This window comes from Schistocerca americana, chromosome 2, assembly GCF_021461395.2.
Source record: "Schistocerca americana isolate TAMUIC-IGC-003095 chromosome 2, iqSchAmer2.1, whole genome shotgun sequence".
In the NCBI taxonomy this organism is placed as follows: domain Eukaryota; kingdom Metazoa; phylum Arthropoda; class Insecta; order Orthoptera; family Acrididae; genus Schistocerca; species Schistocerca americana.
The window spans coordinates 148,628,246-148,772,424 of NC_060120.1; positions in this window are offsets into that span (position 1 = coordinate 148,628,246).

Here is a 144,179-nt window from a genome sequence, read left to right on the forward strand (position 1 = left end):
TGATATTTATGCTCACATTGCCTTTTAACATGGGGATCCAGTTAATCAACTGAAGTTCCTTTTGTGATAAAAAATAAAAACACCTACAGCCGTCCTTATGATTTTATTTTATTTTCCCGCTACCAGTTTCGGCACTTCATTGCGTCATCTTCAGGCTGTTTTGATGCGGTACAGGTTGATTCGATCCCCATGCATAAGCCATCAGTTGCCAGCATTACTGGATTCGCAGATAATGTGTCAGCACTCCAACCATCAACCTGTAGCGCATCAAAACAGCCTGAAGATGACGCAATGAAGCGTCGAAACTGGTAGCGACAAAATAAAATAAAATCATAAGGACGGCTGAAGGTGTTATTATTTTTTATCATGATAGTAAACGGGCGTCGTCCCAGAGACGTCCTGCTAGAAGGCTGGACATAAAAAAGAAGTTCCTTTTAGATTAACTTACATATTAAGTCGTGTTTACGTTTAGGATAAACAGTACTGAAATTAGCAAAACGGGATTAACTTGTCGTAGAATAGCATCCGGTTATTTGGATCATCAGAGAATGTCCCTTTATGCATCAGGAAATCATCCTCTGTTCGCTGTCTAACCACTGCCTAACCATAATGTAGGTATTTGGTGTAAAATTTTCGGGTCCTTTTTATTTTGGCCATTTTGTTATCCTTCTGACTACGAATGACTTTCATATCACAAAAATATCGACATCTCCTGAAACTAAACGTATCTTACGGGACGTTTTTAAACAGAGAGAGAGAGAGAGAGAGAGAGAGAGGGAGAGAGAGAGAAGGGGGCGGCCAAATTATACTGTGTCTATAATGTGCAGTGTAAGGACCATATATAGATGTAAAGGTGTGTTAAAAATGCTTACACACGCAAGTCCACGGAGAGGCTTGTCGAGAAGCGCCGCATAACCCGAAGACAAATTTTTCTACTGCAGCCAGTACAACATAAGAAATTATATAGCTCACACGATAGCACAATAGAAGAAAGTTTAAATTTTTGCTATAAACTGCTGATACAAAATAAAAGATTTAGTAGAGGGCGACGGAGACACGACGTTGGTACAAGCGTTCCTGACAAGACTCAGAAAAATCGTTTGTGACTCCTTCAAACGCTTTGGGGAAACTTGTGATGATATGAAAGCTACATTTTTCTTCTTTGGCTGTAGTATTTATTAATACCTCTTCTTGTCAATTATATGTAGTGAAGTACTACCCGTAAAAAGCATTAGAAAATTCACTCAAATCTTCTTAAGGTTTCAGAGTGGTACGAAGATTGGCTATCCGATTTAAGTGTACAGAAATGTGCAGTTACGCACTTCAGAAAACAAAAAATGGTAATATCGTATGACTAAAATATCAATGGTTTACAGTCAGAGTCAGTCAAGTCACACAAATACATGGGTGTAACAATTTGTAGATACATTAAATGGAAGATCACTTAGGTAACGAGCCGGCCGGTGTGGCCGTGCGGTTCTAGGCGCTTCAGTCTGCAACCGCGTGACCGCTACGTTCGCAGGTTCGAATCCTGCCTCGGGCTTGGATGTGTGTGATGTCCTTAGGTTAGTTAGGTTTAAGTAGTTCTAAGTTCTAGGGGACTGATGACCACAGATGTTAAGTCCCATAGTGCTCAGAGCCATTTGAACCATTTTTGAACTTAGGTAACGTCGTAGATAAGGCAGGTGATACATTTCGTTTCATTGGCAGGATGCAGGTAAAATGCAACCCATCTACAAAGGAGATTCCTTACAAAACATTTGTGCGTCCCGACTTCGAATATTCTTGAGACGTGAGGGACCCATACCATACAGAACTAACATGAGATACTGAAAGTAGAGAAATTAGGGCGACACGAATGGCCAAAGGCTGTTCTACTCACGGCAGAGCGTCTCGACAATGTTGAAAAAAATGAATTGACAGGCACTAGAAGATGCAAATTACCGCTCGAGAACCTGCTCACAAAGTTTCGAGATACAGTATTAAATGAAAAAACCCCAGATTTTTTTACTTTCGACGCATTACTCCCGCAGGTATCGCGAAGACAAAATTAGACCAAGACAGCACAGGCAGAGGTATTTAAGCAGTTATTCTTCCCGTGCTCCAGGTGCTGTTGGAACGGGTATGAACCCTAACATTTGATGCCGCGCTAAGTTCTGCCACGCAATGGTTTGCAGCGTATGTATGTATCTGTAAATGTAGTTTACAGTGGGTTAAGCATTTTCGGTTGTTTACCCAGAACAAGATGCCACAGTCATGAAACTGGCACCGAATGCAAACAGTGCTTTACCTACCGTGGTGGTTTACGAACTACAGCATTAATGCATTTCGCTGCCATATTCATGTCAGAGGCACGTTTCTGTGGATAAACACTCGGAAATTACTTCTCAAGCCAAACTACACTGGTGTGCAAAACTTAAGACAGAAAATAACTGCCGGCCGCGGTGGTCTAGTGGTTCTAGGCGCGCAGTCCGGAACCGCGGGACTGCTACGGTCGCAGGTTCGAATCCTGCCTCGGGCATGGATGTGTGTGATGTCCTTAGGTTAGTTAGGTTTAATTAGTTCTAAGTTCTAGGCGACTGATGACCTCAGCAGTTAAGTCGCATAGTGCTCAGAGCCATTTGAACCATTTTAGAAAATAACTTTCGCATGATCCTTCACTGCCAAGAAACATAGTTCGATGAAACTTGGAGCATACATAGAAAGAACTGCTACAGTACGAGTATAGAACAGAAAGCAGCTGAAAAAAATACACAATGAGACGAAGACAAACTAAACTTTCATTCAAAGATAATAAGTACGAGGGTGGTTTCGGAACGGAATAGAAAAAAAGTACTTACATCACTGGAACTTTTTTTGTCAATGTAGTCTCTTTGTAGATTAATCCACTTGGTCCAACTATGTTCCAGTGCCTTGATCCCTTCTCGAAAATGAGTTTCCTCCATGCCTGAAAAATAGTTGTCAACTCCGGCTATCAATTCTTTGTTTGAAGTGAATCATTGTCCTTCAAGAAAAATTTTCAGTTTTGGGAGGAGATGGAAGTCTAAAGGAGACATATCAGATGAATAAGGCGGGTGTGGCAACAATTCATACCTTAGTTCGTGCCATGGCGACGGCACATATGTCCGGGCGCACGTCAAGAGTCGCTGCGCTCATCCTGCAGGTATTTTTTTTTCATTTCTAATTCTTGTTACTGTGGTGTCACCGCCAGACACCACACTTGCTAGGTGGTAGCTTTAAATCGGCCGCGGTCCATTAGTACATGTCGGACCCGCGTGTCGCCACTTTCAGTGATAGCAGACCGAGCGCCACCACACGGCAGGTCTAGAGAGACGTACTAGCACTCGCCCAGTTGTACGGACGACGTAGCTAGCGATGCACACTGACGAAGCCTCGCTCATTTGCAGAGCAGATAGTTAGAATAGCCTTCAGCTAAGTCAATGGCTACGACCTAGCAAGGCGCCATTAGCCTTACATAGCTTGTATCTAAAGAGTCTCACTTGTAACGACAAGAGCGATGTACCAAAAGGATGGATTAAAGTTAAGTATTCCAGAAGCTACGTACTTTTCTTTATAGCATTCATTACGTATCCTGTTGCAGACCCATCTCTAGCCTGCGTGAGTAACGCGTGCCTTTCGGCTTCCTCTCATTGTGTCTAGGCTGTCTTGTCTAGACACAACAGTTACAATATGATATATTCTTTCAGATGACATCTGGCAAGCGTGGACAGTTTCACAAACTTTCAATCGGCGAACATCCATGACTATTTTGTGTACTTTTGCAATGATTTCTGGAGTACTGTCACATCTTGGCCGACCACTGCGTGGATCATAATCTAAGCTTTCCTGACCAAATTTAAATTCATTCGTCCACTTGGCAACAGTTGAATATGAAGGAGCAGAGTCCCGCAGAGTATTCTGGAAATCGGCATGAATGTCCTTTGCTTTTATACCTTTCTTTACGAAGTACTTAATCATTGCAGGAATCTCAATTTTTTCCATCTTCGCAAATCACTACGCGGGAACAACAACAGAACCGCGTCACCGCCACAACTCTCTTCCAAGAGCACTGACGTGAAGAGAAGGCTTACGATAAAGTATGGCGACGCAACTTGATCGTCAAGTTCCGACGTACCACTCCCCTATCAGACCGCTATTTAAAACTTCTCGACAATTTTCTTCAGGATCGCAGACTATATGTTCGCATTGATGACAAGAATTCAACAACACGGCCTGTCCTTGAAGGACTTCCACAAGGATCGGTCATATCTCCACTACTGTTTAATTTATACATTAACGACCTCCCGACGTTGCCACATGTTACTGCCAGTTTCTATGTCGACGACACAGCGCTCCTGACTGCAGGCACCAGAATGGACCACCTCGTCACACGGATGCAGCGCCAACTAGATTTAGTGGACCACTGGACCCACAGGAACAAAATAACGGTCAATGCAGAGAAAACTAAAGTTATTGTCTTCACACGTCGGAGACCCATCGTCAATGAACTCCTACGGATATCAGACCAGCCACTCCCCTGGGCAACAACTGTAAAATACCTTGGAGTGCATCTGGACGCCAAACTGCTGTATAGTCATCACATTATGGAGAAGAAGACGTCTGGCCTCAAAATGCTGGGAGCTCTCCTCCCATTTCTGAAGAGCTCGTACCTCAGCCAACGCACGAAACTCGTACCACGCCACAGTCGAACCATCTATTTTGTATGGATCGACCTCTTGGGGTACTACGTGTGCCACTAACTACAGAAGTTACAGGTTGTACACAGCAGATGCCTACGATGGATCACTGGAGCCCAATGGTGGATCCGGAATCATGATATTCATCGAGCCTTAAGCGAATCTTACCTCTCAGACAAGGTCAAGGAGAAGGCACGAACCTTATTTCGGAAGTTGGACATGATACGTGACAGTACGCCACAACTCGCCACAGTAGGTACGGTAGAACCCTTACGCAACCACAAACATAAAGTACCGAAGGCGATAGTATTTGAGCCTCCGTAAATGATATCCCTACGTAATTCTCCATAATTTAAGGACATAAAGTCCTTTAGCACTTCTACACACATGTTTTCAAACACACACCAAAAGCAGCGAGTTAAAGGCCCCTTCTGTGTGCCCAAACTAAAGCTGAAAGAAGAATAAATAAATAAAGAGAAAATTTTTACCCTTTCCATTACCTACAGAAGTAAAAATCAACGAAGTTGTTCAGACTTCAGCACCACCACCACACACACAAAAAAAAAAAAACTGACGTGGCACGTGTTTACAGGCAACAGTCCAATGAATATCACGTGAACAACTCGTTGCGCGAGCGCTGACCTCTCGCGGTGATTCCGAGAACTTTTCAAACCACCCTGGTGTACTGAAGTCACCGCGATTCACGATGGCCCCTTGACATGACAAAAGGTAGGACGTGATTCTCGATACGCTGTGTAATTACGACAGACGGCAATGCATGCTTTGTAACGTGCTACCACTCTGACCAGATGGTGGTTAAGGAGCTCTTGTGATACAACGTTCCATTTCTCTACCCAAACATGCTAAGCGGGAAAGCGATGATCGATTGTAAGGCGCTGCAACAAAAACTGCCTGAACACGTAATGAACTCCGAAGTCAGCTGGATTCAAAGCCTGCACTTTCTGTGGATGGTAGAGTTGTTAGCTACATTTCCTGCTGTCAACTGCTGGAGAGTCGTTGGTGCGTGTGGACGTGCTGCGATACCTCCGCCACAGCGTCCCACACGTACTAGATGGGATTCAAGTTGGGGGAATGGGCACACTAGTCCATTTACCGAATATCCTCATCTTCTAAGAGTTCCAAACGCAGCACGTCCAAATGTCCCAACGACCATCCAGCATTTGTCATCCGCACTGGTGGAGGAATGGAACACCCTGCCATAAGGACTCCCTACAACCTGGTGATCAACATGAGAGTACATTGCAGAGCATATAACGCCGTCCGCGGTGATCATACACCCTATGACGAACCATGCCCCGTCATTTGCAATGCATAGGATACCATCACGAATCAGAGTGACTTCAAGTGAGATTCTTGTCTTTGAATAAAAGTGCTATTTTTGTTCGTCTCATTGGGTATTTCTTACCATCTGTATTAGATTGTAACAGTTTTTTCTATGTATGCCCAAGATCCTTCAAGCTTTGTTACATGGCAGTGACAGATCATACGAGAGCTACTTTCGTCCTTATATTTTGCACAATAGTAGATGTGTAACTAGGAACAGGTCTTAATAAATATTATAGCCTAAATTGACAAATGTTCATGCAATAAATTTATAGATTTGATGCCCACTATGAAGAAGTCTTTGATGATACGACGTGTTCTCGTCAACTGACAACAAGCACAGTTGACAATAATATCGCCCAAGTGCGACTGATACATACAAAATTGGCTAATACTCGGTATTTGCTTGAACAGTGTTAATACTGAGTCCCAAAAATATTGGTAAGAGGTAGAAAATTTCTCGATTCTTGCCGTACTGATTAACGGACAAGCTAAGATCGACACGAGAGCTGCGGATTTTATTGACAGTCTACCGAAGTTCACGTTCTCTGTAAAACCTCATCACGAGGGATGAGACCTATGAGTTTAATGCTGAGCGGGACAGTTAGCCATCACATCTGACTGGATAAAATTTCGATGACATCCCATCAGTGTTTCAAAAGATGTAAATTAAATCTTAGTTGGAAGTTTTCATATCCTTTGGAAGTGTTGCAAAGAGTACTTTGCTGACCATTAAATATGAAAAGCCTAGAAACTCAGCAAATGAAATTTTAGCTATCGTGCGAATATAATACAATAGGAAACATATCTCTAAACTTGTCAGTGATTTGGAGGGTACACAGGACGCGAAATTTATTCCACATCTACATCCACACCTACATCTACATGGATACTCTGCAAATCACATTTAAGTGCCTGCCAGAATGTTCATCGAACCACTTTCACAGTTCTCAAATGGCTCTGAGCACTATGGGACTTAACAGCTGTGGTCATCAGGCCCCTAGAACTTAGAACTACTTAAACCTAACTAACCTAAGGACATCACACACATCCATGCCCGAGGCAGGATTCGAACCTGCGACCGTAGCAGTCGCGCGGGTCCGGACTGCGCGCCTAGAACCACGAGACCACCGCGGCCGGCTCACAGTTCTCTATTATTCCAATCTCGTATAGCATGCGGAAAGAACGAACACCTATATCTTTCCGTACGAGGTCTGATTTCTCTTATTTTATCGCGGTGACCGTTTCTCCCTATGTAGACCGCCGTCATCAAAATATTTTCGCATTCGGAGGAGAAAATTGGTGATTGGGATTTCGTGAGAAGATGCCGTCGCAACGGAAAACGGCTTTGTTTTAATGATGTCCATCCCAAATCCTGTATCATTTCAGTGACACTCTCTCCCATATTTCGCGATAATACAAAACCTGCTGCCCTTCTTTGAACTTTTTCGATGTACTCCGTCAATCCTATCTGGTAAGGATTCCACACCGCGCAGCAGTATTCTAAAAGAGGACGGACAAGCGTAGTGTAGGCAATCTCCTTAGTAGGTCTGTTACAGTTTCTAAGTGTCCTGCCAATAAAACGCAGTCTTTGGTTAGCCTTTCCCACAACATTTTCTATGTGTTCCTTCCAATCTAAGTTGTTCGTAATTGTAATACTTAGGTATTTAGTTGAATTTACGGCTTTTAAATTACACTGATTTATGGTGTAACCGAAGTTTAATGAGTTCCTTTCAACACTCATGTGGATGACCTCACACTTTTCGTTATTTAGGGTCAACTGCCACTTTTCGCACCATTCAGATATTTTTTCTAAATCGTTTTGCAGTTTGTTTTGACCTTCTGATGACTTTATTGGTCGATAAACGACAGCGTCATCTGCAAACAACCGAAGACGGCTGCTCAGATTGTCTCCCAAATCGTTTATACAGATAAGGAACGGCAAAGGACCTATAACACTACCTTGGGGAACGCCAGAAATCACTTCTGTTTTACTCGATGACTTTCTGTCAATTACTGCGAACTATGACCCCTCTGACAGGAAATCACAAAGCCAGTCACATTAACAATGCTGCCATCTCTGGCAACAACAATCGCTCGAACCCAGCTGAGCGCTGACCAGAACTAAGCTTGGATAACAAATACATGGACGTCGTTCTGCTGTATGCTGCCTCGACCCTCCGTTCATCAATCGCAGCGTCTGACGATTGTTGGTAAGGCAGTCTCTCAGTAACCTCTGATCAGATTCTTTCAGTGAGTGAGATATCTGGGGAACTTACTGGGCGGAGCAATAGTCGAATACCCGGTGCGTTGAGGTTCATCAGCACAAAGTGAGCAACATGCAGTTTTGTGTTAGCTTGTTGAGAGATAACGTCACAGTGACCCCAAAGATATAGCATAAACACCAGCTGTGACAAGTCAGAACAAATCCCGTGCTGTCCAAACTGCCGGCTATATAGCTCAAAGATAAACGAGTTATGTACCCAATGGCACCCCATACCATCACGCCAAGTGCTGGGCCAATGTGACGATGATGTATGCGATCTGGCAACGTTCTTTCTGCTCGGATCCTAAATCATGGATACATCCCCTCTATACAGAACCAGGACTCGTCTGAGGTTCAAGGCAAGTGTCGTGGCTGCCGATACTCAATTGCCACGATCCTCATTTGCCGAGCAAACAATCTGTCTTTCCTCTCTGGCGCAAGATGTGTGGGGCCATAGGGATCCCTCATGACGTTTGTCTCGACAACCCATCGATTCCAAATTCGCCTGACAGACATGGTGCCCCTGTCAACGCGAGCACCAAGATCGTGGAACGATCCGCCTGCTGTCGAAACAGGCTCGTGCTGGTGGACGTTTGTCCTACTTATGCGATGTAGGTCATAACACGGTCATCTCACAACAAACACCATTCGTATACGATTTCTGAATGGAAAACCCACTGTGTAAGCGTTCGTTAAAAAGGGGTGATTCTACGATGACGTTACAAATTTTCAGGGGGAGAAGGGTAAATATGTCTACATGGACACTCTGCAAATCACACTTAAGTTCCTGGCAGAGGTGAGAGACGGTACTCGGGAAATGTGGCCTGGTGTTCTGACAGTATAACACATGTACCGGTACTATTGTTACTAAGATTGTAGGGTAGGCAGTCCCACCTAGCATTTACGTGTACAGGTTGGGATACTAACGCAACTAATCCAACGCAGATGCCGTTATACGTATTTCCATGAGCAATCCTGCGTTTACGGGTTCAAGTACTAGGTTGCAAGCGGTGACGATACTTGTAGACATGGTTTTTGTGTATGGGTAAGCAAATAGAAGAAGCACGAAAGCGGAAACGTTGTACAGGACCAAATATTCGTGTAAAATACATCCGGCTCACATCAAGTTTCCGAGATTGTACCTACGATTAAGTGACACAGGCAACTGGTACCACAGTACAACGACCGAGGAAGACGCTGAACTACACAGACTCCCGACTTAGAAGATGCAGTGCTTGCTCTGGTAGATGAGGACTATGTGACGAGTGTGGTGTCACCACCAGACACCACACTTGCTAGGTGCTAGCTTTTAAACCGGCCGCGGTCCATTAGTATAAGTCAGACCCGCGTGTCGCCACTATCAGTGATTGCAGACCGAGCGCAGTCAGACCCGCGTGTCGCCACTATCAGTGATTGCAGACCGAGCGCCGCCACACGGCAGGTCTAGTCTAGAGAGACTCCCTAGCACTCGCCCCAGTTGTACAGCCGACTTTGCTAGCGATGGTTCACTGTATACAGACGCTCTCATTTGCAGAGACGACAGTTTAGCATAGCCTTCAGCTACGTCATTTGCTACGACCTAGCAAGGCGCCATATTCAGTTACTATGTCTTCTGAACAGATAATATTGTGACTCATGTGCCGTCAAGAGCGACGTTCATCATTAATGGATTAAAGTTAAGCATCAAACTAATTACGTCCGCTTTCTGAATTCTAATTCCTTGCCATGTTCCAGACCTCACGTCAGTATAATTCTTCCCTCCTCACGCCAGACTGCGTGAGTTAAAACGAGTGCATTTCGGCCTCCATTCATAACACGGTGTTGGCTCTTCAGCCAACACAACAACGAGTATTACTTGAAATGTAGCTAACAAAACCTTCCATCCACAGAAAGCGCATGCTTTGACTCATGCTGACTTCGAAGCTCATGACGTGTTCAGGCAGTGGTTCTTGCAGCGCCTTACAGTCGATCCTCACTTTCCTGTTTATAGATTATCAGTCTATGTGTGGGCAGGCATAGTCAATGATTTACGCACTAGGTCTGTTTATCTCCCCCCTAAAATTCACCAGTGGGTACAGTTGTTTATTAGAGATATCGCACCCAGGTTCCTAGTACGGATCGTCAACGGATGTGGTTCCAACGCGATGGAGCCCCACCTCATTTTGGAGTGAGGGTTCGTGACACCTGGACCAGACATTCCCTGAAAAGTGGATAGGCAGGGGAGGTCCACTTTCGTGATCAGCGCGTTCACCTGACATCACCCCACTTGATTTCTTCTTGTGGGACCAGGTTACGAATCTTGTGTGAAACACGTTTCGAGACTGAAGACGATCTCCTGGTAAGAATTCTCGCTGCGCGCGACACTGTTCAAAGACACTTGGGTATTGTAACGAGCACGACAGAACGTTTTGTGACAATGCCATGTCTGCACTGACGCTAGGGAACGACATTTTGAACAACTGTCGTAAATGTAGCAGCTTGTGACACATGTGCAGGTAAATGGAATTCATTATTGCTGCACCATAGATGTAGGATTTTCTTTCTCTGACATCAACTTAGTTGCGCCTTAACTAGTTCATCAAGAGGGGCAATTATCTGCGGGTATTGGAGGGTATTCAGCGGGAAATTTGTACGTCATGGTCGGGGTTTCGAAGTTGGGGCCCGTTGTTTGAGCGCAGGGTGAGGCTATGAGCTAATTCGAGTTGATATTCTATTGTACCGGTCGTCTCCGGACTAGAGCCCCTAATTTCAAATTGGTACGTTTACTCTTTTGCATCATCCCTAAAAGTTTGTAACGTCATCACGGAATCAGTTTGTATCCGTAATGTAGATGGCGTTACTCCTACCTAATTTATGCGGTTGCCCTGAAACGTAATAATTTGCATATCCACGAAGGTGGTACAATTCATATCACATTTACTTTTGCTGTGTGCCTACTTCAGGGATTTGCGAAGATAATGGCCAGGAGCTCTCTTTGCGTTTCGAGCAGCGTCGCCGTGCTGTGTATTTCTCGAAGGCCTGCTCCAGTGTGGCCTCGCGAGTTACAAGAGCAGCACAGAGCCGGGGCAGGCCCCCTCGCAGTGAGTCAACATAGCGAGGGAGGCGGCCGTGAATCACAGCAATTTGTCGCTGTTGTTTGCCAGCAGCCGGGGCGCACAGTGATTGCCCCTGGGATGTAGGCCACTGGACAGACAATGTAGACTTGCGGCGAGGTGCAATCAGGAGACGACGAGCAGCTGAGATCTTGAGGAGGTGAGCCACGCATTTGAATCTCGAAGACCATTGTAAGAAATCTTCCACCTGGACGACTACAGTGACGGAAACGGTGTTCTTGAAGGAAGAAAGAACACTGTACTCTATCCTCGACTAAAACGAAGACACCATAATACGGAGCAGCGTATCTTCGCAAATATGTGATTGTTTCCATGAATATTTCACCACTAAAACCCACTACGTTATACACGACGACAGATGTTCTACAGAAGTAACAGTATGCTGAAGTTCTTTATATTCCATGTCTGTTATCCGTTGGAGTGTTCGGTATGGGGCTGCCATGTCAACTGCAGCTCACTTGGATAAGATTGCCTTTTGCTGCTGAAATTTTCACTAAGCTAAATTTGTCAGCTGAAGCACGTTCTGTGGTAAGGGGTGTTTTGGATTACGTGATGTGATTCAGGTGTTTAATCTTGGTGTCAGTTTAGCTAAAGTAGTTAGTACCAATTTACTACAGAAACATATTACTGTAAGGTCGAAATACAACCACTGTTGTTGAGGTGAGACACTTCGAGAGCTTATTAAATGACTTAAAATATCTTCGCGAAAATTGAGACGGCGTTCTCTCTGATCTAAAGTTGTTGCCATTGCAATTAATATCGATCCAGAAATTCCAGAGGTGCGAACTAAGAAGAGGAGATCATTTCATATTGAAGCCAGGAATGAAGTAGCTGATGTGAATTCAGAATATTTACTTAAGATTAGTGTCTAACTTGAAAACCTGATTAGAACCAGTGAAAATTTTAGATGAAACATTTGGGTTTTATGGAAATACTTAAAGATGACCACCGAGGCCCAGTGTGGGCAGTAACCATCGTATGGCAGCGAAACTTCGTAGATAAGTTAATGTGTTAATGAGATTCACTCTGTCATTTGACAAACTTTAACGTGGGTATGGCTATCGAGAAGAAAAAAAAACGTGCCTTCTTAGGGAAACTGTGAATGGCAGCAATTACAATGCTGCATAGAGAGAGTATCGTCGACTGAAAGACCAGAAGAGAGGCTGATGTCATTAAAGGGTTTAAAGAAGGTGATGACGAAATTCGAAAACACGGATGAGTTTGGTGTAGTAACTGGAAGAGGAAGGCGTCGTACTCCGGTAAAAGTTATTGGTGAAACTGCTTTTGCTGTAACTGACCTCGCAGTACCTGCCTCGGGTAGTGCTAGTGTTTGTGCAGTGTCCCAACAATTTTCCATCCTACGGTAAACAGTATAGAAAATTTTGCGGTCTAATTTGCACTGTTACCCGTATAAGATCCAGGTGGTGCAGCAATTGAAACCTCATGAATCTTAGCAACGTTCTGAATTTGCTCATCTGTTTCTGGCACGGGTCGAAGTTGATGACATGAAGCCAGGCAATATTCTATAGCGTGATAGGGCACATTTACACCACAGGTTGCAGTGAATATACAGAACTGCCGAGTTTGCGCTACTGTTAAACAGCATGTTGGGCACGAAGGGCCATGCACTCGCCATAAGTGACTGTGTGATGTGAATTCTCTAGCACCTTGATTTTCGATACCTTTTTCTTTGAAGAAACTACACCCAGAAGGCTTGTCAGGTGTACCAAGCCATCTACATGTTACCGAGCCTTTCTTGAACAGTTGCTTCTGAAGACCGCAACTGTTTGGAAATGGCTGTCTTCATGCAAAATGGGGTAACACCTCAAATCGCTCACCCAGTGATAGACCTGCTTAATGTGACCTTCCACAAACGTGTCGTCTCCAGAACACAGACACACAGACACACAGTCACACACACACACACACACACACACACACACACACAAACACAAACACACACACACATACATACACACACACACACACACACACACACACACACACACACACACATACATACACACACACACATCCACATGTGTGTGTTTATATCTGTATGTAAACTATTTGTGCACACACACGTATGTACGAGGTGCGACAATAAGGTAATGAGACTGAGGTGAAAAAAAATGTTGCTTACCGTTTCAGTCAAGTTTAGTGTTGTCTCCTTCAAAGTAGTTCCCTTCTGATTGCACACACATTTTGCAGCGCTTCTACCAATGATGGTAACATTTCTGGAACTCATCTTCTGTAATGCCCTCCCAGACCCTCGTCACAGCTTTTTGGGCATCTTGTGTTGTTTGAAAATGGCGTCCCTTGACTACCGTTTTGACTCTTAGAAATGGAAAACAGTCGCACAGAGCGATATCTGGTGAATAGGGTGGCTGTGGTAGTACTGAAATTTGTTTTGAGGTTAAAAATTGCTGTACTGACAGAGCAGTATGGGATGACGCATTATCATGATGCAGAATCCAATTATCAGCACGGACACAAAGAACCCTTTTACGAAGTCTTTCTAAAATTTCTTTGTAGTAATACTGGTTAACTGTCTGTCCAGGAGGCACCCACTCTTTATGAACAATACCCTTGGAATCAAAGAAGCACACAAGCATGCATTTCACTTTTGACTTTGACATGCGAGCTTTTTTTGGTCTGGGTGATCCCTTTGAGCATCATTCCGAACTTTGGCGTTTTGTCTCTGGATTGTACTGAAAAAACCAACTTTCATCACCAGTGATAACACGGTTCAACAATTCTGGATTGATTTCCGTTTACTCTAACAGATCGGCTGCCACATTTTTCCGTGTTTCTCGCTGTTGTGGTGTGAGATTTTTGAGGACCATTTTTGCACAAATCTTTCTCATACCAAGATCTTCAGTTATTATTAGACGAACCGTTTCTCGATTGATGTTCAGTTCTTCTGCAAATAATTTTCACAGACAATCTTCGATCAGATCATACGAGTTCACGCACCCTGGCCAAGTTGACATCCATCCGTGTGGTTGATGGTCGTCCACCGCGGTCTTCATCTTCAACATTCGTTCTGCCTTCACCAAACATTTTATGCCAACGAAAAACTTGAGCTCTTGACGTAACCTCCTCTCCAAAAGCCTTCTGAAGCTTACCGTAAGTTGTCATCGCGTTTTCACACAATTTAACACAAAAAGAAATGGCATACCGTTGCGCAATATTATGCAGTTCCATTTCCGTGATGAGAGACACAAACATGTGTTAACTTATTACAGCACAACTCACGACTGAGCAGTTGCATCGATGTGCCGCTTGGACTAGAAGCAGCTTAGAGATCAAGGTCAAAGATATTGTGCCTACGCAAGCATGCAGGGTTGCCATATCTTGCAAAGAAAATCAGTCTCATTACTTTGTTGTCGCATCTCGTACAATCCATTATTAAAGATTTAGTTTCGAAAAGCTCTAGAAAGAGAACCACTGCACAGAATGAAATTTTAGCAGCATATTAGTGATGCAGCGGAAAACGTCATAGAACAAAAACATATATTAACGAAGATTTGACCAATATATGGCGCTGTGAGCGTCAGAAAATGCACACCAAAAGACCTGCAGTACATGGCTGTTCCTCAGTTTGCATCCGAGACACCCAACATCACTGTCTCGATAAACGATCGCGAGCTGCTCATGAAGCTCATTTACAAGAATGGTGGCTGTGCGCCAGTAGCCCTGCAGAAGTTCCACACACTCAAGTGTATGAAAAAAATGGTCCGATCTCTGGTGAGAGTCTGGAGAAAATTATTACAGAATTCTAGAAACCAGGTTCTTTTGAAGTGCAGTGTGACAGAGGAAGAAAAGTAGTTGATACAGCGTCTGTGGAGGACGTGGCCACAGCATTGCAGGAGGAACAGGCAGTGGTGTACCAATATACAGTTCACGGGGAACTGTCCGAGCGTTGGACAAAAAAATGGCTCTGAGCACTATGGGACTCAACTGCTGAGGTCATAAGTCCCCTAGAACTTAGAACTACTTAAACCTAACTAACCTAAGGACAACACACACATCCATGCCCGAGGCAGGATTCGAACCTGCGACCGTAGCGGTCGCGCGGTTCCAGACTGTAGCGCCAGAACCGCTCGGCCACCAGCGGCCGGCGAGCGTTGGACATGCCCGCGAGCATGATCCATAAAATCCTACGAAACATCCAGCACTGTTATCTATACAAAATTACCTGTGTTCAGGAGTTGCATTCTGCTGACCTGGCAGCAAGACAAACGTTCACTCAGGAACTTTTTGCTCTCTTGGAAGTGGGCAATGAATGGCCATGTAACGTTCTGTGGACAGACGACGCTCATTTCGGTCTACAAGAACATGTCAGTACACAGAATTGCGGAATAAGAGCAACAGGAAAACCCGAACGCATGTCAGCCGCTACCACTTCATTTTGCAAAGGTGACAGTGTAGTGAGGGTTGACAACATCGTTTTTCGTAATGCCAAGGGGAGATGAGTCCTGCGTGTCCTGTTACCTGGCCCATCACTAGTAAAAGCTATGAGAGTCTTCAACAGCTTGGATGTATGGGTATGGTCATTTTTATGCAATATGGCACTCCTCCGTACATTGCACAGCCAGTGAAGTGGCTGCTGCAGAGGTGTTTCGGAAATGACAAACTGCCTGTTGGCTTCTGTCTCGGATTCTTCGGCCGACGTTCATCGGATGATTCTATTGACGTTTCGTGAGCACGAGTGGCTGGCATTGTCAAAGCTTCACCCTCCATTGCTGGTAGTGAAGCGTTGACAATGCCAGCCACTCGTGCTCGCGAAACGTCAGTAGAATCATCCGATGAACGTCGGCCGAAGAAACCGAGACAGAAGCCAATAGGCAGTTTGCCAACAAGTGGCCACGAAAGCCTTAACAGTTTTGTATTTCAGAAGTACTAGACTTATGAGGCATCAGTTTCCTACAGTCTGGCCGTCCAGGTCACCTGATCTCAATCCGTTTTACTTCTGGCTGTGGGCTTATCTGAAAGATACTTTGTTCAGTACTCTAAATACGAACGTAGCTTCATTGGAAGCACGCACTGCGCAACAGATTGTGAACGTGACTCCCAGACACACTCCGATCTGTTGCGGAACATGCTGTTGCTCGATTTCAACTTCTGGCGGAAAACGGTGGACAGCATACTGAACATGGCTTCCGCCAGTCTCACAAAAGTTAGAAACCGATGTCATTTTGCCTTTTTATGCGGATTTTGGCCTTAGGACAATCAAAAACCTATGTCATTTTGCTTTTTATGCGGATCTTGTCCTCAAGACAATGAAAAGCCGATTTTTTCCATTCGATGTGGTACGATCTTGGGATTATCTAACTAACAATTCCACAACTGTTGACTCCCGCCATTAGTATGATATTTTTAGCCGACATCACATACGTTAAGACGTTTACAGCACCATCTATTGGTAAAATGGCTCTGAGCACTATGGGACTTAACATCTGAGGTCATCAGTCCCCTAGAACTTAGAACTACTTAAACCTAACTAACCTAAGGACATCACACACATCCATGCCCGAAGCAGGATTCGAACCTGCGACCGTAGCAGTCGCGCGGTTCCGGTCTGAAGCGCCTATAACCGCTCGGCCACCGCGGCAGGCATCTTTTGGGCCGGCCGGAGTGGCCAAGCGGTTAAAGGCGCTACAGTCTGGAACCGCACGACCGCTCCGGTCGCAGGTTCGAATCCTGCCTCGGGCATGGATGTGTGTGATGTCCTTAGGTTAGTTAGGTTTAAGTAGTTCTAAGTTCTAGGGGACTTATGACCACAGCAGTTGAGTCCCATAGTGCTCAGAGCCATTTGAGCATCTTTTGGTAAAATTTTCGTTAAATCTTTTTTGTACCATGACGTTTTCCCCTGCGTCAATGATACAACTTTAACTATCGGCACCATACACACACACACACACACACACACACACACACACACACGACAGTAAAATTCGCGAGATAGTTCTAAACGATAAGATAGTGACGGTAAGTTGTTCAGTCATTACTATAACACAAGTAACACGATGCCCAGACACTATTGATTAACACAAAAGAATCGGAGACTTCACTTTTGGAACGATTTTCTTGATTCCTGACATTATGCTCCCATTTAATTTCCCACTGTGCTATTAACTCCACTTAACGTCACAAACTAAGAGGTATTTCACTTACATGGGTAGGCTTGAGGCAATATTTTTCTTAAGTTACATACGGCAGTCAAGAAGCATCAAACTATGACTGCTATCATCGGCTTTATTTTCACAGCATATGATTTCAATTAATTTGAAGTGCACTTCAGATGGCCTGATGTTCCTTACGAGTATTACTGCTGACTGACAAACTTTTACATTTCTCACTGAAAGTGAAATGTACTGTATGTAAATCTCTTTATTGCTTGATGGAATTTGGACAAGAGTTCGTATGAGGAGGTGCGACACCGATCCCACAGCACGAACTATTACGGTGATGACCTCCGTTTCCGCTGATCACATAAGACTGTTTACATGCAGTACGCTCTGATTAATGTTCTTCAGTTTATCCTGACGTCCTTTACCGTTGATGTTATCATCATATGGGACTGATCATCGTTATTCATTACCTTTTTTCGTTGTTACACATCTGTATATAAATCACTAGCGCATTTGTTTTTCGTCATGAGGTTTTGACGTTCTTCATTTGCGTCTTACTTGACGGAAAATACAGGGCTATTACAAATGATGGAAGCGATTTCATAAATTCACTGTAGCTCCATTCATTGACATATGGTCACGACACACTACAGATACGTAGAAAAACACATAAAGTTTTGTTCGGCTGAAGCCGCACATCAGGTTTCTGCCGCCAGAGCGCTCGAGAGCGCAGTGAGACAAAATGGCCACAGGAGCCGAGAAAGCGTATGTCGTGCTTGAAATGCACTCACATCAGTCAGTCATAACAGTGCAACGACAATTCAGGACGAAGTTCAACAAAGATCTGCCAATGCTAACTCCATTGGGCGATGGTATGCGCAGTTTAAAGCTTCTGGATGCCTCTGTAAGGGGAAATCAACGGGTCGGCCTGCAGTGAGCGAAGAAACGGTTGAACGCGTGCGGGCAAGTTTCACGCGTAGCCCGCGGAAATCGACGAATAAAGCAAGCAGGGAGCTAAACGTACCACAGCCGACGATTTGGAAAATCTTACGGAAAAGGCTAAAGCAGAAGCCTTACCGTTTACAATTGCTACAAGCCCTGACACCCGATAACAAAGTCAAACGCTTTGAATTTTCGGCGCGGTTGCAACAGCTCATGGAAGAGGATGCGTTCAGTGCGAAACTTGTTTTCAGTGATGGAGCAACATTTTTTCTTAATGGTGAAGTGAACAGACACAATGTGCGAATCTGGGCGGTAGAGAATCCTCACGCATTCGTGCAGCAAATTCGCAATTCACCAAAAGTTAACGTGTTTTGTGCCATCTCACGGTTTAAAGTTTACGGCCCCTTTTTCTTCTGCGAAAAAACGTTACAGGACACGTGTATCTTGACATGCTGGAAAATTGGCTCATGCCACAACTGGAGACCGACTGCGCCGACTTCATCTTTCAACAGGATGGTGCTCCACCGCACTTCCATCATGATGTTCGGCATTTCTTAAACAGGAGATTGGAAAACAGATGGATCGGTCGTGGTGGAGATCATGATCAGCAATTCATGTCATGGCCTCCACGCTCTCCCGACTTAACCCCATGCGATTTCTTTCTCTGGGGTTATGTGAAAGATTCAGTGTTTAAACCTCCTCTACCAAGGAACGTGCCAGAACTGCGAGCTCGCATCAACGATGCTTTCGAATTCATTGATGGGGCCATGCTGCGCCGAGTGTGGGAGGAACTTGATTATCGGCTTGATGTCTGCCGAATCACTAAAGGGGCACATATCGAATATTTGTGAATGCCTAAAAAAACTTTTTGAGTTTTTGTATGTGTGTGCAAAGCATTGTGAAAATATCTCAAATAATAAAGTTATTGTAGAGCTGTGAAATCGCTTCAATCATTTGTAATAACCCTGTGTTAGCATAAAACAATATAATACGAAATATAAGATTCATGGAACACAGCATATTTACGAAAATCAAGGGCTTATCTCATGCTGCATCGCTTCAGCAGGCAACAGTGCCTCGTGTTTCTTCACAATTTCCAGTCCGAATTGTCGTAAATTTGTTGTTAGTAGTGACTAAATGTGGGTATTACATTAAAGAGATGGTTCCAGGGCATGAAAGTTTATCCATCTACTATCGTCTAACAGGAGCCACTTCTTGTGAATCTGTTTGTGCACCCGCAGGATTAAACTGACTAAAACTAAAATCCTTCAGAACAAGCCACGAAGGCCCAACGGTACTGACCGGCCGCCGTGTCATCCTCAGCCCATAGGCGTCACTGGATGCAAATATGGAGGGGCATGTGGTCAGCACACCGCTCTCCTAGCCGTATGTCGGTTTCCGAGACCGTAGCCGCTACTTCTCAGTCAAGTAGCTCCTCAGTTTGCCTCACAAGGGCTGAGGGCACCCCGCTTGCCAACAACGCTCGGCAGACCGGATGGTCACCGATCCCAGTGCTAGCCCAGCCCGACAGCGCTTAACTTCTGTGATCTGATGGGAACCGGTGTTACGACTGCAGCAAGGCCGTTGGCGCAGGATTAAATTTCCACATATGAAAGGTCATATCTCCAGAACTATGAGTCGCACATTGATATAATTGTGCAGGTACATTCAGTGATATAAGTCGAGACTGTCGCAAAATGTGTTGCCAACAGGGTTAGAAGTCCAATAAAGAAGTAATAAATTAAAATGTCATACTTAATTCTCAAACTTCACAGTACGAATTTTTTGTGTGTTGGAGAGTGTGTCAGCGAGAAACAAGCTTCGAAAAGTTTTGAAATTATGAGTAAGGTTTGCTGGAAGTCTGGTAGTGCACTCATTCTCAAATACTGGATGGATATAGTCTGTGTAAGCTGCTCTCCATGATGTACACTGCCTCAAAAAATGAGCGCGTGTTTTAACTTTAGTACTTGAACTAAATTTTCTCGTTTTGAGAGAGCTGAAGTGCCACCTATTTAATCTTTAAAAACCATTGAACAGCCAAAAACAGCCAAAAGCGCATAAATACTTTTCTTTGTTTAAGACAACCGGTTTCAACACACTGTGTTGTCATGTTCAAGTCTTAAAATCTTTTTGTAGTAAAATATGTTCATTTTAATCTGACCATAGCTGGACATAACCGGTTGCACAAGGTACTTTACGTTTTTTTTTTAATATTTTGGCAGTGACAGACCTTTTTGATATGCTATTTTATCCACTTGATATCTTGTGCGTGAGATCACCGTAAAATGAGCATGTTTTACTACAAGAAGATTTTAAGACCTGAAGATGAGGGCGCAGTCTATTGAAAACGGTTGTCTTATATAAAAAAATTATGCGATCTTGCCAGTTGAATGGTTTCTAACAAATTGTGTTGAATTATTGTGTTATACCTTTAGCCTAAGATTGAGTCTCTCATTGACTAAAGTATGGCAGAATTTTAATTCTATAAATTCGCTAAATATTACATGAAATAACGAAAATCAAATTTTGATGGACCTGGAAGCCGTTTTAGATAGGCAGCCTGCAACTAGAACAGTGCACCGTTTTAGCCATGTAGTAATGTAAATCGCACCACCGTATCGCTCCCACATTGTTTCAGAATATCCACGTACTGAAGCGAGTACACCTTATAGATTATGATCACTCCAGTCAGTTGTTGCTATGGAACGTAAGTAGTCTACAAAGATGCGCCTCATACACATTGCTCATTCAAGACCATGCAACACTTGAAATATTCAAAATGGTTCAAATGGCTCTGAGCGCTATGAGACTTAACTGATGAGGTCATCAGTCCCCTAGAACTTAGAACTACTTAAACCTAACCAACCTAAGGACAACACACACATCCATGCCCGAGGCAGGATTCGAACCTGCGACCGTAGCGGTCACGCGGCTCCAGACTGTAGCGCCTAGCAACGCTTGGCCACTCCAGTCGGCTTGAAATATTCACTACGTATCTTTGTTCTTTAAAGAATATCTTTGTTCTTTAAAGAATATCTTTGTTTTTTAAAGAATCTCTGAATAGTGCACGAGTACCAACAATTCCTTGTTGGTCTACAAGCAAACAGTTCTATCTCTGAATGGTGGGCGACTACCAAAAACGCCACTGCAGTAGTCTAAGAGGCGCGAAAATATCACAGTGTTTACAAATCTGTGATACATTGTGTCTAGGGGAAGCTTTTTCCAAGAGCACTCTTGTGAGGTCTGCTGACTGTATCTAAAGTAAGGGTCACCGGACTTTTTGCCGTTGCGCGGAAATCCCAAGCTTCCCTGCGGAAAACAACTAAGAGGGAAGGCAGACGAGGTAGACAAGGGTAAAAAAAAATATATAAAGAAAAAAGGAAAGTGCTTGCTCGAGCGAGCTTCAGAGTCGAGAGGGCAGCAGCGGGTTTATGCGGGCCCGACTGCAAGCTTGCCAACTTTGAAATGGTAATCCGGCTCGGCGAGGCCTGCACGCCCGCGCGGGCGGGGTTAATTCTAGACAATGGCAGTTGATTACTGCTGTGAAGGGAATGAATTAGGGCCTTAATGCGGGGCGGCCCGGCCTCCCCGGAATAATGGAGGAGGCGAGAGGGCTGCGGGGTGCCTTGTAGGGCCCACACACGGCTCAGCTGTGGCAGCCCTGGCGGCACCTGCCCGGTACAGGCAGCCCCAGCACTCCATCAGAGTGCACCACTCCCGCCTTCTTCGTTGCACTGAATGAACTGCGTCTTCGTGGAGGAGTATTCATCTGTGCGTGCACTCTAAGGGAAAAAAAAGACATACCACGAAGGAATTATCCAACTGGTACGGATGTCGATAGATGTTGTTTACATTTACAGACAAAAAAATGATTACAATTTCAGAAAGACTGGATGATTTGTTCAAGAAAAAGAGCTTCATAAATTGGCTATTATGCAAGCAGTTATTCGGCTTGGCATTGATTGATAGAGTTGTTCCCCTGTGGTATTTCGTGCAAAATTCAGTCCAATTGTCTATAACACTGCCAGACTAAAAATCCCGACCTGATTGGAGTCCCCTGCCCACAATGATTCAAACTTTCTCAATTACGGACAGTTACGGCCACCTCGCTGGCCACAGCAGAATTTGGCAAGCACGAGAACAAGCATTAGAAATAACAGTAACAACACTCAAAACTCAATAACCGTTCGAATTATCATAAAAATTATAACAGTTAAAAAGGCAAGAATATTGAGATTTTTCCAAAAGCTGCATAGCTGTACGAAGGTACTTTATTCGCAGTAGCGGTTTCGCGTCAGTAAAGACGCATCTTTAGGTTTATAATTGTTATATTTCCATACTGTAGAGGGCAATTAGGAGTCGCAGCTTCCGGGAATTTATCCACGTTCGGAGTCAAACCATAATGGTGGATTGTCATGATAAAATTGAGTACACTCAGAAACTTCCCGAAAGCTGGGACTCTGTAATTGTCGATCTACAATATGGAAATATAACCATTATAAATCTGAAGATGGGTCTGAACTAATGTGAAACCGGTATTCAAGAATAAAGCACTTTCATACCCTTATGTGGCTTTTGGAAGTACCTCATCATTCTTGACTTTTCAATTGTTATAATTTTATGGTAATGTGAATGGTTGTTGAGTGTTGTTATTGTTATTTATAATGGGTCTGAGCTGTGGTTGTCCTCCACAGAAAGTTGTTTGAAGCAGTAGAAACTCTCGATGTGTGCTAGCTGGGATTATCTTGCTGAACCGTAAGCCCAGTATGGCTTGCCATGAAGGACAACAAAACAGGACGAAGAATATTACCGACGTAACGGTGTGCTGTAACGGTGCCGCGGATGACAACCAAAGGGGCCCTGCTGCTAGTAAAAAAAAAAAAAAAAAAAAAAAAAAAAAAAAAAAAAAAAAAAGTGGCCTCCTAGATAAATCGTCGCTGGTCATCGGGACTCCGTTAGAAACGGGACTCATCACTGAAGACAATTCGACTCCAGTCAATGAGATTCCAGACCGAAATTGTGTATGGAGAAGTCCGGGACAGCGGTGGGATACCAACCTGGCTGTAACCAACCATGTGGCGCCGAAACCTGGGGTGACACCCTTGCAGCACGGTGATTTGTCAACGATATTCTACGCCCCATTGCGTTACCCTTCATGGCAGGACATCCTGGGCTTACTTTTGAGCAAGATAATTCCCGACCGCACATGTCGAGAGATTTTACTGTTTGTATTCATACTTTTCAAACCCCACTTTGACCAGAAAGGGCGCCAGATGTCTCTCCAAGTGATAACGTTTGGAGCATTATGGATCGGGCTCTCCAACCAGATAAGGATCTTGACGATCTAGGCAGCAATTGGACAGAATTCGGCATGATTTCCATCAAGAGCGCCAAGCCTAATAACTGTTTGCGTAAGACCGAGAGATTGATCAACGCTTATTGACTTGCTCAATTTGTGAAGCTCTTTCTCTTGAATAAACCATCCAATTTTTCTGAAATTGTGATCATGTGTTTGTCTGTATAAGTATATCACATCTACCGATTGTCGTCCTATTCGGATAGTTCCTTCGTGGTGCATCCTTTTTTTGTCTTGTAATGTCCTTTCGTGAGCTCCCAGGTCCCTTTTCCTCAAAGGGCGGAAGGCAAGGACTTCCTACCAGTAGCGTTCCTTTTATTCCCCCCTACTCACCTTTGCGCTAAACCAATACTCTAATCAGCAGACTGGAGAAAAAATTAGTTATGCACAGGACAAAAGAGACTAATGCCGTGTAATAGCGCTCTAGCTTTGGTAATGGCCTCAGTTCGGTGAGGAAGAGGGTCCACTAGATTCTTTGCGTATGTTCCGTCTGAAACCACATTGGCGGTTAGACTCTGTAGATCTACCAAATTCAGCCGTGTTGACAGCTACGCTCCGTCTGCTCTTCCAAACAGTCCTAGACCTATCTGTGGGATCAAGGTCGGCTGATTTATCGTTTCAGTCGTGTTGCCATACGATGCTTGAGTAATCATCACATCGAGAATGTATGCGTGAAGTTGTGTGAACGTGGTTCTTGTCATCTTGGAAGATGAGAGTGACGGCAGCAATCACATCATGAAGATGTAGAAGAAAGATCAACATGTGGTCAACGAGAATGTTGAAATACATATTCTGGTTCATTTTGACGGTAAGCTGAATGAGTGGGCGAAAGATGACCCCAAAACACCACTGAACTACCTCCTGCTCCATCTACACGCTCCCTCAGTCATATTTATCTACTAGACGTCTTGCATCACTGAAGCCAAAACTGCGATTATTAGACAACACTATGCGCTTCCATTCAACTACTGGCACCGACGATCTCACTGTTTGGTCCCCTCCCCCAGTTCCAGTGACGTTCGTCCCACTAAAGACGTGCAGCTTGTAATGGAACGGTCACTGGCCGATTTTTGCTGCTTATTGAACTTTTCGATATACTGCAAAAAATGGATTACTAGATACATGGCCTTTCTTCAAATGTCTCGAAAAAATTTGTTTTCTTTGTTATAACTAAATAAACTGTAGACTATTATTATCTCAAAAATGAGATCGACAGGAAGTGCAAAACGGCTAAGCAGGCATGGCTAGAGGACAAATTTAAGGACAAATGCAGAGGCTTATCTTACTAGGGGTAAGAAAGATACTGTCTACTGGAAACGTACAGAGACCTTTGCAGAAAAGAGAACCACTTGTATGAATATCAAGAGCTCAGATGGAAACACAGTTCTAAGCAAAGAAGGGAAAACAGAAGGGTGGAAGGAGCATGTAGAGGGTCTATACAAGGGCGAGGTACTTGAGGACAATATTATAGAAATGGAAGAGGATGTAGATGAAGATGAAATGGGAGATACGATGCCGCGTGAGGAGTTTGACAGAGCACTGAAAGACCTGAGTCGAAACAAGGCCCCGGGAGAAGACAACATTCCATTAAAACTACTGACGGCTTTGGGAGAGCCAGTCCTGACAAAACTCTACCAGCTGGTGAGCAAGATGTATGAGACAGGCGAAATACCCTCAGACTTCAAGAAGAATATAATAATTCCAATCCCAAAGAAATCAGGTGTTGACAGACATGAAAATTACCGAACTATCAGTTTAATAAGTCACAGCTGCAAAATACTAACACGAATTCTTTACAGACGAATGGAAAAACTGGTAGAAGCCGACCTCGGGGAAGATCAGTTTGGATTCCGTAGAAATGTTGGAACACGTGAGGCAATACTGACCTTACGACTTATCTTAGAAGAAAGATTGAGGACAGGCAAACCTACGTTTCTAGCATTTGTAGACTTAGAGAAAGCTTTTGACAATGTTGATTGGAATACTCTCTTTCAAATTCTAAAGGTGGCAGGGGTAAAATACAGGGAGCGAAAGGCTATTTACAATTTGTACAGAAACCAGAAGGCAGTTATAAGAGTCGATGGACATGAAAGGGAAGCAGTGGTTGGGAAGGGAGTGAGACAGGGTTGTAGCCTCTCCCCGATGTTATTCAATCTGTATATTGAGCAAGCAGTAAAGGAAACAAAAGAAAAATTTGGTGTAGGTATTAAAATCCATGGAGAAGAAATAAAAACATTGAGGTTCGCCGATGACATTGTAATTCTGTCAGAGACAGCAAATCACTTGGAAGAGCAGTTGAACGGAATGGACAGTGTCTTGAAAGGAGGATATAAGATGAACATCAACAAAAGCAAAACGAGGATAATGGAATGTAGTCGAATTAAGTCGGGTGATGCTGAGGGAATTAGATTAGGAAATGAGACACTTAAAGTAGTAAAGGAGTTTTGCTATTTGGGGAGCAAAATAACTGATGATGGTCGAAGTAGGGAGGATTTTATATGTATATGTATTTACATGTATTTTATATGTAGACTGGCAATGGCATGGAAAGCGTTTCTGAAGAAGAGAAATTTGTTAACATCGAGTATAGATTTAAGTGTCAGGAAGTCGTTTCTGAAAGTATTTGTATGGAGTGTAGCCATGTATGGAAGTGAAACATGGACGATAACTAGTTTGGACAAGAAGAGAATAGAAGCTTTCGAAATGTGGTGCTACAGAAGAATGCTGAAGATTAGATGGGTAGATCACATAACTAATGAGGAGGTATTGAATAGAATTGGGGAGAAGAGGAGCTTGTGGCACAACTTGACAAGAAGAAGGGACCGGTTGGTAGGACATATTCTGAGGCATCAGGGGATCACAAATTTAGCATTGGAGGGCAGCGTTGAGGGTAAAAATCGTAGAGGGAGACCAAGAGATGAATACACTAAGCAGATTCAGAAGGATGTAGGTTGCAGTAAGTACTGGGAGATGAAGAAACTTGCACAGGATAGAGTAGCATGGAGAGCTGCATCAAACCAGTCTCAGGACTGAAGACCACAGCAACAACAACAACGGAAGTCAATACTGGGAGATCCTTCTTTTCATAGATTTAATTTTGTTATTCTCTCGTAAAACATTTAAGAGATATGTGAAATGGTTTTTGTTAACTAGAGTTCTACTAGCCAAAATATACAAATTTCTGCATTTGCATTATCGTGAATAAGACTTGTTCCCTCTATATTAATGACGCTTGGAACAAAAACTTCTTATGGCACTTAGAACCAGTCAGTTACCTGGTACAGCACTAGAACGTTCTTAATAAATTAATTTTTTTAATTCATCTCATTACCTGTTGCATGATGGGGTGGGCAGCATAATTCTGTTGGATCAGAATACCTTCTCATTTTTATACAAATAAGTTATGTACAAAAAGAGGTATTTTGTTTTTTATTCTCTTGATAAATGTGAAATTTGGCACTTAGAACGTTTTCCAGCTGCACTCCACACTTACTGGATGACCCGTTCCAGTACTATGGTCACCTTTAGAGCAATATAAAAAAATTACAATATGCAAGGTGTTTGAGATAAGGAGTTTTTCTCTGTAACTTACCAAATAATAAGTGAAAGGAATATTTATTTACACAGCAACAGATAAGAAACGACGTAAAATCGCTTGTGTCACGGATCAACAGGCTTCCTCGATCCTCTGTTTGAGGTCACCTCTGGTGTTAAATCGGGCGACCTTGTGGACCGTTCCTGAGGACCACGCCCTCTTAGCCAGCTTCCAGGAAATTTGTTGTCATTTCTTGCACAACATCACTCATAGAAACGTGTGGGTGACCACAATACTTCATCCACTTACGGCTTCTAATGTCTAGACTGACATTTTCAAGGAGTGACCACTGTGCAGCTTCCACATAAGTCTGATAATGTTTAGACTCACATTTTCAAGGAGATTACCTAAATTGTAGACGGCAAAAATTCGATGCTTTCATTTCCAATGATTTCATACCACACAGTGACAGACCAACGCCCTTGACGAACGACATTACCCGTCTAGAATTCTCTTTGTGGTCCAGTAACGCATGTTATGATCACTGCACTATAATTTGTGAACGTGGATTCATGGGATAACATTACAGCAAGGCGTCCATAGTGAAAGTATGCATGGCCCATTCACAGAAAGTAATTCTCCAATTTAAATCGTTCTGATTCAGCTACGGTGTCAATCACAGGTAGTAAGGATGAAATTTGTGACCGTGCGCTTGTGGACACACGGATGTAAGGTTACTGCAGCAACTTCTCGTAGTTTGAAATGAGGATCTTGGTGAGTTGCACCTAAAACAAATATTTTCATTTCCTCACTTTTGGCTCGTCTTCGTCTATTACTGCCACGATCCTCTGAAACTACTTGTTTCTCTAATGCGTTCTTCCACACATAATGGAGCTCTTCTACCAGCATATAACACGGCCTAAACCATGGCTGCTTCATTGACATTGTGTCAGCATTCGCCCACCATCATGTCAGTGTACTCGCTGCATGTGCATGCAATGATTGTTCCACGTCAATACCCGTGATAGGCGGTTCGTTTCCTTTTGTATTCCCATCAACCTTTTATGCAGTAGTGTAAGGATACATTTTACAATCCAGCCGAACATGAGTTCAAACAGCGCATCGAGGAAGCTTTTCACTCCATGACAACAGCAACTTTGCATCTCGTCCTCTGGTGGTATAGAAGGCGAATTCCGGTGTGCATTCAGAAAAACGTTCATTCGTATTAACAGCACACTTAAATGAACATTCTGCCAACACGATTTCTATTTGAGCACTGCCGATTATTTAAAGTAAATTGCATTCAACACTAAAACTTTGAATTTCTTTAGCTCCCTAAAAGACTGATAGGATTTTTATTTAAACTGATTTGTATGCACTCTTCGTTTAAATACATTAGCCTGGCAATATAAAAAATAATGTTCTACTTTTAAGGAAATATTTTTTGTTATAACTGTCGGGGAATTAACTAAATAGGTAATGTTGATAAATTCGCAGATAGAGCACATTCATTATGTTTATCTTTCTAAATAAACATTTCTTTCTCTTATTTTTTGTGATTTACATGCAAAAACACTTTACCTCCCGTATATCAGCGGACCGGCTGTCTTACGTAAAGCTAACTAACAACAGAAATTTTATCGTAGCTGCATATACAGGGTGTCCCAGCTATCTTGTCCACCCAAAATAACTCTGGAACAATAACAGCTATTGGAAAACGACTTTCACCGGTATCAATGTACGGCTAGGGCCCATGAATGTACATATTTGGAAACATTCTAAAACGAAAGCGTATGTGTTTTTTAACACAAACTTATGTTTTTTTAAATGGACCTCCTATATTTTTTCTTCAGCAATCCATAGCATGACAAAGCACATACACAATGGCGTCGATTGCATCGCAATATTCCCATTAAATCCCGAGATATTAAGACGCGAAGTTGACGCTTGAAACACCCGACATGCGCTGCTAGCGCACGTCCTGAGGCTCAGGCGGGACCCCATGCTGCCCGTAATCGCGATATGATTGACATGCGTAATCACACTTCCATACTTATCAAGAGGTCCGAAACGAATAATACGGTCTGCTGCCATCCTGCATTAACGTCGTACATTCCAGCAGGTATTTATCCCATAGGCTAGGGGTGATGCGGTTCTGTAACATATCTGTGTGTAACGCCGGAAATGCATATCCTCCTATTTCCATCTATTGTACTATAAATTTTTTCCTTATTTTGTTACCTGAATATATGACATTTCTGTGCCTTTATATATTGTAATTCTTTTACTATTTGTATATATATATTTATGCATTTATGTCGATGTATAATTGGTTTGTTTTGTAAATATTATTTGTATTTTTACGTTGGGTCTTGCCTAGAGAAAACTATGCTATCGAACCATTACATCGATAGGTCGTGTGGAGAACCAAAGTGTTTACGATCTTTGAGAGTGTTAACTCTGCCGCGCGGAGCGCGGGCAGAGCTGAGGGAGTCTGGCTAGAGGAGGGCAGTGGAGCAGGTGTGTTGTGTGACGCTCCCGCGAGTTGCCGCGCTTTCGGGGTTTGGCAGCATGTAATTGCGCTCGAATTGCTATGATAGTTTCTGACATGGTGTCGCGGACGGGAAGCGTTAGCTGGCACACATCAAGAGCCCGTTTTGCCCGGTGACCGTGTCTAGAAGAAGGCGCGCCAACATCCAGCTTCTGCAACAGCGACGGCCTACAATGAGTGACTGTCGTCACCTGCTCGACCGACGACTGCAAACCTTCAATCAACCAACAAGGAAGACTGGAAGTACGTAAAGTTTTAGAACTGTATGGCAGACCTCAGCTTTTCAAATTGTTGCATCACAAAATTACAGCAACTTAGCATGAACCTTTGTTGCTCATTGTCCCAATTGCATTACCAAGCAGGGTCCCTTCCTTTTCCGAAATGAATCCGAGCGTCGTTGATATTCAGACGCCAGTGTCGAAGTAATATCATTCCATTTCACTGCTTTAATTTCAAAGTTCAGTTAAGGTATTCATAGCTGGCTACAATATTTAGATTACACAAGCACAAATTAAGAGTGCGAGTTTTGTTACCGTATTTTAGCTTACCTGTGACTGCAGCTCAGCTTGGTACGTACTGAATTTTACTATTGTTAATTGTTCAGAGTCATTTAATTCAAGTTCAAAGTTAAATCTCTTATTTCTAAATTGCGTAGATTCAAGTAGCTTTCGAAAGAATTGTTGAGGTAGCCCAAGACTAACCGTATTTTACTGAATTTCGATGTGCTTCAGAAACAAAGCTCACTATTAATTTCAGTCACTAAATTAACTTTATTAATTCTTTTGCTAAATTAAGTCAGAGTGTAGCGAAATTTATTACTTCTGACAAACTTTCAGTTTTCACACTACACGTGTCAACCTTCAGTTGCCACGCTTCTAGTGCTAATTATATGTGTAATAACCTTTCTCTTTCAAAAAAATGGTTCATTTAGATGTAACCCTTTCCTCCCTCTTTACCGACAGATTAACTTCGGTGACGATTGCTTTTCCCAAATTTCCATTGGGTACACGCGGTTTAATTTTTCACTGTCATTAAGGTTACATGTGTACCGCAACGTTAGTCACAAAGTTAACTTCGCTTATCGTTAATCCGTTACTAAAAAGGTAATGCCGTTCAACGCTAAAACTTTACTTTACTGTAGATCTAGCGCAAGTGACAGTTAATCATTCACTCGTAATAGTAAAATTCATGTTGATGGTTTTAGTGAAAGGAGCAAGTGGACTAAAAGTTTTACCGTTGTTTAGGTAAAAATGTTTTGATTTGGGAAGTTCAGGTAGGACATAGAAGATGAATGTAAACATGTTTAACCAATTAGTTTTATTATCACATAATTATCAATGTTATGTTTGTCTAATGCGTTAAATGACAAATTATTGCAAAAAAATGTTTCTTAACATCACTGGATAAAATGGCCCTTTGTAGAAACTTCCACTGTGATACCAGCACTACATACTAAACATAGCGTTCACATCTCATACTCAAAGTGATGCCCATTGGCTTGCATACATAGGGTCACTCTGCGGATGAAGGATGCCCTACTTCGTGCTACTGTTTCCTCTTTGATGGCTGTACAAGCATCAATAATGCGTTGCTTCATGTCCTCTGGTGTTGTTGGTTCATGTTGGTAAACAGCATCCTTCACTGCTCCCCAAAGAAAATAATACAGTGGTGTAAGGTCCGGAGATCGGGCAGGCCACCTAACTGGCCCACCTCGTCCAATCCACCTACCAGGGAACTTACGGTTCAGAAGTCGTCGTGCTCGTAAGGCGTATGTGCAGGGCATCCGTCATGCTGATACCACATGACCATTTTCCGGTTCAGAGGTGCGGTGTCCAAGAGAACAAGAAGATTGTGTCGTATAAATCTGGAGTATTGTCTGCCATTTTGGATGCCATTTATAAAGAAAGGTCCGATAATGGTATCTCCAATAATCCCACACCAAACATTAACTTTCCACGGACGTTGATGCTCTACCTGACAGAGCCATTTTGGATTGTCTGCGGACCAATAATGCATATTCCTCCTTTGTTGGAGAATGATGCCTCGTCGGTAAAGAGAACATCTGCAAAAAAAAAATTGGATTAGTCATAAGTTTTTGCTTAGCCCACCGACAAAATGTTACCCTATTGCGGAAGTCATTTCCATGAAGATCCTGGTGTAAATGAACATGGTAAGGATGAAATTTATGACGTTTAAGAATACGCTGTGCACTTGATTTCGACACGCCAACTTCACGTTCAATTTGACGTTTGCTGATTTGAGGATTCACAGCTATGGTAGCGAGCACAGCAACTTCAGCACGTTCATCTGTGCGTGTTCTAGGACGATGTCGAGGTCTTGGATTTAAGCTTCCCGTTTCACGTAGACGAGATGTGAGACGACCAAACATCCGGCGCGAAGGCGATGGCTTGTCAGTCTTCTGTACAGTCGTTCTGCGTGAACAGCATTTCGTCCACCTACAACAGGGTACAGTACAGATATGTAGAGTAGGGTAGAAAACAGACATATTAACTTAATAATCATAATGTTCGCTAACAGTACTATCAACAAACAAGCAATCTCATAACGTATTTTCCGTCAACGTACATTCTCCATAGATAAGCAGCATTTCTACCATATCTTCATATGTGTACATTATACTGTACAGTAAAGTTCCACAACACAACGTTTATTCACAATGTGTACTACCTCCGTGCCGTCACTAGATTACTCTGATGCACGACTAAACTGGCAAGCGGTGTACTGCACGCCAAAGCAACAACAAATGGGATGCTCGGAGGGTGGTGGAGTACAGGAGTTTGCATGGGTCGCAAATCATAAACAAGGCGAAGTGGTAACTGTGGCAGCAGTGGGAACTGCATTGGACACTTGACTAGGTAGAGCCAGGCCCTGCGCGACAGGCACAATGGGTCATATAACGCATTAGATAAACCTTATTTTGGGTGTGCAGGATAAATAAGACAACCTGACGGGTGTACACCGATCGGTACTGGTTCATATTGTGCACGTAGATACGTCAAGCGTGCAAGAGGGAAACCATTATGTGCTTATGAGAGTTGATGGCAGCAGACCGTATTATTCGTTTCGGACCTCTTGATAAGTAAGCAGGTGTGATTACACATGTCAATCACATCGCGATTACGGGCGGCATGGGGTTCACGCCTGAGCCTCAGGACGTCATTTCGGGTGTTTCAAGCGTCAACTTCGCGTCTCAATATCTCGGGATGTAATGGAAATATTGCGATGCAATCAACGCCATTGTGTATGTGCTTTGTCATGCTATGGATTGCTGAAGAAAAAATATAGGAGGTCCATTTAAAAAAACATAAGTTTGTGTTAAAAAACACATATGCTTTCATTTTAGAATGTTTCCAAATATGTACATTCATGGGCCCCAGCCGTACATTGATACCGGTGAAAGTCGTTTTCCAATAGCTATTATTGTTCCAGAGATATTTTGGGTGGACAAGATAGCTGGGACACCCTGTATATATGCAGATATCCTCCTAAGTCCCTCGACCAACCAAATTTGGTGTATATACTACTCACTGTCTGGAAAGAAGTACTGGGGGCGTAAGTGCCTCTAGCTCCCATAGGTATAGATCTGAGATTGAAAGAGTGAAAGGGTAGGTAATGCCCGACATACAGGCTGCCATGCTTGACTGGTTTATTGTGTGGGTAGTATCAGAATGCATTCCAGTGGGTATATCTGCAGATGGGCATAGCTGTGCAGAGAGATGAAGGAAGTACGAGAAGGATAGGGAGAGGGAGAGGGCGAGATGGACAGAGAAAGGGGACAATGGTAAGATGGACAGATAGAGGTGGGAGTAGGAAACTGACGGAGAGAAATAGGGAGGCAGATATGGACAAAGAGGAAGCAGGAAGAGATGGTCAAAGAGAGGGAGGGAGCAGGAGATGGAGAGAGAGAGGTAGGGTAAAGGAGGAGATAAGGAAGAAGAAGAAGAAGAGATTCAGAGAGAGAGTGAGAGAGAGAGAGAGCTGGAGGAGATGGATAGAGAGAAGAAGAAGGAGGAGATGTGTACAATATATATGCCGATATGCCGTACATAACACCGGTGAGGCTGTGGGTAAAAGAAAGTATTTTTTTAATGTATGAATGTATATATGTATGTACGAGTATGTGCGTTCAACGTCTCCTCCCAAGCTACTGGATCGATTTCAACCAAACTAGGTACACACATCACTTGTTGTCTGGAAAGAAGCATTGTGGGATAAAGATCCCCTACCTCTCAGAGGGGTCGAGGTGGGGCTGAAAAAGAAGTGTAACGCAAATATGCAGAATATAGTCAACCATTATTTGAAAATTAGAGCACTTATGGACATGAAATAAAATTTTCACATAATTTCAAACCTTGACGAAACTACACTCCTGGAAATGGAAAAAAGAACACATTGACACCGGTGTGTCAGACCCTCCATACTTGCTCCGGACACTGCGAGAGGGCTGCACAAGCAATGATCACACGCACAGCACAGCGGACACACCAGGAACCGCGGTGTTGGCCGTCGAATGGCGCTAGCTGCGCAGCATTTGTGCACCGCCGCCGTCAGTGTCAGCCAGTTTGCCGTGGCATACGGAGCTCCATCGCAGTCTTTAACACTGGTAGCATGCCGCGACAGCGTGGACGTGAACCGTATGTGCAGTTGACGGACGTTGAGCGAGGGCGTATAGTGGGCATTCGGGAGGCCGGGTGGACGTACCGCCGAATTGCTCAACACGTGGGGCGTGAGGTCTCCACAGTACATCGATGTTGTCGCCAGTGGTCGGCGGAAGGTGCACGTGCCCGTTGACCTGGGACCGGACCGCAGCGACGCACGGATGCACGCCAAGACCGTAGGATCCTACGCAGTGCCGTAGGGGACCGCACCGCCACTTCCCAGCAAATTAGGGACACTGTTGCTCCTGGGGTATCGGCGAGGACCATTCGCAACCGTCTCCATGAAGCTGGGCTACGGTCCCGCACACCGTTAGGCCGTCTTCCGCTCACGCCCCAACATCGTGCAGCCCGCCTCCAGTGGTGTCGCGACAGGCGTGAATGGAGGGACGAATGGAGACATGTCGTCTTCAGTGATGAGAGTCGCTTCTGCCTTGGTGCCAATGATGGTCGTATGCGTGTTTGGCGCCGTGCAGGTGAGCGCCACAATCAGGACTGCATACGACCGAGGCACACAGGGCCAACACCCGGCATCATGGTGTGGGGAGCGATCTCCTACACTGGCCGTACACCACTGGTGATCGTCGAGGGGACACTGAATAGTGCACGGTACATCCAAACCGTCATCGAACCCATCGTTCTACCATTCCTAGACCGGCAAGGGAACTTGCTGTTCCAACAGGACAATGCACGTCCGCATGTATCCCGTGCCACCCAACGGCTCTAGAAGGTGTAAGTCAACTACCCTGGCCAGCAAGATCTCCGGATCTGTCCCCCATTGATCATGTTTGGGACTGGATGAAGCGTCGTCTCACGCAGTCTGCACGTCCAGCACGAACGCTGGTCCAACTGAGGCGCCAGGTGGAAATGGCATGGCAAGCCGTTCCACAGGACTACATCCAGCATCTCTACGATCGTCTCCATGGGAGAATAGCCGCCTGCATTGCTGCGAAAGGTGGATATACACTGTACTAGTGCCGACATTGTGCATGCTCTGTTGCCTGTGTCTATGTGCCTGTGGCTCTGTCAGTGTGATCATGTGATGTATCTGACCCCAGGAATGTGTCAATAAACTTTCCCCTTCCTGGGACAATGAATTCACGGTGTTCTTATTTCAATTTCCAGGAGTATATTTTCTCGTTGGCAACCCCATAAAATGATGAAAGGGAAAGAATTTATTGCTTACTACAGTTTCGCTGTTCATGCAATAAAGATGCCGCATCAGGAATGACCTTTTAATTTACTGCTTCTTTATTACAACTCTGTTAACAACACTTTTGTAGGCATCATCTACAATTTGCCTGCATAATTATATCGCTGTACGACACATAATTCAGGAGATACTGAGATACGTAAAAAGCTGGGTATCCTTAATACAGAGCGCAAATAACCAGACTATACTCATCCGTTGTTTGAAAATGAGAGCACCTAGCGACTTCCAGGAAATTTTAATAAACGTATGTTGCGATATGATTTTCAGAATGGAGTGAAATCGGGGGAAAAGTTCAATATGAATTGTACTTCCATGTCATGATGTAAGTGACTTCACCTGATAATGTAACTAACGTTACGAAACCGGTCGTGCTTTTTAAATGAAGTAACCGTAAACCTGCAGCGGTATTTTTTACTCAACTTCAAACACACTTAAAAACCTTTTTCTAACCTTTTGCTCGCTTAAATGCTTAATATCAAATATTTAACACATTAACTAATTAGTAAATGAATCGGGTGTGGTGTAAAAGTGTTCTAAAACGACATGTTGGTATTATTTCCTGTATTTAGTTGTAATACTTTAGAAGTATGTGGTGCAATTTTTCTCTTATTTGTGCTGTTCAATATGTGTTAACGAGGCCGTTAGAATGACCACTGCCGCAAGTCAATAATTTTGTCAGCGTGTTTCGAGACCTAACATCATGACACATGGCTGAATACCACAGCTAAATTTAAGATTGCCGTATGGTGTACAACATTTATTTTTTTTTCATTTAAACACTACAGAGTAGGCCACCACCAGGGTTACTAAGGAGGGCCGTGTGCTACTTAAAACAAGTAACAAGCCAGGCAGTGTTTGGTCTCTTAGCCGAAATGGCTGCTTGCAAGTTATGTCAGCTTGACAAGTCGCCATTCCGTTACCGTCCCTGCCACGTGGAGGCGGACCTTTTCTAAAGTTTCTGCCCTGGCTATTGCTCTGTGTGTTAGTACGCTAATTAATACAGTGAGTGACGTTTATCTGCAAACTAATTGATAAAAACTAATATAATTATTTAAATATAAAATGAAACATAAAAGATATAAAAAAGAAATATACACGAAAGAAAACAAAGAAAAAGAATTCTAAACTATAAGGTGTCTACAGAGAACCGAGTTCTCGCTGATGCAATTTTAGAGTACAATTTAAACATATGCCCAAAATTTGAAGTGGGCTAGATTTCTCTATGTAAGATTGTAAGTGATATTAGAATTTCACATGAAACATAGTAGCATAATGAATATTAAAATACCTTGCATAGACAATCTTAGATACAGGTAGTATTCAGTAGCTATGTATAAACATAATAGGATTCCTCAATTCAAAATTTAAAAAAAATTAAATTAAAGCATGAGATAACATACAAATCATCAATTTTTAAAAATAAGTGAATATCAAAGTTAACATAATTAATAAAAAGAATATGATTATACTTAGAGTAAAAGGAAGTAAGTGTCTGATTCTCTCACATGCAATTCCTGAATGTGGAGGCTATGTATGTGCCTGTAGACTGAACATAACTAGATTCCTCTATGTGACATTGAAAATGAGGTTTCAAATTACATGTGATTAATAAAACAATATGAATTTTAACATACAGCAATGCAATTTTATCTTGCAGACTGTTAATCATAAATGATACCAACATTATCCCCAACACAAATGAAATTACAGAAATATTCAGACAGCTGAAGATTATACATGATCTATTCCTTTATACAGGGTTTTATTTGGGGCAGTAGATTACAAAAACAGAAAAACAATATTAATATATCAACAGCAGAGAATCAGAAATTTGCGTGTGCATTTGCGACATTGCGACATATACTTAAAAAGTAGACAGATATGCTGGTAATTATAAAGATGGCCGCCCCACTTACGACTTGCACCAGGAAAGAACAGCGTTCCGTTATTCGGATTTTGAGTAGTGAATGTGTGAAACCTATTGAAATTCATCGACGAATGAAGGTTCAGTTCGGTGATGCACGTTTGTCACAGCGGCAAGTCTAGGAATGTAGTAGGAAGTTCGCAAATGATGTAACTTCAGTGGAAGATGCTCCTCGTCCAGGTCAGGCACAATGAGTTGCGACTCCACAGAACATTGCAGCAGTTGAAGCCATAGTGAAGGAAAACATCCGAGTGACACTGAATGACATTGCAGCATGTTTACAGATTAGTCATGGGTCAGCACACCACATTGTGCATGATATGCTCCAGTTTCACGAAGTGTCTGCATGATGGGTGCCACGGCAGCTGACTCCTGAAATGAGAGAACGACTTGTTGATGCTTATGAAGAACTTCTTCGGCACTTTGAACGAGAAGGTGATGGCTTCCTTGAAAAAATCGTTACTGGGGACGAAACCTGGGTTCACTTCCACCAACCGGAAACAAAGAGAGCGAGCAAGAAATGGCGCCATTCCTCATCACCAAAACCAAAGAAGTTTCGAACAGAACCATCAGCAAGGAAGGTTATGCTGGCTCTCTTTTAGGACGAAAAAGGCGTCATTACATGCCTAGAGGGACCACTGTCACTGCGGCCTGCAATCAAATCAAAGCGCCGTGGATTGCAGTCAGCAGGTGTCCTTTTGCAATATGACAATGCAAGGCCCCACTCTGCCCGTACAACAGTTGCAACAACCACAGACCTGCATTTTGAGTGTCTTCCTCATCCACCATACTCACCCGACCTTTCCCCAAGTGGTTTCCATATGTTTGGACCACTCAAAGACGCAATGGGAGGAAAGAAGTTCCAGTCTGATGAAGAGGTACGCCATGCAGTACATGAGTGGTTGCGCGGACTATCAAAAGAATTTTTTTCTAAAGGAATTTATGCACTTTGTAAGCGCTGGAGGACTTACATTGAGCGTGGGGGAGATTATGTTGAAAGGTAATACAGCTTTGTACCACTTCTGCACAATAAATAATATTTAAAAAAATATTTAAGGTTTTCATTTGACTCACCCTCATATATATATATATATATATATATATATATATATATATATATATATATATATATATATATTCCACATCTTCTCCCTCTCAACCACTGGATCAATTTCAACCAAACTTATACACAACTTATTTACTGTCTGGAAAGAAACACTGTGGGAGTAAGGATCACCTATTGGTGATTGGGGTGTAGGTGAAAACAAAATGACATAAATTATGAACCAAAAGAGAGGGGAGGAGGCGGTGGACAGAGAGACCAGAGAGGAGAAAATGGATTGAGGGAGGGGCAGGAGGATGTGGACAAGAGAGTGGAAGGAGGAAATGGCCAGAGAGAGGAAGAAGGGGGATATGGACAGAGAGAGAGGAGGAGAAGATGGACCGAGAGAGGGGAAGAGAAAATAAATAAAGAGAGGGAGAGGAGAAAGTGGACAGGGAGAGAGGGTACAACGAGAGAGAAGGAGGAAGGAGGAGATGAGCAGAGAATAGGGGTGAGGTAGTCTTTTAGCTTAAACAGTGTCCAGTGTCAGACTGATTCAATAGCGAAACTTGGTTTCAGATCACACAAAAACTGCCGTTACATTGACGAAAGAGAAAACTCTACCCAGTTTTACACAAAAACACTGCTATTCTTGAATATCCCTCTCCCTCTCGACATCATCAAAACATGCACATGAAATATTTATTTTAGATTTAACTGGCTTGGTTAAGAATTTTACGACCGTGAATTTTCAAAAGTACAAGCACGTTAATCTCGCTGATCGACAGGACTTCATTAACATGAAACAGGCAGGTTCTGTGTAATAAATGTAAATGATAATTGTCTCAATGATATGGCGACAATAGTGGCTGCGCAAATAATGACTAAGCCAGCTAATTTTTTTCACGAAACCTCACCGTCTGATCCACCAGATGAGTTACTTAAAAAACAATAAACAATCAACATTTACTTAGCATGTTATGGCACTGAAATAAAGATACAATATGTGTGGCTGTTAAACATTCTTCATTATTTAAGAACACTTAAGTAGACGCTTCGTCCCAAAATAACAAGCAAGAAGAGAGAAGTGAGGTAACAAAAATGAAAGAACTCATTTTTACTCATGGAAACGAAAAATAAATGTTATAAAGGGACTATATGAATACAAAGAGTGAACATTTTAAGCGACAAACTGCAGGAATGGATTCCTGACTGGAAATGAAGGAAAAAGGTCCTATTAACATGTGTCCGGAAATGCATCGATGCCAGGGTAAATGGCGCTGACGAATGGAAGTTCCTCTGAGTGTCGTGTGTTCCTTGTGTCGCTGGCTGTGTGAGTGAAGTAGCGTACTGTAAGCAGCAAAATGGTCCGGTATTCAAGTCGGGAACACGCTGAGATGGTGTTTGTGTACGGTCAAGCAGACGGAAATGGTCGGGAGGGAGAACCCGGTCTTCCAACTTTGGTCTACGCACAGACCGCCGCCTCTCTGCACGTTCGTCTGTCTGGAAAGTTTCATGACTGCATAAACGCCCAAAAAGGGCTCGAAGTGTTGTGGGATGTGGTTGGTGTCTCGAAGGATACTTGTTTTGGTTTATTGTCTCTGTCTGCTTGGCCGTACGTAAACACCATCTCGGCTTGTTCCCGACATGGATACGGGAACATTCTGCTGCTTACAATACGCTGCGTAAATCACACAGCCTGCAACACGCAACGAACACAGGGCACTCAGAAGTACTTTCATTCGTCAGCGCCACCTACCTCCTCCATTTGCAGACAGGAATCCGTCCCTGCACTTCGTCGGTTTTATTAATCTTCACTCTATGTGGGGTGTTCATAATTATTAAAATTCTAGTTTCAAAACGCTGTGGAAAGAGAACCACTGCTCAGGATATAAAATTTGAGAATTTCAGCAACATCTTACTGACCCAGGGGGAGATTTCATGAAAAAAAAACAGTAATAGATGGCATTCTTAACGTAAAGTGCGTCTTAATGCAGTAAATGTGGTCGGCTACAAATGACAAATTCCAAGATGCTACTCCAGGCGGGTGTAAAAATGAATGTGAGCAATGGAAAATAATGAACGCGAAAATCAAAATCTGGCCCTGTCTGACTAACCCCTGAAGCAGACCTTAGGATCTCTTAATTGTGGTATTATTTCCTCTTTCTTGCGCTTTAACATATAAATTACAACCTAAACATAAATGAATGATTAAGGGAACTAGTAACAACTAAATGATAAATGTTGTTTCTCCTTATACATTTATTGTAGATTAAAAAACCCTTTATATTACAAATGTTTATATTTCCTAACTAATATTACTGATCAAGTGCCAAAATCTGCCCCTTTTTATGGCTACGTGCTCTAATATAAATAACGCGAGATGACTGAAATCATCTACGTATCAAACACTAGAAGACACTACTTTCAAAGATGATCTACAGTGGTGTGCAACCTCAGTGGAAATAAAACTTACATGATCACAGATGTTTAGCTTCATAGCCCTAATAAACCGAAGCAATTAGCAATATCATCTTATGTACTGCGTCCAGTGCATCAAAGTGATGGTTCTCGTACACGTCTGCGACGATGGAAGAACTCCAGCCACAAAATAAACTCTTTCGAACGCTAGGACGGCTAAAGGCGGTCATCTGACTAGTATAATCTAATACTGTCTTCTTCTCTCTGTGTTCTACAGACAAGAAACGCGAACTCCCAGCCACAAGGACAGAATTCAGATAACGTCTCTACGTGAGTATAGACAGAAGAAGTGCTCTCAATCACTGAACGCTGCATATTCAACGACGACTCCCTACCTGGAGGCGAAGTCCAGAATCGTATAAGTTCGCAACAGTACAGTGCCTAACCATTCTAACTATAAAATCTCCTGCGAGCACAGACAGCAAGTCCGTCTGTAGCAACAAAGCTGATAATGAGCGACCGTCAGACATGGGCGCTCAAACCGGAAGACCTCTTTCTCTCCACTGCTGGTTTCCCAGCAGACCTTGGCTCCCCTCCCTCGTAACTGCAGAAGGTGAATCATATTCTCGAAACCATGAAATATTCTCCCTCTCTACAGATTCTTCCGAACGCCGACCAACCATATTTTAGTTTGTTGTCATCCAGCGCGGAAAGTTTGCGAGCAAACACCTATCCTCGTTAATTAGGAATAAATACAATGGTACACTTCTCAGAGTAAAAATCCTTGGAAATAACCCAGCCTCTGTGATTTCCGAGGCAACACTTCCTCGTTCCTCTCTGCTGCGTCCAAGATTTTCAGATTTTCCCAAGTATTATCAGGTTATCCTTGCGGCCCCACTACAGTACTAGCCAGCAGCAGCGGTATTGTGCTTCAGCGCTCAGGTGCCTCGACCGTCCGTCTTGGGATACTTCCTGTGTTACAGTAGACCAACACACCTCTGCAGGCTTTTCCACCCAGGGTCTGCGTTACGCCTCCCGTTTCATTTCCACTGGTGTTCCAACCTCTGCTAGCATAGGCAGTCATGCATTACGCCGTTTTGATAATAAAGACAATGCATCACCTTTCATGCAGTAAGCGTTAACAACTATCTACAAGGTGTACGTGATAATGTCAGTCTTCTTTAAGGGGAGCCGGAAAGATCCATCTCCTCCATGTTAATTTTAGCAAATAGAAGGAACATTTGATGTGACTTCTGAAATTTTCCCGGCGAATTTCTTCAGTAGTTGTGTACTCACCTGATGATGGCCGGACGTCTCTGGGCCGAAATATCGCGGCTGAATGTCGACAGGATCCGGCTGCATACCTGGAAATTATTAGAAGAAGAAACATATTTTTCTAAAACCATTGATCATATTGCTCTGAAATGTGGACTACATGTTCAGTGAATATTTCTCTACAAAGTTATAATACCATGTTAAGAAATATTTATTGGTTTTTGGTTTACAACTTTTTTAAACACATGCTTATTTTTTTCTCTAAAATTTTGCACTTTTTCTTCTATAGCTCTTGAATTATACAATATTTTTTTACAGTTTGTTATAAAAATGAAGGAAAAGAAGTAAACAATATTGTGTATAGATTTCATCGATATACTGTTGACAGTTTTTGGGAAAATGTTCCTCAAAGACGAAAATTTTAAAGTTGTAGGAAATGGCTTCCAAAGTTTTTTAATACATTCCTGCCCCATATGATGGATTATCAGCATCCTCTTCTTTTTCCAGTGTTAGTTTCCTTTTCTCTGGTCTTTTCTTCCCTTTTGCTGCAAGTTGTAGACGTTTGTCTCTTCTTTCTGCACGTCTTAGTCTTTCTTCATCAATTATTCGCATTGTGGAAATGGTGCTGTGTCCTGGTTGGAAACCTAAACTTTTCAGCACATCACATTTGATAAAGTTTCCTCCATTGTATGTTGCCACTGCATCATGCACTCCAAAATGCAATGTTTTTATCTGTACAAACGCTCTTTTGGGAATCCTAATCCAAATTAAATTATTTACACTTTCATTTGTATTTTGTGTTTTCCCATGTAAACACTTTTCCAATAAACTTGGCTGTGATAAATCTCTGAATATGGGCTAGATTACATCAATTACAGCATTTGGCAAACTGTTTTTATGGGCATATTCCTTTCCTGATTGGTACTTATACACCATGAGTCATCGCCTGTGGGGCACAGTGCATGTTGTGGGTGCTCATTTGTTGATGCAGTATGAAAAAATAATGCCCATACTGCTCTCCTCATATGCTCAATGCATCTTGTATTTTGCCTAATTGCACACCCATAATACCTCTGCAGTCTATCAATTGCTTCATCTGTCAATCTTCCTCTTCCTCTATACCACTCCTGTGATCTGGAAAAAATTGCTTTGACTCCCTCTACTTCCATCGCTCCACTCATGCCGTGAAAATTTGCTTCACAACTTTCACTATGTTCGTCCTTGGTATTGCCCTTACATCTACAATGTTGGGAGAATAGCAACATCAATTACTTTGCAACTGTCTCCACTGGTAGCTGTCACAACTCCATTTAGAGGTTTATGACCTCTACATTACCATGTTCCATCTAAAGCAACAGTTAAATCTCTACAATTCCCATTATCTGTCACAGCTTCTTCAACTGCTTTCTTCATTGTTGCTTGAGCAATATTTTCAGCAGAAGATCTCACTAATTCATTATAAAATCCAAACTTGGTTGGTGGTTTTGGCAAGTTCGTAATTCGACATAACATTGTCCCTGCAGCACTGCCCTTGCCAATGCAACACAAGCCATACACTAGCCTAACATTTATATCATACACCTTCTTTCCACTATTACCACTGCGAGGAATACTGTTAGAATTAGAAAACGAAACTTCTGCAGCACATTTGTTACACTTCAATAACATTTTACATGCCAAACCAGTGTATGAAGTTATTTTCAATTCCAGTCCTCTTTCTTTGCAAACTTGGCATAATACGTTATGTTTCAAAATATTAGAGAGCAAGGAAATGTTAATTATTTCCTTTACATCATTACTGTCACTTTCATAGCTTTCAAATTTTTCTTTGCTGTCACAAAGTTTCTTGCTGGAAGGAGTTCTACCACAAGCAGTCTGAGCAGCATCTCCCTTCGAAACAACAAAAGATTTCTTCTTCCACTCGTTGTGCCTTTTCTTAAACACTCGATTGCTGAAACGGGGCATATTGATATCCACAAACCAAATACGTAAAACAGGTACGAGCAAAATTCGTCAAATACGCAAAATTGAACAGCTAAACAACACAAAGCATACTCTACAAGTCAACACACACGGTATAGCGTTTATGTTTACCGATATGAACAGTCACTTGTCACAGAGATAAAGCCATACAACGTTGGAAAACAAAACACTGTCTAATTCCGCAAAGATACTCTGCTTGCAGCCAGCGAGCGGCGCCGTCAGAGCTGACACACCAAGTCGCTACAACCGTTTACGCGGTGCGTCAACTTTGCAGCGATAAAAAACGCACTTAGAATTTACTTCGAAGGGTGAAACTTGATTCGTTGTATTCAGAAAACTCCAAATAATTATATAATGAAAAAAAGTTAATTTTGTCATTTTCATCGTTCCGGCTTCCCTTAAATATTCATATATACGATGTACAGCCTATCAAATGATACCTAATTCCGGTCGTAAATCACGGCAAAGTATGTAGATGAGTGCTTATAAGGTGCGATATTGTAGCCACCTTAGAAGATGAATCGCAATACGACAGCTATGGGTTGAGTTGCACGTTACACCATTTGTACTGTTCAAAGTGCATGAATGCAGATGTTCGGCACTCTACAGCTGTGACACCATTAGTTGAGTACGCCCATCCACTATGACATGGTCGGACCACATCAGATGGGAAAACTTGATTTTCAGTTCTCCTGGGGACAAAAACTGTATAAAAAGGAAAATGACATGCGTTATTATTTGTCCTGGGGCTAAAAACCGCATAAAAAGCAAAATGACATAGCTTTTTAATTTCCCTGGGGTCAAAAACCGCACAAAAATCAAAATGACATCGCTTTCTAACTGTCGTGAGGCTGGCGAAAGCCACGTTGAATATGCTGTCCACCGTTTACTGCCACAAGTTGATATCGAGAAACAGCATGATCCACAACAGATCGAAGTGCCTCGCGGGTCTAGTTCAGAAAGCGTTGTGCAATGAGAAGCCTTCAGTTCAGCTACGTTCATAATTGGATCACTGAACACAACATCTTCCAGATAACCCCACAGCCAGAAGTAAAACGGATTAGGATCAGGTGGCCTGAAAGGCAAGGCTGTAGATCCATGAAAGACGATAATTCTCGTATTTCCGAAACGCCTCTGCAGCAGCCGCTTCACTGGCTGTGCACCGTGTGGAGGAACGCTGTCTTACCTAAAAATAATTCTGCGAACACGTCCGTGCTGTTGAAGCGTTGGAATGACCTTGGTGCTCAAAAGACTCTCGCAGCGTTCACCAGTGGCGGTGCGGGTAACAGGATTCATCTTCTCGAAGAAATACCGCCCAAGGTAAACGGTGCCGTCAATCTGCACCTTTGCAAAATGAAGTGGTACTGTTTCATGTGAGTATGTTGCCCATACTCTGCAGTTTTCCGTATTGACATGTCCTTGGAGATGAAATGGGTTTTGTCTCTCCACAGAATGTTCCATGGCCACTCATTGTTCATTTCTATGCGAGCAAGAAATTCCTGAGCGAAAGCTTGTGTTGCTGGCAGGTCAGCAGTAAGCAACTCCTGAACATTAGTGATTTTTTGCAATGCAGGATGTTTTGCAGGAGTTTATGCGTCGAGCACCGTGCTCGCATGCGTGTCCAATGTTTGGGCATTTGCACATGCACTGCACATTTGCACACCACCACTCGATCCCTTCTGCAGTGCTGTGGCACATTTTCGTCAGACATCAGGTCAACTGCTTTCCTCCCTCAACTACGTTGCATTTGAAAGAACCTGTCTTTTCGAATTTTGTAAGCTTTTTCTCCAGACCTTGAGCAGACAGCAGACCAACGCTTTTTTTCATACCGTTGAGTGTCCAGAACTTCTTCAGGGCTACTGGAGCACAGTCTCTGTTCTTGTAAAGGAGCTTTACCAGCAGCATGCGATTCTTCATGGAGACAGCCATGTCGGGCGTCTAAGACGCGAAGTAAAGCGTTTTGAAACTGGAACTTTCATTATGTATGACCTGCCAGGGTAGCCGAAAGCGCTAATGCGCTGCTTTCTGGAATCGGGAAGGCGCGCCGGCCCCGGATCGAATCCGCCCGTCGGATTAGCGACGAGGGTTGGTAAGCCAGCCAGCCTGGATGTGGTTTTTAGGTGGTTTTCCACATACTGCTAGGTGAATCCAGGGCTTGACCCCACGATCCATCTCAGTTACACTATTCACAGACATTTGAAAACGTTTGCACTATTTCATGACTTATACTAGATGCAGACAGCTGGGATTCATTACTTACAGGGTGGCGGCTGAAGGGCCGATCCCACGTTAGAGCGGGACAAAGGCCCCGATAAAGAGAGAAAAGAATCATTATATTTATGTATATTTAACCACTATTCCCTGTTTGTCCAAATATCACTAGTCACCCAAGATGAATTACACAGCTCGAGACTGAAAGAAATCATAGTGTTGTTTCACTATCCCCTTGATTGAGGCACAGGAATGTTTACATTACAGTACTGAAATCAACCACAACGCGAATCATCGAATGTTGGTCTCTCATTCATTATGAATGTTTAGTGGGATTTGTTTTTTATATCTACCAGATTTTCACACATGAAGGTCTGTATTAATACGATATACTCATGGGCTCAATTGATAATATGATATACTCACGGTCTCTACTGATTTTCGTCCCCCCCTCCCCCATTCAGCGGGAAAACCCCGATAGCAAAAACTGAGGCGTCGATATGTAGCAGGATTTTAGAACATATATTGTGTTCGAACATTATGAATTACCTCGAAGAAAACCGTCTATTGACACACAGTCAACATGGGTTTAGAAAACATCGTTCCTGTGAAACACAAGTAGCTCTTTATTGACATGAAGTGATGAGTGCTATTGACAAGGGATTTCAGATAGATTCCGTATTTCTGGATTTCCGGAAGGCTTTTGACACTGTACCACACAAGCGGCTCGTATTGAAATTGCGTGCTTATGTGACTAGATTTGTGATTTCCTGTCAGACAGAAAGAAAAAAGTTCAAATGAGTGTGAAATCTTATGGGACTTAACTGCTAAGGTCATCAGTCCCTAAGCTTACACACTACTTAACCTAAATTATCCTAAGGACAAACACACATACCCACGCCCGAGGGAGGACTCGAACCTCCGCCGGGACCAGCCGCCCAGTCCATGACTGCAGCACCTGAGACCGCTCGGCTAATCCAGCGCGGCGCTGTCAGAAAGGTCACAGTTCGTAATAATTGACGGAAAGTCATCGAGTAAAACAGAAGTAATTTCTGGCGTTCCCCAAGGTAGTGTTATAGGCCCTTTGCTGTTCCTTATCTATATCAACGATTTGGGAGACAATCTGAGCAGTCATCTTCGGTTGTTTGCAGATGACGCTGTCGTTTATCGACTAATAAAGTCATCAGAAGATCAAAACAAACTGCAAAACGATTTTAAAAAAATATCTGAATGGCGCGAAAAGTGGCAGTTGACCCTGAATAACGAGAAGTGTGAGGTCATCCACATGAGTGCTAAGAGGAACTCGTTAAACTTCGGTTACACGATAAATCAGTCTAATTTAAAAGCCGTAAATACCTAGGTATTACAATTACGAACAACTTAAATTGGAAGGAACACATAGAAAATGTTGTAGGGAAGGCTAACCAAAGACTGCGTTTTATTGGCAGGACACTTACAAAATGTAACAGACCTACTAAGGAGATAGCATACACTACGCTTGTCCGTCCTCTTTTAGAATACTGCTGCGCGGTGTGGTATCCTTACCAGATAGGACTGACGGAGTACATCGAAAAAATTCAAAGAAAGGCAGCACGTTTTGTATTACGGCGAAATATGGGCGAGAGTGTCACAGAAATGATACAGGATTTGGGCTGGAAATCGTTAAAAGAAAGGTATTTTTCGTTGCGACGGAATCTTCTCACAAAATTCCAATCACCAACTTTCTCGTCCGAATGCGAAAATATTTTGTTGACACAGACTTACATAGGGAGGAACGATCACCAGATAAAATAAGGGAAATCAGAGCTCGTACGGAAAGATATAGGTGTTTATTCTTTCCGCGCGCTATACGAGATTGGATTAATAGAGAATTGTGAAGGTGGTTCGATGAACCCTCTGCCAGGCACTTAAATGTGATTTGCAGAGTATCCATGTAGATGTAGATGTAGATTCCCAGACCTTATGTTTTATAGCGGTCATTGATTAGCTGTGACTTGAGAATAAGTTGTTTCTTCATATTCCCTGTTAAATATCTGGGGACATACAATGAAACAATACCTTTGACCGGGGACCAAAGAACGAGCAGTGTGATATCTGTGGACTTCAGAAGTGCTTAGACATCGCTGCCATTCGGATGTCTCTGGTATTGTGAGCTAGTAATAAAGTATCGTTACACCGAAAGATTCTCATACATAATTGTGAGAGCAGTTCCTACCGTACCGTAGGCCACTCTCCCTAGAAACACAAACTCATGTTCTGAAAAAACACAGCACCTCGAACGACTGGGTATATGACGTTCGTATTCATAGCACATGTACATTAGTATGTTTTGCAGAAATGATTAGCTTATGAACCATGTCAGCCCTCGGGTTCAAGGTTAACACCGATATCGCCGTGCAACACCACCTACCAGTAAAATGTGCCTGCGACTGTCGTTGTCGCTATAAACCGAGGGTAACTGATCAGTGTGACTTGAGCTGTCGTGCAGGATGCCTCGCAGACGTATGCGCGAGCCGTACCGTCAGATCAGTGAGTTTGAAAGAGGGCGCATTATTGTCATGAGAGAATGTGATGCATCCAACCGCGAAATTGTGGCTCGTGTGGGACGAAGTGTTTCGGCAGTGCAACGGGAGTGTGGAGAGTGGTTCACGGAAGGCCGTATTAACACGACGGGACTGGTCAAGTCGCACCACCCAGACCAACCCCTGAGAAGATCGACATCTCATCCGAATGGCATTGCAGGACAGGTCTGCGCCCTCCTTGGCTCTAGCGCAACAGTGGAACAGTGCGACACGTCTTATACAGGGTGTCCGAAAAGTCTTTCCCTGATTACATAAACTGATAACTCAGGCTAGAAGTATGATACAAATATGAAACTTGTGTCGAATTGTTTGCAACTATCAAAGTTTTTTTCTGTTTTAGGTACGCAGTACGTAAGAAGTGGATGAGGTGCAGTGCCCAAGAAGTCATGTTAACCAATCACGAGAAGGCACAGTGTGTCCTGTGGTACCATTAGACACGATCACCAATCACAGTGCAGAGACACTTCCAGACAACATGTGGAAGGAATATACCTGATGTTAAGAGCATTAAAGCCTGGTATGAACACAGGATCGGTTGCTGACCTTCCGAGGTCTAGTCGACCCAGAACCTCAGCAGACAGGGTGGAAGCTGTAAGGTAGTATTTTCTGCGAAGTCCGAAGAAATCGGTGCGCAGGGCCTCGCGTGAATTACAGATGCCAAAAAGCTCTCTCCATGAAATTTTACACAAATCTTTATTGTTTCGTGCATACAAAGTGCAAGTCGTTCAGGTCTTGTTACCCAATGACAGTACACGTCGATATGACTTTGCAGTCGAAATGCTATCACGTATTGAGGACGATGATGGTTATCTCAGACGTATTGCCTTTCCCGACGAAGCGACCTCTTTTGCCAGTGGAGTAGTGAATCGCCATAATGTGCACATTTAGGGTTCACAACCCCTGGCGAGGTCATGGAGTGCGCCAGAGGCAGTCCAAAGGTGAATGTTTGGTGCGCGCTATTGCACGATCGAATTATCGGGCCATTATTCTTCGCTGAGGCTACCATCACATCTGCAGTTTATCTGGACATGTTGCAACTGTATGCTGTTCCTCAGCTGCTTCAGTATCACCCCCAATGTCTTGTTTCAGCAAGACGGTGCACCGCCTCATTGGGGTTTGGACGTCCGTGCCTATTTCGATATGACCTTTCCTGGGCGATGGATTGGTCGTGATGGGCCAACGGTTTGGCCTCCACGCTCTCCTGACATAACCCCTTTAGACTTCTTTTTATGGGGTTATGTCAAGAACGAGGTCTACCGAACACGTGTACCAGATCTTGAAAACCTGCGGCAACGGATAACCACAGTCGTTGAATCGATCCCTCCAGTGATGTTGGCTAATGTGTATACGAAATTGAATATAGCCCAGATGTGCTACGTGCTACCAAGGGTGCTCATGTGGAAGTTTACTGATGTGTGAAAAAAACTTCGATAGTTTGTAAACAATTAGACATCAGTTTCATATTTGTATCTTACTTCTAGCCTGAGTTATCAATTGATGCAATCAGGGAAAGACTTTGCGGACACCCTGTACTATGAGGGGTGACAGTCCGTCGCCGTTTATTAAGGCATGTGTTACGTACGCGACGTCCACTTCTCCACCTACCTTTGACGAAAGTGAAGAAACTTGTTAGGCGGCAATCGTGTAAGGAACGACGTCACTGTAGACAGGAATGGCATCAGATAGTGTTATCGGATTACTCTAGGTTCTGTTTGTTTGAAAATGATAACTGCATTTTGGATCGCCGCAGACAGGGGGGCGGCATCACAGTGACTGCATTTGCACGATACATACAGCGCCAAGCCAAGGCCTTATGGTGCAGGGTGCTGTTGTGTACAACAACAAATCACAGTTGGTGCCTGTCCAGCGCACTGTGACAGTGTGATCTACATGAATGACATCCTATGACCCACAACCAAGCCCTTTCTGCACAAAACCCCAAACGCCATTTTTCAGTAAGACAATGCCAGACCAGATGTTGCTGCACGAGCACATGCATTCTTGGTGTCACAAGATGTCAGCCTTTCGCCCTGGCCCACCAGATCAACAGACTTGTCGCAAATCGAAAATATGTGGGATATGGTGAAACTATGGATGCAATGCTGTGACCCAATGTCAACCACCACACCTGAACTTTGGAGCCAGATTACTATTATGGTAAGCATCAATTACAGTAATACACATCTAGCAAAACAAAGAAATATATATAAAAATGAACATGTGAAATTATATACAGTAGACAAGTTTTAAAACGGCTCAGACTACACTCGGATGTTGATGGACTCGATCCAGCGGAGTGCCTCGTACGATGCTTGATGGAGCTTCTCAATGCTACCAGGGAAGCGTCTGGTTGGACATTCATTCACAATGTGGCTCATTGTTTGGGTGTCACCACAGTCACACACACTGTCACCTGAAAAGCCCCACTTGTATATGTTGTATTTGCACCTACCCTCTTCAGTCCAATATCTGTTTAACTGCACCCACACCTCCCTTGGATGGTGGAAGCCTAGAACTGGAGCTGTTGGATTGTCTACAAGTTCGTGGTTTCGGGTTCTTGTAGCTTGCCACTCACGTTTCCACTCTGCATCCTGGTCGAATCCTGTGGATAGCATTTGGACTCCCAGTTCATATGCTGGTCTTCTAGATTTGAGGCGTTTCCTGGGCAGTGATAGCAAATCGTCATGAAGAGGGATCAAGTTGTTTTCAGTAACTTGCTGACAGACGTTGTAAAGAGTAGCCTTTCGACGGAGGTCTGGTGGACAGATGTTTGAAAGCACTAGTAGCCAGCAAGTAGGTGTAGACCGGACTGTACCACTAATTACTCTCACAACTAAGTTCAGTTGGACGTCTACTTTCACTACGTGGGCGCTTCTGAGCCAAATTGGCGCACAGTATTCTGCTGCAGAGTATACCAGTGCAAGGGATGCTCCCCGGAGGACTGATATCGTTGCTCCCTATGTACTGCCTGCCAGCTTTCTCACAAAGTTCACTCGTGTTTGTGTCTTCTTGGCCAAGTTGGAAAGGTGTTTTTTGTATGTTAAAGTTCTGTCCAGAGTGACTCCCAGGTATTTTGGGCTTTCGTTGTATCTGACTGTGCCAAGAGGGCCGAACTGTGGACTGATCTTTGCTGATGAAAGGCGATTAGAGAGGTAGAACAGGCTTACCTCGGTTTTAGAAACATTTGGTCTCAGTCGCCATGTCACCAGATCCAACCAGATGAATGCAGCATAGACAGCTATACCACAGGACGCCATTCGTGCCTTATAGTCGTTGATGCCATCACGAATGGAACAAGTTATCAGGGTCCTTGGCGGACCCTGTGCCTATTAGGCTACGGGTTACATGCTCAACCAGAATGAAGGAACTGCTAATCATTTCTGCAGTCCTGCGAATATGAACGTCATATCTACTGTCGTTGAAGATGTTAAGTTTTTTCCTGAACATAAGTGTACATATACACACACTAAGAGTTCCAAATTTTCTATGAGTTCTGTATAAACATTGTGAGTAAAAGTTTTGTTAGTTATTCAGTTTTTGGGCTCACTCAGTAGCTTAACAGAATGCATAAATTATTTGACTTCTATAGCACTCTTTTAAAAATGTTTTTAGATACCAAAAGAGTGAGTTCTTTCTTTTTTTCATTTGTAGTGCAAATTTGGTCTGGAATGGAATGCCGAGGGTGGCGTTACCGACCATGGACAGGTAGTGAAGAACTGCAGAAATTTTTGCGTGATAACAGAGGAACCATCATCTGAGTTCAGGGCCATCTAGGAAATGTTTTCGGAATCAGTGGACAGGATACCTCACAGGCCGCTCAGGACAGGATAATAGGAAGTTGTGAAGACGTACGCGTCTGGTGGTTTACATGAAAAGACAGTTACACACACAAAATATACGTGTGTGCTGGAAGCAAAGTTAATGTCAGTGCACGATCGATTCGTTTTTCTGACTGATGCAGTGTTATTTTATATTGAAATTCATTAGGAATTCTCGTGAGATTAACGTGAAGCCGTAATTTTATCCCACGATAGTGACAGTTTTAGTCTTAGCGTAAATTACTCATGGGAGACCCGTGGCTAGTTTTTAAATAATGATCAATCTAAAAGTAGTCAATCGCAAGCACAGTATACAGTGTCTGCCAAGTTCTGAACACCTATTACAGCTACAGTCGCACCAAAAAGTATTGGCACACGTGCGTATTTATCGTTGCTGGTTACAAACGCCGCACCTTCCGGTACACAGCACATGTGCGTGCTACCACACATACCAGACATTACAATTCTGCCCACAGTGCCTACCATTAACAAAGAAATACAGTGTTAAGGGCAAACATGTATCTCCTCTGCACACAAAAAGTATTGGCATAGAGCGTGGCTTCTCGGTATATTGCTGGGTTTTCAGATACCGAAACGCCATCTACTGGCGCAATAGACACTGCGTATTGTTGACGGCCCGGCCGCTAGCATGTTGCTGTATTGCGCGATAGTGGTCAGCTGGGGCCGAAGAAGAAGGAGAGAGAGTGGTATTGCTCCATTCACAAGGGAGAAGCTATCGACAAATCGGAGCAGAGGTGTCTGTTAGGTACACCACGGTACGAGCCATCATTCATAAATATAAAGAGACTGGAACAATAGTGAATAAGTGTCGTCCTGGACGTCCAAAAGTGCTTACAACCCGAGAGCGTCGCCGTATCATCGCACTTGCTCGGAAGGAACCTGCTACAAGTGCAGCAACTATTGCTGAGGTTGTTCAGACAACGTCCGACAAGACGGTTTGTGTTCAAACTATGCGAAATGTGTTGAATGTGGCTGACATCCATGGACGTTCTCCCAGGAAAAAGCTATACATATCAGAAATTTAACCGGCAGAAACGCCTGCAGTTTGCCAAGGACTACATCAGCAAGCTGATGGAGTTTTCGAAGACTGTGATATTTAGCAAAGAATCGAAGTTCAGTGTGTTCGGATTTGATACAAGAAAGAAAAATTGGCGCAAGCCGAATACGCATCTCGACATCAAACACATGCATCCCACAGTCAAACACGGTGGGGGCGGTATCATGGTCTGGGGCTGTATGGCGTTGGAAATCTAGCTATAATCCACGGTGCAATGGATCATATGAGACACATCGAAGTGTTACGAGGTAATTTACACGATAGTGCACAGACATTGGGCCTTAACGGGATGTTTCATTTCCAGCAAGACAACGACCCAAAACATACCGCCATGAAAACCCGGGAGTGGTTACTGTACAATGCCCCCAGAAGGGTTCTAACACCACCCCAGAGCCCTGATTTGAACCCCATTGAGAACCTGTGGGCTCATCTTGACACACAAATCAGAAAACTGCGTCCGTCCGGTTAAAACGACCTGGAGAAACTGCTCCTGGAGGAATAGTCGGAAATTACACCTGATATCATCCGGAATTTAATACAAAGCATTCCTAGGCGTTTACGTGCTGTTATAGATGCTAAAGGGATGCACACTAGCTATTATAAAGCGAACATCAATGAAGAAAACGAACACACTGTCCGATTCAAACGCGTGTGCCAGCACTTTTTTGGGTGCAAAAGAGTGATGTTTATTTTCCTAACACTTGGTTCAAATGGCTCTGAGCACTATGGGACTTAACATCTTAGGTCATCAGTCCCCTAGAACTTACAACTACTTAAACCTAACTAACCTAAGGACATCACACAACACCCAGCCATCACGAGGCAGAGAAAATCCCTGACCCCGCCGGGAATCGAACCCGGGAACCCGGGCGTGGGAAGCGAGAACGCTACCGCACGACCACGAGATGCGGGCTTCCTAACACTGTATGTTACTTTACGGACAGGTGATTTGGACATATTTGTAACCTCTGTAATGTAAGGTGGCACATGTATGGGGTCTGTTCTGATATATACACTACTGACCATTAAAATTGCTACACCAAGAAGAAATGCAGATGATAAACGGTTATTCATTGGACAAATATATTTGTTGTGTACATAGTTCCGCGTAGTCAGCGCGTACACAACTTTCCCAATAGAGCGCGCCCTTTTAAGCACAACAGCGCAGGTGCAGCGCTCGTCGGTCTCCGCACTACGAGATGGCGCTGTCTTAGAGACGAATCAAATTCTGCTTCCGCCGATCCGCGTATTAATATGTAACGCAGCCAATGAGATTGCTGCTAACGTAGGACCTTTTCTCCTTGCGGATCACACTCGCGCAGTGATACCTGAACGCTCGAGGTATTATAACGAGTGTACAGACTCCGATTAGTCAGTCTGCATGAGTCTGCATTAGTCTGTAGTCAAGTTTCAGTCTGCGCCTAATAAGATTATCATATTCCTGTACATAGCCATGAAGATAAATGAATAGACACTTTGTCAAGTATCAGAGAGATGTGAGAATAAGATTAAAGTACCAAGATCAAAGGAACTTCAGATTATCAATTGTAAATAGCATCCAGAATCATGTTGAGTAAGGTTTATGATTGTTATTATTTTAATAAATATGTGGGAAAATTAATCAAGTTCTGTTTAAAGTTCGTCACCATCAATCTGCTACTCTAAGCGTGCAAGTGGCATTTCTATCGTCTGATCCAACGGCAGAAGATAAACAAGCCACGATAAGACCACGAGACATATTGCTGACACTCGCCTGCTTCGTTAGAGCGACAAGTCAAATAATCTGATAGTGTGTGTACCGAAGGTCTTACAGTACGCACACCACAATATTATACTAGAACTGACATGTGATTACATTTTCACGCATTTTCAGTGCATTGATCCTGAGAAATCAGTACCCAGAACAACCACGTCTGGCCGTAATAACGGCCTTGATACGCCTAGGCAATGAGTCAAACAGAGCTTGGATGGCGTGTACAGGTATAGTCACCCATGCAGCTTCAACACGAAACCACAGTTCATCAAGCGTAGTGACTGGCGTATTGCGACTATCCAGTTGCTCGGCCACCATTGACCAGACGTTTTCAATTGGTGAGAGATCTGGAGAATGTGCTGGCCAGGGCAGCAGTCGAACATTTTCTGTGTCCAGAAGGGACCGTACAGGACCTGCAAGATTCGGTCGTGCATTAGCCTGCTGAAATGTAGGGTTTCGCAGGGATCGAATGAAGGGTAGAGCCACGGGTCGTAACACATCTGAAATGTAATGTCCACTGTTCAAAGTGCCGTCAGTCCGAACAAGAGGTAACCGAGACGTGTAACCAATGGTAACCCATACCATCACGCCGGGTGATACGCCAGTATGGCGGTGACAAATACACGCTTCCAACGTGCGTTCACCGCGATGTAGCCATACACGGATGCGACCATCATGATGCTGTAAACAGAACCTGGATTCATCCGAAAAAATGACGTTTTGCCATTCGTGCACCCAGGTTCGTCGTTGAGTACACCATCGCAGGCGCTCCTGTCTGTGATGTAGCGTCAAGGGTAACCGCAGCCATGGTCTCCAAGCTGATAGTCCATGCTGCTGCAAACGTCATCGAACTGTTCGTGCAGATGGTTGTTGTCTTGCAAACGTCCCCATCTGTTAACTCAGGGATCGAGACATCCGTTACAGCCATGCGGATAAGATGCCTGTCATCTCGACTGCTAGTGATAGGAGGCCGTTGGGATCCAGCACGGCGTTCCGTATTACCCTGCAGAACCCACAGATTCCATATCCTGCTAACAGTCATTGGATCTCGACGAACGCGAGCAGCAATGTCGCGATATGATAAACCGCAATCGCGATAGGCTACAATCCGACCTTTATCAAAGACGGAAACGTGATGGTACGCATTTCTCCTCCTTACATGAGGCATCACAACAACGTTTTCACCAGGCAACGCCGTTCAACTGCTGTTTGTGTATGAGAAATCGGTTGGAAACTTTCCTCGTGAGAGCACGTTGTAGGTGTCGCCACCTGAGCCAACCTTGTGCGAATGCCCTGAAAAGCTAAACATTTGCATATCACAGCATCTTCTTCTGTCGGTTAAATTTCGCGTCTGTAGCACGCCATCTTCTTGGTGTAGCAATTTTAATGGCCAGTAGTGTATGTTTCGTATAACCTACAACCACTAAAATGTAACTGTGCCAACACTTTCTGGTGCGAGTGTACTTTAAACTTGAAGAATGCAGACGTTTGCACCACGACGCCGACAACAATCGAATTTAAACCTCAACACTGCGCGGCTACAAGTCTTGGTTGCGTCACTCTGCCACGCCGGGTGCTACGCAGATAACAGGTGCTGATTTTCGTATCATCACCGGGAGTGTGTGTATGTGTGTGTGTCCGATGATGACACAACTTCAGTGCAATTAATAGGAAGAAGGGAAGATCTCCTATGGATTCTCTGTCTGTCTCCGTGGCATTCCGAATACTGGTAAATGGAATATATTTTTAGTGCCTTTTAGCTTTTTTAGTTGGCGACACGGTTTTCTCTGTCACACATCATATTCACCTTCACTAAGAGTCTTGAATGCGCACAACACAGTTAATTACGCCACTTGTAAGATCCCCACGAGGTGTCTGCGTTTAACTAGTCAGTCAGTGGAAAACGACGTAGGAGGCGTATAGTATGAGCGGCCGTGTTTTCCATCCGAGATTTACGGCGACTTAAGGCAACCAGTCCTTGTGTTATCTGAGTGAGCTGTCTCTTAGGATTTCTTCCAGTATGTCTTGCCACAACGTTCTTGTAATTGATGCCCCTCCCCCAAGAGTGTACTTTAAACGTGAAGAATGCTGACGTTTGCACCACGACACCGACAGCAATCGAATTTCAACCGCAACACTGCGCGGATACAAGTCTTGGTTGCGTCACTCTGTCACGCCGGGTGCTACGCAGATAACTGGTGCTGATTTTCATATCATCACCGGGAGTGTGTGTATGTGTGTGTGTGTCTGATGATGACACAACTTCAGTGCAATTAATAGGAAGAAGGGAAGATCTCCTATGGATTCTCTGTCTGTCTTCGTGGCATTCCGAATACTGGTAAATGGAATATATTTTTAGTGTCTTTTAGCTTTTTTAGTTGGCGACACGGTTTTCTCTGTCACACATTACATTCACTTTCACTAAGAGTCTTGAATGCAAACAACACAGTTAATTACGCCACTTGTAAGATCCCCACGAAGTGTCTCCGTTTAACTAGTGAGTCGGTGGAAAACGACGTAGGAGGCGTATAGTATGAGTGGCCGTGCTTATCCATCCGAGATTTACGGCGAATTAAGGCAACCAGTCCTTGTGTTCTCTCAGTGAGCTGCCTCTTAGGATTTCTTCCAGTATGTCTTGCCGCAAAGCTCTCGTAATTGATGCTCCCCCCGGCGAGTGTACATGAAGAATGCAGACGTTTGGACGCGACGCCGACAACAATCGAATTTCAACCGCAACACTGCGTGGCTACAAGTCTTGGTTGCGTCACTCTGTCACGCCGGGTGCTACGCAGATAACTGGTGCTGATTTTCGTATCATCACCGGGAGTGTGTGTATGTGTGTGTGTCCGATGATGACACAACTTTAGTGCAACTAATAGGAAGAAGGTAAGATCTCCTATGGATTCTCTGTCTGTCTTCGTGGAATTCCGAGTACTGGTAAATGGAATATATTTTTAGTGTCTTTTAGCTTTTTTAGTTGGCGACACGGTTTTCTCTGTCAGACATTATATTCACTTTCACTAAGAGCCTTGAATGCGCACAACACGGTTAAATACGCCACTTTTAAGATCCCAACCTGGTGTCTCCGTTTAACTAGTGAGTCAGTGGAAAACGACATAAGAGGCGTATAGTATGAGTGGCCGTGCTTTTCCATCCGAGGTTTACGGCGAAGTAAGGTAACCAGTCCTTGTGTTATCTGAGTGAGCTGTCTCTTGGTATTTCTTCCAGTATGTCTTGTCGCAAAGCTCTCGTAATTGATGCTCTCCCCCCCCCCCCCCCCGGCGAGTGTACCTTAAACGTGAATAATGCAGACGTTTGCACCACGACGCCGACAACAATCGAATTTAAACCGCAACACTGCGTGGCTACAAGTCTTGGTTGCGTCACCCTGCCACGCCGGGTGCTACGCAGATAACTGGTGCTGATTTTCATATCATCACTGGGAGTGTGTGTATGTGTGTGTGTCTGATGCTGACACAACTTCAGTGCAATTTATAGGAAGAAGGGAAGATCTCCTATGGATTCTCTGTCTGTCTCCATATCATTCCGAATACTGGTAAATGGAATATGTTTTTAGTGTCTTTTAGCTTTTTTAGTTGGCGACACCGTTTTCTCTGTCACACATTATATTCACTTTCACTAAGAGCCTTGAATGCGCACAACACGGTTAATTACGCCACTTTTAAGATCCCAACCTGGTGTCTCTGTTTAACTAGTGAGTCAGTGGAAAACGACATAAGAGGCATATAGTATGAGTGGCTGTGCTTTTCCATCCGAGATTTGCGGCGAATTAAGGTAACCAGTCCTTGTGTTATCTGAGTGAGCTGTCTCTTAGTATTTCTTCCAGTATGTCTTGCCGCAAAGCTCTCGTAATTGATGCTCTCCCCCGGCGAGTGTACCTTAAACGTGAAGAATGCAGACGTTTGCTGTGGTGTCACCGCCAGACACCACACTTGCTAGGTGGTAGATTAAATCGGCCGCGGACCATTTAGTACATGTCGGACCCGCGTGTCGCCACTGTGTGATCGCAGACCTAGCGCCACCACAAGGCAGGTCCCGTGATACGAACAAGCACTCGCCCCAGTTGTACGGACGACCTAGATAGCGACTAGATGTACGAAGCCTTTCTCTCTCATTAGCCGAGAGACAGAATAGCCTTCAGCTAAGTTAACGGCTACGCACTAGCAAGGCGCCATTAGCCTTACAGTGATTGTAATTAAAGTCTCCTGTGTATCGTCAAGAGCGATGTACCACAATGATTGATTAAAGATAAGTATTAATCCATCTACGTACTTTTCTTCATAGCATTAATTACATAGTCTGTTCCAGTACTTCACGCCCGTCTGCGTTAGTCTAGCGTGCATTTTCAGCCATCTCGATCTACAAGGCGTTGGCCCAGCTGCCGACACATCATTTGCACCACGACGCCGACAACAACACGTTAACCGCAACACTGCGTGGCTACAAGTCTTGGTTGCGTCACCCTGCCACGCTGGGTGCTACGCAGATAACTGGTGCTGCTTTTCGTATCATCACTGGGAGTTTGTGTATGTGTGTGTGTCTGATGATCACACAACTTCAGTGCAATTTATAGGAAGAAGGGAAGTTGTCCTATGGAATATATTTTTAGTGTCTTTTAGCTTTTTTAGTTGGCGACACGGTTTCCTCTGTCACACATTATATTCACTTTCACTGAGAGTCTTGAATGCGCACAACACAGTTAAGTACGCCACTTGTAAGATCCCCACGAGGTGTCTCCGTTTAACTAGTGAGTCAGTGGAAAACAACATATAAGGCGTATAGTATGAGTGGCCGTGCTTTTCCAACCGAGATTTATGGCGAATTAAGGCAACCAGTCCTTGTGTTACCTGAGTGAGCTGTCTCTTAGGATTTCTGCCAGTATGTCTTGCGCAAAGCTCTCGTAATTGATGCCCCCCCCCCCCCCCCCCCCCGCGAGTGTACTTTAAACGTGAAGAATGCAGACGTTTGCACCACGACGCCGACAACAATCGAATTTAAACCGCAACACTGCACGGCTACAAGTCTTGGTTGCGTCACTCTGCCACGCCGGGAGCTACGCAGATAACTGGTGCTGATTTTCGTATCATCACCGGGAGTGTGTGTATGTGTGTGTGTCCGATGATGACACAACTTTAGTGCAATATATAGGAAGAAGGTAAGCTCTGCTATGGATTCTGTCTGTCTCCGTGGCATTCCGAATACTGGTAAATGGAATATATTTTTAGTGTCTTTTACCTTTTTTAGTTGGCGACACGGTTTTCTCTGTCACACATTATATTCACTTTCACTATGTCTTGCCGCAAAGCTCTCGGAATTGATGCTCCCCCCAGCGAGTGTACCTTAAACGTGAAGAATGCAGACGTTTGCACCACGACGCCGACAACAATCGATTTTAAACCGCAACACTGCGCGGCTACAAGTCTTGGTTGCGTCACTCTGCCACGCCGGGTGCTACGCAGATAACTGGTGCTGATTTTCGAATCATCACTGGGAGTGTGTGTATGTGTGTGTGTCTGATGATGACACAACTTCAGTGCAATTAATAGGAAGAAGGGAAGATCTCCTATGGATTCTCTGTCTGTCTTCGTGGCATTCCAAATACTGGTAAATGGAATATATTTTTAGTGTCTTTTAGCTTTATTAGTTGGCGACACGGTTTTCTCTGTCACACATTATATTCACTTTCACTAAGAGTCTTGAATGCGCACAACACGGTTAATTACGCCTCTTGTAAGATCCCCACGAGGTGTCTCCGTTTAACTAGTGAGTCAGTGGAAAACGACATAAGAGGCATATAGTATGAGTGGCCTTGCTTTTCCATCCGAGATTTACAGCGAATTAAGGCAACCAGTCCTTGTGTTATCTGAGTGAGCTGTCTCTTAGGATTTCTTCCAGTATGTCTTGCCGCAAAGCTCTCGTAATTGATGCCCCTCTTCCCCCACTCGCGAGTGTACTTTAAACGTGAAGAATGCAGACGTTTGCACCACGACGCCCACAACAATCGAATTTAAACCGCAACACTGCACGGCTACAAGTCTTGGTTGTGTCACTCTGCCTCGCCGGGTGCTACGCAGATAACTGGTGCTGATTTTCGTATCATCACCGGGAGTGTGTGCATGTGTGTGTGTCCGATGATTACACAACTTCAGTGCAATTAATAGGAAGAAGGGAAGATCTCCTATGAATTCTCTGTCTGTCTTAGTGGCATTCCGAATACTGTTAAATGGAATATATATTTAGTGTCTTTTAGCTTTTTTAGTTGGCGACACGGTTTTCTCTGTCACACATTATATTCACTTTCACTAAGAGTCTTGAATGCGCACAACACAGTTAATTACGCCACTTGTAAGATCCCCACAAGGTGTCTCCGTTTAACTAGTGAGTTAGTGGAAAACGACGTAAGAGTCGTATAGTATGAGTGGCCTTGCTTTTCCATCCGAGATTTACTGCGAATTAAGGCAACCAGTCCTGGTGTTATCTGAGTGAGCTGTCTCTTAGGATTTCTTCCAGTATGTCTTGCCGCAAAGCTCCCGTAATTGATGCCTTCCCCTCCCCCCACCCCCCCTGCAGAAGCAGCATCAGCGCCATCGGATTCTCTGGGACGTACCGTACTTAGCTGTAAATTTTAACATCCACAAGAAAAGACTGTACTATAGCACCTCAGATGTAAGTATCGTAGTTGGTATAAATGATAACATCCACAAAGAAAGACTGAATTATAGCATCTTAGATGTAAGACAGAATGTCATTTAATCTATGTAAGCTGAGTAATGTTTATTTACGTTCATTTTACTTCACTGTGCTATCTTAAGATATTCGGTGGTACCCGGTTGAATAGATATTCATCAGAATATCACTTAAAGAATTACTGTTACTCATTTTTACGTCTTCCTTACACCCCCATTAATCGCTCATATACACTAGTGAAAATATTCTTTAAAACTCATATGACAATAAAATTCCTTGATTTGCTTACTTGATGGATAATCTTTTAACTTCCTTCGCAAGGAATTTGTAAGGGACCCGTGTACATTAACTGCTACTTCTTGCTTTTCTAACAGTAATGGTGGTTTACATTGACTTCTATGTAACAACGTTTCTTCACAGGAATAATTTTGTGCCCTTTCTAACCCTCTGTCACAGGATGCTTTTCTCAAATTTGCATTTTCTGTAATTTAGGTTAAGACTTGGACTTCAACGGCCCCCACCGCATTCCACAAACATCACTGAGGGCTTAATGAGGCCAAGTTTAGTTTGACGAACTCACGGTCAAAGGTCACGCCTCCTCTGAGACGCCAATAACATCACTGCCGGATTTTGATTTTTCCACTGCGGTGCAACGCTATGATTCAGCTCCGGTTGCTGGTAAGTGTTATTCACACTGAAGTGTTAACTTTTGGTGGAGATAATGTTTTGGCTTACCAGTGTATACTCAAGGAAAATATCAACTATCGTTATTTACACATTTTACATATTGCTCCTGCTTTTCTTTAATTAAATGCCCTTTATTTTCTTGCTGATTTTTCATTTTATTGAAAAGTTTATAGATAAATTTGTTGTTGGGAGGGATCCAACTTGAGCAAAAAAAACATTTTTTCTTTTCACCTATTATCCAGACGTGTTTCGCTGAAGTTTCAGCATCATCAGTGGGCTTTTCTTTTCTTTCTTGTTACCACATGCAGCTAGAAAGTCTAAATAGCAGTTTTTCACAGTGAAGATAATGGAAAAACCAGAAAAATGACGAATTATGAAGGGAAAACAGTTGTAATACAAAACACATAAAACCAGGAAAAACACAGCCTGTGGTAACAAGAACGAAAATAAATGAAGACTGACAATGCTGAAACTCAGCGAAACATGTCATGGCAATAGAAGAAAGGAAAAAATTGTGCTTAGCTCAAGGTGGACGCGTTCCAAATGCATATTTATTTGTAAGGAAGCACGGACAGAAGAGCTTCAACCTTGTTTATAATATTTACTTCCAAAAAATATCGACTTGTTTTCTAAGTTTGAAGTACACAGAGTAGGGCCGTAAGCACTCTGTCAATGAGGGACCGAAAGCGGGTCTTCTTGTACGGGTTATGGTGAGTCAAACTTCAATTTATAGTAAGACTCCTATAGCCTATATTGTAAACTTGTGTTTACTTTCGACCTTTTTGGCAAAGAGATGTAAAATGTTTGTGACGCCATTAATCTCGTATTCAGCCGTGAACTTTCTTTCTCGTCGCTTACTTAGTATTTAGCTTGTCAGATATTACGTTAAATTCATTGACATTTCTGTTCAATACCGTAATCACGTCTCTTTTTTGCCCTTCCACTGCCGCCTGCAGTTAGTCTTAAGTCAACTGAAGAACACTTCGTAAAATCGTAAAGAGACTCAGTAAGCTGTGCAACCATCCTGTTGTGCTTTTCGTAAATTTGCATAAGAACGACATAGCCTTCCACTTATCAGCATCATGTATTTCTCTTGTCTTACGCAGAGTTTTCACCACAGACAGTTTGTTTGAGAGAGTACCGACCCGAGAATATGGGTTACAGATGTAGGCCTACTTATCTACGGTAACCTACATAGTTAATGCAAGGTGCACAAACCTGGTTTGTGATCGTAATCATATAAATCCTTCACAGTTACAAAGGTTCCATTGTCTTACTTCGTGTTGATCATGACCATGTAAATGCATACGTTGTAGAGGTGAGATATTTCTTTAGTTTCCTTATTACAGATTTCCAGAAACCTCAGCTCCATTTGTTTCTTAAATAAAAGAAAAAATTAAAAGATGTCGATCAAATATTTTGTGACTCGATTTGGCTGAAAGTAAGAAATAAAATAGATCAAAGAAACATTCGGTGCACCTCATTTGCTGTACTATATGATTTCGAGCATCTTTCAAAGGTGCATCAAATATTTCTCCAAACAATTTTGTTTCTTACTTTTAGACAAATCATTTTGCAAAACATTTAACCGATTGTTTTTTCAATTACCTTTTTATTTTCAAATATTGCTCAGAAAGCATGATACAGAATTACTGACAATTCATTTGCGTTCCTAGCGTCATCTGTTCTCGAAATATCTTGAATTCAGTACTTTATTCGAAGGAAACCATTTCGACAGTTAAATATCAAGCCAATGTAAGTTTTTATGCGCAAAATAGCTAGGACTTGAAAAAATAAACTTTTTGACATCTTATTTGTCTTCTTAGTCTCTTCTGTTCTCGAATTTTTGTGAATTAAGTATCTGTTACATAATTCAAAGAAAGCCCTTTTAAAAACCAAATATCACAGCAAAACTATTTTCCACAAAATAGCGAGGCCCTGAAGAGATGAGCTTCTTCTTACGTCATTTATATAGTAAGAAGCCGTTCGTGAAATATTTCAGTTTTCCCTCAAATCACTAATTAAGCTTTCGTTAATTGCTCTGATTACCTTGAAGCAGTTATTTCGTTTTCTTTCAGACCTCCTCATGGTGGTCAATTTGATGTGGTATCCCATTGGTCCACATCGCGCTGTTTGGCTATCAAATTCGGACAAAAACCCATGTTAGTAATTAATAGGAAGTCTTGTTTTTGCTCTGCTCTGACATTTGACCAAGAAAATCACGAAATCTTCTGTAAGAAAGCTGCGTAACTGGTATCGCTTCACTATCTGGATATCGTTATATTTTTAAAGCACAAGTATCACGAAATTTTCAGGAAAGCCAAAGTGACAACTTTATTAAACTTTGTGTCCATAAAATTATTTCTCGCTAAGGACGGAAAAACGCCAGCTAGCACCACTGAAGAATGAAACTTACCCCAAAAAAAAAATCAAATGGTTCAAATGGCTCTGAGCACTATGGGACTCAACTTCTGAGGTAATCAGTCTCCTAGAACTTAGACCTACTTAAACCTAACTAACCTAAGGACATCACACACATCCATGCCCGAGGCAGGATTCGAACCTGCGACCGTAGCGGTCGCGCGGTTCCAGACAGAAGCGCTTAGAACCACTCGGCCACACTGGCCGGCTTACCCAAAAAGAAATTGAAAGTATTACTTTCTTTCACAGAATTTATTGTAATACATTCGATCAAGTTTAAAAGAAACACTTCGACTCTACTGCGTCCAGTTCAGAAACACCAGTAATGAATCCGAAAGCCCAAGAGAGATCGAATTACGTTCCATATGCATTTTTAGTGTTTCCAACACCGCTTTCGTTGCTTCGATTCAAGACTGCGTTTTCAGAGAGAGAGTTGATTTTAGGCAGCACAGAATTAAGACATGTGTGAATCAAGACATGTGAGTGAATATGTGTAATAAAAGGTGGGCTTCTTCGCTATGGGACTGAAATGTCATCTGATGAGCGTGCGAGTCAGACGTGAAGAATATCTTCGTGGTTGAATACTTTCGTTCACATGGAGTGTCGTCGTCGGATTCATTGAACCAATCCAGCATGCCGCCGGGAAACGCCTCCGATTTGTCTGTGTGTAACAACGGTTCAAACAGCAACTCATCAGGATACATTTGATAGTCGAAGAGCAGTTCTTTCCCGAATGGCTTCGCTTCGTCACTAGAGCACTCCTCTGTTCCATGCAAAAAAAAGTATCGTGCTGTAAGCGTCTCGTTATCATTTACCACAACACCAAGCAATGAATGCCGCCTAAGCACACAAGATCTCTTTATACATTAAACGTTATGGTGATCGTCACGGCAGCTTCACCAACAATAATAAGGAAAAACATACAATCGCTCCTGCAGCAACTACACTCATTATTGTTATCATCTGCTGGCCGAGGCAATGGGTTACGGCTTATACATGGATCCAACACAATGAAACGGTGCATGATTTAGCGCAGCATAGACCTACAAAAGGCCCTTTACAGCGTATTTCTCTGCTTTACATTGATTTCATACTTTTATTGAAAAAATATGTGCAAGGGGACTAGTCCGCTTATATTAGGATGCGGTCTAGTACATTATTGTTATCCAAGTCTGCGCCCTGGAGTAATAGTTAAGGATGATCGGGAAACTTTGCAAATAGCTTATCTCAATCATGTCATTTTGACATGTGAAAAGTGCAAGAAAAAGCAAAAACAACTTATACAATGAACTTGAGAAACAAGAAGTCGCATTCCCTACTTTGTTATCTGTTTTGTTACATGGAAACAATTACACCATTTACAAAATTTAAGCTTTCAGGTCAGTATTATTTTATAAATCCGTACGTATTATAAAAATAGATGTACGTACGCGTGTTTCTATATATGTATGCATGTTCCACATCTCTTCCTAAACCACTGAACCGATTTCAACCAAACTTGGTACACATATCACGTAGGCTTGTTATCCAAGTCTGCGTCCTGGAGTAATAGTTAAGGATGATCTGTATTGTCTTCAGAAAACTTTGCAAATAGCTGATCCCAATCACGTCATATTGACACGTCAAAAGTGCACAAAAAAGCAAAACCAACTTATACAATGAACTTGAGAAACAAGAAGTCGCATTCCCCACTTTGTTATCTGTTTTATTACATGGAAACAATTACACCATTTACAAAATTTAAGCTTTCAGGTCAGTATTATTTTATAAATCCGTACATATTATAAAAATAGATGTACGTATGCGTTTTTTTTATATATGTATGTATGTTCCACATCTCTTCCTAAACCACTGAAACCAAACTTGGTACACGTATCACATAGGCCTACTGTCTAGTGTCGTTGTTTGGGTAAGGGTATCAAAGAATATCAGAGGGTTTTAAAGGGGTGGCGGTGAAAAAGAAATGTAACCCACAACGCTCGAATACCCAGACTTGATTCATCCAGTATTTGAGAATGAGAGTGCTTAGTGACTTCCAACAAATTACTGGCAGGAGACATAGTGAAGCAATGGGTAAATTCAGAAGGTTTGAAGATATTATTTATGAAAGGGACCAGGAATGAAGCCGTAATTTGGCAAGTATACACGGAAATTCACAGGGAGGGGAATGAAGATGGTCATCTAAAGCTTGTTGTGGTTGGATCAACATTCGAAGGTGATGGTGTTTTATAAAAGATATCAAGGAGTACTTTTCCAAAGAAGGAATGTAGATCAGGAGGAATGGAAATTGTGTTTTCCAAACGAACATTTGTTGATTGACTTATTTCACGAGAGTTGTGGACATTATGGAGCCCGCAAATGTTTAGCGAAATTGCAGGAGACCATATGTATTGATATGTGAAGAGACTGATCAGTGCTCGTAAGCTGTATCAGAAGGTGAGACCAGGGATGGTTCCTATTCAAGATATTCATCAGAGAACCCGAGTGAACAACCCTAGGAAAATAATCATGGTGGATTTGTTCGATTCATTGCCAACATCGAGAACATGGTACATGTATATTTTTGTAGCAATGGATGGCCAGGCAGCACAAAGCCCCGCATAAAACCGGAGCTTTCAACAATTTCCAACGTCACCAGATTTATGGCGAGGGATTAGAATAGACTTTGGATTAAAGGATCTTCTCCTATTGAAAGTGAGCTCCATTTAACACTGCAATTCACAAGCGCTCAAGAGTTGATAGCTATCAAGAGTGATTAAAAAATTCTCCAAGCTCTTATCAAATAGGCGAACTACTTTTAGGGTCCCACCACACTAAATAAATTAAAGATTCTAACAAGGACACAAAACTGACTGATGTGGGCAATTATTAAACAACAAGAGAATAAAAGCACAGATGTGAATGAACGTGAACTTGCTGCAACAAACATTGTGTTGATTGCTTAGCCAAGTGTTTCTTGAAGAAAAATCAAAGAGGCTGTGGCCCACCATTAACAATCTGTTGAAGAACTGCTCCAACTCTGATGTTGTTATGTCTGTTGTAAGAGTCAATTGTGCACCTGTTTGTGGGTGTGCCAATGCAACAGTTTGAACGTGGCTGTTTATAGCACAGCGAAAAATTTCTGTCATTTCTGAGCTCCAAGGTAATTTCCTTTTCCCGTGTTTATCTTTCTCTTTTAAGACATTTTTAGCTGAATCTACAATTCAACTGCCTATGGGAGATGTCAACAGTATAAGCCGAGAATCCTGAGGAGTCATTGTAGTCATTATACGTTTCTGAGAGATGAAGTTCTTGTACCAGCAACGTATGTTCATTTGTTGGATTGATGCCAGTGGCGTTGAGAATAAGCCTGAAGAAGGTGACTTCCATCTGCTGGAGTTAATGAGCACTTCACCCTCCTAGAATACAGCTAGAACTTGTTGTAGCTCATCCATAGAATGTGAGAAAATGAGTCTGTCATTGAGATACATATAGCAGAAGGGGAAGTGGTATAGGAGACCATCAATGAATCGCTGCCAAATCTGCACCTGTAAGGCATAAACAGATTCTGAAACAGTCTGGACAGAGACACTGGGGAAGAGCTAGTGATGTCAAAAGTTGAGTCCAGTGAGTGTTTCTACCATGTCAGTAAGGAGGAAGGACCATGGACATCGGAGTGTGGGGCCGGCCGCGGTGGTCTAGCGGTTCTAGGCGCTCAGTCCGGAACCGCGCGACTGCTACGGTCGCAGGTCCGAATCCTGCCTCGGGCATGGATGTGTGTGATGTCCTTAGGTTAGTTAGGTTTAAGTAGTTCTAAGTTCTAGGGGACTGATGACCACAGATGTTAAGTCCCATAGTGCTCAGAGCCATTTGAACCAACCGGAGTGTGTCTGACAGGTGCACTGTGATTGCGACTGTGCCTTATACATTAATTTTGAAGTCATTGGCAGCCTGGAGCATGAGGCCGGCCATAGGCTTGAAAGTCAGAGCAGAGGAGTGTGAAACTAAACTAACATAAGAGCTTGTGCGACTAGTAGATACTAGTTAGATGCTTTGTCCAAGATGAAGAGATGTCCATAAGCAACAGCTGAGGGAATTGTGTGTGTGTGTGTGTGTGTGTGTGTGTGTATGAGGTATTCTGGTCGATTGGAGGTGTTTGATGAGGTGTTCCCGGCTGGAGCACCTATTGTGATCCACTTGTGGAGTTTGGGTATCTGCAATGGTCCCGACATACACATACAGCATCTCTGAATTGTGTATGGTAGCAGCAGCGAGCAGAACACGGAACTGATGCAGGTTGCGTAGCGCTGTTGTTGTGTGTAGCTTCGGGCTCACAGGCAATGAGGCGGGCTGTGGGTCTGCCATCACTTGTCTCTTTGTGTCTGGTCAGCTGTGTTCATGCAGTGTGAGGGCTGAGGTCTGCCACACATCTCACTGAGTCAAATCTTGGGATGCTGTTACTTTCGACTATGGCAAATGATGGTGAACATTCTGTCTGCCACAGCCAAGCTCTGTCCAGTCAGCTCTTCCTCATTCATGATCTTGGTGAGCTGTAGGTCTATCAGTAGCTTGACCAACCAAAGGGCCAACAATAAGGCATCTGATAAAAGAGCTGAATCAACTGAGGCATGGAGGTAGTACCAGAGTGTACTATCAATCTGTTTGATCTCATATATGACCTCTTGTAGTTGCAGTTCCAGCATGCGGGATTGTCTCTGTAACAGCAACACCTTGGCTGTCTTGTATCTATTTTCTGCCAGAGGCAACATGATGATATTATAAATTAGTTCCTAGTGGCCCCCCAGGTAGCTGACCAGATGCATATACTTTTACTGGTCACTGAAAATACTGATTGTCTGAATAATGTACTCAGTGATTATCAACCCCATGTTCAAATTCGTGATGTCGAAAAGTAGTAGCTTGAGCTCAGCACTTCCCAACCATGTCAGTTTACCAGTGAAATCTTAGGCAAGATGACTGGTGATTGGTCGTACATAATTTGTTGTTGCATGATAAATTGCAAACACTGAAATACATTGTGCAACATGGAAGATGTGAGTGACGAAAACTTGGCATTGCAGTGACGATTATAATTAAGAACACACTCGAAGAAGTATGTGGAATTGCTGGATTTAAGTCAGTTAATAGGTTCATTGTATGCTGCCATTGTTGATGTGATGTCATGCCACTGTTGGCTGGCAGTAATGAAAATGGATTATTTCACACTCAGTTTTCACAATCAGATTCATACACTGTCTACTCTGATCCTGAACTGCATTCCTGTGAATGGCGTCCGTTTGATGTAGGTGTGGTGCCCTGTGACCTGATCTACAATGGCCACATTGTAACTAAGCAATAAGCATGATCAAATTCAGATATGAATTTGCACATTTCGTGGTTGACGTGGGGTCACCATGGTGAGAATTAGCATGCAAGGGTGATAGTATCCCACCAATAGAGACAGCACACTTGGATCATGAGAATACCATTTATCAAACAGAGCATTAGTACAGAGTGTCTAGTCAGTTGAATTGTCCAGCTCACATGGAAGTCACATTGCTTTGTCCCGTAGAGCTTCCACACCACTTGTGCCAAAGATGTTAGGTCACTCTAGGATGAATGCCCCCACACTTAGTTGTACACATACATCCATTTTATGATATGTATTGATTGTGTGCTGGGATAATGCAGGTAAAGTAAATGAATTATTCCTCAGCAATATTCTTGAGCAATGAGAATATTCTAAAAAGTAGATAACTGCAGATCTTGAAGAGATCATATCAATGATCTCACTCATCCAATTTATTTGCTATTCAGTGGTATTCATTGCTAATAATAAAGCTCATTTTCATATAGTGTGATCAACACTATCACAAGACAGTGCAAATATTTCCAAGTAGACTTTGCCTCCTAGTCTAGGGTTCAGTGTGAGGCTCTGCATTTTGGTGCAAAGGTTTTTAACAGATCTCCATATATATGCAAGGTGAGATATTGCTTTGCTCTACCTTTTTAAATTTTTTTTATGCATTGTATACATGTTTTGCCTTTATGACAAAAGATTGGAGCCTTTTACTATAGTTATTGAGATTTAAGTTTTTGTTACATAATGTTCACTGATTTGGATAGAGGTTCTGATGAACAAAGTACCTCAATTAAAGGTGTTATCCATCCTGTGTTCCAGTTTATATTACATTCTACATTTGTTAATGTTAAAGGAAAATGGCCCCAAATAGTTGAAGGAAAGTTGAAGTTTTCATCTGCATTATATATCTCTTCCCATGTGTTTTCCCTAAGCACACATAACTGATTTACTTGGGACATTGGAGTACTTTTCAAAAACTGTAACATTTACTGATGAAACAAGTATACTGATAAATGGCAGTATTACACTGCCTGAAAAAAGAAAGTTAATCACCCAGAAGCCAGAATCCGATGCCACTATAACTTTATACATGTACACATCACTGGCAGATACATGAAAGATTAGAGTTGCAATGGTCTGTGACAAGTAAAAAGGCCACCAAAGTAAAGTAATGGTGTATGTGTTTAGTGCTATTAGTGAGCCTAGTAGGTTATACAGTATAAGGGACATGAACAGCATCAGATTTTGAGTGTTTACTGTGAAGGACAGGGAGTTGCTGTGTACTTGTGTGAGACAGCTTTATCATCATTTAAAGGGGGCTCATTGTGGGCCTCCATTTAGCTGGTTGGTCAAATCATAAAGTATCAAGATTTTTGGGGCATTCAGAAGTGACAGTAGTTGATGTTGGTCAGCATAGGATCATCAGGACCAGGAAACTCATCATCTAGGTTCTGGTTGGCAAAGTTTGACCACAAGAGATGATTACTATATGCTGCAGTAAGCACGTTTTATCCCAGTCACATCTGCACCTGTCATCTATGAACAAGTATGGACTTCCTGCAACATTTTGTCATCCCACACCACTGGTCTGTGATTAGCAGCAGTTGGACTAGATAACTAGATACTGACCATCCCACGTGTAAGCAGCCATTAACACCCCAACACAGCTTCATTTGGAATGGCAGCATGACCAGAAAGAATGGACTGCTGATGAATGGCATTTCATTGTGTCCAATATTGAGCTGAGATTATGAACTACCCTATCACTGGTGAGTATTGCAGTGACCTGAGGAAAGGTACCATTCTCCTTATGTTTTGGAGAGGCACAGCAGTGCTACTTCTGGTGTCATGATGCGGGAAGCCATTGGCTACGACCACAGGTCACGGTGACTAGTAGTGGCTGAGGGAACTATGAGGGCAAAACACTATGTCAAAGACACCCTGTATCCTCATGCATTACCTCACATTCTTCCCACGCACTATTCACGAGTGGAACAGAGTTGGAGGGATCAGATAGTGGTACTGAAAGTACCTTCCACCACACACCATTAGGTGGCTTGCAGAGTATGATGTAGATGTAGACATGTGGCAGTATTGTGGTGCCATTTTTCAGCAGGACAATGCTTGTCCACACTTGGCACATATCTTCTGGAACTATTAAGGTAATGTTGAGGTACTCGCGTGGCCATCAATATCTGCAGATCTTTCTTTTATAGAATATATGCAGGAACAGCTCAGACATCAGCTCTGCCCCAGTAGCATTGTCCAGGGTATCAAGGAATAGTTACAACAGTTATGGGACAGCTTACTTCAGAAGAAGATACAGTGAATTTTTGACACCTTTCCCAACTGAGTCAGTGTGTGCATTGAGGCCAGAGGGCGTGCAGTGTCATACTGATAAGTGAGGTCACAATGCGAATTTTTTTGTAAATCTGACCCAATTTTGTAATCACTGAAATAGTATTACATACTCTCTAAACCTACAAAATTTCATTCTGTTTTTTTTCCTCTGTTTCAGGATGTTTCACTTTTCTGTCAGGCAATGTATATCTGTACCAGACACAGCCAGAGAATAATTAAAACCACCAGAAATAGATATCAGTGGGCATTAACTGGATGAAGCCCCATGTGTAAAATTCCTGGGTTCCGTATGGACAACAAACTGAGGTGGTGCCAACAATTTCTGCTTGCTTTATGCTCACAAATCTCTCTCATCATATTGACAAGCAGACAACATGGCTAGCATGCTGTTACTCAATTCCACCTTGTGGCATTCTTCTAAGGCATTGCAGCGATGATGAAAAATTTGTTTATTCTAAAGAAGTGTGCAATAAGAATATTGTGTCAAGTTGATAACCAAACATCTTGTTAAAATGCCCATTCAGGGACGTAGGGATTCTTACACTTAATACAGGTTATATAAACTACCTTATATTATTTGTAGTCAGATACAAGATGAATTTAGGATGGACACAGAAATTCACAACCACATAACTAGAAGTAGAAGTAACTTCCATATATACCATGCATTCCTCTCTAGGGTTCAGAATGAAGTTTTATATTGTGATGCACAAATATATAAAAGTTACCAGTGGACATCAGGCAAGAAATAAACTCCAGAAACATTTCGACTCTAAGTACCTTAACATAATACAGGGTGGCACAGTTAGAAGCAGCCTATCTCCCCTTTGAATGTACAAGCAGTATGAAGACTTCTGGAATATAGTAAACAGCTACAGCAATGGACAGTTTTGTGCTATAATCAATTGTTAGTATTTTTGTCAGCTTTGCAGTTTATTTCATTGGTGAATTTAGACGTTTCTCTTTTCGATCTGCAAAATTACTTTCTCGGTAGAAGAAGGAATTGAAATTGTGGAAGCAGTTGTGAAAACAGGTTCAATTAAGGAAACTCACAATCAAGTATCTAGATAGAGGACTACCAGCAAAAAGAGCTATATAGAATCTGTACAAAAATTGGCAGACTTAAGGATCTTTGCAAAATGTAAAATGACAAAGAATTTCTTTAGTTTGCACATCTTAAATTATTGCCAAATAGTTATTCAGATCCCAAACAAGCCTACATGTAAATTGGCCCAACAGGCACATGTAAGGAGGAAGAATTGCCAGCGGATATTGAAAAGTCTTTATGTGGAGGCATATTGTGTAATAGCTGGGCAGCAATTATGGGAGGAAGACTGTCAGAAATATGTAGATTACTGCACATAGCTTTTGAATAACATCAATGATGGTTTGTTAGAATCTTTCCATTGCATCATGAGAGATGAAACATGGTTTCATCTTTTGGACATGTGAATTCACGGAACACGAGTCACTGAGTAGTGGGGAACCCTAAAATTGTGAGTAAGCAACACGCCATGATGAAAAAATCAGTATTTGGTGTAGTGTAACAGGAATGACCAATATTTTTTGACACTACCCTCAACACAGTTGCAAATATGGAAATTTTTGAAACATTGTGCTCAACTCACTGAATATGAAAATCAATGCTGCTGCTTCCAGCAAGATGGGGCAAATGCCACATGTCTAAAGTATCCCTGGAATGAGACCATGATGTCTTCACTGAGGAACAAACTGTCAGCAAACATTTATGGCCACCACATTTGCTGGATCTAACAGCATGTGATTTTTTCCTATGGGGACACTTGAAGACCGAGGTGTATGAAACAAATCCACACACAATACAGGAACTGAAAGACAACATCAGCTGCGAAGTTACTGCCATTTATATCTGAACTTTACACTGGGTTTATCTGAATATGCTCAGACGTGCACAGCTATGTGTTGATGTTGCAGGGGGTCACTTTCAACATTTTCTATAAATGTATTTTTCACTGTGTTTTTCATTATAAATATATGGTAAGTCCATTTCAGTTCTTCATTTCTGTAATTTCACTGCATTTCCTTATTCTGTGCCACCCTTTACTTCATGTGCCAGTCCTTCAACAACATATGTGAATAGTCCAACTCAGGAACTTAAATTCTGCCAACTCTAATATTTGTATCAGATAGATTCTGATTTTTCCAGTATATCGACAGACAGCAGTGGACTGTGAAAAGTCAAAATGCTTTCTTTGAATTATTAAATCATAAAAGCAGCTGAGTAGTATGCAAGTAGGGACAGTGGCTTTCTGAAAGCAGCTGTTTTCCTCCTAACATACATATATTAAGTAATCTGGAAGTAATTATCATAACCATCCATTTGAGTAGATTATTGCTAGTCACAATTTCTGTTTGTATATTCTTAACTGTCAGTGGTTGCTTGTGACAGTTGACTCATTCCACATCCCTGAAGGGTCTTCTTCATGAAGGGATTGACAGAACATGATGTGTGAATTTATGAATAAAACACCATGGTTGACTCGTTAATTATGTTTCTGGTATAACCTTTTTTTTCTTTTTGTTTTCTCCTATACTCTAAGCTGACTACTCTACATGTATTCTTGGCAGCACTGGACTACCATGGTAATATAACCTTTTACAATTTGTTTTACTCCAGGAAGGTGTTAAGTTATCAGTGGGTGTTGCAATATGACCTCAAGCCTCACTGGGGTCTTTCCAGTGAAAAAATAATCCAAAGCTGTTTAATGAAATCTGTGGGTGCCCTCAGTCAGTGCTGCAGAAAAAATAAATATTTTACCATGAATTACTAGTTACCACTTAACTCTGTGGAATATTAGTAATACTCCCTGTAATTGCTTCATGAAGATATTTCCTGCAGGCAGTCTCTAAACTGTCAGTATAACTAGTTTACATGGTTCCAGGTTCACATTTGCGGACATTAATTTTTGTCCACTTAGAATTTTCTGATGAATTTCACAGAGTTCTAAGTATTATTGAGATAAGCATAACACATCTATTGATGTTTCATTTATTGTTTCAGTTTTCCTGTATTTATATAATAATTTTTCATCTTTTTAGCTAATGACTTCTTAAATTTTGGTTGAAGACCTAAATGACAGACAGAAGCAGCCACTGGGGCAGCCACTGTAATGACATATTATGACTAGAGCTAATCTACTCACACTGATTATTATTGCAGGGATTACACTGAGATACCTTATACATACATTAAAAAAATGCATTACCCCGGTTCCCAGAACTCCTGAAGACAGAAGCTGACTGTGGATATTGTATCACAGATACAGTCCCTTTGACTGTTTATAGATGTCACTAAACCCACCCAAGGATGTAAACAACCATGCATGAGCAATGCACATTAGACACAGGGGGTCCAACAGCCGATCAGTTCCAGTCATTCCACCAGGAAGGAGGTATGTGGCCCATGTTGTCTGTAGTTCAACCATGCCTAGATGGTCAATACCGCGATTTGATTACATCCGCATTGTTACTTTGTGTCAGGAAGGGCTCACAACAAGGGAAGTGACCAGGCATCTCGGAGTGAACCAAAGCGCTGTTGTTCGAACATGGAGGGGATACAGAGAGACAGGAACTGTCGATGACATGCCTCACACAGGCTGCCCAAGGGATACTTCTGCAGTGGGTGACCACTACCTACAGATTATGGCTTGGAGGAACCCAGACAGCAATGCCACTATATTGAATAACCCTTTTCTTGTAGCCACAGGACATTGTGTTAAACTGTGCACAATAGGTTGCATGATGCGTAAATTCACTCCCGATGTCCATCTTCGCAACCACAACACCATGCAGCGTGGTACAAATGGGCCCAACAACATGTCGAATGGACCGCTTAGCATTGGCATCATGTTCTCTTCACCGATGAGTGTTGCATATGCCTTCAACCAGACCATTGTCAGAGACATATTTGGAGGTGACCCCATCAGGCTGAATGCCTTAGACACACTGTCTGGTGAGAGCAGCAAGGTGGAGGTTCCCTTCTGTTTTAGGGTGGCATTATGTGGGGCCAACGTATGCCGCTGGTGGTCATGGAAGGCACCATAACGGCTGTACGGTACATGAATGCCATCCTCTGACTGATAGTGTAACCATATCGGCAGCATATTGGTGAGGCATCTTCATGGGCAACAATTCATGCCCCCCATGGGGCACATCTTGTGAATGATTTCCTTCAGGGTAATTACATCACTTGACTAGAGTGTCCAGCACGTTCTCCAGACATGAACATGCCTGGGATAGATTGAAAAGGGCTGTTTATGGACGACGTGACCCACCAACTGCTCTGAGGGATCTACGTCGTATCACCATTGAGGAGTGGGACAATCTGGACCAAAGGGTCTTGATGAACTTGTGGACAGTATCCCACATCAAATGCAGGTATGCATCAATGCAAGAGGACATGCTACTGGGTATCAGAGGTACCAGTGTGTACAGCAGTCTGGACCACCACCTCTGAAGGTCTCGCTATATGGTGGTACAACATACAATGTGTGGTTTTCATGAGCAATAAAAAGGGTGGAAATGATGTTTATGTTGATCTCTATTCCAATTTTCTGCACAGGTTACGGAGCTCTCGGAACCAAGGTGATGCAAAACATTTTGATGTGTATATGTGTATTCACTATCAGAAGAGAAGAATTACTTTGAAAAAAAATCCACTGATCCCCCTTCAAATATTATTCACTTTCTAACAAACTAAGGCATGGTAACTGACGAGAGTCACCGTTTTGCTGAAAGTCAAAAGACTGAATGACTTTGTAACACTGTTCACTTGTTTCCAGTCACTAATGACCTTAGCTTCAAATAATGTGTGCTAGTATGCTGATGTTGTTATAGACATATTGTTTCTGGGTTAATTTCACCATGCCAAGTTGTGAAGCAGTTTATGATTTGCATTTACTTTGAAAATGAGTAGTGAATTTAATGCTACTTCAAGTTCTTTCACTCCTGTTCACAGAAAGAGAGCTGTTATAAGGAACAGAGCTCATTAAATGATCCTAAATGTTGTAAATTCTTTGACACTGAGAAACAGCAGAACAAGCTGCTACACCCACCTGCTCACTCTACATATCAAGCTGCTGCCTGCACAGGATAAAGTGTTGCCAGCCTGAAATGGATCCTTAAGTTTAGTAATACTCATCCTGGCAAGTTTATGCAGTAACTGCTACTAATTTTGTAGCAAATACATATAATATTTCTGTGATCTCAGACTCTGTGTGTTAACATCCGCTGTTGTAAAAAGTTTGAAGAGACACTGAATGTACTATCATCAGCTAACTGTGGTTAGCTAGGTTGCCTGCACCTAAACAGCTGTCGGTACTGACTACACTGACTGTATCTATTCAACTTGTATCGAAACAGTGAGTCCCATCAGTTGCTGCAACGTGGCTCTTTAGCAAGTGAACAAGTACTACACTACTCAGCTCCTCATTTTAATCTAACATTTCAAACATAATATTCATGTAACTTTATATAGAACACTTATGTGAAGTGCACATATTCTGATAAATTATAGATGAGTGACTCATAAGGTACTCTTTTATTTTGTTTTTGAATGCCATGGGTTTTAATTTCCTGTCCACTAGCAATCATCAATTTATTAATGCTGCAGTCAATACTGTTGTCTGCATCCTCATCTAGAATTATATTGTCATTTTCATCAGGATATTGTCTTAAAATTGCCAGTTACTAGGTAATAATCATCCAGAGAATACACTGCCAGTTTGACATTTCCCTTCCATGTCTATTATCTGTCAGCAAGACCTTGATGTTAGTAACACTCCTTTTCAACCTTTGCTTGCACCTTATGCCATATACTCCTGGACTGCCTGTTGACTTGTTGGCTTGCCTGGATGCTTTTGGCCACAGACTCCAAAACACTGAACATTTTGGAAATGTGTAGACTGCAGGTATTTGACCTGCAGTAGCTAACAGATCTTTCGTTTTTTTGGCAGTCCTGACTAAAATCCAGGTACGTGATCTAGCTCAACATTGGTGCTATCAACTGCAGCTCACAGTTATTGCTACTGAACTGCCAAATCAGTTTCAGATCACTTCATCTTTTCCAGCATTGTGGAGATGTAGTGGCAATGAAATTATACATCTGCAGAAAGGGATCATCATTCCTCTAATTAAAATAAAATGATAGTTTATTAACACGGAGGAAGAACATCCAGTGTCATTTCTCTTCGTGAAAATGAGTTTCCATTGAACTGTGATTTTCCTAGCTACAATGCAAGACAAAAAATAATTTCTGTGAGAAATAATTTACTTGCAGAAGTTAATCAAGTAGCTGGAATCACTAGGTTTAAAAACTCAGTGTTGCAGTTACACAATTTAAAGAAGCAACTTTAATGGTATGTATTTTACCAGACTTACAGTAGCAGTTTTGAACATTTATGTGGTTGATTGCAATAATTAAATTCAGTGGCAACACATGCAAAATTTTACCACTTTCTTCTAACAACAAACAGACAACAAATTCACAAGAAAGGTATTACAATGAAAAGTAGTATTCACACAATGATGAAAAATAAAGTCCACATGATGCTGTTTTCTGCTGAAGAATTTATCTGTAACTTTGGAATTGAAACCCTCAATGTTGGTTACCATATTCTTCTCAGTGGAGAGTATTTCAGGGGTATTAAGCTGTTTTTTTTTTTTTTTTTTGGCATTGTATTCTGAAGAAGGGCCTTGGTTCACTTCAGAGATCTTTTGGGTTCAATAGTTGTCATCAGTTTCATTACCTATGAGAAGGTGTACTGCAAATTGCTGTTCAAAATGAGTTATAGTGGTGATACAGCTCCAGTAATCAACCTGAAGTCTGGTCATTGGTATAATACCAAGAGCTCCATCTTTAACCTTAATGTCTTCAGCATGGTGTAATTCTGGACAGCAACATTAAGTTTTCTCTCTGGAAAATGTCTTGAGAATTCTTTCAACAACAATGCTGTATCTATATGAGCTGGGGCTTGGGGTAAATTATCATGGGCCTTTCTGGCAATCGTATCATAGATTTCTTTTGCACCAGAACATTGGCAAAGACATACTCCATTGCTTGCTCTGAGAGGTAGTTGTTGCAGTGACTGTGGTATCACTGTTATCAATTGAGGTTCTTACATTATTTACAATCTGACGGGTCCGAGATGGCCACCATGTTGGTAGTGCGTTAACGTCTGCTCTGGTCTTATCACATACATGGGTCATTCTGAAAGTAATGCCTCCTCTTCTTTTGTGGTGTCATTGCACCAGATGTTGTTGGTGTAGCGCTAATGCTTGAACCTTCCTCTTTCATGTGCAGTTGGTTCCATTGTTCTGTGGTGGTTGGTGCCAGCAGAGCAATGTTCCTAAGTGGGGTCTGATATAGACACGTGTTTAAAACAGTGTTGTATGATTGAATTCCTCACTGTTGAAGAAATTGTGCCAATTGAAATCCATCAACACTTGCTAAAGGTGTACAGAGATGATACACTAGTGAGGTAATGGGGATGGGTATGGCATTTTCAAGGTGGTGAAAAGAGTGTGCATGACAAGCCATGGCACAGTCGACTGTGCACAGCTGCCATCCCTTGCAATAAAAAGTGTCTTGATCAACTCATCTGCACTAATTGGCAGATGACAACCAGAGAATTGTGTGCAAAGCTGAATGTCAGCCATAACGCCTTGGAAACAATGTTGAAACATCTTGTTTGTTGCAAAGTCTGTGTGAGATTGTTCATGCAGATGCTTACAGAAGAACAAAAAACTCATCAAATTGAAATTTGTTGGGACCTGCTGGATCAATATGAAGCTGATGGTGACAATTTTCTGAATCACTGGAGATGAGATGTGATGTTACCACTATGAGCCAGAATGCAAAACACAGTCCCTGGAATGGTGACATGTGAATTTTCCATCAAAGAAGAAATTCAAGATACAGCCGGCTGCAAGAAAAGTAATGTGCACTGTCTCCTGGAACAGCTAGGGTGTTGTGGATGTCCTGGAGCCTGTAGAAACATCAATTCAGCATGCTACAAGACTATACTGACTAAGCTGAAAGCCCAAATTTCCGTGGTAAGGCCATAGAAGAAGACCAACTTTATCGCACAACATGACAATGCCAAGCCCCACCATGGTTTTGTGACCATGCAACTCACTACAAAATTCAGCTGGACTGTCTTACAACATACACCCTAAAGTCTCGATTTAGCCCCTTCAGACTTCCATAACTTTGGGCCTCTGAGAGATGGACTACATGGTGAACATTCTCAGGACTTGGATGCTGCTGTCAAAGCTGCAAGAAAGTGGTTATCCTCAGCTGGTTACAATTTTTACAAGCATGGCATGCAGGCTCTGGTTCATTGTTGGCAAAAGAGCATAACGAATGGTGGTGACTATATGGAAAAATAACAGTCTGTAGCTGAAATATTGCTCTATTTAGCTGTGCTATTGTGATTTATGTATCTCATTTAGTTTTCTTGAATAAAAATAGGAGACGTTACTTACAGAACAGCTCTCATGGAAAAATGACAGTCTGCAGCTGAAATATTGCTCTATTTAGCTGTGCTGTTGTGATTTATGTATCCCATTTAGTTTCCTTGAATAAAAATAGGAGACGTCACTTTCAGAATGGCCCTCGTGGAAAAATGACAGCCTGCAGCTGAAATATTGCTCTATTTAGCTATGCTGTTGTGATATCTCATTTAGTTTTCTTGAATAAAAATAGGAGACATTACTTTCAGAACAGCCCTTGTATTTATGGTGGAAGATGGAATTCACTAACTTTCCTGCTTGGTTGGTGAATCCATATAGTGCCATTGATGCCGCTGTGAGTGAGTGCAGTCCATGCAGTTGATACTTAATCATAAAAGATGTGTAAATACTTTTCATAATTTCACCCACAGCCCGGGTCATAGCAGGTCAGCCTGAAGCAACAACAAGCTCACAATTGTGGGAAACAAGACTGTAAATTTACTGATCAAAGGGAGTTACAGGGAAACCCCACCATTAGGCTGAACAGCACTAGTGCACAAGCCGGCCGAAGTGGCCGTGCGGTTAAAGGCGCTGCAGTCTGGAACCGCAAGACCGCTACGGTCGCAGGTTCGAATCCTGCCTCGGGCATGGATGTTTGTGATGTCCTTAGGTTAGTTAGGTTTAACTAGTTCTAAGTTCTAGGGGACTAATGACCTCAGCAGTTGAGTCCCATAGTGCTCAGAGCCATTTTTGAACTAGTGCACAAAGAAAAATAACAAGATACCTTAATGAATGACTAACATTCAATGAGCACATAAGACTTACAATTGAAAAATGGCAAAAACTAATACACGAACTCGCCACACTAAACTCAACTCTACAGACTACCATTGTAGACACTGCAAATGTATATATAAGTGCCTGGGCACATCGACTGTTACTCATGATCCGAAAAGCATTGTGAGGCATGGACAAAATGGTGTAGTGCTCAGAATGTCAGTGGCATTTGGCACCATGCCCATGGAAGCCCTGTGCATTGTCCTTGCAACATACCCTATTGGCATGACCAATAGACACAGAGCAGGAGCATACTGGCTCAAAAAGGGAAAACTTGATAAGGTGCATAAAATAACAGGGGAGCATAGTACAGAAAAATGCCAATTAAATCTTTGGAGACGTGGCAAAAAAAAGGGGGGAAAATCTGACAAGGGCCATCGGGTTTTCTTCTTCTTCCTGAAGATCTGGATAATTGAGGCTCAGACACATTGACAATTCATGATATCGTACACTTCCTGATGGGCCATGCTCACACCCTGCACACCTGCACCGCTTTGGCCTTAGCCAAAGTGATATATGTGAATGTGGGCAACATTGATCTCCCAAAACATTTAACACTAAAATGTGGCACACTCACACATGTAGGGCCAACGTCAGAAATCTAAGACATAGGGAAAGCTTTAAGAGACTCAGATAACTGGAACATGCTTATTGCATCACCAATGAAATATCAAGAATGCTACACAAGCTTTATAAGCCGCAACAACTGTATATAAGATCACAACCTGAAACACACCCTATACCACAACATGATGCATGGGACAACGAAGATTCAAGCACAGATATGGGAACAGATGAACATATAGACACAGATGATGACATGAACACTCCAATATCACCAGATACATGTACAGCATAGTAGCAGATCACAGGACAGCAAGAATGCTACAAGTTATATTAATGTGAAATTTAGAAATTAGTTACTAATGGAAATAAAACAATGAATTTTCTTGTTTGCACAAGTAAAACAAGTAATTATTTAGTTCTTTGGATCATTATTTTAAAACATGTTAATGTGTAATTTGTGAAATGTATAACATGAAAACTGTAAAATACATGACCTTAATAAAATTGTGCATAAATGTACATATGCAAATAAGATGTAAATACATAAACGAAAGTGCACAACATAGATAAGAAGCATCCTCTGGAGAGGAGGCCTGAGGTCACCTTCTGAGAGTCATCTCCCACTCATGGCACAGTTAAGTGGGGGAAGCAATTGTAGTAACAAATAGTACCTTATACATGAATCACATAGAGTTAACATCACAACATACATACATACAGTAGCAGATATAGAAGAATATACTAATTCAGGTGAGACAGACTCAAAGTGTTTAAAGGAGCCCTCGCACTTGAAATATCCAGGTAAAGGCCCTGTTTTGCTACCTGAATCTTTCCTTTCATGTATTATTTTCTTCTTAAGAATATAGTAATCTTTTCAATTCTACTTGATGTATCTTGTTTTTAATTAACAATTTAACTATATAAAAAACAAGAAAAGTACTAAAATTCTGAATATTGTCTAGTCTGTTGTAGCAAACAATCCTCTATAGTTAACATAGTGGTGGGGTCCTCTGTAATGTGAATACATAAATATTAATAATCTGTATGAAATGAGACACTGAAATTTTTTCTCTTACAGTATTGCCTGCAACTGTCTGTACATGATTATGTACATGAGGCATTATGTTTTGGAAGAACGCTATCCAAAAGAGGAATCCTTCATCTTGTAGGCTGTGACAGAATCCAACTGTCTGACATATTTGATTTGATGGTGGTTTTTTGAGTGCTAATAGACATTCCAGCAGCAAGGATTTATTTCCATACAACATATTTATAATCTGTGATTTAAAATTCCATCTAGTAGCTGGCCCATTAGGAATCCTTCATGCTGCCAATGCCTGTAATGCAGAAAGTCATTCCAGCAACCTCGAAAAGAAAGCTGAAAAATGTGACAAATTTAAAAAGAACACCCTAGCTGACTGATTATGTGAAGCAGCAAGTTCTATTATTAAATTTAATTGGTACGCATAACAATGTGTGATGTCCACCTGCTTTAACATCTTCGTTCATAGTCCTTGTTGTCGATGTACTGCATTCTTATACTGCCTGAAAAATGGGGGATGGAAGTTCAATGCTGACTGCTGTAGATGATGTATTGATAGGTGCACATTTTCATTTCACAGTTCCTTACTTTCACTGTCCACAACCCCCTGCCCCCCAATATTACACAGTTAATATGGGCAGTTCACCAGTGGTAAATGTTGATAAGCCTCATTAATAGTTTGCAAGCAAAAGTCAGCATACTGCTACAACAGTTTGCTGTTGAACATCTTTGAGCAGTAAAAACCTAAGCACACATTTCTTGCAGAATAATATGGTATGTATTGAACAGACACTGTCATTGTTTCAACACACAGCCTATTTGTGTTACACTTATTTCATGGATAAGTTGATGCATTGTTGTTGTTCTAACCAGCACAGGTTCCTCGTCTGAAAATCTGCCGTGGACTGACTGTCTAGGGACCAAAAATTGGGTGTTTATATATCTCACAATAATAGGTACTGAAACTACACATTGTTCAATGTTTAAGTTACAGGAATTACAAGTAAAACATAACTCATTCAATTAATTGAATATATTTAAAAATTCCTTCTTTTTAACAGTTTCTTCTCTTACAAGGGTTAGGCCAAATTATTTGTTTAAATGATGAAATCAACAGATATAGTTATACAAACAATACTTATGTCAAACCTGACAATTATTTTGGAATTAATTAGGGGCTGGCATTTTGTTAATATGTTTTCAAATAGAGCCAAATAAATACTTTAAGAATCCCAGTGATTCTTTTTCCAAATGTTTATAATTATTATAGAATTTATATTTGTTTATAAGTCAACAATAGAATCTAAGTCATGGAACAGTTACTGGTTTCATACTATAACAAAAGATATTAACTAGGAATAGACTAAATAAATTAGGAAATTGATGACATACACAAAAATAAGCACAGGTCTGGTGTTATATTCTTTAAAACTGAGGGCCAACCTTTCTCTTTTATGAAAATGCAGATTATACTCATGTATGTTAATAATAATAAGTAAAAAATGAAAATAATGACTTTAAGGAGGCAGATGGCAAAACAAGAGGGGAAGTAAATATACCCCACCTACAGTGTCACAAATGCACATAATGAGCATTAGAACTGTTTTAATTTTTGTCTGCATGCCATCTTTACAAAACATCATTTCAGCTGCACCAAATGTATGCTTGTCTGATAATTTTGTGTCTGTATTTTTCATTAAAGGCTCTATGACTTTCAAAATACATGTTGGTAGAGCATCAGCATTGTGCCCTCAGGATTGAAAATAATGCGGAACCTTTCGAATGGTACGCTTTTGTTTTTCATAGCACAATACTAATACTATTCATGTCTTTTCAGAAACATCTTTTGTTTCATCTACCGTTATAGCAGCAAGTTCAGCCTGCTTTATTTCCTCTGAAATAACTTCATTGCAAGTTTCCGACATACAGCCAGCAGCTCATTTTGGATGGATTACATAGACCCGTAAAAACCTGACTATCATCTACATGTTCTTTCACTGCACTGTCTATACCACAAATTAAGTCCTCCAAACACAAAAAGACACCCAGATTCTTTGATGTTTCTGTCTTGCCATGCATTGTAAAAGCCAGTTCAGAAGCACCATAGAACTTAATACAATCAATAATTCTAGAGAGCACATGCCTGATTCTTTCTGTCTGCTTACTTGGTTTCATTATGTCATCATGATTGGTGTGATTTAATATTGTTGTAATATGAGCTTTAGCTAATGCACTAAGATCAAGTATGTTGTTCACATGTTTATAATTTAAGCTATGGTTTTTTTTAATCAATGCATACTATGTGCTAGATCTTTCACTTCCCCCATTCCCATGCATTGTTGTCCCTGAATAACAAAGATGGGAAGCAAAAAAGTTATTGTGACTATCAAATCTCCAGATTTTCAAATTGTTGTTGTTGTGGTCTTCAGTCCAGAGACTTGTTTGATGCAGCTTTCCATGTTACACTATCCTGTGCAAGCTTCTTCATCTCCCAGTACCTACTGCAACCTACATCGTTCCGAATCTGCTTAGTGTTTTCACCCCTTGGTCTCCCTCTATGATATGTACCCTCCACATTGCCCACCAATACTAAATAGGTGATTTTCATAGAACTTCATATTAAATTTGTTCATGTACTTCTTTTTTTGACAACCTCCTACAGCTTTTTGACTTAGATTTAGATTTGGAGTATGTCTACTGAAGTCTTTGACTTTCACTTTCTCCTCCAAAGATTACTGTAAAATTGTCTCTTTGGCTGATCATCTACAGAATTTGCTATGTTGCTTGAAAAATATGTTTTCTGCACTTTCAGTGAAAAAATTCACTATAAGACACATCATCGACAAACCAACAGCACTCCACAGAAGTGTTCTGTTGACACAAGAGTGGAAATAACAAGGTGCCTTGCAATATCCCCACCACACTATCTGAGATCCAACCAATGATCAGTGGAAAGTCATTACGTGAAGGGCATAACTGGAAACACCATCAGAAAGTGCAGTTCACTCACTCGTATGTTAGTTTATATTATTAATGTTGTTTTCAGTGCTCTGAATGCCACCCTTGGTATAATTTCTTATAATTAAATATCAGTTAATGATATGTTGGCAGTAAAAGTCTTCAGGAAATTCTAATATGCCTAATAATATTGTTGCCAACTTCATGTATTCAGTGATGGTAGTAATCATAAGTACACTGAACATATTAATTTTCTGTATATAATTTGAACTATTTAAATATATTTAAATTTCATTCTTCAACATTTAACATTGCGGGGAATAAAATATAATGAAAAAAAAAAAATTGCAGTAGCAGCAAGAATTGACCCTGAGCCACTGAACTGCCACTCAGTGTGCTTGTCCAGCTGGCTACTGCACCTGTACATAACTGCTGTTCAAAAATCTCTCATACTCCATGCATAAACCTTGAGAAAGCATTTTATGTATTCCTATGGCACACTCGGGTGAAATATTCTAGGAACTTGAAAGGGGCATCCACTTGCTTCTACTCACATAGTGAGAACCAAATCAGTGCACTTCGTCCCACACCTTCCTGTTGTTAGATTTGCATTTGGAGTGTATCTACCTAACTCTTAAATCTCACTTTCTACTCTAAGGATGTACTGGAAAAGGACCTATTTAGCAAATTGTATAGAGAAAATGCTTTCATACTAAATTGCTTTCTTTACTTACTTTTTTTACCACCATCTGTAGCTTTTCAGCTTACAAGGGTAGTAATTGTAATCAGATTTTTTTTTATTTGTGCATATAAACTGAACTGTTTAAATGTATTTAAATTTTATGATAACAGTTTAACATTGTGAACAATAAACTAAAAAAATGATAGTAGCAATAACAGTTTAACATTGTAAACAATAAAATAAAAAAAAACGATAGTAGCAGCAGCAATCAAACCTGAGCCAACAAGAGTAACAGACTGAGGTGCCAGCTTTCACTGAAATATTTATATTTCATACTATGTAAGAAAAAGACTTCTGGTGAATAAATATTGTTATTGCCAGTTTCTCATGTCCTCTAACCAAGTTAGGAAGGTACCCATCATTAATTTGATGTCTTATTTCACAAGAACTGACCAGTAGTGTGTGTAATCAGGAATGCTCAGGAAATTCATGAGTAATATTTCATCAATCAGGAATGCTCAGAAAATTCATGAGTAATATTTCATCACACAGCCTCTGTCACTGATCACTCCATGGTGACCTACTTACCAAACATTAAAAATCACTAATGACAATTAGCTATTTGACAATGTGGCTGCCACTTTCTTGCAGAACTGCCTACAAGAATAGATTATTAATTACAGCCATTGTTACTGCCCACTCAGTTTCAATCTGGCTTCTGGAGCCAGTTAGTGAAGGTGAGTTAGCTAGAAGTTGAGTTCAAATGCATGTTCAAAGAAAGCAGCTAACCGGATTTAAAACAGAGTGATATAAGTTTTGTCATTCCCATGGATAAGTGGCTAGTAAATTTCATGTGACTAGAGCCTCCTGTTGGGTAACCGTTTGCCATGTGTAAGTCTTTCAATTTGACACTACTTCGGCAACTTGCGTGTCGATGGGGATGAAATGATGATGATTAGGACAAAACAACACCCAGTCCCTGAGCGGAAAAAATCTCTGACCCAGCCAGGAATCAAACCTGGTCCCTTGGGATTGACATTCTGTCACGCTGACCACTCAGCTACTGGGGGCAGGATAAGTGGCTGATTCATAGTGATAAGAAGAGATCCCATTGAAGTGGTTGACCAAGTGTGTCTTCTCCTTTGAAAGTATGCAGTTCTAATAAAGAAAAGGATTCAAGTATAAGCAAAGAGCATTCCTCATGCTCTCTTCCTCTGCTCTGATCAGAACCCTCGCTCTAAAGGCAAAATTAAAGTGTGTAAATATCAAGTTGATTATCTGACATTAGAGTTTCCAAGCATCCTTTTGAATAATGAGGTATGACCACAGTGTGTTCTTCATTTGGAGATTTTAGCCATTGGTAGCTTGAAGCCTATAAAATTAAAGAGAAACCTGCAGAAATAACATCCAGACCATGTAAGTAAATACATTGAATTTTTTAAAGTGTCAGGAGCAACAACTAAAAGGAAATGTCAAATTTCTCAAAAAACAGTTATCAGTTCCTAAGAAATCCCTAAGAGCTTTCCTGGAGGTATCCTACTTAACTGAAAAATTGAAATCATAACACAATACTGATGAGAAATTATTTCGTTCCAAAGTCATCAGAATATGTGAAATAATGCATGGAGAAATGTTTAGTGAGAGTCTAAAGTTGATGCCATTTTCAGATGATGCTGTGGCTTGTGTTATTGATGCAGTAGCCACTGACAAGAAAAATCAATTGCTACCTCATCTTCATTATAGTCCAAAATTTGTCCCACAGCTTGATGATAGTACTGATATTGGAAAACTTCCCCAGATTCTTGTTTTTAGAGACTACTGTTATGAAAACATCCAGACAAATTTTCCTTCCCCTTTATGTATATAGTGGATAGTCAAACTGTTGAAGAAATAATATCCACCTGGCCAGTCTACTGTTATACAGTTTACAGTCTTGCATGTAATGAAACACTTTGATCTGAGTCACTCAGTAAATAATTCTTAAACTCTTTGAAAGTGCAAACTACAGCTATGAGTTCGTTTTCAGTAGTAGTATATATGTTTTCACATTTCTGCAATTTTCTACTGGCAAAAACCATTAATCTGTGCCAAGTATCCCCATCAGTAATTTTTTCCTTCAAATAAATAAGCTCCCAACCCTTTGTCAGTGCTGTCACAGGGCATGCCTTGAAAGCCTCCTGGCAACTATCATCCAAAGCAGAAATGGTATTTTTCTTTACAAGATCATTTAAACATGTTACATTCAAAGGCTGAGTGATAATGATAGAAACCACAGAAGCCAAAACAGATTTTACTGCTTTTTATGTGTTTGGGATAGTAAATTTTGCAATGGCCTCAATTTTATCTTTGTCAGGCAAAATTCCAGCCTCTGAAATGGTGTGACCCGGAAATTTATGCTGTTTCACAGCAAATTTGGATCTTTCTAACTGTGTTGTCTGCTGGATATATTGGTGACTTGCTCTGCTATCAGTATGGTTAGTCTGCTTGACAGGAACATCTTTGTCAGCTTGCCTGGCAACTCATGAAGATGTCAGTGCAGCTCAGCATGCCAATATAAAGGAGACACAAGCCATATGAAGGGGGTAGTTGTGGTTCTGCACTGAAGGAGTGTGCTGCCTGACTTAAGAAGACAACACTTTGTGTCCATGACTGTGGTGGATGTGTTTATTTTGGACAACACTTATGTGACCAAGGCCAGTATGTTCATTACAGCAGTTACTATTTCAAGGGGGCTAAACACTCAACCATTGAAGGACAGTATCTTAGCTAACTGTTACTGCTTGAAATTAATGGTGAGCAGCTTTCTCAGTGAACTTCAAATGTTTGTGTGAATTGTAACTCACTGTCCTGGTTACCTATTTGCCTAATTGTGGGACAGTGACTATATTGTTAGATATAGTGAGTGTCTTGCCATATTACAGTCATCAGTACAAATTATTCATTGTTCTATTCAAGTTTAGTTAGAGAGTGGCCAAAAATTTAGTTCTTGTGGTGTGTGATTCACTTGTTTGCTCAGGTCACACAACCTGCTTTTTTTTTTTTTTTTTTTTAATTGAATTTTGCATTGATTCATTAAGCTATTCATTGCCAACTTTTACATGTTATTTGAGGTATGTGTTATCTAATTACATGTTATCAATTTCAGGCTGCCACTTTCTGTTTGTAATACGAAGTATCATTAAATGTGGCCTTTGATTGGCAACACATAGCCTTTGAAACCATAAAATTTAAGATTCAAATCTTCAAGGTTGATTAGTAAGCTCAAAAGTGGCATGCACCATACATGAACTGTATTCTAATATTGCTTTATTTTACAGGTTAAAATGTTAGATATTATTGTGTGTGATGCTTCATTTTGGCACCATAATACCAGTTTGTGTATTCTTTGAGGCAAAGGTTTTGGCCGTTTAAATAAAACTTTTTTGTGGTGTGATTAGCTCCACCACTATGTGTAACTCGGCCTTAAAGAACAAATTTTGTCCCTGTTTATTTTAATTGACTAATTTCATCATTTGCTATTTTTATTCTGTTTTCAAAATTTTGTGTGCACAGCTATTTAAAGAGTTATTCTACCATTAATTGTTCCCAGTTTGCTTTACAACTTAATATGGTGGATTGTTTGAAAAACATTAATTTCATTCACTTCAAAATTACCTGTGACCATTTGTCTAAATTTATTCATGTACTTTAGTAATGCTGGCAACAATATCAGAGCAAAATGCCTCGGACCTTTGGAGGTGATGGAGTCCCACCTCTAACTGACAAACCAGGGACTCCTAAGATACGACTTGGCAAACAAATGGTAATGAGATGGGGAGCTATTAATATCAATGGGGGCTACTCTGGGAAGAAGGTAGAGCTGGCAGAGGCTGCAAGTAAGATGGGGCTGGACATTTTAGCTGTTAGTGACATTCGGGTAAGGGGTGAGAAAGAAGGGGAAGTGGGAGAATACAAGGTCTACCTGTCAGGACTCAAAGCAGGAATAGCACAATGGGGTATAGGTCTTTACATCAGAAAACAAATGGAACCCAGCATAGTTGCAATAAGGTATGTAAACGAACGACTGATGTGGATAGATTTGACAGTGTCTAGCAAGAAAATTAGGATTGTGTCAGTATATTCGCATTGTGAAGGGACAGATCAAGATAAGATGGATAGTTTTTATGAAGCACTCAGTGATGTAGTTGTTAGAGTAAAGGACAAGGACAGTGTTCTGCTCATGGGTGATTTTAATGCCAGGATTGGAAATCGAACAGACGGGTATGAAAATGTTATGGGTAAATTTGGAAAGGATATGGAGGCCAACAGGAATGGGAAACAACTCTTGGATTTCTGTGCCAGTATGGTCTTAGTAATCACAAACTCCTTTTTTAAACATAAGAACATTCACCAGTATACTTGGGAAGGCAGGGGAACCAGATCTGTCATTGACTATGTAATAACAGATCAGGAATTCAAGAAGGCTGTGAGGGACACACTTGTATTCAGGGGATTATTTGATGACACTGATCATTATTTAATCTGCAGTGAAATTGGGATTGTGAGGCTGAAAGTGCAGGAGGTCAGGTCCATATGTAGGAGGATAAGAGTGGAGAAACTTCAGGATAAGGAAACCAGGCACAAGTACATAACAGCGATCTCAGAAAGGTACCAGTTAGTTGGTTGTAGTCAATTACAGTCATTGGAAAAGGAATGGACAAGGTACAGGGACACAGTACTAGAAGTGGCTAAAGAATGTCTTGGAACAGTAGTGTGTAAAAGTAGGATGAAGCAAACAGCTTGGTGGAATGACACAGTCAAGGCAGCCTGTAAAAGGAAAAAGAAGGCGTATCAAAAATGGCTACATACTAGAACTCAGGTAGACAGGGAAAGTTATGTTGAAGAAAGAAACAAATCCAAACAGATAATTGCAGCATCCAAGAAGAAATCTTGGGAAGACTTTGGAAACAAGTTGGAGGCTATGGGTCAAGCTGCTGAAAAACCATTCTGGAGTGTAATTAGCAGTCTTCGAAAGGGAGGTAAGAAGGAAATGACAAGTATTTTGGACAGGTCAGGAAAACTGCTGGTGAATCCTGTGGATGCCTTGGGCAGATGGAGGGAATATTTTGAAGAGTTGCTCAATGTAGGTGAAAATACGATCAGTAATGTTTCAGATTTCGAGGTAGAATGGGATAGGAATGATGATGGAAATAGGATCACATTTGAGGAAGTGGAGAAAATGGTCGATAGATTGCAGTGGAATAAAGCAGCTGGGGTGGATGAAATTAAGTCGGAACTCATCAAATACAGTGGAATGTCAGGTCTTAAATGGCTACACAGGATAATTGAATTGGCCTGGGAGTCAGGACAGGTTCCATCAGACTGGACAAAAGCAGTAATCACATCAATCTTTAAACATGGAAACAGAAAAGATTGTAACAACTACAGAGGTATCTCTTTAATCAGCATTGTGGGTAAAATCTTCTGAGGTATTGTTGAAAAGAAAGTGCGAGTATTAGTTGAGGACCAATTGGATGAAAATCATTGTGGGTTTAGGCCTCTTAGAAGTTGTCAGGACCACATCTTTAGCTTACGGCAAATAATGGATAAGTGTTATGAGTAGAACAGGGAATTGTATCTATGCTTTATAGATCTAGAAAAGGCATATGACCGGGTTCCTAGGAGGAAGCTATTGTCTGTTCTACGAGATTATGGAATAGGAGGCAAACTTTTGCAAGCAATTAAACGTCTTTACATGGATAGTCAGGCAGCAGTTAGAGTTGACGGTAAATTGAGTTCATGGTTCAGAGTAGTTTCAGGGGAAGACAAGGCTGCAACCTGTCTCCACTGTTGTTCATATTATTTATGGATCATATGTTGAAAACAATAGACTGGCTGGGTGAGATTAAGATATGTGAATACAAAATAAGCAGTCTTGCATATGCGGATGACTTAGTTGTGATGACAGATTCGATTGAAAGTTTGCAAAGTAATATTTCAGAGCTAGATCAGAAATGTAAGGACTGTGGTATGAAGATTAGCATCACCAAAACGAGAGTAATGTCAGTGGGAAAGAAATATAAACGGATTGAGTGCCAAATAGGAGGAACAAAGTTAGAACAGGTGGACGGTTTCAAGTACTTAGGATGCATATTCTCACAGGATGGCAACATAGTGAAAGAACTGGAAGCGAGGTGTAGCAAAGCTAATGCAGTGAGCACTCAGCTACGATCTACTCTCTTCTGCAAGAAGGAAGTGCACCGTTCAATCTTTCGACCAATTTTGTTGTATGGGAGCGAAAGCCGGGTGGATTCAGGTTACCTTAACAAGGTTGAGGTCACGGATATGAAAGTAGCTAGGATAATTGCAGGTACTAGTAGATGGGAACAATGGCAGGAGGGTGTCCACAATGAGGAAATCAAAGAAAAACTGGAAATGAACTCTATAGATGTAGCAGTCAGGGCGAACAGGCTTAGATGGTGGGGTCATGTTACACGCATGGGAGAAGCAAGGTTACCCAAGAGACTCATGGGGGTAGGAGGAGTCAGGGCAGACCGAGGAGAAGGTACCTGGATTCAGTTAAGAATGATTTTGAAGTAATAGGTTTAACATCAGAAGAGGCACCAATGTTAGCACTGAATAGGGGATCATGGAGGAATTTTATAAGGGGGGCTATGCTCCAGACTGAACGCTGAAAGGCATAATCAGTCTTAAATGATGATGATGATGACTTTAGTAATTACTTGAAATTGCATGTGCATTGGGTAGTTGAAAATTGAAACAAATTTGGAATTGATTCAAACAGTTATATATATCTTGTAATGCTTGTACTGTCAAAGTTTTGGTTGATTAAATTGTACTGTCATTTTGATAAAGGCTTCCACAAAACTTGTATATTCACGTCTCATGTAAATTTGTCCTTCGGGTTTTTGTAAATACAGTTTTTGAAACTCAGTCAAAATTTTATGTGGAAAAACATTAGTGCCTACAGAGACATATAATCGATTCAGTGTTCTGGACGACGAAATACATACAGGAATAAGTGTAAACAATACAAACAAAAGTGCAGAAAGACAAAACAACAGGACTAAAATCACAAAGTGCCAAACTTAAAGCTAATATACATTCAGACAGTCATGGACGTGGCCTAGCGGAAATTTTACATACAGAACTTGGAATAAATGCTATTTCTCCTATAAAGCCAGGTGCACTGATGGCTGAGCTAACAAAAAACATAAAAGCTGCTAAAATGTCTAATTCTAATCGATGTACTGTAATAATTCAGGGTGCCAATGATGTATATAAAAATGAATTAATTAAAGCTACAAGTAACTTTAAAGAAACCCTGTGTTGCAACAAGAATGCATCAGTAGTTGTCGGAATTCCACATAGACATGAACTGATAGAAAGTTCTTGTGTGAATGTAGAAATTGCTAAGGCAAACAGACTGTTCAAAAATATTTGTAAAGCATTCCTCAATGCACATTTCTTATCTGTTGATTTCTTGCAGTGAGAAGACTTTACTACACGTGGTTTGCATTTGCATGCAAGAGGAAAGTCACTCCTTGGACATAATATTGTACAATTGCTAGACAAAAAAAAGAATAAAGTGACCATTGCTATAGTGGGCAATCCAACATCAGCTACAGTACCTAGCCCAGTAACAACAACACAAACAGCAGAAGTTCAACCAACACTATAACCAGCTTCATCTACAGCAGCACCAACTGTGTCAGCAATGAGTAATCCACGAACCACAACAACAGCAGCAGCAATAATTTCTGGGCTACCAGTTAGTCCAGTAACAGCAGATGCCCAACAAACAACACTATCAGTTTCATCTGCAGCATCAGTAATGAGTACTCCAGGAACTACTACAACAGTCTTAGCAACAACACCAGAAGCCTAACCAACACCACAACCAGCTTATGTAACTACTTCATTGGAACCAACAGCAGCAATAATTTCTGGGCTACCAATTAGAAGAAGTGTGAGACAGCCAAATCATCTCAAGGATTTTTTAATGTCAAAGAGCCACAAGAAAGCAGTGTTAAGATAAGTAATAATTTATTTAACTGTGTGTCTAATAATCAGTTTTCAGTCCTATATCAGAATGTACTAGGTTTGAATTTGAAGTTTTGTTAAGTGGCACTTTTAACCAAGTATCTGTTGAATGTGTCAGCGAACACTGTTTACGAAAATCTCATATATGTATAGCAACCCTTCCCAAATTTAAAATCATAAGCAGTTTTTGCAGAAAAAAGTACAGATGCGGAGGTGTTTGTATTTATGTTAGAGACAATCTTAATTCTAAAGAAGTATAGTTAAACAAAGTAAAGTGTATAGAAAAAGAATTTGAATACTGTGTCTGTGGACTGACTGACTAACTGTGGTTTGGTAATTGTCTGTATATATAGGTAACCTTCTGGGAATATTCCTTTATTTTTTAAAAAATCTTGAGGATCTAATGAATGAATTGAGACTTAGGTCAAAATCAACAGTTGTACTGGGTGATTTCAATGTCAGTTTTAGAAGTAATAGTAATGCACACAAGGATCAATTGCTACATCTCTTCACCTCATATAATTTAGAAGCTACAGCACCTGATATCACCAGGTGTGGAGATGGGTGTGAGACAACAATTGATCAGGTGTTTATTAACAAAGAGTCCTGTAGTTATGAGGTTGAAGTAATAGATACTGGTTTCTCTGACCACATGGCAATCAAGCTCTTATTAAAGTATATGGTTAGGAAAAAACATGGCAGTGGAAACTATATAGAAACAAGATATATTAAAGAAAGTAGCCTTTGGAATTTTCATAGCATGTTGCATAGTGTTGAATGGGACAGAGACCCAAACAAAACTGCAGACTCTAAATATGAGTAATTTTTCTCTGATTATAAATACTGTTTTGATGTCGCTTTCCCCCTCAAAAAAAGTAAAAATCTCTCTCAAATCTAATTCATGGTTAACTGCAGCAAGTAAGAAATCTGCAGGTACTCTTAGAAATCTGGGTTGGCATTCAAAGCTTAATGCAGCTTTAAAACCATGTCTTAGATGCTACAAAAAGTTATTCATACAGCAAAAAACTGAACAATGATTTAATTATCAGAAAAGGCAGCAATAAAACCAAGTCAGTTTGGAAGGTCATAAACCATAACGTTGGTAAATCCAAAGTGACAGATGATAATCTTATCATAAAAAAGGGAGGAAAAGTTGTTGAAGACCCTCAATGTGTTGCCAAAATGTTCCATGACTACCACATTAACAGTGCTCAAAATCTTATCAAGAACCTGGGGAACTCAAAAGGTAGTAATTCAAAAGTTCCAGCAAATGAAAAGACAATGTTTTTGTACCCAGTTACGCATTCAGAAGTAAGAAATGCAGTTAATAAGCTGAAAAATAAAATGTCCTGTGGATGTGATGGTATTCCTGATAAGGTCATAAAATATAGTGCAAACAAAATAACAGTTGAACTAGTTGATATTATTGATACATCATTTAAAACTGGTGAATTCCCTTCTGCACTTAAAAAATCAATAGTAAAGCCACTTTATAAAAAAGACTGTCCATATACCATACAAAATTATAGACCATTGTCACAACTTTCAGATTTTGCTAAAGTAATTGAGAGGATTATGTATGAGAGACTGTTGATTTTCCTAAACAAATGCAAAATTCTGATCAATGCACAGAATGGATTCAGGAAAAACAGGTCTACAGAAACAGCTGTATATCACTTCTTGGAACAGGTTTTAACTGCAATGGATAATGAGGACATAAACTGTGGAATATTTTTAGATCTATCCAAGGCACTTGACCTTATCAGCCATGATATTTTGCTAGAGAAACTGTATTGCTATGGAGTGCGTGGAAAAGCATGCAGCTGGTTTCCATCATATCTGTGCAACAGATATCAAGGTTTCAATATAATGGAAGGAAACATTCCACGTGGGAAAAATTATATATAAAAACAAAGATGAGGTGACTTACCGAACAAAAGCGCTGGCAGGTCGATAGACACACAAACAAACACAAACATACACACAAAATTCAAGCTTTCGCAACAAACTGTTGCGAAAGCTTGAATTTTGTGTGTATGTTTGTGTTTGTTTGTGTGTCTATCGACCTGCCAGTGCTTTTGTTCGGTAAGATATCAAGGTTTTATTGATTGGTGACTCCATGGAGTGTTCTGTGCACCACGACCAGATAATGGATATACTTGGAAGGAGAAACAGCATTGGTTGTATTTTTTTGTTTTCTTATCCGCAAAATCGATTTTCGGTCACTTAGTGACCATCCTCAGTGCTGTAATATACAATTTAAATTGGTAGGCACTGGTGTCAACAAGCTTAGAGTATCACATAAACGTAAAAGAAAACTGCTATTTTGAAACAATACTATGTGCCTACTACTCTTAGATTCATAGTAATCTAAGATGTGTGTGTGTGTGTGGTATTCAGTCCAGAGACTGGTTTGATACAGCTCTCCATGCTACTCTATCCTGTGCAAGCTTCTTCACCTCCCAGTACCTACTGCAACCTACATCCTTCGGGATCTGTTTAGTGTATTCATCTCTTGGTGTCTCTTTATGATTTTTACCCTCCACGCTGCCCTCCAATACTAAATTGGTGATCCCTTGATGTGTCAGAATATGCCCTACCAACCGATCCCTTCTTCTAGTCAAGTTGTGCCAAAAATTTCTCTTCTCTCCAATTCTATTCAATACCTCCTCATTAGTTATGTGATCTACCCATCTAATCTTCAGCATTCTTCTGTAGTACCACATTTCGAAAGCTTCTATTCTCTTCTTGTCTAAACTATTTATCATCCACGTTTCACTTCCATACATGACTACACTCCATACAAATACTTTCAGAAACGACTTCCTGAGACTTAAATATATACCCAATGTTAACAAATTTCGCTTCTTCAGAAACGCTTTCCTTGCTATTCCTATTCTTATATTCTCTCTACTTCGACCATCATCAGTTATTTTGCTCCCCAAATAGCAAAACTCATTTACTACTTTAAGCATCTCATTTCCTAATCTAATTCCCGCAGCATCACCCGATTTAATTCGACTACATCCCATTATCCTCGTTTTTCTTTTGTTGATATTCATCTTGTATCCTCCTTTCAAGACACTGTCCATTCCATTCAGCTGCTCTTCCAGGTCCTTTGCTGTCTCTGACAGAATTACAATGTCATCGGCGAACCTCAAAGTTTTTATTTCTTCTCCATGGATTTTAATTCCTACTTCGAATTTTGCTTTTGTTTCCTTTACTGCTCACCCAATATACAGATTGAATAACATCGAGGATAGGCTCAAGCCTGTCTCACTCCCTTCCCAACCACTGCTTCCCTTTCATGCCCCTCGACTCTTATTCTTCTTGAAGTCTGACAGTATTTCGCCTGCCTCATACATCTTGCTCACTAGATGGTAGAGTTTTGTTAGGCCTGGCTCTCCCAAGGCTGTCAGTAGTTCTAATGGAATGTTGTCTACTCCTGGGGCCTTGTTTTGACTTAGGTCTTTCAGTGCTCTGTCAAACTCTTCACGCAGTATCATATCTCCCATTTCATCTTCATCTACACTCTCTTCCATTTCTATAATAATGTCCACCAGAACATCACCCTTGTATAGACCCTCTATATACTCCTTCCACTTTTCTGCTTTCCCTTCTTTGCTTAGAACTGGGTTTCCTACTGAGCTGTTGATATTCATGCAAGTGGTTCTCTTTTCTCCAAAGGTGTCTTTTTTAATTTTCTTACCTTACCCCTAGTGATATGCGCCTCTACATCCTTACATTTGTCCTCCAGCCATCCCTGCTTCACCATTTTGCTCTTCCTGACGATCTCATTTTTTAGACGTTTGTATTCCTTTTTGCCTGCTTCATTTAAGGCATTTTTATATTTTCTTCTTTCATCAATTAAATTCAATATCTCTTCTGTTACCCAAGGATTTCTACTAGTCCTCGTCTTTTGACCTACTTGATCCTCTGCTACCTTCACTATTTCATCTCTCAAAGGTACCCTTTCTTCTTCTACTGTATATTTTGGGGGAATACAGGTTTCACAAAAAGTTGTTTTAAGCTCCAAAAGAGAGCTATTCGCATTCTGGAGGGGTTGCCTACAGACATCCTTGTAGAGGACTCTTTAAGGAGTTGAAAATTTTGACCCTCCCTAGTTTATTCATCTACGAATCAGTATGTTTTCTAAAGTCAAATCAAGAAAATCAAGAATTCTCTTCTCTAAACAGCGAAGTACGCAACTATCAGAGCAGAAACAGGCACGATTTCCATAGAAACATACATTCAAAATCCCTGTACCAAAATAGTGTGTTGTATCTACCCAAAATAATGTTCAATGCCTCACCTAAAGAAATAAAAAGCATACAAAACTTACATATATTTAAAAAAGATTTAAAGAGGCTACTATTAGGTCAGAGTTTCTATAACGTTCGTGAATTTCTTTGCTACCCAAACAGATAGTGCTCACCTTTTGATTTTTCTGCATAATCCTTCGTCCTTTTTTTTCCCAACTTTCATGTAAATAGAAGACAAAACATGTGAAGTTTAATTAAGAAAAACATTAAAGTGTAGTTAAGAAAATGTTATTCCCCTTAATGGTTTTTTCTTTGTGTAAACCTTGCAAACTTTTTATCTCATCTTTGATGTAAAAAGTAGACATAATATGTAAAGTGTAACTAAAAAAATATTATTTCTCTTAATTGTTAAAAACATAAATCATGCCCACTCTCTATCTCTCTCTCTCTTTCTGTCTTTCTTTCTGTATGACATTTCCTGTATCCTGTATATGATAAAATGAATTGAATTTACTGGCCCGGCACCTCACCACTCTCCCCACCCACTCCCTATCACTTTAGTGCAGGGTTTCACAACATACGTGCTCGCGGAGCAAGCTGTGAGCAGCAAGGCGCGAGCACGGAGCAGCACGAGCACGCTACCCCCACTACCGGACCACAGCAGAGAGTGGGGAGAGTCACGTGGGGCACACAACAGCTGCCGCCAGTCAATGTAAATCCGCGGCCACCTGCAGGTATATCACTCACGAATTATTACTGTGACAAATGAAACAAATAAAAGAGAATGTATACGTGCCACATAATTTTATTAGCTTAGTGTATGCCTCTACATTCGTATTATTTTGTGAACTGTTACACAATAAAAGGTGTCACTGAAGTGTGGGATTCTCTGTTATCTTGTACTTTTTGCCCTTTACAATTGCGTCTATGTTCGGAGTAATTGTTCTTGTGCATCGTAGGCGCAGCGTGCAGTTTAAATTTCGATCAGACAATGCGTTTCTCAGGCGCGTCTTGTTACATTTCATTGCAGAGAACAGTTATTCACAAACATACATGGAACCGAACATTGATATTATTGTAGCCGCCAGTTTGTGCAAGTGAGGAAATCTATCCTGAGGGACGTGCCTGTAAAATACCAAAATGTTTTTCTTGTTCTGAAATTTGTCTCTGTATTCTCTGTCACACTGCAGGTCAATAATTTATAGTTGCAGCTCAGGACAAATCTCTTCAATATTTGCTGAATATGGAGAGGGGAACAGATCAGAATCATTGTCTAGTGCTGTCAGATCTTGAAAGCGTTGATCAAATTCTTCCTTAAGGGCAACTAAACTATGTGAATAACGTTCACAGTCTTTGTGAGCATCTTGCATGGATGATAATTTAGGAAAATGAGCTAGATTTCCTGTTTCCAGCTGACTCACCCAAAGTGTCAATTTCATTTTAAAAGTTCGTATTCGATCTATGAAATGAGTAATTAGCAGATCTTTACCTTGTAGTGAAATGTTCAAAACATTCAGATGGCTAGTTAAATCTGCTAAGAATGCGAGATCACATTTCCATGAAGGCTCTTTCAATTCAGGAACACACATGTTACTTATTTCCATGAACATATTTATCTCATCTAATAGGCAAAAATTCGATTTAATAATTCGCCACGACTGAGCCAGCGGACCTCGCTGTAATAAGGCAGGCTACCATACTGGCTTTCTACATCCTCAAGAAAGCTTTTAAGTTGTCTGTGCTGTAGCCCATGCTGCCTAATATAATTGGTTGTACGAACAACAACACTCATCACATTTTTTAGAGTGATACTCTTTGCACATAAGTTTTCCTTGTGGAACACACAGTGAACGCCCCTTATTTCATTTGGCACAGTCAGTTTTTGCATTTTCTCCTTCAACAGCGCAACAAAACCTAATTTTTTTCCCTGTCATCGCTGGTGCACCGTCTGTAGACACTGAAACTAAAGAATTCCATAACAATCCTGTATTTTCAACACTTTCTTCAACACTACTTAAAATATCACCTCCGGTTGTAATGTTCCTCATGACTACTACATCGAGGAGCTCCTTCCTCACCTGAAGATCTCTATTAACACCTCTAATAAATATGGAAAGCTGCGCTGTTCCAGTGATATCAACACTTTCATCCAGAGCTAGAGAATATGCCATAAAATCTTTACAGTCTAGGGTGAAAAGCACATCCTAAACCTTTGGAACGATTTCAACAAAATCTGGTACACATACTAGTTACGATCTGGTAAGAAATACCGCGGGGTAAGTATCACCAGCCTCCTATTGGATAAGTGGAGAGAGAAGGGTGGAAAAGGAGATGGACAGAGAGGGGAGAGGGAAATGTGCATGGAGAGGGGAGAACCTCAGCTTCTTTTACACTCTTGGAAATTGAAATAAGAACACCGTGAATTCATTGTCCCAGGAAGGGGAAACTTTATTGACACATTCCTGGGGTCAGATACATCACATGATCACACTGACAGAACCACAGGCACATAGACACAGGCAACAGAGCATGCACAATGTCGGCACTAGTACAGTGTATATCCACCTTTCGCAGCAATGCAGGCTGCTATTCTCCCATGGAGACGATCGTAGAGATGCTGGATGTAGTCCTGTGGAACGGCTTGCCATGCCATTTCCACCTGGCGCCTCAGTTGGACCAGCGTTCGTGCTGGACGTGCAGACCGCGTGAGACGACGCTTCATCCAGTCCCAAACATGCTCAATGGGGGACAGATCCGGAGATCTTGCTGGCCAGGGTAGTTGACTTACACCTTCTAGAGCACGTTGGGTGGCACGAGATACATGCGGACGTGCATTGTCCTGTTGGAACAGCAAGTTCCCTTGCCGGTCTAGGAATGGTAGAACGATGGGTTCGATGACGGTTTGGATGTACCGTGCACTATTCAGTGTCCCCTCGACGATCACCAGTGGTGTACGGCCAGTGTAGGAGATCGCTCCCCACACCGGGTGTTGGCCCTGTGTGCCTCGGTCGTATGCAGTCCTGATTGTGGCGCTCACCTGCACGGCGCCAAACACGCATACGACCATCATTGGCACCAAGGCAGAAGCGACTCTCATCGCTGAAGACGACACGTCTCCATTCGTCCCTCCATTCACGCCTGTCGCGACACCACTGGAGGCGGGCTGCACGATGTTAGGGCGTGAGCGGAAGACGGCCTAACGGTGTGCGGGACCGTAGCCCAGCTTCATGGAGACGGTTGCGAATGGTCCTCGCCGATACCCCAGGAGCAACAGTGTCCCTAATTTGCTGGGAAGTGGTGGTGCGGTCCCCTACGGCACTGCGTAGGATCCTATGGTCTTGGCGTGCATCCGTGCGTCACTGCGGTCCGATCCCAGGTCGACGGTCACGTGCACCTTCCGCCGACCACTGGCGACAACATCGATGTACTGTGGAGACCTCACGCCCCACGTGTTGAGCAATTCGGCGGTATGTCCACCCGGCCTCCCGCATGCCCACTATACGCCCTCGCTCAAAGTCCGTCAACTGCACATACGGTTCACGTCCACGCTGTCGCGGCATGCTACCAGTGTTAAAGACTGCGATGGAGCTCCGTATGCCACGGCAAACTGGCTGACACTGACGGCGGCGGTGCACAAATGCTGTGCAGCTAGCGCCATTCGACGGCCAACACCGCGGTTCCTGGTGTGTCCGCTGTGCCGTGCGTGTGATCATTGCTTGTACAGCCCTCTCACAGTGTCCGGAGCAAGTATGGTGGGTCTGACACACCGGTGTCAATGTGTTCTTTTTTCCATTTCCAGGAGTGTATAATGTTGCTGCAAATTAAATTTCCTAAAAGAATTCAGCGTTTTGTGACACACTAAACATTTTGCAACAGCATCTTTTTCTGTAAACAGATACAATTCCTCCCAGTGGGGGTTGAACTGTGAAAGCATGGTTGGGGTTACACAACGGCGACTTGACATGATTCTTAACCAGCGAAGTGACTGTTAGAGCTGATCGTAGTACTTTTAACATTACACAGTCGGCGCGAATTCAATAGGCACGCTGCGGTCCTATTCATAAGTGCGCGCGCATTTCCCCTCCCTCCCCTCCCTCCCTACTCCGCGACCTTGCACCTGCTCGCGAGCACGTGCCTGAGCAGACGCGAGTACTCTCGCTCAAAACCGGCCAGTTGTTAAGCCCTGCTTTAGTTGTAGCAGAGCATGGCTGGTTTTGAGTGCCAGGTTTCTGACCCTGTCTAGTGCTAGGAAAAATAGTGTTTACTGTGTGTTATGTACAGTTTTGTGTTATTTCATGTAAGTCCAGAAGTGTGTAAAGGTTATGAATCAGCAAAGAGTGTTGGGAATTTTCATATTTAAATAAGAACTGACCACAATATGAGCTGGGCATACATGGCAAAGCAGTTGAGGCCAGTGTGATTGAGCTGAGCCAGCAGTGCTGAGGGCAGTGCTGGACTGCAAACTGGCAATTACTAAAGAAACCATTAATGATGTAAGTGATGCCTGCTTAATATGTAGTAGTCTCCTTGCTGATGTGCAGGCCAATATTGAATTGTTCCAAGTTAGTTTTCCCACATGCTCTCAAGCATTTAAGATTTAAACATAGTTAGTTCATTTGGCTAATCAGATTCACGATCTGAGCATGGTAAATAGGGATTAGAAGTGTATGTTGCCTATTGAGGAATCGCTAGCTAGTGGTAAAAACTTATGAATCAAAGCAAGTTTGTTGCACTGGAAGGAATGGGCCAGGAACAAAGAGCATTCAATTGTCAAGTGAGCTAGTCATGAGCAAGTATCTGAGTCTTGAGAACTGCAAAATGGGAAATTGTTTAACAAATTACTAAAACCTTTGTGGTCTGTAGTTTATCGATACTAATGATCAAGTGGTTGAGTTGCTATGGCTTATGGTCTGGTTGCAGGACCAGGCCACCATATTGTGCTAATCAGTCTCAGTCACATTTTGGTCATTTATCCATTAACCCAAGGAAAATTGAGTAGGTGTGTAACTGAAGGGCTTAATACTGGTGAGTCATTGACTGACATTGTAACAGGTCGCTGAAGGGGGGGGGGGGGGGAGTCATTTGTCTGGCCTGTTCTGCAATGACCTTGTGAGCCAGTGCTCCTATTGTTTTCAGGAACATACTGAAATGTTAATGTAGTATATTGAAGAAGTACAGGTTGCCATGATAGCTTTGTGTCTCAGTGTTACAGAGGCAGAAGTCATGACTTATTCTTGATGGTTTGCAGCATAAGGACTGTTCCCATATACTATTCACGATTAAGGCACAAACCTTTACATAACTAGACAAGCTTGCAGCATGTATATACAATGTGTGCTTAAGTGATGAGAAGCATGAACCTGCCCCATCTAGTGCCAGTGTGAGGGATGTTTGGGGCACAGTCCAAGTGAGTCGAACTGATCCTAAACCCATAATAGATATTATGTGCTTTTGTTGTAACCAAGGAGAACACTTGATCTGAAATTGCCCGGCAGCTAAAGTGAGAGGGGACAGAACTGATGCTAGGGTGGCACTGGCTGTTGTAAGGGTCTGCACTCATTGAATAAACACTGCAGCAAAGTCATGACTGGATCTCACTCACGTTTACTGAATCATGAATCAGTGTGCACTCTGTTGGACTCCAGTAGTAATATTCCCTTAACCAATTCTGAGTGATGTGAGAAGCTACATCCACACTGGTACTCCGCAAGCCACTGTATGGTGTGTGGTGGAGGGTACCCTGCATTGCTACTAGTCATTTCCTTTCCTGTTCAATTCACAAGTAGAGCAATTGAAACACGACTGTCTATATGCCTTAGTATGACCCATAGTCTCTCATATCTTATCTTCATTATCCTTATGCTGAATATATATTGACAGTTGTAGAATCGTTTGCCAGTCAGTTTCAAATATTGGTTCTCTAAATTTTCTCAATAGTATTTCTTGAAGAGAAAATTGACTTCCCTCCAGGGATTCCCATTTGAATTCCTGAAGTATCTCCGTAACACTTATATATTGTTCATACCTACTAGTAACAAATCTAGCAGTCTATCTCTGAAAGAGAGAGAGAGAGAACAACAGCAGTCCTATCGCACTTCCCGGGGGCACTCCTGATGATACCCTTGTCTCTGATGAACATTTGCCATTGAGAACAACATACTGGTTTCTATTACTTTAGAAGTTTTCAAGCCATCCTCATATCTGTGAACTTATTCCATATGCTCATACCTTCATCAACAGCCTGCAATAGGGCACCATGTCCACTGCTTTCCGGAAATCTTTAAATATGGAATCCGTCTGTTGCCCTTCGTCCATTGTTCACAGACTATCATGTGAGAAAATGGCAAGCTGAGTTTTGCACGAGTGATGCTTTCAAAAACTGTGCTGATTCGTGGACATAAGCTTCTCAGTCTCAAGAGAGTTTATTATATTCAAATTGAGAATATGTTCAAGGATTCTGCAGCAAACCAAAGTTATGGATATTGGTCTGCAATTGTGGGGGTCCATTCTTTTACCTTTCTTATATACAGGAATTGCCTGTGCTTTTTTCCAGTCACTTGGGACTTTGCACTGGGCGAGAGATTCATGACAAACACAAGGTAGGTAATGGGCCAGTGCCATAGAGTACTCTTTGTAAAACTGAATTGGGATTCCATCTGGATTTATTTGTTTTCAAATCTTTCAATTGATTCTCTACACCAGGGATGCTTATTACTATGTCATCCATACAGGAGTCTGTCTGATGATAAGTGTTTTTATGATTCTCCTATGTGAATGATTTCTTGAACATGAAATTTAAAATTTCGGCTTTCATTTTCATAGCTTCAATTGCCACACCAAACTGGTCAACAAGGTACTAAATAAAAGCCTTAGACCTGCTTAGTGATTTTCCATAGGACCACAATTTTCTGATGTTCTCTGCTGTATCTTTTGCTAAGGTATGACAATGGTAATTGTTGTATGTTTTGCACATAGATCTTTTCACAGGTGCATGAATCTCTACTAACCTTTGCTTGTCATCATTTGTGCATTCTCTTTTGAACTGTGAGTGCTACAGCCTCTACTTCCTCAGCATCTTCTGGATTTTGTTATAACACCATGGTGGGTCTTTTCTATCCTTGACCCACTTACTAGGCACATAACTCTCCAGACCAGAATTTATTTATTTATTTATTTATTTATTATCATCCCAATGATCACATTTGTGATATAGGATTTGTCAGGGTACATTTTAACAACTATATAATATCTTTACAAAATTTGTATCTGTGCTGAATTCATACTAATCTATCTTATGTTTAATACAATATACAACTAATAAGTGTTTTTATAACATAATTTATTATGCACTGATGTAATTTCATTTGTCACATTAACTTAAACATATATTTTATACAGTTGCGCAGAGATATTCACTTATGCTGTAATAGCATTTGTCAAGCATGTGGTTCTTTAGAACAGTTTTAAATTTATCCTCATTTTCCAGCTCTTTGATATGTTTTGGTAGTGCATTAAAAAGTTTGATGCCTTGATTACATACATGTTTCTGGCTTCGGGTCCTTGTTACAGCTTGTATGTGGAGATCTTTACATTGCCGTGTATCGTAATTATGGAAGTCTGTATTGGTTTTCATTTTGTCCTGATTTCTTTTGATCACTAACAGACATTTCAGAATGTATAATGATGGAATTGTTAAAATTTTCAATGCTTTAAAAAGGGGCCTACAATGTGTTTGGGGTGGGCTGTGGGTCATTATCCGAATAGCACGTTTTTGCAATTTGAAAATCTCATTTAGACGACAATTTGTTTTTCCCCAGAATACTATCCCATAGGATGCAATGGACTAAAAATAGCCAAAATATACTAATCTGGTACAGTCATTACTACAAACTCTTGAAATTATTCTAAGCACAAAACATGCTGAATTTAGTTTTAGTGCTAAGTTCACCACATGGTCCTTCCAATTAATCTTCTGATCAATGTGCATACCCAGGAATTTTGCACACTGTACTCTTTCAAGTTGTTTGCCCTCCATGGTGGGATTTAGGTCGTCCTGTTCACTTATTTTTCCATATTGCACATAATTAGTTTTTTTTTTTTTTTTTTTGCATTCAGTGTTAGCTTGTTAGCACTAAACCATTTTTGTATATCTTGTAGGACATGGTCCACAGTACTGTGCAATGACTGCTTCATATCACTAACTATTAAACTAGTATCATCAGCAAATAACATGATTCTAGCTTTTCTCTCTGACACCTGAATATCATTAATGTAAATGAGGAACAGCAAGGGGCCTAATACACTTCCTTGAGGTACTCCTACTGTGACCTCCCTTGGATCTGATCTTAGTTTAATTTTTTGATTAATATTTGGTGCTGTAATTTCAACCACCTGCATCCTCTTTTCCAGATAAGACTCAAACCACTTTTTTACCGGTCCTCTGATACCTATAGCTTCAAGCTTTTTCAAAAGTATGCTGTGGTCAACAGTGTCAAAGGCTTTTGACAAATCTAGATTTATCCCAACTACACTATTTCCCTCTTCCAATTTAGTGATTATTTCTTTTGTGTATTCTAGTACAGCTGTTTCGGTACTTCTCCCAGCTTGAAATCCATGCTGATTACTGTTTATCAGACTGTGCATATTAAGATAATGTGTGACTCTATATTTCATTAGTATCTCTAAAACTTTAGAGAAAGTTGGGAGGAGTGAGACAAGTCTGTAGTTTTCTATTTTAAGTTTATCACACTTTTTCAACAGGGGAATGACTTTAGAAATTTTCAGTTTTTGTGGAAACACGCCTTCAGCCATTGACAAGTTTGCTATGTGCATCAATGGTTTCGCTATCTGATTAGCTGTTTTCTTTACTAATGTTATTGGTGCCTCATCTACTCCAGCTGACATCTTGGACTTCAGAATTTTAATCACTTTTAAAACTTCTTTTTCATTTGTTGGAACTGCCATCATACTGCTGGCTGCCTTGGGTGCTTCCATCTTAATCTGCTCCCCAAGATTCCTGCTTAATGTCTGGGGTACATTTAAAAAGTAATTATTTATATAATTAGGCATGGCATATTTATCTACCATTTTATTCTCCTCATCTTTTAGAATAATTTCCTTGTCTTTGGTAGATACCTCGGTTTCTTTTCTCACAATTTCCTATGCTATTTTAGTTTTATTTCTGGACTGTTTTATTTCCATATTATTACTTAATAACTTTGCATTTGCAATTACTCTGCAGTATATTTTCCTATACCTCTTTACATATTCTATAAAATCAATATTTGTACACTCCCTCAACCCTGAATTCAGTTTTTTCATGTTTTCACATGATTTCTTAATTCCAAGAGTCATCCAAGAACTTGACCTTATGTATCCAGTAGACTTGACTCTGGTCAGTTTCTTTGGAAAACACATCTCAAAGTTCATCATATAAATCGATGCAAATACACTAAATGCCTCATCTGTACTTGACTGTTTCAAAACATCTAACCAATTTTCATTTTCTGAGATACTTATGAACTGATGACAGCTGTCCACAGAGAAGTTTCTTTTGTAAATATTATTTACACCTTTATCTTCCTTTGACCTTAAAGGGATTTCAGTGGTGAGAGCATTGTGGTCAGACAATCCTAAATCTATGTTTGTTACCTCTATGTCAGTTTCTGACATATTTGAGAAAATGTTATCTATGAGGCTATTGGAGGTGTTTGTTATTCTAGTTGAATTGTTTATGTGTGGTGACATGTTGAAACTCTTTAATATGTCCAAAAATTGCCTTTTTTGTTGACTTTCAACTAGAAGATTAATACTGAAATCACCACAAAGAATAATCACAGTTTCTTTTTTGTAAATAGTATTTAGCAACAATTCTAATTTATCAAAAAAGACTTCTATGTTTCCACATGGTGACCTATACACTGTTATGACTATGACTTTTTTCATCAGGCCATATAGCTGGACAGCACCTGCTTCAAAAAACTTTTCAATACTTAAGTTCTCTGCTTCACATCTCTTTTTAAATTCTAACTCTTGTCTAAGGTAAATACCGACTCCACCACCTTTTGCAATTTTCCTACTATAATTATTTGCCAGTTTAAATGGATTAATATGAATACTACTAATTTCTTGGTCCTTACACCAATGTTCTGTAATACACAAGACATCAGGTTGGGTGTTACTTACTGCTATTTCAAGTTCACAATATTTATTCTTGAGGCACTGCACATTTAGAGTCATAATCTTCAGAACAGGGGAGTGAGCACTGGTGGTATTTCTCCTTTCGTTTAACACTGTTATCTTGGAGTTCTCATTATGGCTGGATACCAAAAATCCTGTTGTACCTCAGGTTTCTTGTTTCTGTTGCTTTTCCTACTTGAAGCTGATGATGCTGATTGATTGTTTATACTAGCTGTGGCAGCTGATGACATTTTAATATTTACAATAGCAGATGATGATGTTTTTAGTGCTTCAGCAAATGTTGCTCTTGTTAAGGTTTTTCTTTTCTTCTGCTTCTGTCCTCACTTGGAGTGGGATTTTAGGGAACTTTTCTACTGTTATGCGGCTTATTTCCTCTAGTATCTTTTCACCCATCATCTTTTTTCCATAATAGTTCCTGTGCTGTCCATGCCTCGTGAAATGATTTCTCACTGAGCTGTTTGCATCCACAAAAGTTGCACACTTAAAAGCACAGCAGATCTTCCTGAATTTATTATTTGTTGACTTCCTTGTTTACACATGATTCCTCGATTAGATCATTTCTATGTGGCACACTTACAACGAGAGCCTTTAAATTTAGATCTGACAGCTTTTTTAGAGCTGTTTGAAGTGCCCTTGTCGCTAGTTGGCTTTCATTTTTGTATATGTCATTTGCTCCACCTATTAGCACACAGCATGTTCCAGTCTTAACTAAGTTTTCACAATTATTTACTATTTCATTAAGGGGAGCACCAGGTTTGACAATGGCTGTTACTCTGAATTGCGACTGCCGATCATTTATTATTTGTGCCACACCCTTTGCATGACTATCACCTAATACACAGACTTGATATTTGTTGTTCTCCAGGTGCCCTCGTTCCGTCGTTTTTATAGTACACTTTGGAGAAACATTTCTCTCGTTAGAACACACAGATGATCTAGATTCACTTTCACGTGTCTTATTTTTTGAGTTCACATTTCGTCCTGTCGTGTCTTTATTACCCGTTTCTCTTTGCACTCTATTTACTGATGATGTCATACCGCCAGAAAGATTTCGTTTACTACTAGCAGAAGTTTTGTTTGAAACGAAAATTGCCGGTATGTTTTCATTACACTCGTTTCTTAAATCGTCATAATTCCGCTGCTTTATCAGTTCCTCTAACTTATTTACGTAACGATTTGCAAGCACAAGGTCTTGCTGAAGCGATGTAGTAACACTTTCTTCTATGCAGTTATCGTATCTTGACAAAGCTACCGTTAGTAGATCGCAGCATTCCAAGCCACAGTCACATTTCGCGTCCCATTCTTCTGTTCCCGCAAAACACTTTGTATGAATCCGTTTTTGCGACACTGCACATAACTTGGTATCTTTCGTGATGTAGTTATTACACTTTATACAATTTATACTCGATATGTAGCCGTTTACCGTGGAACTATTTATACACACTTCTACACGCGACGCCATCTTGAGTTCTCATGTCTGCTTAAACTTTTCCCATAATTCCTGGGACTAAGTGATATCAATTCACTGTCTAAGTGAGACGCTAACAACTGCTTATCTGCTCTATCTAGCAGAAACATTCTCCTAGCCTTCTTGACTCGTTTATTAACTTTTGTAACCATAGTTATATAACGACATCATGATCACTAATCCCCCTTTCTATACTGACATTGTCGATGAAGTCTAGCCTCTTTGTGGCTAGATGGTCTAAGATATTTCCATTGCATGTGGGCTGCTGAACTAGCTGCTCAAGACAGTTTTCAGAAAATGTATTCAAAAATATTTTGCTTGAACGGCTACCCCCTGCAATGAATCCATAGAGCTGAAGTTCCCTCCAACTAGTATTTCATGACCTGGGTATTTACATGCTACTGACCATAGACTTTCTTTGAATGATTCTGGAACTGTCACAGTGGAATTGTGTGGCTCGTAAAAACATCCAACAATTAACTTGTTTTCACCTATACCTGTTACACGCAACCAGATAACTTCACTGTCACACTTAACTTTGGCCTCAATTGAGATAATATTTTTGTCATCTGCAATGAACACTCTCCATCCTATGGCCTCTAATCTTTCTTTCAGATATATGTTCCATGACTTGCTAAATATTTCAGAGCTTTCCACTTCAGGTTTCAGCCAGTTCTCGGCCCCAAGAATAATTTGAGCATGAGAAATTTCCTGGAGGGCAGTAAATTCGGGAACTTTATTACGAATACTTTGCCAGTTTACTGATAAAAATTTTGACAGTTCAGTGTCTTTACTCTGAATGCAGTCTGACTTCCCTTGCTGCATATCGACTAGTGGGTGTTCACTGGAGCCCCTCAGACTACCATCTAGCTTAAGAAACCTTCATGTGCGTTCCACAAGTACACTGCTACCTGAGTAGCTGCTTCCTTTGTGTTCCTATCAAGGGGAGTCCTACAATCCCCACATGATAATGCAGTTCTACAAATCTGCAGCCAAGACACTCACAGAGTCATCAAAGCCTTTGGTTGAGACCTTTCACTCAGCTCCAAACCAAGGGGCCCTGATAAACTCTGGGAACAATGCTGCAAATTGCAAGCTCTACTTGCTTCCTGCATTTGAGGCCAGCAGTCTTCACCACTTCGATCAGCTGCCTGTATGAACTGAGGATGGCCTCAAAATCCATGCAACAGGTGTTGCTGGTGCCGACATGCGCCACAACTTGCAGATGACTGCGCCCTGCACACTGGATAGCCACAAACAAGACCACCTCCAAATGAGGCCTCCCAGAAGACATACTGAGTGCACATTGGCTTTGTTTCCAGGCCTGAATGCTATCTGTCTAATGGGCTCCATAATGTGCCTAATGTTGGAGCTCCTGATAACTTGTAAATCCCTTCTCCCATGTGCCTGCTCGGATCCTGCTGAAGAAGCAGCCATCTTCAAATCCACAGAGTGAATGGGCAAGGCCTAGTGGCCAGTCTCCACAATGCACCCCCCCCCCCCCCCCCTTGAGCAACGCACATGTGTTAGCACCCAGCACTCACCCTGCTGTGAGGATGTATCCACTGCATCAGGTATACTAGGAGGTGCCTCGGAAGCAGAGCCTATGGGCAAAAGATAGGATTGGCAAGTTTTTTTGCTACGAAGATCACTCACAGCATACAGAACCATTAACAAGCACCTACTGCCAGTAATAGGAAAGGCCATATGGTATGTTAAAATTAAGGAGTTTTTTTTTCCAATGTACTATTAGGATGTGATTTCCTTACAGATAAGATGTGTACTAAATTATGTTGATAAACTGATTTCCTGTAAATTTAAACTTGGAGAGCGTTTTCATTTTTGCAAGCATCGGTTCTGTCATGGAATGTGCTCTGCAAAGGCTAAGAAGTTATGTTTTAATGTTCCTCATTTAGACCAGGGGCAAGGTTGGGCATTATTAGAGGTTTTAGCTCAATACACTGAGGAATTAACCCACCAATTGGGGGTAACCAATAGAACTGAGTACAAGATCAGGTTCTCATCCATTAGTCATGATACTGCATATCACATCTCAAGATGGAGGAGCATAATACCATGATGGTGTGATTAAGTCCCAGTCTCCCCATACTTAGCATGCAGAACCATGAATAGGAACCTACTGATGGTAATAGGAATGATCCTACTGTATCTTAAAATTAAGAAGTTGTTGTGGCCAATTGAGTTTACTGTAGCGAAAGGATTAAGCACCAAAGTACTATTTGGGTGTGATCTGCTTGAAGGTAGGATGTGTACTAAATTATGTAGATAGAATGATTTTCCTTTAAATTTGGACCTGGAGAGCATTTCCATATGTGCCAACAAAAGTTCTGTCATGAACTGTGCTCCATGAAGGCTAAGGAGCTACATTTTGATATTTTTCATTTAGACCAAGGGCAAGATTGGGCTTATTAGAGACTTTCGTTCAATACACTGAGGTATCAACTGGTCAGTTGGGATAAACAGTAGAATTGAGTACAAGATTAGGTTTCCATTATGCCAGTCACAATACTGCTTTTCACATCTCAATATGAAGAAAGTGCATAAGGTCATGATTGTGTGAAAAGGTCCCAGTCTCCACATACTTAGTGGTAAGGGGTACTGCCTGGCAGTCTTTTAACATTCTCAATCAGAAGGTGATTCAGGATCCTGTACCATTGTTAGACTTAGACAATTGTTTCATGTGGTTCTCAAGAAACCAGTATTTTGTTACCATCAGTCTAGTCAGGTATACCATCAGGTGCCTTTGGCAGAAGAGTCAAAACCTCTTATTGTGTTTTGTACAGATTGGAACTTACGTGAATACAGTTGCATCCCATTTGGTCTTGCTACTGGGGTGTTACTGTTTCAGCAGTTAAATTCAGCAATGGGAGACATAAAATTCACGTGTGTCTGTGTCTGTCTAGATGATGTTGTGATCTATAGTTAGAATATTGAGGAGCATTTAATCCACAAAGGCCAGCTGTTGATCCACTTTAGGAAGCTACACTGAAATTGTCTAAGATAACTTTAACGTGTAGGAAAATTTCTTTCTTAGCACACATAATGTTGGCAGTAGGAATCAGGGTTGATCATGAGTGTACAAAAGTCATTCATGCCTTCCTGCAGCCTAGGAATGGAAAGGACATCATGAGATTGGTTGGAATGGTGAATTGTTTTTAGAAAATTCATTGCCATCTTCACTCAGCTTGCAGTTCCCTTTAACCAACTATGACAGAAAGACAAGAAATTCCTTTGGGATGATGCCCATCACGCATCTTTTGATGTATTAAAAGCAGCCATGGCTAGCACATCTGTGCTAGCCATGCCAGTTTTCAATAAATAATTTACTCTTCAGACCAGTGCCTCTAATTTGAGCATTGCTGCAGTGCTCCAGAAGGAAACCGAATGAGATCAGAGGCCCAGTGGTCACACAACTAGAGCTTTGTTGACTACAGAAAATAAACATTCAGTACAAGAACTAGAGGCATTGGCCTTTCTGTTTGGGCTAGAACAGTATTAGTTCTACATAGAACATAAACCTTTTGTGTTAGAGACAAACATCAGGCCTTAAGTTGGGTACTGGCAAGAACTAGGAAGGCTGGAAGGATAGCCATGATGACTGTGAGAATTTCAGCTTGCTGATATGAAGTGCATCACATTTCAGGCACTGATAACCAAGTAGATAAAGTGTAGAATATTCTGGCATGAAGACGAGGATGAGGAGGAAGAGATCTTGCAGGGTATGGAGGAACCTGTTTGCACTGGTGCTGTCCTCAATGAAATTACTGGCATTTATAAATTTTGCTGAGAAACAGGATGAGGAACCCCATCTATACAATTTAAGAAGGCAATGAAAGGAGGACAAACAAATTCACTGAAGAAGAGATTGCTCTTTTATCACAACCACTGTTATGATAAGGATAAAATACATCCACCCTAAGGTTTAGTCATGCCTGTCTTAAATATTTTTACCATTCTCTCTCTCTCTCTCTCTCTCTCTCTCTCTCTCTCTCTCTGTGTGTGTGTGTGTGTGTGTGTGTGTGTGTGTGTGTGTGTGTGTGTGTGTGTGCAGGAAATTATTATATCTTGGTAGCAGTGGATGCCTTTTCATGGTTTGTGTGGTTGGTACCAAGAGGGTTGGGTACCAGCAATGTGACCATTGGCCACATGAGGCATATGTTTTCTATATTTGACACTTTGAATGTGCTTATTAGTGTTAATGCCCAAGCCTTCTTATCCTGCGAATTCAACTCACCACAGTCCAATCTGTGGTCAATCAATAATCTTCTGCTGGAGTATAATGACCCCCGACATCATTAGAAAAATGAGAAACAGCACATAGCACTATCCAGCTTGTGCACCATGGGGAGACTGCTTGTTATCACAAAGATAAGTGTCCTACCACAATGGTTGAATGATATATTTTCCTAAAAGACTTTTGGACATGTAGTGAAGGGGTGTGGTAGTTGATGTCTAAGATGTTGCCCCATTTTATAGGGCAAGGTAGCAGCAGTGAGGCTCAGAGCAGCAATAGAGAGTTTTTTAAACCTTGTCAAGGAACAAGAGTGGCAGGATGCTTATAGTGCCGATAACTTTGATGATAAATATAGTGCTTTCCTGAACACATTTCTCATGCTCTTTGAGAGTTGCTTTCCATTTGAACATTCTAAACGGGGTACTAGCAGTAATAGGCAGCCCAGATGGCTGACTAGTATGATAAGGATATCTTGTAGAACACAGTGGGAATTATATCAAAATGTTAGAAGTAGTCACAATCAAGCTACAGTAGCCCATTACAAACAGTATTGCAAGGTGCTTAAAAATGTTATTAGGAAGGCAAACAGTATGTGGTATGCAAGTAGAATAGCTAATTCACAGGATAAAATTAAAGCCATATGGTTAGTTGTGAAGGAAGTGTCTGGTCAGCAGCACAAGTTTGACGATATAAAGTCAGTTCGTAGTAAAAATATTTCTGTTACTGATAAATCAGATATATGTGCAGTATTTAACAATCATTTCCTGAGCATTGCTGGTGAATTAAATAAAAATTTAGTTTCTGCAGAGAATCATATAACTTTCTTCGCAAATGCCTTTCCAAGATTGATGTCTGAAATATTCCTCTGTGATACAGACAAGAGGGAAATTGAGTCAATAAGTAAATCAGTGAAAACTAAGGACGCTCATGGTTATGATAGAGTGTCTAGCAGAATATTAAAGTACTGTGCTGCACATGTTATCCCTGTATTTAGCCATATTTGTAATTTTTCTTTAGGAATGGTCAGTTTCCTGAGCGATGAAAGTACTCAGTAGTAAAGCTGCTTTATAAAAATGGAGAAAGGGATAACGTAGATAATTTTAGACCTATTTATATGCCATCAGTGTTTGCAAAAGTTATTGAAAAGGCTGTGTTTGCAAGGATGAGTGATCATTTTATGTCACACGATTTGCTATCAAATGTACAGTTTGGCTTTAGAAGTCATTTAACAACTGAAAATGCTATATTCTCTTTTCTCTGTGAGGAACTGGATGAGTTAAACAAAAGGTTTCGAATGATTGACATATTTTTTGATTTAACTAAGGCATTTGATTGTGTTGATCAAAAAAGACTGCTCCAGAAGTTGGACCATTACGGAATACGGGGAGTAGCTCACAATTGGGTCACCTCTTACTTTATTAACAGGCAGCAAAAGGTCATTATTCACAATGTTGATAAGTGCTGTGATGTGGGGTTTGAGTGGGCTACTGTCAAGTGGGGGATGCCCCAGGGATCAGTGTTGGGGCCACTCCTGTCCCTTATTTATATAAATGATGTACCCTCTAGTATTACGGGTAACTCTAAAATACTTATGTTTGCTGATGAGATTAGTTTGGTAGTAAAGGATGTTGTGTGCAACATTGAATCGGTTTCAAATATCGCAGTACATGACCTACGTTCATGGCTTGTAGAAAATAAGCTAACGCTAAATCACAGTAAGACTCAGTTTTTACAGTTTCTAACACACAATACAACTAAACCTGACATTTTAATTTCACAGAACAGGTATCTGATTAATGAAACTGAACAGTTCAAAGTTCTAGGTGTTCAGATATATAGTAAGCTGTTGTGGAATGCCCATGTTCAGAATCTTGTTCCAAGACTTAATACTGCCAATTTTACTATTCGAACGGTATCTGAAGAGAGTGATTGTTCGATATGAAAATAAGTCTACTTTGCTTATTTTCATTCGCTTATGTCATATGGTATTATATTTTGGGGTAACTCTTGCCATTCTAAAAGGATATTTTTGGCTCAGAAACAGGCGGTTTGGGCAATAAGTGGTGTAAGTTCATGAACCTCTTGTCGACCCCTGTTCACGAGTCTGGGTATTTTGACATTGGCCTCTCAGTATATATATTCCTTACTGTCATTTCTTGTTAACAATATTAGCTTATTCCCCAGAATAAGCAGCTTTCACTTGGTTAATACTCAGCTGAAATCAAACCTGCATTTGGATCAGACTTCCTTAACTTTTGTGCAGAAAGGTGTGCAGTATACTGCTGCATCCATTTTCAATAAGTTGCCACTTGAATTCAAAAACCTTAGCAGTAATCCACGTGCTTTCAAATCGAAACTGAAGAGTTTCCCCATCGGTCACTCCTTCTGTTCTGTCAAGGAGTTCCTTGAAAAATTAAGCTGATTCTTATTGTATTGTTGATTGTGTTTACTTAAACTTATGGACTGACTTTTTTTGGGTTCATAAACGTTTATTTTTATCTGATATTACTTTTATGTTGTGATTTCAGATTTTGTGTACTGACATGTTCCCTGACCTTGGGGATTTGATCCCACGGAACTTGACGTGAAAATTAAAAAAAAAAAAAAAAAAAAAGAATGAAAATACAGGGTTGTTAGGGCAAAGTCTCCAGTCATCTTTCTGATCTGAGACCAGTACACACCTAAGTGCAATAGGCACACATTTATCAGCTAATGTTAGGAACTGGTAACCAGATTGTTGGTGAGTCATCAGATACTTCAGCTAACTCTCCCCCACCTGTTCCACATTAAGGCAGGGAGAACTGTGCCATTCACAGGCTACATCAGTGACTTGCTTTGCTATCAATATAGTCCACTATACAGGAACCTGATGGTCGGGTTGCCTGGCACCTTGTGAATATGCTCCTGCAATGTAGCAGCGGTGAGACTCAGAGCAGCAATATGCAGGAGGCATAAGCTATGTGAAGGGAGGAAGTTGTGGTTGAACACCAAATGGCCTGTGCTGCCTAATATAAGGAGACAATACTTTGTGTCCATGACTGTGGTGGACATGTTTATTTTGGACCATGTATGAACATAGTAGCATTGCAGCAACTGTGACCAAGGACAGTATGTGTTGTTATGGCATTTACTATTTGAAGGAGGCTGAACACTCAACCATTGGTAGGACAATGCCATAGCTATTACAGCTTGAAATTATTGGTGAACGGTTTTGTTGTTGAACTTAAAGTATTTGTCTGGATCGTAATTCACCACTCTGGTTACCTAGTGCCTAATTGTGAATCAGTGACTAAATTGTTAGCTGTAGTGAGCACATTGCCTTGTTAAATATGTTATTCATTGTTCTATTCAAGATGAGTCAACAAGTGGCCGAAAGTTTCGTTGTTTTTACAGTTGTCAATACATGTTATTTTTTGTTGTATTAAAGATAAGTTGGCAAGTAGCTGAAAATTTAGTTGTTTTGGTGTGTGATTCACCTATTTGCTTGGGTCACATGTTCTTCTTTCTTTTGAGTGAAGGTTTCCATTGATTCATTAAGCCAATTATCACCAACTGCTACATGTTATTTCATGTATGAATTATCTGATTACAGTTGGTGAATTTCAGGCTGTCACTAAGCTTATTTCTGTTACATAAAGGGAAATGTAATGTAATGCAGTCTTTGGTTGGCAACATGTAATGAACACTTGTGCATGTCCATTGCAACTAATTGTTGAGCCTGAAGGTGGCGCATACTATGAGTGCACTGCACTGTATTATTGTTTTACCTTACAAGTTAAAATATAGTTGCTCTTTCTGTCAGTTAATTGTTATATCTGTTACTTGTTTAAATTAAGGAAACCTGTTTTTTGTTCCGTGAGCTTACGCGTTCGTCTTGTTTCTTGAGTTTCTGTCTAGTTGTTGATGAGTCCAGTGAGTAAGAGTTATTTTATTTGATGATAGGTTTGTGGTTTGCACCATTGATGACCGCCACTGTTGATTGAAATTGAGGCATCTTTACTGAAGTGTCATTCATTTATCTGCTTTTGCTAAACCTGAGTTAGGCCTATTTCTCTCTTAGGGTCATGAAGCATAAGTGTTATTTTCTTCTGCTACTGCTTCATAAGGTTTCTGTAGATACTGATGTGCGTGACACTTTATTTTGGGGTGATAGTACTAGTTTTTCTGTTCTTTAAGGCAAAGGTTAATGTCCTCTCATTTGTCATTGCTGCCTGATGCAGTTTTATTATGTAATTGTTTCTGTTAAAGTCTGAGTAATATGGTGGAATTGTTAGGATTAATAGTACTATTTGGTACTCTATCCGTTGAAATAAATCTTTTTTGGGGGTTGTTACTTAGTTACACCATTAACTGTACCTCAGTTTTAAAAACAATTGTGTCGTTGTTTATTTTAAACTTTTGTGTGATCTATTAAGAAGCTGGTTTTTTTTTATTTTTTTAATGAGACTCTAGCTATGGTGCAATCATTTGTCTAAACTTGTTCATGTATTCTAGTAATTGTTTTGCAATTGCCTATGTGGTGGGCAGTTGTAATGAATTCAGAATTGAATCAAAGAGTTGTATGTGCCTTGTAAAATTTAAATTGTCAAATGTTTGGGTGATTAAACTGAATTATCAATTGGGTAAGAGCTTCCACAAAATCTTTACATTTATGTCTTCTGTAAAGGTGCTCTTTGGGTTTTTGTAAAAAGTTTTTGAACTTGGTCTTTATTAGCTATCTCTCTCTCTCTCTCTCTCTCTCTCTCTCTCTCTCTCTCTCTCTCTTTTACATCTTTCCATTAACACAGTTCAAAATCAAAATTTTTTATCAATTTTTCCAGTAATTGAAATATCACAACATAAATACCGTAGTTATTTTAGCAAGCATATTTTTTTCCTAATCAAAGTCCGAAGAATGAATAAATTCATGCAACAGAAACTAGGTGCTACACAGTATCGATAATACTTACCCCTTTATGAGATACCAGTATATTTCTTAGAACCTTATTCCAGTCGAGTAAGAGAAAACCTAAAGTAAGATCTATATTGTACATTAATTTAATTTGCTCGAACTTCCACGTAAAACTGTCAATATTTTCTGAATGAACACTTTCCATCTCTAAAAATTTGTTAAGATGTCTAGAATCGAGAACCTATCTCGCACCCCATCATTTTAGAGACATCAACAAGAGGGTCATACTCACTATTGCTCCTTGCTATTATGTCCCACCTTTTGAAATTTTACAACTCTCTTTCTACTGCTTCTCTTTTTGAAGAAGGAATACATATGCTTTTAAAAAAGAAAAGTTGATGAGGCCTTCAGTTGAGTGTCTAACATGCAGTTCTTGACTTTCTCTCGATCAATTATGTACTTTCAATTTCAATTTTTGTTCTGAATTTAAACTTTCAACTTCCTCCAATTTTTCCTCTACTGTAGGTCCTACTACTATACTGCTCATCAAATATCTCATCCCAAGTACAGTCAACACTATTAAAATATCTCCTTTCATTAGCATGTCAGGCCACTGGCCTGATTATTGTTATTTACACAATTTTGAATAATTATTTTTGCCTTTGAAGAAGTTCTGTTTATGGGATCCATAATTACTAGATTTTCTTAGACCAATCAAAACTTTCCTCAGCATTTTTGCAATCAACTGATTCCCAAAATAATGTTTTTACTTAGATCTGCAATTACTAAACAGCCATGCAAAAAATTTGTCATAATTGTAAATGATGCATGTCTCTTCACAATTTTACTGTGGCTCCCAGTGGCTCCTCTTATTTTGATCCCCACTACTGGTATTTCAACAAAGTTTGTTAAGGCAAATTGGTCTCATACTCAGGGAACAAATGTTGCAGAGCACATAAAGGAATCCTGAATTGCTATTTTAGGCAATATCCTAGTGGGGGGTGGTTTGTTATAGCCTTCCTCTAACTTATTGTGAAGTGACTATTGTGTATCTGTGTCACGTGGATCTTTTTGTACAATTTAGTGTTGAATTCATGTTGTTATGTATGAAGGAAAGAGAGAGAGTGAAACCTCCTGCCATAACATAGCATTCTCTTTTTGAATAGCACTAAGGGATCTACAAGGCCTAACAACCTCATACAGCAGAGAGATCACCATCCAAAGTGCCACAGGCCTCACTTCATGACACATTGCATAGAAGTTTGGAATGAAATCCAGGACTATGGTGCAAAGACGTGATCATTAAGTTCACGACTCCATCAGTCCTTCCCTTGCTAACCAAGTATTGACAGTGAAAATTTTCCACAATCAGAGAGCCATTGTACCTCCAGGTCAAGCACCAATACACGGGAATGCATCAGCAACCTTGCTTTGTTAAATTTTATCCCTCATCTTTTTGGATATTCCAGAGATTGGACTACAAGTGTCTGCTGAAGACTTGCCTCCCTAACCATCAGTTTGTACATTAATATGTGGATTTCGCAGTACCTCACACCCTTTCTTAACCTACCCTCCATATAAGATCATTTTCAATTTATTTAAAATTCATATTTTTAGCATTGTTTTCTTCTACAAGTCTCTCCCTTTGTGTCTATAGACTACTCAGGGCAATGCTAGGTCCCATTTCACTTTTACACACAACACCAATAGACTGATCATTAGCATTTTCAGTGTGTATTTGTCAAGTTCCACAAACATATTTATTTAATTATTTATACATCTGTGGACAACTTCTGTTGTGTGGATGTAGTCAGGACATAAATAATCTCAATTAAATTTAAACATATAACATAACATGTACTCATCTAATGTAATTTGCTGTCCACACGAAATTCAAATGTTCATCTTCTCATTTTTACAGTTTTACACTTTCACCATTTCACTTCTGCAGAATATACCATGCAGTCACTAATGTTTACTACAGTACACTCTAGCAGCCTCACTTTGTAGCAACATGTCTGTCAAAGGCAACCAGAATAATAAAAGAGCAATCTGCAGCAAGATCATTCTTATACAACAACTAATAAATGTATATACATGCTTTTCTGAAGAAGAGAAATTTGTTAACATTGAGTATAGATTTAAGTGTCAGGAAGTCATTTCTGAAAGTATTTGTATGGAGTGTAGCATGTATGGAAGTGAAACATGGACGATAAATAGTTTGGACAAGAAGAGAATAGAAGCATTCGAAATGTGGTGCTACAGAAGAATGCTGAAGATTAGATGGGTAGATCACATAACTAATGAGGAAGTATTGAACAGGATTGGGGAGAAGAGAAGTTTGTGGCACAACTTGACCAGAAGACGGGATCGGTTGGTAGGACATGTTCTGAGGCATCAAGGGATCACCAATTTAATATTGGAGGGCAGCGTGGAGGGTAAAAATCGTAGAGGGAGACCAAGAGATGAATACACTAAGCAGATTCAGAAAGATGTAGATTACAGTAGCTACTGGGAGATGAAGAAGCTTGCACAGGATAGAGTAGCATGGAAAGCTGCATCAAACCAGTCTCAGGACTGAAGACCACAACAACAACAACATGCTTCCTGATTTATGAACAGAATGGCATTTTATGATATCCTTCTTCTTTTAAAGGAGATCCTCTCTACTGTTTAGCTTCTAAGTATTCTTTTAGGCTATATAGGGATAAAGAGACTAAATAATCTCTTAATTTTTTTTATTTTTATTTTTTATTTTTTTGAAAACTAATGCATTTTCAAAGTGCTTTATTCTGTGCATTAATTTATTGTTCAAAATGCACTCAGCAGTTGTGGGGATCTTTTTCAGTTAACATGAGCCATTTGCTATGTAGATAATAATAATCCCTGTTTCTCATATTGCAATCAAGTATGTCTGTTTCATTGTGCAGTGCTACTTGCTTTAGGCACATTATTGTTGTAGATATGTATAGTGAAGCAACAGTCATGATATCATGTTTTCTAAATTTACTTCTGCATGATTTCTTGGGGTCAGATTTGCAATGCTTCTAGCAGCCTTCGTTTGAAGCTTTACTAATCTATGTATATGTATATGTGCTGCATTTCCCCAAACTATAATGCAGTATGACAGATGGGAGTACACTAGGCCATAGTACATTGTTAGTGCTTACTTTTGAGTATACTTTGCTGATATGGTCCTCCCAGATCAAGTGCTTATCAGTAATTATAACCAATAATTTATGATTCCCTACTTCTTTGAGAACTAAGTTACCTAGTTCAAGGGAGATATTGACAGTCACTGTAGCTTTAGGTGCTTGTAACTCTGTGTATGTTGTCTTATTTGCACTTACAAACAAGTTGTTTTCACTTAGACCAAAATTTACTCAAAAAACTTGCTTTTTGATTTTGCGTGATACTGCTTCCCCATTCAAAAACATTTTTACAAACTTATTCTTAAACATGCCAGTCATTTCAGGGATAAAATTATCATGACAGTGTTGAATGAAATCTGTGGTACACAATTTACCTTCGCCAGGAAAAATTATAGGAATGTTTTTCATATGACACAATGCGCATTATAACTTCTTGTTGCTAAATCTTCTTGTCAACTACAAGTCTCTATGCACATCAACTATATTCCCATCTAATACAGATATACTGCTTTTGAAGTAATCAGCATTACATGCAACATTCTTTTCTACTTCAATAACATACATGTTAATTACGGAATTTGTATCATCAGTATCACCTTTAAACAATTCCACTGTCTTTTGTAAGCTTTCCTTTGTGCATCAATTCCTGACCATAATTTTTCATCTTCACATTTTATTATGTCTCTGTAGATCTACAAAATGATCGAAAAGTAGAATCTGAGTAATCTTGTGTTACATCTTTACACTCAGAAGCAATTAAGTAAACTACCAGTCAAACATGGCTCATGTGTGGTCTCGGTTACTGTAAGCAATGTTCTGTGTTGTCATTGGTTCTAACATCTTTAATAGTTTCAATATTCTTTGAAGTTTTTTTTTCTGTATCTTTAGACAAGTTTAGTGGGACATTTTAAATTCAGTTTTCAGCTACATCTGTACAAGCATTTGATTGTTTGTGCCCTGATTCAACAGTGATTTCTAATCTATTAGAGTCTATGCTGCCATTTGCTTTTAATCTGAAATCCACATAATATTCACAGTTTACCTACAGAACTGTGTCATTTGTTTCTACTACCTGACTACTCAGTTCACTTTTTGACTCCGCAGTTTGATTATACTGTTTTTCATTCAAATGTTGATGTCTGCTAATTCACAGTGCAGTTTGTTTGTGATTTTATTATTTAATTTTGAAATTTTGTCATTTGTTTCTCCTACTTGATTCTCAATTCACTGTTCAATTCACTAATTTTTTCATTTGTTTCACATTCTGAGTCATTAAATTTCCGCCCAAAAGTGGATTTCCAAATCTTTGGTAAAAACTTGAATCATACCCCCCTCCCTATCCCTCTTAATTGTTTCCACGTGTCATTCAATTTTAAATTTGGCATTCATTCTTTTCACATATTTCTAGTTTTTATGGTAAATAATAGTACAGTACAGTTTCATACACAATATTTTTCCCAAGAAGTGTCCACTTCACTACAGTCAGAATAGAAGAATAATAATTTTCAGTACTTAGCTCTTTTTTTCAGCAAATAATGTGATCCTGAATAATGAGTCCAAGTATTATGACTCCACATTTTTCTTATTTTAATTTCAGCCCGTGATAACAAAATACACCCACAGTTAACTTATTTATAGTAAGTTCTACAAGAATGTACAAAATTTTTGACACTGTTTGTCCTGTTACACAAATTGATTTTTTTTTTTTTTTTTTTTACAAAATTAAAATCAGTACTGATTTTGAATAATTAATTATTTTTATTACTTCCATTTACAAGGGCTTAAGATGCAAAGTTAGATCATTTGGTACAACCAGCTACCTTGTAAACTATATTCAATTATTATATTACCAATTGCACTATTTGGAATTTCCAGAATTCCTATTTGACAGTTTTCTATATTTCTTGCAAAAATTGTGTTATGTAATGAGTTATTGTCTTCCTGAATTATAAATTATTGTTTTAGCAGAATAAGAACGTTTTTACATGAAATTCTGAAGTATAATAATATTTAGAATAGACAGTATAACCAGCTTGGTCAAAATAATGTTAGATAATGAATAATAAATGTAATACAAACATATGTAAATATACAACATAAAAAACATACTATGTCTAATGAATTTGACTAAAGTACATTTATTATCAACTCCTACACAAATTCTAAAGCTGTTAAATTAGAATGTTGACCCCTGACTCAATTTTTATCTCTGTGGTGACCACAACTGAAAATATGTTCTTTATACAACTTTCTGTTTTATTTATCAATCTTGTAGGGCTATTTGTAACAGGAAACTTGTTGAAGATTCAAAAATTTTTCGTTTTATGCAGCCTCACTCACAAGGTTTATAGTGAAGCCCCCACAGACTCTTGTAGTGGGTTTATCAGTAAACATACGTCCATCAGAGACGCTGATTTATTAATGAATGTGTCTATATTCCTACTAGATGATATACAACATGTGTGAGAAAAGTAATGAGACTGACGGCACTGTGAGTGATCTGGCAAGGCTGTGTTGTGTTATTTGTATATACCAGTGTGTTCATTCTTCCAGATGCTCAGTCCAAGTTTCAGCTACATACAGTCATTACATGGTTTTTGAGAGTGTCAGTGAAGTTGTGTTTTTACTGTGCAGTACAAAAATGGAACAGTGGAATTTAGAGCAATGTTATGCAATTAATTTTTGTCATAAACTTGAGGAGTCATAGAGTGTGACCATTTAAAAGTTGAAAAGGCCTGTGGGGAAAACATTCCTTATCAAGAGTACAAGTTTTTCATTGCCACAAATCATTTTTGGGAGGCTGAGAACACATTGAAGATTAACCTCACTCAGGGAGACCTTCAACTTTCAAAACCAATGAAAACGTTGAATGTATGCATGCTCTTATGAGATCAGACTAATGTTTAGCTATGACGATGATGGGCGACCTGTTAAACTTAAACATTTTCACCGTGCATCAGATTTTGACCAAAGATTTCACAGGTGAAAGGTTTGAACCAAAATGTTGATGAAAAACCCCGCAACTGAGCAGAAGGACAATCAAAGAAATATATACAGTGATCTTTTTGAGAGGTTTGCCAATGGCCATGAATGGTTCAGTCATGTGCTCACAGTTGATGGATTCTGGATTTTTTACGACAGTACTGAGACAAAGTGGCAAAGTGATGGGAGGCACATTGAGACATCTCCTCAACCAAAAAAAGCTCGCATGAGCAAATCAAAGATTAAGACAATGCTGGTTTGCTTTTTTGACAGTAGAAGTATTGTGCATAAAAAATTTGTTCCTCCAGGGCAAACTGTTAACCAAGCGTTTTATAAGGATTTCCTTGGAAGGCCCAGGAAAAGGGCGAATTGAGTGAGACCAGACATTGCAGACAAGTGGATGATGCATCATGACAATGCCCTATTTCCCACAGCCACTTCCATCATGAAATTTTTGACCTCAAAAGGCATTCCTGTTGTTCCACAGCCCCCCTATTCACCTGATTTGAGTTCTTGTGACTTCCTTGTTTTCCCAAAGTCTAAAAATGTCTTAAAAGGACATCATTATGGTACTCTGGAGAACATTCAAAAATGTGACCAACATGTTAAAGGCCCTATCAGTTGAAGCCTCTCAGCGTTGCTACTGAGACTGGGAACAATGACTCGGCCAGTGTATAGTTGCCATAGGGAAAACTTTGAAGGGAACATACCTCATATATATTGCTATAATTATTACTTTACCCAGTTTCCTGTGCAACTAAAGAGCAGCAGCTTCAAAATACTTTGCAATATTCAAAAGACGTGCTATAAGAGTGTAAGTATAGAGCATTGCCACTTGCCAGTATGAATTCTTGCTTCTCAGACATAGATAACTAGATCATTTTTGTAATATATAGTCACAGCATACAGAACCACTACAGTCGTATGAATGAAAAGAATCATCATTACCATTGCCATCAACTTTGGCCAGTTGATACCCATTTTTGAATAATGCCTTGTCTGAAGTTTCCCATGCACAAAGAATTTAGTATACTAATGTAGGCTGAATCAATACTTTTTATATCAAGGGTATTTAGTTAAAACACAGTACTCAGCTTTCTCAAAACACCGGAAATTCTGTCTAATATATAATTCATATTCATTATTCTGTTCTGTTATTTAGTTCAGAACTGTAATATGGGCCATTGTACTTAATACTTAACATGCTTCTAATCATAGTCTTTTTCCTTTGATTAATTAAATGTAAAGTGGAAAGGGCAACTTATGCCCCAAGAAATTTCTGGGAAATTTTCACATGGAAGAATTTGACCCCAAGTTGTTCAGCATAATTCACCATTTAATTTCAAACAACAGTTTAATTTAACAATTAATCAATTGAAAGAAGGTTACTTTAAACCATCAGTTGATCCAGAATTTGCTTTACCAATCTCAATACTATCTAATGTGACTCTAATTAACAGCATCCAAATCAAGGTTCACAATTTGGCTAATGCTCAGAATAAAATTTTACATTAAAATTTATTTCTTTTACAAAAAAAAAACAAATCACATTCATCTATCATGGGAAACCAGCCACTTAATCATAACTAGTTGAATAAAAAAATTGCAACCTTAAGGAAAATTAACTGGATCAAAATAACAAGGATAATTAACATTTCTGTTAAGATCGTTTATTGAAAACAGACTACAAAGTGTATAAGATTTACAAAAACATGGTTCCTCACATATAACCATTACACAAACACACATAGGTTCAGTTTTGTGACAAAGATGAGCACCCTCTGTTCTACTGTCCATAGATTCGATTGTAGTCGTATGACCAAGATATTGTTACATACCAAACCTGTATCAGTCAGCTGGTCGCAGAATTTCATAAAAGTGAGACCTCATTCACTTTGTCTACCTTGCAGGAGTGTCAACAAACGCAATACAAAACTGTCATGTTTCATCACATTAGCAGGTCAGGCAGAAAGCAGAACATCAGTGCTTTGCATGCACTGGGTAGCTAGCATCATCAGAAGCTTAGTAAATCAATACGACTGAGAAGTATCACATCACCTTGTTCCGTGAAGTACGAAGCTGCATCACTAATGCAAGAAGGCATACTGAATATTGATACAGACCAGTCTGTTGATATAACAAATGTGTTAAGCAAATAGGGCATGATATGAATCGCTGATACATTTATATTAGGAAAGCCTATGCGGTCATTACAAGTGACATTGGGTCAACATCAGCAGATATTTCACACAATAAATTCTCCAGCTTTTGAGTTCAGAAGGGAGTTGGTCAAAAGAATCAATGGCATACAGGATGCATCTACTCAATTCCCTGACATGGTATTAAAACTGGGTGTAAGACTGTGGCAGATTTTCTGCTCGTAGTCAACACCACCACCAGCCACAGGAGAGATGTCTTCCTCTCCATAAGCATCAGTCATGAGTTCAGTGCTGCTGACAGCTTCCAATGCAGATAGGAAAGCTTGGTGGTCTTCCGTGTCAACTTGGGCAAAGACACTAGTGTTCCTAGTGAGTGGGTGCACGGGGCCTACCTGCTTGGCAGGCCAGGTTTGGCACTCTTCTCGACCACACGACAACTGTCATCGCAGTTCAGAGAGAAGAGATGAGCCACGGTCACAGGAGGGGATTGAGAACCTCCTAGGCCAGCATGTGTAAGCCACTGTCTTTGAATGTGGAGTGTGGAGACACAACATCCATTTCCTAAGTAGCTTCTGGGCACTCATGGCACACCCGGGCTAGCAGTGGCAGAGGACCGCCGTACCATCACTAAAGGAGAGATTTATTTGCAAAAATAAATGGTTAAAAATCACTCTTCTTTTACTGCACCCACCAACATACACGGGTTACAATCACCTCCTCTTCCCTGAGGAACTGGCAAGTGGCAAACTGGGAGAGTGCCTCCGGACAGACCATCCATCTACCACGGCTCCCAATAGTCACCATCTGTAATATGAAAAACTTTTATTACACACATATTACAATACATTTCATTTTTCTTCAAGTACCTAAAAATTTGGTTTACTTTATTCCTGTGTTGAACTGTAAAATCTTCCATTGCTCTAGCTGTTGTGTTCACTACGAAAGCAATGTCTGGATGTGAGACTACTGTCAAATATATCAGACAACACACTGCCTCTCAATATGGAACTTTGCCTGTGATCTTCTCTTTGACACTATTTTCTTCACATACAATTGGAGTAGAGACTCCATTAGACTCAGCCATTCCAAATCTTTTCAGAATTTCCTTTGTGTAGTCTTCTTGATTCACTGCTATTGACCCCTCTTCATTTTGCTGTATCTCCATACCCAAAAAGTTGTTGAGAGACCATCTAGTTATATAAAACTCCAGCTTCTACATTTTCATGAACTCTTCAATATCTGCTCCGTTGCTGCCCACAACTAAACCATCATCAAAATAGATTGAAACATATAGACAGTTCTTGTTGCTCTGATGGTAGAAGAAACATGGATCAGAATCATTTTTTGTAAATCCATCCTTCATCATGAAGTCTAGGAAATGTTTGTTCCAACTACATGGTGTTTGTTTGTTTGTTTGTTAGCCATTCAGCATGTTTACCATGAAATTGGTTTTGTCAAAATGCATTTTTCATATTCATAAAAGTATACTTATTACTAATTTTTACATTATACATTATGCATATAAGAAGATTTCGGTAATAATCATTATGCAGTTTACATTCAAGAATTAATTATACAGTTTTACACATTTAATTAAAAATAGTTACACTGTTTCATGTTTGTTTCATTCAAGAATTAATTATACAGTTTTTCACATGTAGTTAGTGATAGTTACATTATTTAATTTTCTGTAGATTCCTTCCAAATTACTTCCAAGATATTCTTCAGTTGAGTAGTATGCTTCATTTTTAAACCATGTGTCTAATACCTCCCTAAATTTATAGAGGGTGAGGGGTTTGACTGATTCTGGTAGTTTGTTATATAACTTTAGGCTTAGGTATTTGTGACTGTTGTTCCAACTACATGGTGTTTGTTTGTTTGTTTGTTAGCCATTCAGTATGTTTACCATGAAATTGGTTTTGTCAAAATGCATTTTTCATATTCATAAAAGTATACTTATTACTAATTTTTACATTATTGTAAATTGTCAACATACAGTGTATGAGATTCACTTGTTTGTTAGTTCCAATCATTTCAAACAACAACCTTTTTAACCAGATTAGCTCCTTTCCCCCTTCACTGGCTGATATTATTTCTGCTTCCATAGTAGATGTTGCCACTGTCTTTTGTAATTGACTGGTCCATGATACAGCCCCTTGACTGATAGTTGCGATGAAACCTGTCATTGAATCTCTTGTGTCCTTGTCACCGCCTTAATCAGCACCCTACGTTTTTCAAAAGTTCATTATTTTTGTTTACTGCCTAGAATGCGGTATATGAAGCATGCAGTTGTTTCTTGTGTTGTGCAAATGTAAATTCATTCTCTGTGTAAGTTGTTGTATGTTGTCTTTTATGTATATTAAGCAGTTACAAATATAGAGACTTGGGAGGGTTATTATGTTTAATAGGCAGAAGTGCTCCTTGCAGGTTCCTCTTGGACCCAATTCTTGTATACATCATTTTTTTTTCTTTTTTTAAATACGCAGTTTGTCCTTGTTGAATTACCCCATAACAGAATTCCATATTGTAGCTGTGACTGAAAGAATGCATGGTAGCAAAGCATCAATAAACTCTTACTGACAGAATATCTTAATTTATACAGCAGGAATATCATGCGTGCAAGTTCACCTGTCAGATGGCTTATTTGGTCATGCCATGAGAACCATTAGTCTAGTTTTAGTCCCAGTAGTTTGGCACTGTGATTCTCTTCTTTCTATACCTTGAGATTAAATTAAATTTCCTCCATTTTTGTGTTGTTTATACATAACTGATTAGCAATACATCGCACCCTATGTTTTTCAAAAGTTCATTATTTTTGTTTACTGCCTCTTGCATACTCTCACATGTGGAGATCATGGTCATATCATCAGCATATAAAACATTTTTGTAAGCTAGCCATATAGTTTGAGAAGTCATAAACATAGATAATAAAGATTAAGGGTCCAAGAACGGAGCCCTGTGGAATTCCCCTTTTAATTTTCATTAGTTATGATCTTTCATTGTTCACATACACTAACTATTGCCTGGTATTTAGGTATAACTTAATCAAATTAAGTGGTTTGTCTGCAATACCATAATATTCTAATTTTTTTAACCATTATCTCATGTGATACTGAATCAAATGCTTTGCTTAAGTCTATGAGTGTTGCACTGGTGGTCAGTTTCCTTTCAAAAGCATTGTGGATTCCAGTTATCAGGCTTTCAATAGCTTTTATGGTTGGTTGATTACTTCTAAATCCAAACTGGCTGTCATTAAGCAATTTATTGCTCTCAAAATACACGTAAATCTGTGTGTGTGAGCAGCTCTCTATGATTTTGGCCAGTATAGGGACAATTGATATTGGTCTACAGTTATCTGGCATTTCTCTGTCACCCTTTTTGTATATGGGTAGTGTATCCATAATTTTAAGGCAATCAGGGAAAATGTCATCATCAAGGATTTTATTTGCAAGGTAGAGTAGAGGAGTTGTAATTTCCTTAATTATAGCCTTTATTAAAGTTACTGAATCGATAGTAGTCTTCTGTTCTAGAGTTGTTCAGCTTGTTTACAGAGTTATTTATATCTGTAGCAGTTATTCTACTTCAGTTAAATCTTTTATGTGTTGTATTCTGTGATTGCAAAAGAAACGTTTCCACATCAGTCAAATTGTCACTTTTTGGTACATGGGCATTCACTGAATTTATAAAGTGTTCGTTGAGAGTGTTACAATTAATTGGGTTACTGATTTCTTCCTTTCCCATGTTTATCTCACTTTTAACTATGTTCCAGGCAGCTTTACATTTGTTTTTAGAATTTAAAATATACTCTTCATTTGCTTTCCTTTTTGCTGATTTAATTTCAGATTTGTACATTTTTCTTAAGTTTATATGCCTATTCTTGTTTTCTTGACTGCCTTCAATTTTGTCATTCAGCATGAGTGGAAGGATTCTGATTTTATTGAGGTGCAGGATGTACCACTTTTTTGTATATTGTAGTTTAGGCATATTGCTAGGGTAATGAGAAGGCAGTTACTGTCAAATTTATTTTTTATATTGTATATGAATGCAGAAAAGCTTTCGTTTATATCTTTGTCGGTGGTTAGTATTCAAGCCCATTCTACTCTACTCAGTTCATTACCCATTTCTTCAGTGTTCTCTTCTTTGAGAGCTCTGTATGTAGTTAGCATCCTGGTATCGTCAAGTGTCAGATTTGCAATTTTGAGCCATGTGCCATCATGTTCAGATAGTCCTAATTTGGTGGTATCCCACTTCACTTGATTCCTATACACATTGCTGATTATATTGTCAAGGCCTCCATTGTGGTCAGTTTTTCTTTCAAACGGTAGTAATTCATTGACCTTATGATATTTAGGATGTGTAACACAGTTTTTCTCTTTGCTCTTACATCTATATTAATGTCTCCTGTGATAGATGTTTTATATTGCTTATATTTGGCAAACAGTAAGATTAATTCAGAGAGTTTTTTTGTGTATATCTCCTCATCAGAAGCTGGTGGTCAGTAAACTGTTGCAAGAATGAGTTTCTGAGTGTGGATAACCAAGACAGATGCTTCAAAAAGTCCTTCAACAGACAGCTTGTGAGGTCTATGATTGAATATTTTAGATTCAAATTTTTGTTGATATAAATGGACACTCCACCATGGGCATTGTTTGGTGTACAGTAGCTTGTTGCCAGTGAGTTGTGAAATGGTACAGATATGCTTATTTCTGCACTTTTAATCAAATGTTCATTCACACAGAGAATGCCACACTTAATTTCCTCCAGCCAGTACTGTAGTTCACTGACTTCATTTCTTAGGGATTGTACATTTGTGTGTAACAAAAGTAATTCATTTTTGCTGCAAGGTGGTATGTTGCTCACATTGGGCTTAGTTTGATTATTTACTTTAAATGTAAATAATATAACATTTGTGTTTGTTTACTTGCCCAGTGTTGTCTTCAGAGCTGTTGTCACAGCAGCTGTTTCATTATGGTATACATCATTGTAACCACCTATAAGAACTGCAAAGTCATTCATTGACAAATTACCGCAATCTTCAGTGTTGGTGAGGATCTGCTTGAATCTTGCTCCAGGTTTCACTATACTTTCAAATGTAATGTTTTTTTGAGTTTTCAGTGTCGTCATTTTTGAAGCCATCCCTCTTCCAAAACCATGAGAGTAGATTCTGATGTGTGTTGTTTTTTCTCTTGGTATTTCTTGACTCTGTGTTCCATCTTGTTCTTTATCTGTTGCATTTGATACATTGTTTGTTTTACTCAGCTTCAAAACAGGCACCATCAAATCTGGGTAGCTGCAAGATTTTTTGCTGGGGTTTTTATTAGATGGTTTAAATAGTTCTGCACTTTTTGTTTGAGACCATAAAAACTTTTGTTCAGCAAACAAACATGCCCAGTACCATCTTCAAAACCTTCAGGTTGTTCCATGTATACATCTTCTTCAAGTGCACCATTTAGAAAAGCTGTTTCGCCATCAAACTGGTTGAGCTTCAGTTTCTCTGTATATGGATGCCAGTGTTAAAGAAGATGTGTACCACCCGTTCACTACTGGGTGATGTCAACAGCGATCGACGGCAGTGGACAGCGGCCAATTGCACTGACGTTATCAAAACACGTGACGTCACACTGCGGCACGGGAGCGTGCGGACGGAATTCAGTGGCAGTCAGTAGCGAGCCAGTGGGTGTGTTGGATCTTCCATCCAGCTACAGACGCCCTTGAAGATGTCTCCCACAGACGGGGATGAAACGTTGGGAATTGACACTGAATTCATCAACCGACCATGGCATAACATCCCGGATAATTATAATGGACATGACATTTCTGGCCATGAAAGTCTACGTCTTAGTATTCAATTTCTCTGCAGCAGACACTGCCAATGGAGTTCGAATTGTATCATAATGCATGACAGGGCTGAAAGTTTCTTCATAGTCAATTCCTTGTCTTAGTATGTGTTCTTTGGCCACAAATCGACCCTTGAAGTGAACTTTCTCGTTTTCTGCAGTTTTCTCCCATGTAAGACCCATTGATTTTGCAAAATCCACACACCACTTGGATGCTCAACTAATATCCAAGTATTATTCTTTTTCAGTTACTTTAATTCTTCATGAATGGCCTCCAGCCACTGATTTTTATTGCTAGACTGCAAAACTTCTGCTTATGAGCTTGGATCCTTGTCCCTGATGATAGGAATTCCAGTCATGTACATATAATCTCCACTGGTCATCCATTCTGGTTTCTTTTTCTCAAAACTTTGCTTCCTCCAGAACTTGACACCATATCCAAATCTTCTTCCTCCGTATTACTTCCTCTGGACTTGATGTTGTCTCCAAGTCTTCTTCCACTTCACTTACTCTTTCTGTTCTCTCATAATGGCTGACACCTTCTGATTCCTTTTTCTCATCATAAGTCTGATTAGGCTGACTCTGTTGAACAGTGTCTTCACCAGCAACTTCAAATTCAACAGTATTGATGAACGGATTACATACAGCTTCAGGCTTGAATTTTACATCATGACTTAGTACAACTTTACTTTGAGATGGAATCCAGACCCTAAAGCCATTTCTGCCATGCACCCCACCAGATGTCCAAGCACAGCCTTGTCATAAAAATTTTGAACAAAAATTCTTATTCACATGCACATAATATTCTGTTCCAAAGATTCCCAGATGATCCAGGTTGTCTGTTGGTCATCCATACTACAGTTCACAAGGAGGTTTGTTTTCAGCAGAGAACATCTCAGTGTGATTTAAAAGTATTGCAGCTGTATTGCATGCTTCTGCCCACATTTCCTTTGGTGATTTATTGGGGTTCAACATAGAACATGCACACTCCACAATAATGTGGTTTTCTCTTTCTGCAACACCATTTTGCTGTGGTGTGTAAGGTGGAGTGATGCAATGCTCTATGCCTCTGCTTGCCAGCAATTCTGAGACTTCCTTGTTATCAAACTCCCTCCCTCATCACACCCGAACTGTTTGACAACATGGCCATTTCTCTTGGATTCATTCAAGGACTGTTCCAGGACTGCTGACTTCACTTTCCTGCTTATGAAAGAAAATTTTATGGAACTTGTTCAAAGCATCTTTGAAACATACATAATAGTGAGCTTTTCTGAGAGACTCTGTAGAAGTAGGTGTATTTACATCAGAATGGATTTGTTCACCATTGGTAACCATTGGTCGATTCATTCTGTTCCTGAAAGGCTGTCTATGCATTTTTCCAAGTGCACATCCATTACACAATTCTTCTTTGCACCCATCCACATTGATGTTCATCTGCTTCAAGATGCATTTCACATGTTGTTTGTGTTGATGTCCAAATCTCTCATGGTAAACTTGCAGCATGTTTGATGATGTCAGCAAGTACACTTAAACTGGCTGTACAGGTTTAGTGACATGTGTGTCAAGAACATAGAGACCATGGCTGACATGACCAGTCACCATTGTTTGCCCAGTCACTTTGTCTTCAATTTTGACATTTTTGTCATCAAGTCTAGTGCAAAAACCTCTTCGCGCAACTGTTTTGAGAGAGAACAAGTGAGCATTTGCTTCAGGAACATAAAGTACATCTTTCAATTCACCAATTTTTCTGTCATTATTCAAATGCATTTGAATTTTCACAGTTTCCTGTCCATGAGCCAACATGCTCACACCTCTTTTCCCAATAGAAATCTCTTCAGGGATGGCGAATTTCATATATGATACAAAATATTTGCAGTGATGTGATTTGTGGCGCCACTGTCACAGTACCAACTGTCAATTCCAACACAGTTTTCAACTGAAGCACTAAAAACATGTGACAAAAATGCAACTTTTTTTTCCATGTTGTTTTCAGAATGATTGATGTGAATATTATCTGTCTTTTTTGTTGGACGCTCTGCTCCCCAGTCGCCTACCTGCCCACATTTGTGACAAGGAAATCTTTGTTTCATGCGTTAAATATTCTTTTTCGATTTTCCACTACCGATATCATCACTTTTGTTTTGCTGAATTTTCTTTTTAGGGCAACTATGTGGAACAAACGCAGCAGATTCAACCATACTTTGATCACATAATTCAATTGTGCACAGTTTTTCAATAAAAGAATCACACTTTGCTTTTCAGATGGAATTGTGTCCCACAGGTCCTTGAAATTGTCATATCCTTTGCCTAGTGTGGAGAGAATTCGGCCATTCAAAATTCCTTCAGACAAAGCATTTTCATTGTGCTTCTGCAATTTGTCATTCAAATCCACAAAAAGTTTCTGTAGTTTCGTGAGGTGTGTGCTAATGTCCTCTTTGGCTTCACATTGAACACAAAAAAAGAAATGCATCTGTCAACATGTTCAGATGTTGTGTACTGCTTTGTTTGAATCGTGCATGTAACTTATCCCAAATTTCACTTGCATGGGTGCATGTTAACATGAGCTTGGCAGCGGATTTTCCTAACACACTTGCTAGTAAACTTGCAGCTTTCACATTGTCTTTCAACGACTGCTGATGTGCCTCCTTTTTCTCTGTGGTTGCATCATGCAGCAATTCAGGACATTTGTACATACTATTTATGATGTCTTCAAGCTTATATGCTCACAACAGCATTGGCATGTGCCACTTCTATTTCACACAGTCTTCAAGTGCTTTGAATTTTTCCACTTGTATTTTGTAGTTACCAACGCTGGCTGCCATTCTCGTCGAACACACAAACAATGGGAAAATTCACATTTTTCACGAGCAAAAACAATTGCTTTGCGGCTGTTCACATGTGGTCTGGGCCCATAACCTGTTAAATTTATTTATTGAAAATAGATTACGAAGTGCAGAAGATTTACAAAAACCCAAACGTGGTTCCTCACAGATAACCATTACACACACACACACACACACACACACACACACACACACACACAGTGGTTCAGTTTTGTGTCATAGAAGAGCACCCTCTGTTCTATGGTCCAAAGATTCAATTGTACACAAGTGACAAAGATATAAAAAAACTTGCGTTACACAGATTTTACAATACATTTCATTTTTCTTTTAATAGTGACAGTTTAATCAGTAATATTGTCTTAAAGAAATAAGAGTCAGAACAATATATAATTAAGGGAAGACTAGGCCCATAAAATCATTCATTAACACAGTAACAGACCAGACATCAAACAGTAAGCAAATTCTTGGAACATGAAAAACAAGTTTCTGTTATTAAATGAAATATTAAATTTTCTAACCACAATGAACAAAAACTTAACTTTACCAATTAGTTACATGGACTAGTTACAACAGGAACAGTACGGTATACAGACAGAGTCCCTCTGGAATGGTTACACCCAACAAAGTGTGTCACCCAACGTCTAGGTGTCCCTTGCAGATTGCAAATGTGCGGACTGACCAGCATGACACTCTCAGCAACCCAAGCATAATGATTACTGCAAGAAAGGTAGTTCCATACAAGCAAGTGCATTAACAACTAGGATGGGAGGCATACCTAGGTTACAAAAATGTATTAGTCAAAATACAAGAGGGAAAACTCATGTAAACTGCACAGAAGTGTACTCCAGATTTGAACTATAGTATAAACATTAAATTTTCTTTAGAAAAACCTTGAACCAGCCTCTATGCTTGGGACTCACACAAATTTAAAAAATTGCCTGAAATACTTGGCCTTACTACCTTGAAATCTCAATAACATGAACAAGTTTACAAACATGATAAAATGCTGTTAATCTGCAGACTAGACTGCACAAGAAGTTTACAGAAATCTTAAATATGTAACTTGTAATAAAATGTTAACTAGTTGAGATTTGCATTAGCAAGACCTGCATTGCTTCGCAACATGCAACATGTAAAATTCTAGAAATTTAAACATGGCAAATTAAACTTCAATAGCTTACAGTTTACCACAGTTCCAGGAGTGAGCCCAGGAGTAAATAGCAAGTCATACCCACTCACTAGAACACCCATCCAGTGATGTACCATAGTTTAAACTTAGCAGTCCACGTGGGCAGTTCTAGAACACTCCAAAATTTGCATAAATTTTCAATATGAAGAAATGCATGCATTTAAAAACAAATTGCTCACATGCAATGTTAAACAGTGTCACATTACACATAGCTGGAGCTGAAGCAGATGATGGCAGTCATTTTAAATTCAATCTCAAGCCAGCTGTCAGCAGCACTGGCAGTAAAAATGACAAGGAAGCAATTACAATACTTGAATCCAGAGTTCGGGAAAATCAGTTTTGGACTTTGGCTGATGTTGAACCAAAATATGGCATGACCACCAGGATAGGGACAACTGCAAAATGCTGCCAGCCCCCCACTGCCTGTGGATCTACCACCAGTATACAGCTTACCCAATAGCACACACTTCCTCATAAAAGGTCTTGACAAGCTTGGTGCACTTGCCTCACTGCCACTACACCAACTCCCCCTCACTTTGCTTACCTTTTGACCCTGCAGCACCCTCTATCCACATGGAAGTCAGTGAACCAAAGACACACAAGCAATCCGAGATAAGAAGGCAAAGAATGAGAATCAGAATTTTATTGTCTCATAAAAAGCATGATAAATCATCGGGTTAGTGTACAGGACTACTCAAATTGTCAGATCAGCTTAAAAATTTTAACAACAGAGTACTGGTAATATCAGCTCAGGTGAACTGGACAAACTACACAGTTTCAGTCACAGTAAGTATTGCAACTCCCTTCTTACTATCAGTGTGACAAAACCTTTTGAGACTTCCACACTTTCTATTCATAGTTTAACCATGAAGCAAACAAGCTTGGACACAGCCACCGGCTTTTGTTAGGCCTCTGGAAATAGATCCAGCTTATGTACTAGGTATAGGCTCCTCCTGGGGTTCCACAGAACATTTTCCTGGGACCGGCAGGGGGGCGGGGGGGTAGGCAGGACTTTACAATTCCAATTATTTTTTGTATGGCTGAGTTGCTCAGTTTTGATAAAAATCATGCCATAACAACTACATTGAATAGGTCCCACGAAAAACATTGTATCATAGAGAACTGATGGTTATCCACTCTGCATATGAATAAAAACTCTGGCTCCTCCCCTTGTGGACAGCTATGGGAATATTGTTGTTACATCACTGTGAATGAAACTCTGAAACATATAAAGACTAAAGCATTCAGATCTTTGCTAATCAATGTGTTATTTAAAATACGTGCCACTCATTTCAAGTTTTAGTTATCTCAGACACTGTAGACCCACTCGGTTGACATCGCTTTGATATAAGTTGTTGGTGCAAAGTTAAGCTTCGACTTCAGTAGAGTGTGAGGGGTGCACAGGAAGAAGGGAGAACTTTATCCCCACATTGAGGAGGAATTTTATCACTCTCCTGTGCAATGATGCAATTTAAGGCATGTGTGCATGCAGCTATGCTAAGAATTACAAACAGAAGTAACAAGGTTATGTGAAAGTATGTCATAGAGTTGTTCACGTTCAAACACACTTGTTACACTCTTTATTTTTCAGTTGGCACATATGACTAATAATTGTCATATTTTAACGTGAGTGACTCTAAACCCACTAAAAAAAAAAAAAAAAAAAAAAAAAAAAAAAAAAAAAAAAAAAAAAAAAAAAATTTTCATGGCTCTGAAGAGGTTAAATGTTAAGCGACAGGAACAGAGCAATGTATCTAACTAACATTAGGGTTGACGAACCAAACAACATGTGACGACGTTCCCTGCTTTATGAATGAAATTATTAATTTCTTGTCGAAGTATAATCTACATTGGTTACATTTGACAAAAGATCTATGTATCAGAGTGAGACATAAGCTCATACACCGTTCAGTAGTATTGTTCTTCTAGTAACTGTGTTAAGTTGTTATAGGCTTGATCACATAACAGTCAGCTAAACTTTGCTTTCAACATGTCACCAAAGATATCTTTCATCCTACATGGTTAAGAACATATCCAATCAAACACAGGCACCTCTCGGTGTGTAGCCTATTGGATTACTGTTTATATGTCATGTGTCTTTGCCATCTGAGTCAAAACTGAGACTGTTTATCAAGTTAGAAAATTTTTCACGATTTCTTAAATGCATCTAATTTCCCCATATTTATCTGTTACGTACTACAAAATCTGTAAAACATTTTGTCTTTTTTGTTACTGCTTTGGTTTCGCTAGCACTTTTATAAACATTTTAAGTTTATGTATCGTATTCACCCTTGGTAGTGCAATGTCTTTTAAGCCAATAAATATATATCGACCCATGTCTTAGGCCCCCCCTCTCCCAACCCATTTTTTGTGTATATTTGTCCATGTCCATTTCTATCTTGATACTGAAAAATTTCACTTTTATTTATTTTATTTCATTGATGCATCTAGTTCCACAGAAGCAAATTGAGGAACAAATCTTCGTGATAAAACCTGTCAGTACATGAAATTACGCCAGAAAAGTTAATAATAAATAAAAATTAGACGAATCCTACGCGATCCACAGATTGGTGAGTATATATTTGCATTATCATCAATATAACACAGGAATTTCCTTATATTTTCCAGGAACTCCCAAATGGGGTGAGTCATGAGGAAACTCATAAATTTCGACTTAAGAGTACAAGGGCTGGTGCTAAGAAATTTTTAATCTTGTTGTTGCTTATTGAAAATGGATGCAGCAGAGTACTGTACGTCTTGAACTGCACTATGTGATATAATGCCTATTTTGCACTCAATATCATAGACTATGAAGCTTGTGTTATCATCAGACAGAAATGTTTTCCAATGCTTTGTCGTATTCCGTACTTACACACACACGCACACAAACACACATTGATCTCTTATATATATACACTATTGGCCATTAAAATTGCTACACCAAGAAGAAATGCAGATGATAAACGGGTATTCATTGGACAAATATATTATACTAGAACTGACATGTGATTACATTTTCATGCAATTTGGGTGCATGGATCTTGAGAAATCAGAACCCCGAACAACCACCTCTGGCCGTAATAACAGCCTTGATACGCCTGGGCATTGACTCAAACAGAGCTTGGACGACGTGTACAGGTACAGCTGCCCATGCAGCTTCAACATGATACCACAGTTCATCAAGAGTAGTGACTGGCGTATTGTGATGAGCCAGTTGTTCGCCCACCATTGATCAGACGTTTTCAATTGGTGAGAGATCTGGAGAATGTGCTGGCCATGGCAGCAGTCGAGTATTTTCTGTATCCAGAAAGGCCCGTACAAGACCTGCAACATGCAGTCGTGCATTATCCTGCTGAAATGTAGGGTTTTGCAAGGATCGAGTGAACGGTAGAGCCACGGGTCATAACACATCTGAAATGTAATGTCCACTGTTAAGGGTGCCGTCAATGCGAACAAGAGGTGGCCGAGACGTGTAACCAATGGCACCCCATACCATCACGCTGGGTGATACACCAGTATGACGATGACGAATACACACTTCTAATGTGTGTTCACCGCGATGTTGCCAAACACGGATGCAACCATCATGATGCCGTAAACAGAACCTGGATTCATCCGAAAAAATGACGTTTTGCCATTCGTGCACCCAGGTTCATCATTGAGTACACCATCGTATGCGCTCCTACCTGTGATGCATCATCAATGGTAACCACAGCGCCATGGTCCCCGAGCTGATAGTCCATGCTGCTGCAAACGTCGTCGAACTGTTCATGCAGATGGTTGTTGTCTTGCAAATCCCCATCTGTTGACTCAGGGATTGAGACATGGCTGCACCATGATCCGTTACAGCCATGCGGGTAAGATGCCTGTAGTCTCAACTGCTACTGATACGAGGCTGTTGGGATCCAGTACGCTGTTCCGTATTACCCTCCTGAACCCACCGATTCCGTATTCTGCTAACAGTCATTGGATCTTGACCAACGAGAGGTATCTGTCGAGAGGCCAGACAAACATGTGGTTCCTGAAGAGGGGCAGCAGCCTTTTCAGTAGTTGCAGGGCAACAGTCTGGATGATTGAGTGATCTGGCCATGTAACACTAACCAAAATGGCCTTGCTGTTCTGGTACTGCAAACGGCTGAAAGCAAGGGGAAACCACAGCCGTAATTTTTTCCGAGGGCATGCAGCTTTACTGTATGATTAAATGATGATGGCGTCCTCTTGGATAAAATATTCCGGAGGTAAAATAGTTCCCCATTCGGATCCCCGGGCGGGGACTACTCTAGGGGACGTCGTTATCAGGAGAAAGAAAACTGGCATTCTAAGAATCGGAGCGTGGAATGTCAGATCCCTTAATTGGGCAGGTAGGTTAGAAAATTTAAAAAGGGAAATGGATAGGTTAAAGTTAGATATAGTGGGAATTAGCGAAGTTCGGTGGCAGGAGGAACAAGACTTTTGATATGGTCAATACAGGGTTATAAATACAAAATCAAATAGGGGTAATGCAGCAGTAGGTTTAATAATGAATAGAAAAAATAGGAGTATGGGTAAGCTACTACAAACGGCATAGTGAACGCATTATTGTGGCCAAGATAGACACAAAGCCCCCATCTACTACAGTAGTACAAGTTTATATGTCAACTAGCTCTGCAGATGACGAAGAAATTGATGAAATGTATGAGGAGATAAAAGAAATTATTCAGGTATTGAAGGGAAACGAACATTTAATAGTCATGGGTGACTGGAATTCGAGAGTAGGGAAAGGGAGAGAAGGAAACGCAGTAGGTGAATATGGATTGGGGCTAAGAAGTGAAAGAGGAAGCCACCTGGTAGAATTTTGCGCAGAGCATAACTTAATCATAGCTAACACTTGGTTCAAGAATCATGAAA